This window comes from Oryctolagus cuniculus, chromosome 2 (assembly GCF_964237555.1).
Source record: "Oryctolagus cuniculus chromosome 2, mOryCun1.1, whole genome shotgun sequence".
Taxonomy (NCBI): Eukaryota; Metazoa; Chordata; class Mammalia; order Lagomorpha; family Leporidae; genus Oryctolagus; species Oryctolagus cuniculus.
Window position 1 is genome coordinate 423,734 of NC_091433.1, and position 135,053 is coordinate 558,786.

At 67.8% G+C, this 135,053-nt stretch overlaps 3 protein-coding genes across 8 annotated transcripts; 2 read left to right on the forward strand and 1 right to left on the reverse strand.

Annotated features, from left to right (window-relative positions):
* Positions 1-4,802: 4,802 nt before the first annotated feature.
* MAEA (macrophage erythroblast attacher, E3 ubiquitin ligase) lies at positions 4,803-34,826 on the forward strand. Of its 4 annotated transcripts, none has more exons than XM_070067961.1 (10): positions 4,875-4,958; positions 20,503-20,616; positions 21,529-21,711; positions 23,064-23,267; positions 24,987-25,109; positions 27,031-27,107; positions 31,698-31,806; positions 33,528-33,661; positions 34,068-34,263; positions 34,361-34,826. In XM_070067961.1, exons 1-10 carry the CDS (start codon positions 4,890-4,892, stop codon positions 34,454-34,456), a joined length of 1,305 nt encoding a protein of 434 aa, XP_069924062.1. In that variant the 5' UTR covers positions 4,875-4,889; the 3' UTR covers positions 34,457-34,826. The 4 variants fall into 4 exon arrangements, with proteins under 4 accessions (XP_069924063.1, XP_069924065.1, XP_069924062.1 ...); XM_070067963.1 differs by having other exon boundaries at positions 4,883-4,958; positions 20,503-20,602; XM_070067962.1 differs by lacking the exon at positions 20,503-20,616 and having other exon boundaries at positions 4,803-4,958.
* Positions 34,827-38,988: 4,162 nt separating this feature from the next.
* On the forward strand, positions 38,989-58,930 carry UVSSA (UV stimulated scaffold protein A). 3 transcript variants are annotated; one of them, XM_051841576.2, is made up of 13 exons: positions 38,989-39,288; positions 41,927-42,257; positions 42,413-42,533; positions 42,648-42,944; positions 43,898-44,010; positions 44,237-44,365; positions 49,293-49,413; positions 52,036-52,201; positions 52,460-52,594; positions 53,800-53,983; positions 54,199-54,301; positions 55,806-55,983; positions 58,256-58,930. In XM_051841576.2, the coding sequence occupies exons 1-13, from the start codon at positions 39,191-39,193 to the stop codon at positions 58,347-58,349; spliced, it is 2,070 nt and encodes a 689-aa protein (XP_051697536.1). In that variant the 5' UTR covers positions 38,989-39,190; the 3' UTR covers positions 58,350-58,930. The 3 variants fall into 3 exon arrangements, with proteins under 3 accessions (XP_051697536.1, XP_051697537.1, XP_069924066.1); XM_051841577.2 differs by having other exon boundaries at positions 49,305-49,413; XM_070067965.1 differs by having other exon boundaries at positions 39,002-39,288; positions 53,833-53,983.
* A 5,708-nt stretch (positions 58,931-64,638) lies between these two features.
* NKX1-1 (NK1 homeobox 1) lies at positions 64,639-67,870 on the reverse strand. Its single transcript, XM_051841570.2, has 2 exons — positions 67,411-67,870; positions 64,639-65,659 (listed from the first exon to the last, which is right to left on the reverse strand). The coding sequence occupies exons 1-2, from the start codon at positions 67,868-67,870 to the stop codon at positions 64,794-64,796; spliced, it is 1,326 nt and encodes a 441-aa protein (XP_051697530.1). The 3' UTR covers positions 64,639-64,793.
* Between the last annotated feature and the right edge of the window lie 67,183 nt (positions 67,871-135,053).

Genomic DNA, 135,053 nt, shown 5'->3' on the forward strand with positions numbered 1-135,053 from the left:
TGACGCACCCCAGCATCGGCAGGGGACAGCCCAGTGTGCGATCACTGCGGTCACGTCGGGCGGAATCCCTGCCAGGCCCAGTCCAAGTTTAAGCAAAATTGTGTTGTAAAAAAAAAAAAGAAAAACGAAACAAACTTCCCAGTCCCTGCGGCCCCACCCCCGTCCCTTGTCCCAGCGCGGGGGTCACGGCCGCGGGTCTCCGCGTGCACCTGGCCCAGGCCCGACCCGGTCGCGCAGTGCCCGCACATGGAGACGTTGCGCCGTGCCCGTGGACGCGCGCAGCCACTGCATAGGCTTTGGCGGGGGCGACTAGGGGGAACCAGCAGCGGTGGCTGCAGGCGCCCGCGCTGGCGTGGGGAGGCGGCGCTGAAGGTGAGCTGGACAGCACGGGCCATGCAAACGGACCTCACGGGGGCCAGCTGGGCTCGGGGTGCGGAAGGCCGCGGACACCGGGTGACAGCGGTGGGCTTGCTGACAGGACCTCCAGCCAGGACGCAAAGCGGGCGCAGCAGAGGGAGAATGGGATGGGGCTGCTGCCCCGCACACGGGCAGGGTGGGGACGGCCAGGGAGGCCAGGACCCGCGGGGCCAGCACCAGGGCATGATGGACCGGAAGCCACAGGCAGAAGCCTGGGTCTCCCACGCGGGTGCAGGGGCCCAGGTAGGTACCTGGGCCATCTTCTGCTGCTTTCCCAGGCCACAGCCCAGAGCTGGATCCGAAGTGGAGCAGCCGGGCTCTGGCCCTTGGAAGTGGGATTCGGCTGAACCCACTGTACCGCAGCGCCGACTCCTGGGCCCCCCATGGCCTCGCACAAACCGCACAAACCGCCCAGGCCCGGGCAGTTGCGGCGTCAGGCTCCCTGACGCCTTCGGGGTCACCCTGGAAACCCCCAGCCAGAGCCTGGAGTGTGCATCACACGACTGGGGAGCCCGCCCCCCTCAGGTCCCCGTGCCCTGGGCTCCTGGAAGCGGGGCTGGGGCTGCGTCGCATTGCCTGGTGCTCCTGGGCACGACAGCCCCCACAGCCAGCGACGCCCTGGCCGGGACCGGAGAGTGGCTGCCCACTGGCCCCGGGAGGGCCACGCTGCCCGCCGCCGATTCGCACGGTGGAAGCTGCCTAATGGTTGGTCGGCCTGTAAGGGCGCGGATGAGAGCCGCTTAATGATTGGCCAGCCGGCGCGGCGGTGACGCAGCGCCGTGCACCTGCGCGGCTCCCGTGGACCCCACTGGGGCCCTGCTGGCTGTCCCGGGGGCTCCGACCTCGACCCCTCCGCCCAGAGGGGGCGGGCGCTTGCCCACACGAGGGTCCCCAGCTCAGCAAGGCGCGCGCTCACAGTGCCTCGCCTGCACTCCTGCCGAGCTGGTGCGAACGTCTCGGGCCCCGGGCCCAGCCGTGTCCCTGCTCCGTACGGGGACCCCGCGCTCAGCAAGCCAGGTCTCCCCGCTGCGGCCCCCGGTGCCGCTGGAGGGAGCACCTCACAACCACATTTATGCCCAAGGATGGTGACAGCGCCTGGGGCCCGAACCTGCGGTGGGACTGGGCCACGTGTTCCGGGCGCAGCAGGAAACGGACCCTTCTGAGTGCCGAGGGATGTGCGCGCTCGCCCGGAGGTGGGGCCGTGGGCTGGCTTCACCTGCCACGCGGCAGGGCCTGTGCGCGTCTTCTCTCTCCTCCTCCAGGACACCCCTCCTGAGCCGGCAGCCCCGCACACTGAGCTAGTGAACACGGCGACTCGGAACCTTACAAGCAGAAAAATGCCCCCAGAGTGCTGGCCACCCGCGCCAGCGGGAGTGGGCGCGGCTGCTCGGGACACTCGGCACGCCCAGCCCGCGCGCCGGGGATGCCACAAGCCCAGGTCTGCACGCACCGGCAAGACAACCACAGCTAAGCGTGTCAGTCCACACACACAGGCACTTCAGAGTGTGCGGAGAATGGAACAGAAAGATATTTATGGGGCCGGCTCTGTGATGCACGGGGTTAAGCCACGGCCTGATACCACAGTGCTGCTCCCTGCTCATGCGCCTGGGAAAGCGGTGGAGGATGACCCAGGCCCCGGGGCCCCTGCACCCACCTGGGAGACCTGGGCGAAGCTCCTGGCTTCAGACTGGCTCAGCCCTAGCCGTTGTGGCCATTGTGGCTATCTGAAGAGTGGACCGGGTGATGGAAGATCTCTCTCTAACCCTGCCTTTCAAATACGTCTTTAAAAAACGTTTATTTTGGTGCAAAAACTGTCTTGAATCCATGCCGCCTTCCCTAAGTGCATGTCCCATGGCCTGTTTGAAGCTGTGTGTGGACAGCAGAGAAAGCCCGTCTGTCGAGCGGTGAGTCGGCGTGTTCGTGCCGGGAGCTGAGGGGACCCCGCACCCTCCGCACTCAGAACCGCGGCACAGCCCTGGGACGGCTGCGATTTCTGGGTGCCACATGATACTGGTGAGCCCCGGAGAACCCCCAAACAGCACAGCGCGGGTGGTAAGGACGCCTCCGCCGGGACGCACTGTTTCAGGACAGCCAGGTGCGGCGTGCGCGCGCGCGCAGTCACGCAAACCCGGCCTCCCTCCCTCCGCAGGCTGCGCAAGTCCCGGCCTGCAGACCGCGTCCCTTCCGGCGAGGTCTCGGAGCTCTCGTTCCTGCCACGCACGGTGCAGGCACCACAGACTGTCGGGGTTCACCCACGTCTTACTTGGGTGCCTGCGGTACCGAGAGCACGTGCGCTTGTAGGCACAGCTGCACCAGGAAGCTGGGGCTGCCCACCCTCTGCTCTGTCTCCACCCCTCCCGGCCGCCCACGGAGACCACCGAGGGGCTGCTCTGCCGCTCTCCTGCCCCCCAACCTGGGGGCTCACAGGGGGAGCAGCAGGGCCCTCACTTATCTAACAGTATGGGGAGGGGGTGTGTGCCCCAACCACCCAGGAAGCCGGGGAAGGAGCACGTGCAGCTGCGGTGGCGGGGGAGGCCCTGGAGTCACAGCCAGGGACCGGTGGCCACTGCTGGGGAGGGGGCGGACACTGGGGAGGCCGAGACCACTGTCCCTGTCACTGGGGCCGCCCTGCTGTGGTCCCAGGTGAGCTCTGGCCCCTCCCGCGCTCCTGTCCCAGGATGCGGGTTCCACGTGAGTTTCCCAGCAAGAACCGGGCAGCGCCAGGACCCTGGGACGCCGCCCACGGCCACCCGGCCTGGCCCACGCTGCCTCTGAGACTGAGAGGTGAGGACAGAAAACGGGGGCTCTGGGAAACCACACTGCCCCCGCAGCCATCCTGGCGCCGGCAGCCGCACTGACTCAGGCTTGGCCGAGATTCTTAGGGTTTTCAGAGTGACAGGTGCGGTCTCTGTCCCCAGCGCACCTCGCTCATGCTTACGCACGGCTCACAGTGGCCCGGTGCAGCTTCATCTGGGTGGTCAGCACAAAGACCCGGCCACCGCGGACAGGGGTTCCTAGCCCACCCCCACCTCCGGGGGCGCAGGGGGCTGGAGACCAAGGAGCTCGGGATGGCTTCTGGGCCAGGGAGCCCTGGGGGAGCTGGGATGTGGGCCGGGCAGCCCCAGAGGGCACAGACCTGGCGCACACCTCCAGCTGTGCCGAGCCTCGGCTGTCACTCACGCGCGCCTGTGAAAGGGAAAACGCACCGACAGCGACAAAGGTTCTTCCAAATGCAGCTGTGGCTGCCCAGGACGCCCCGGCTGGAGCGTGGTCCCCACCGACCCCCCGTAATCACACTGCCAGGAGTTCTGCTCCTGCAAAATTTGCCAAAGTCTTGTTTCAGTGAGACAGAGTGAGATCCCCCATCCACTGGCTCACTCCCCGCACGCCCTGGGGCCGGGCCGAAGCCGGGGAGCCCCATCTGGGGCGACAGGGACCCCAGTGCTGGGGCTGCCACGCTGCCTCCCAGGGTGGGAGGGGGTAACCAGGCGGGCAGCTGCCCACACAGCGCACCAGGAGCCACCGGCCCGGAACTGCCCCTTGCCCTCGGTTGTCCTCACGGAGCTGCAGGCACCAGGACTGCGCTCAGAGCAGCGCAGAGCCTCCGGGCGGGAGGGGGAACGTGGCTCGGCCCGCACAGGTGCCTTTAGAGAGCTAGGAGCAGAACACCTGCGTGACGTCACTCACTCCCGCCGGCTGCGGAAGCCTGCGTCCTGCCTGCAGGGGCACTGGGCACAGACGTCGTGCGGGCGCCGGGACCCGGGCCCGTGTTACCTCCCGCCGACCACTCCCTGAGCTCCTGAGCGGGGAGGGCTCCCTTCCTGCCCCAGAGCCAGCACGGAAAGGCAAGGCCTCGACTTCAGCCGGGAGCGCCGCGGGGTCAGCCTGCCAGCGGGCCCCAGCACCTGCCCCGCTGCCTCATCAGCCACGGGGTCCCGGGGCTTGCTCGCGGGTGCGGCAGGGATGCGGATTCTCGGACGCACGCTGGCCAGAGCAGCGGCGGCTCAGCGACCAGTAGGCAGCCCCTCTACCCGGAGAAGGAGCCAAACTCGCCCTCCACGCAGCACACCCGGCCGGCCCCGCACCCACGGGAGACCCGTGAGCCCTGCCCGGGTTCCGCTCCGCGGCCGGGTGTAGACGCGGGCAGGGCGGCGCCTTCAGCGGCCGACGCGAGCCCCCAGACCCACGTTCGCGCGGCGAGGGACAAGGGCCTCCGGCGACTCGGCCGCCGCCGGGCCCGACGCGTAATTCAAGGACCGCGCCCACCAGGGCTGCCGCTCATTGGCTGAGCGAGAGGGCGGCCGGCGGTGATTGGCCCGCGCCTCTTCCGCCGCCGGGCCGGCTGAGCGGACGCGATTGGTGCAGACACACCGGCCCGCCCAGCCCGGCCCCGCCCCCCGCGCGGCCGGCGTCATTACCCGGCGTGCAGCGCGCCGGCGTCCCCCGCCCGCTTCTGTTTTGGCCCATTCAAGATGGCGGTGCAGGAGTCGGCGGCGCAGCTGTCCATGACCCTCAAGGTGCAGGAGTACCCGACCCTCAAGGTGGGCGGCGGCGGGCGCGGCTCGGGGGGCGGCCCGGCCTCGCGGAGAGCGCCGCGCCGGCGGGGGCCCGGCGGCCCCGAGCAGGCCCGGCCCGGAGGGACTGGGGGCGCTCCCGGGCCGGCAGGTGAATGCCGGCGCCCGCTCGGCCCGCCCTGGTCGCGGTCGGAGCCCGGGTGTGGCCGCGGGTGCTCCGAGCGTGAGGGCCCCGCGGCGGCGGGGGAGGCCGCGGGGCCCGGTGTGGGTCGCCGACGCCCTGGCCGCGCCGGGCTCCGGGCGCTAATTGCGGACCGCCGGGAGGGGCCGGCGGCCCCGCGGGAGCCCGTGGTGCGGGCGTCGCCAGCGCTGCGGCTCGGGGCCGGCTGCGTGACCTTGGGTGGTCACGGGCCCCGCGCGGCCGGCCGGGGTGGAGTCTGCGCCTGCTCCTTGCCGAGGTGACGGACCTCCCTGCGGCGCGCGGGCCGGAGCGCTCCCGGCTGGCTCGGGAGTCCTTCCCCAGGGCCCGGCAGGTGGAGGGTGCGGTCCCCCCGCGGCCGCAGAGCCGGCCCGGGCCCCCGCGGCAGCCCACGGCGGGTCGTGGAGCACCTGTGTCACGTGAGGGCGAGACAGGTGCACCCGAGCTGCTTGCGGCAGCGCCTGGCCCGGCTGATGCGGGGACTCCGGCCAGCCGGCGTGCGGTGGGCGCCCGCAAAGGGATGCGAGCCGAGGTTCCGCCCCCTCCCCCCAGGGCCGCCAGGGGCCCGGGGAGGGCAGGGGGCGTCGCCGCCGTCGCCCGGCGCCCCTGGGAGGGGGCTCGGCCTCGCCCTGGGGGACCGGGCAGGTGAGAGCCCACCCTCCAGGCCCGTCTGCAGGCGGGAGCTGTGGTGGCGCCTCCTTGCTGGTGCTGGCCAGACAGGAAGTGGCCCGGGAAAGGGGGGGGCGCTCAGCTGCTTTGCTGAGTCCTAGGCAGAGTGCTGTGGGGTAGTGCGTGACCCTGGGGAAAAGCGACCCAACTTTTTACAGACTTATTTATTTGAAAGACAGAGTTAGAGGAGGAGGCAGAGAGAGAGAGAGAGAGGTCTTCCATCTGCTGGTTCACTCCCCAGATGGCCGCAGCCGCTGGAGCTCTGCCAAACTGAAGCCAGGAGCCAGGAGCTTCCTCCGGGTCTCCCACGCAGGTGCAGGGCCCAAAGACTTGGGCATCTTCCGCTGCCTTCCCCAGGCCACAGCAGAGAGCCGGATGGGAAGTGGAGCAGCCGGGACTCGAACCGGCGCCCACGTGGGATGCGGGCGATGCAGGTGGCCCAGCGGCGTCCCTTCCGTGGCAGTGACGTCAGAGCTGCAGCGGGACGGCGTCGTCCCTCCGGGCTGCCTTGACTGACGACCGTGTGGACGCTTGTGTCGCCGCAGCTGCTGTTTGTCCTGATTCCGGGGTGACTCCTGGTGGAAAGTGCGAAGTTTCCCGGAAGCCAGAGCGTGCGTGTCGGAGCCGGGAGAGGGGGCGGAGGGGCTGGGGTTCTGCAAGGTGTGCGTGGACCTTCCTCCTCTGCTCCTGGAGAGGGGGTGCGCTGCTGCCAGCCTGCTCCTGAGGTGTGGGGAGCCTCCGGGTGGCCCAGGCGCCGGCCCCCGAGGTACCCCCAGCTGGTCAGCGGCTCCTGGGACCTGGCGGGGCCGTCTGGTTTCCCTGGTGAAGCGGGAAGAGGTCGGGGTGCCCTGACCTGGCCACACGGCCTCCCTGGCCTCTGTGTCCGCCACAGTGGGTGCCCTGGGCCTGCGGGCATGGTAGGGTCTCAGCAGTGGCCCTGGCCTCAGCCTCCGTGTGCCAGCCCCCTGCCCCCTGCCCCCCGCCCCCAAATGTCTCCGGAAATTGCAGCCGCCTGGGTGGAGGTCACTCCCGTGAGCAGCTCTGGGATGGAGCTTGGTTTATGTTCTTCACAGCACAGGGGTGCCGCCTGAGGACACGCCCTGGTCTGAGGCCGGAGGCCGGGCGGGGGCGTCCAGCTGTGGGCCGCGTACGGGCTGCAGCATCTGCCTGGCCCGGCCAGACAGCCGGAGGCTGACTGGGAACACACATCCGAGTGGGCTGATTTACGTGGATGGTTTTGTGTGGCTGTGAGTGATGCGATGAATACCCTGTAGCCCTTGGCAGAACCCAAGGTTCCCCGGCCCTGTCGGCAGCGCCTGGGGGAGGGGACCCGGTGCGTTGTCCACCGTGTGGTCTCTGCGAAGCTCTTTCTAGTTAGTAATTGTTTTGTTCTGATTACTCTGCTGCGCAGGATTGCTCTCTGACGTGGACGAATGTTTCAGAGCCCTGATCACCCCCCAGAGCAGGGGGCGCTGCGCACCCAGGGCGGGGGCTTGGCGGGCATTGCCTGCCCCTTGCTCTCCTGGCGCCCAGCTGGGGCCGCACCCTGCCTCCCCCTGCGGTGGTGTGGGCTCTCCTCACGGGTGGCTGTGACACGTGGCCGGGGTCCCTGGGCCTCTCAATGTCCATAAGGATATTTTGAATTTTCTGCTTTCAGGTTGATGCCCTGCCCTGCGGCTTCCAAGCTGGGACCTGCACTTGTGGGGTCTGGGTCCCGAGGCTGTGGCTGAGCCGCTCGTGTGCCGTGGGTCTGGGTCCCGAGGCTGTGGCTGAGCCGCTCGTGTGCCGTGGGTGTGGGTCCTGAGGCTGTGGCTGAGCCGCTCACGTGCCGTGGGTGTGGGTCCCGAGGCTGTGGCTGAGCCGCTCGTGTGCCGTGGGTCTGGGTCCCGAGGCTGTGGCCGAGCCGCTCACGTGCCGTGGGTCTGGGTCCCGAGGCTGTGGCTGAGCCGCTCATGTGCCGTGGGTCTGGGTCCCGAGGCTGTGGCTGAGCCGCTCACGTGCCGTGGGTGTGGGTCCCGAGGCTGTGGCTGAGCCGCTCACGTGCCGTGGGTGTGGGTCCCGAGGCTGTGGCTGAGCCGCTCACGTGCCGTGGGTCTGGGTCCCGAGGCTGTGGCCGAGCCGCTCACGTGCCGTGGGTCTGGGTCCCGAGGCTGTGGCTGAGCCGCTCACGTGCTGTTGTCTCGCCTTGGTCCTGGCTGGACTTGGGTAGACGGCGTTCTCGAGGGAGAAGCGCTGGTGAGGGCTGACCGCACGCGTGGGCTTTGATGCTGGAGACCGGACAGTGGCCCCAGGCCAGGTGTTCCCCCAGTCTTACCTAGGGTGTTTTGATGTTCCTCCCTCGGAAGGAAGACACCGGGCCCACTGAGGCCGGCGGGCGCTGGGTCAGCGCTAACACCTTCCCCTTTCCAGGCCAGCACTGCCCGCTCGCACCTGCAGGCGTCTCCCGCGGCTTCTCGGCCGTCCAGATGCCGCCTGAGGCCTCTCTGCTGCTGGCACTGGCGTCTGTGCCCTTGGCTTTCACCCCTCGGTGCCACGTCTCCCCAGCACTGCAGACTCCCTGCTAGTGGGGCTGTTTTTGCTTTTAAAGATTTATCTCATTTATTTGGAAGGCACAGTTAGAGAAGGAGGGAGGGAGAGGTCTTTCATCACTGGTTCACTCTCCAAATGGCCATAAGGGGCAGGGCTGGGCCAGGCTGAAGCCAGGAGCTTCCTCCAGGTCTCCCAGGTGGCTGCAGGGGCCCAAGGACTTGGCCTATCTTCTGCTGCTTTCCCAGGCAACAACAGGGAGCTGGATCGGAAGTGGAGCAGCCGGGACTTGAACCGGCGCCCATATGGGATGGCGGACTGCAGGCACAGGCTTCACCCGCTCCGCCACCGCGCCTGTACTAGCAGCTGTTGTGCTTCTAAGTGTTGCTCACGCAGGTCAGAGCAGGAGGAGGGCTCGTGCTGCCACGCTGGGGTGGGTGGGTGGGCTGCATGGACGCAGCCCAGAGTGGAGTGGGCTGCCGTGCCTGCGCCCCTTCTCACGCCGGCCTTGGGGGCAGGTGCTGTGGGCCCGGGCAGCTCCTCCACCAGGAGGAGGCACTGACGAGGGTCTGTGGAGGCGTGGGTATGGTCGAGGCGATGCTGGCTGGTGGGGAGTGAGGTGGCCTCCCTGGCAGTACCCAGGTGCTCGGGGGAGGCGGTGTGGGCCGTGCCGGAGTCCTGGCAGACCCCACCTCGCTCCCCTGGGTGACGTGGCTACAAGTGGAGCGGGCTGCCTGCTGCTGACGGACAGCGGGGCGCACCTGCCAGCAGGAATGGCTGCCGACTTAGAGTCTTGATACCAGGTCCGTTGTTTGGAGAACACGAGAAAGGAGTTTTAATAGTCACAATCAGTAGTTGGCACGTGGGGGCCAGCATTGTGGTGCAGTGGGCTGAGCCAGCACAGCCCGGCAGACTGAGGCCCGGCAGGCGGTGGCCAGCTGAGTCAGGGCGGGATCCCGGGGCTCAGCTCCTGGTGGGGAGGGTCTCACCTGGGGCTTGCCTCCCCCAGCCGAGTGCCGGCCCCCGGGCACTGTGGACGCCAGGGCTGGCTGGCTGGGAGGGGACGTCCCCCTGACCCTCACGTGCGGCTGCAAACCTGCTGACAGAGGAGGCCAGGCCAGCGGGTGCCACGCCCACTTGGCCGCCAAGTCCCTGGGGAGGCTCCCACAGCCCAAGGGTGCCCTGCCCCCCGGTGCCCAGGCCGCACTCTGCCCTGGGACGCTCCGTGTGGGGGGGGGGGCGGGCCTGCCCCTCTCAGCTGTGCCCCTCTGCGACCCCTGAGTGGACACGGCACAGTTTGGCCAGCCTGCCTTAGCCCTTCATTTGCCGCCCAGCTTCTGGCTGCTGTCCCTGCCCAGGGCAGCCATGGACAGGCCTGGCAGTGCGCTAGGTGGGAGGCTGCTCTCGCAGGCCACACAGCCAGCGTCGCCGTGGATGGACGTCCTGACCCTGAGCTGGAAGTGCAGGAAGCTGGAGCTGGGGGGTTGGAGGGGGTGACCCACAGGAGTGAGGACCCAGTGAGGGGAGGGGTGACCCACAGGAGTCAGGACCCAGTGAGGGGGGGTGACCCACTGGAGTGAGGACCCAGTGAGGGGGGGTGACCCACTGGAGTGAGGACCCAGTGAGGGGGGGTGACCCACAGGAGTCAGGACCCAGTGAGGGGGGGTGACCCACAGGAGTCAGGACCCAGTGAGAGGAGGGGGTGACCCACAGGAGTCAGGACCCAGTGAGAGGAGGGGGTGACCCACAGGAGTCAGGACCCAGTGAGGGGGGGTGACCCACAGGAGTCAGGACCCAGTGAGGGGGGGTGACCCACAGGAGTCAGGACCCAGTGATGGGAGGGGGTGACCCACAGGAGTCAGGACCCAGTGAGGGGGGGTGACCCACAGGAGTCAGGACCCAGTGAGGGGGGGGGTGACCCACAGGAGTCAGGACCCAGTGAGGGGGGGGTGACCCACAGGAGTGAGCACCCAGTGAGGGGGGGTGACCCACAGGAGTGAGGACCCAGTGAGGGGGGGTGACCCACAGGAGTGAGCACCCAGTGAGGGGGGGTGACCCACAGGAGTCAGGACCCAGTGATGGGAGGGGGTGACCCACAGGAGTCAGGACCCAGTGAGGGGAGGGGTGACCCACAGGAGTCAGGACCCAGTGAGGGGGGGTGACCCACAGGAGTCAGGACCCAGTGAGGGGAGGGGGGACCCACAGGAGTGAGGACCCAGTGAGGGGGGGGTGACCCACAGGAGTGAGCACCCAGTGAGGGGGGGTGACCCACAGGAGTCAGGACCCAGTGAGGGGGGGTGACCCACAGGAGTCAGGACCCAGTGAGGGGAGGGGGGACCCACAGGAGTGAGCACCCAGTGAGGGGGGGTGACCCACAGGAGTCAGGACCCAGTGAGGGAGGGGTGACCCACAGGAGTCAGGACCCAGTGAGGGGGGGTGACCCACAGGAGTGAGGACCCAGTGAGGGGGGGTGACCCACAGGAGTCAGGACCCAGTGAGGGGGGGTGACCCACAGGAGTCAGGACCCAGTGAGAGGAGGGGGTGACCCACAGGAGTCAGGACCTAGTGAGGGGGGGTGACCCACAGGAGTCAGGACCCAGTGAGGGGGGGTGACCCACAGGAGTCAGGACCCAGTGATGGGAGGGGGTGACCCACAGGAGTCAGGACCCAGTGAGGGGGGGTGACCCACAGGAGTGAGGACCCAGTGAGGGGAGGGGTGACCCACAGGAGTCAGGACCCAGTGAGGGGGGGGTGACCCACAGGAGTGAGCACCCAGTGAGGGGGGGTGACCCACAGGAGTCAGGACCCAGTGAGGGGGGGTGACCCACAGGAGTCAGGACCCAGTGAGGGGGGGTGACCCACAGGAGTCAGGACCCAGTGATGGGAGGGGGTGACCCACAGGAGTCAGGACCCAGTGAGGGGAGGGGTGACCCACAGGAGTCAGGACCCAGTGAGGGGGGGTGACCCACAGGAGTCAGGACCCAGTGAGGGGAGGGGGGACCCACAGGAGTGAGGACCCAGTGAGGGGGGGGTGACCCACAGGAGTGAGCACCCAGTGAGGGGGGGTGACCCACAGGAGTCAGGACCCAGTGAGGGGGGGTGACCCACAGGAGTCAGGACCCAGTGAGGGGAGGGGTGACCCACAGGAGTGAGCACCCAGTGAGGGGGGGTAACCCACAGGAGTCAGGACCCAGTGAGGGAGGGGTGACCCACAGGAGTCAGGACCCAGTGAGGGGGGGTGACCCACAGGAGTCAGGACCCAGTGAGGGGGGGTGACCCACAGGAGTGAGGACCCAGTGAGGGGGGGTGACCCACAGGAGTCAGGACCCAGTGAGGGGGGGTGACCCACAGGAGTGAGCACCCAGTGAGGGGAGGGGTGACTCACAGGAGTCAGGACCCAGTGAGGGGGGGTCACCCACAGGAGTCAGGACCCAGTGGGGGGGGGTGACCCACAGGAGTGAGCACCCAGTGAGGGGGGGTGACCCACAGGAGTCAGGACCCAGTGAGGGGAGGGGGTGACCCACAGGAGTCAGGACCCAGTGAGGGGGGGTGACCCACAGGAGTCAGGACCCAGTGAGGGGAGGGGTGACCCACAGGAGTCAGGACCCAGTGAGGGGGGGTGACCCACAGGAGTGAGCACCCAGTGAGGGGAGGGGTGACCCCACAGGAGTGAGGACCCAGTGAGGGGGGTGACCCACAGGAGTGAGCATCCAGTGAGGGGAGGGGTGACCCACAGGAGTGAGCACCCAGTGAAGGGAGGGGCAGCGATCCCAGCAGAGGACAGCCCACACCCAGGCCCTGGGCGATGGCCAGGTGGCTGGAGGAGGGTGAAGCCGTGTGCTTGGAGGGGCCGTGGGTGGCCCATGCGGGTCGGCAGGAAGCCCCTGGGCTGGAGAGAGGAGAGGGTCTGCCCTTGTTCCAGAATATTCGCCCTTGGTGGGCGCTGGGACCACCAATTTAGCCACTACCTGCGGGGCCTTCAATCCATGTGGGCACCGGTTCAAGTCCTGGCTGCTCTACTTCCGATCCAGCTCCCGGCCGATGGCCCCGTCCTGGGTCTGGGCTCTTCCTGCCGTCCTCTCTGGTGGCTCTCAAAGCTGCTTTCCACCCCAGCCCACCCCTCCTCCCAGCGAGAGCCCCTGCACCTGCTGCTCCTCCCCGGCTGAGCCAGGTGCCCTCCCGGCAGCACCGCGCCTCTTCCCTCCCTCAGTCTTCCTCCTGAGTCTGGGGTTTGGTGCCCGGTGCCCACGGCACAGCCTCCGGGTTCTTGTGTGGGATGCGGGACCGTTTGTGGAGGAGTTTCTCCACTCTAGCGGAAAAGGCCTGGAAACCGCGGCTCCCTTCATCCCCTGGTGCGTTCAGAGTGCTCTGCACAGCCGTGCAGCCGCCGGGCGCGGGCAGCCTGCCGCAGGTCCCTGGCGCGAGCCCTGGTACTCCTTGCGGCACAGGCCTGCCGGCCCGTGTCCTGGCTCAGCCCTGTGGTGCTGTCCTCCCGCAGACCCTGCACCGCACTTGTGCTCCCCGTGCCCTGTTGCTGGGTGTGGGTTGTCTGCGCACGCACAGACCCCTGCCGCAGTGCCGTAGCCGGGGCCCCTGGGACCACCTGCTTTGCCCAGGGCTGTGGGGCCTCTGTGCTCACTGCTGAGTCGCAGGGACTGTGATTCCCGTACCTGGTCACCTCTGGTCTCGCTGCCTCCCCCGCCGGCCCCAGCTTCCTTCTCTCCTGCAGGGCTCCTGGGCCTCTTTGCTCCTAACTCCCCGCCTGGCTTGTCCTGCTCTGCCGGCCCAGCACCAGGTCGCTCATTCTTCTGTCCTGGTAGCTTCCTGTCAGCCGGGAGGAGGCCCAGGCTGTTGGAGAGGCTGCCCTAGGTCCTTCCTGGCTGGGCTGGCCCCGTGTCTACTCGCATTCCTTGCTGGTGTGCCGGCCGGCTGAGCTGGGGCCTCGCCCCGCTGCCCTGGCCTGGCCGCTCTCTGCACACCTCGTGGCTCCTCCCTCCCCATCCTGGTCGCCGTGAGGCGGGCAGCCCCTGCCCCCTCCCCGCCGCCTGTGTGCTCACCGTCCTGTTCTTTGTGTCCGAGCATGGGGGTTAGGAACCGTGTCGGAGGGACAGCGAGGAAGGGCCCACAGAGCAGCAGGCATTGCAGCAGAAGTGAACCGGGGCCGGGCTTGGGTCCGCACGCACCCTGTGGCCGCAGGGCAGGCCTGGGGGGCGGCGCCCCAGCCTCTGCTCTGTGCCTGACATGGTGTTCTTCCTGTAATAACTGGAGCGCAGAGAAGGCTGGCTGTCAGCACCTCGTCTGCAGGGGGCCTGGGGCCGCCTGCTGACGCCTGCCTGCTGCGGCCTTTGTGTTGTGTGTGGTCAGTGAGCCCCGGGCAGGCCTGGCCTGGCGCCCCGTCCTCCAGGCTCCGAGGGCTGGTGCCCTGTGAGTGCCCGGCAGAGTTAGGGTTCGCAGCACCCGGGAGAACTCCCACTGCCCGTCTCGCGTGGCCTGGGCACGGAGAAGCTTCCACAGGAGGCAGGCAAGGCTGACCGCTCTGCCTCTCAAATAAAAAATAAAATCTTAAAAACAATAACAACTTTGGTATAACTAGGTAAAATAAGACCAGGATTTAAAAGTAAATGACAAAATCTTCCTAAGAAGTCCACTGAATACAGTGCTGGCCCAGGGGCACAGCAGTTCGGCTTCTGATCCGGCCCCCTGCTGATGGCCAGGAACGCAGCAGAGGGCAGCCGGGTGCTTGGCCTCCTGCCAGCCACGTGGGAGGCCCAGTGGAGTTCACGGCTCCTGGCTGTAGCCTGGCCTGGTTCAGCCCCATCCGCACAGACCGTCTGGGGAGTGAACCAGCAGATGGGAGGCCTCTGTCTCGCCCTCCCTCTCCCTGTGTGCCTTTCACGTTAAACGTAAGTAAATGGTAAAAATCCACCAGTGTGGACCACAGGGGACTGACGGAAATGGACGAGCTGGCTGAGGCTCCTCCAGGGCCTCCGGGCCACACACGGCTTCTGCTGATTAGAAATCAGTGGCCGAGGTGGACATGGAGAGAAGGCCAGGACTGGACGGTGGCTGCCCCGGGAAAGAGCGGGGAGGCACATCCGCGTGCCCCAGTGCATCCTGGGGCGGCAGGCGATGATGACTCAGGGCCTGGGCTCCCGCCACCTCTGTGGGAGACCCCGGTGCAGCTCTGATTCCTGGCTTCAGCCTGAGCCAGCTCTGGCTGTTACGGGGACTTAGGAGCGTGAACTGTGGATGGGAGGTCTCCCCATCTCTGTAGCTATGCCTTTCAAATACGTCTTTAAAAAAAGGAACTAACACCAATCCTTCGCCAACTCTAAAAAACAAGAGGGACGGGTGCTTCCTAGCTCTGCGGAGCTAGCGTTACTCCGACGGCAAAGCCAGCCCGAGATGGCAGAGGACCAGGCCAGCACAGAGGCCGAATCCTGCGCACGGGCTGGCGAGCCGCGTCTGGCAGCACGCGACCAGGCTTGTGTCGGGGCTCAGGAACTCGTCCAGAAACGCAGCGTTGCGCACGCGCAGCCCCGTGGCAGCGTGTCGGTGAAGACACGGTAGCCGGCACTTGATGTGGCCCGTGCCTTTTCGTGACGGAGAGCCTCAGCAACCAGGAGGAGGAGGGGCTCCTCGGCCCCACGCGGGCGACGAGAGCCCACAGCCGACATCCTGCCTGCGTGGGACTGAGGCGGGCCCGAGATCAGCCGCAGCACCGGGGCGTCCGTTCTCAGCGCGCCTGCTCCGGGGGTCCCGAGGTTCTGACCGGCGTTTGTGAGAGGAAAGCCGGACAGGCGCTCGGCTTGGACGGGGATGCTGCCGTGTATGGAGTGCTCAGAACACACGCAGCCCACACGTTGTGCTTCTGTGCCCTAGAAGTGAACCGTGCAGACAGGAACGAAGCGGGCTGGCACTCGGCCCAGCGGCCACGACACCTGCAGCCACGTCAAGGAACCTGCGTTAGTCCCGGCCCCGGCTCCCGGCTCCTGCTTCCTGCTTCCTGCCCGTGCGGCAGTGCCGGCTCAAGTCACGGGGTTCCTGCCACCCACGAGGGAGTCCTGGCCCGAGTTCCAGCCGCTGCGGGTCTCAGGGAAATCAAGGAGCTGCTATCCGCACTGACCCCAGAACGATAGCTCGGAGTAAGACTTGTTCAGGTGCAGAGCACCCCAGCTGACTCCGGGCAGAAACGGACGGGCCGTTCCTAAGATTCAAGGGCAAATGCAGGGAGCCCGGGAGAGCGGGCGCCGTCCCGAGGGGAGCAGCGCCCCGGGCCTGGCTTCCCAGCTCGGAAGCTCTGGCGCTCCTGCAGAAGCGGGGTCCGGCGGCCAGGGTGTTTAGGAGGTGCCACGGGAGGAGGGAAGCAGGCGTCTTGAATTCCCACCTGGAGAAACACGAGGGTGGCCCGATCACACTGCGTGCGAAAATGCGCTTGGAGTGTGAGCGCTGACGCCAGTGCCTCAGAGGACACAGGCCTTCCTAGCGGAGATCCAAACCCTCCGAGGACACAGGCCTGGCTCCTGCTCCCCGGGGATCAGGCAGCGCCTTCCTAGCGGAGATCCAAACCCTCCGAGGACACAGGCCTGGCTCCTGCTCCCCGGGGATCAGGCAGCGCCTTCCTAGCGGAGATCCAAACCCTCCGAGGACACAGGCCTGGCTCCTGCTCCCCGGGGATCAGGCAGCGCCTTCCTAGCGGAGATCCAAACCCTCCGAGGACACAGGCCTGGCTCCTGCTCCCCGGGGATCAGGCAGCGCCTTCCTAGCGGAGATCCAAACCCTCAGAGGACACAGGCCTGGAGATCTAAGCCAAAGTAGACCCACAGAGCTCAGCGCCGTGAGAACCCACTTCCCGGGGCGCTGCGTGGGGCGCGTGGTGGCCGGGCAGCTCCCAGCGCCTGTGCGTTCGGGTGTCTGTGTTGCCGGAAGGCGGCTGTAGCGTCTCGCCTCCGTGTGGCATTCTCGCTCCGGCGGCGTGCACCGTCCCAGAAAGGGTTTGTGTGTTGTGGGGAGCAATCCGGACTAGACTAAGTTACTCGAATTAGGACTTATTCTATGCATCTGCTCTCCTCTGTGGGGAGCAGCTCGGACTAGACTAAGTTACTGGAATTAAGACTTATTCTATGCATCTGCTCTCCTACAATATGGCGCTGGGAGAGGAGAGAACAGCTTCTACCCAGCTGCCTCCAGTTCAACCAATAAACTGTAGGACTTGCTCCTGATTGGAGAGCAGCGTACTCGGCGTGTGGGCAGCCAAGTTAGGATTGGCGGAGGAGGACTATGAAGGAGGAGAGAGACGGCATGCACCGGGAACGTCTATGGGGAACATCTAGCTGAAGGAACACCCGTGCAGCCCCCCAGAGAGCCGGCCGGCGGTGTGCTGCTCCCCTGCGGAAGTGGGGAATGCGGCCAGGGGGAACTGCCCTTCCACGGAGGTGGAAGGGATAGTAGCCAACCCGGGAAGAACCAGCAGCAAACCCGGGGAGGGCCGAGCAGACGAAAGAACAGCGCAGGGTCCTGTGTCGTTCCTCCACGAAGAGGGGGAGCGACATAATGGTGCCGTGACTCGGATATGAAGCCTAGGCAAGGTCCTGTGTTGCTCCTCCACGAAGACGGGGAGCGACATAATGGTGCCGTGACTCGGATAGGAAACCTAGCTCGGATAGGAAACCCAGGATGGATAGCAAACTTAGGAGGGAAGAAACGGGAAGAAGCAGGAAAATACCGGAGAGAGAGACTAGTGAAGAGCCTAGGGGAAAGCCGGACAAGAAAGGTGCCGGAAGAAGCTATTGAAAGCCTAGGCATAGACTCGGATGCGGACTATGGCGGGGAAGCTAGGAGATTGAAAGCGAAAGTGAAACCTGGAGGAGGCTTGGACTCGGATATGGACTGTGGGAAAGAAGTTAGGATTTAAAGTGAAAGCAAGAAGAAACTTAGACTCAGATACGGACTGCAGGTTGAAAGTGAAAGTGAAACCTATAATAAACTTAGACTTGGATACGGACTGTGGGGAGAGGCCAGGAGAAATGAGGGAGGAATATTGTGGGAAGAAAACTTAGGGAAACTCACCGGGTAGAGAAAAATGTTAGGGAGGATGAAGCCGCGAGTGCAGGCCAAGCCATCTTGGAATTCTTCAAGTCACCCTGGGGAGCAAGAGGCGAAGATCTGGAACCAGAGGCAGAGACGTGGGCCGCCAGGATTCGCCAGGTTAGTCCGGGGAACTTGGACTGAATGCCGGTGGTGGCGGAAACATTCGCGGAAGCCGCCGCGTGCAGAGAGAGCACGGGGCGTTGGCGCGAGGCCGTGGTGCGGGCGCGAAGTGCGTGGAGACCGCGGAGCGTGCGCGCAGAGCCGGGAACCCGCCGGCGGGGCGAGGCGCCGGGAAGCCGCGCAGAGCCGTGAAGCTGCCGGCAGGGCGAGGTGCCGGAAAGCCGCGGGGATAAGAGAAACAAAAGTTTAGAAGTAAAGTGAGAGAAATAGGAATGCTGGAAGATGGAAGTAGAATGGGAGAAATAGGAATGCCCGGACATAGAGAAATAGAGAAATAGAAAGGCCTCCCCACAACATGGCAATTAGAAAGCTTGGATTCGGTCTGCCTGATTAAGTGAGGCGATGAGCACGATGAGCACCTGCGGCGGCTAGCAGCTTATGCGCCGCAGGTCACCGAAGACAGGCACGAATTAACATCAGTAAGGCTTCCCCACAATACAACAATATTAAGCTTGGATTCGGTCTGCCTGATTTAAGGCGGTAAGCGCCAGCAAGCAGCTCGACCAGAGTATGAGCTGCAGGTCACCGAAGATAGGCACGAACCAACACTAATAAGTCTCCCCCACAATAAGGCAATGAGAAGGCTTGGATTCGGTTTGCCTGATAGAGCTTGTAAGCCCCTGCAGGCAGGGCAAAGCATGCGCTGCAGGGCACCGAACACAGGCATGCATCAGCGCCTAAAAACCTCCTCACAACATGGCGAAGAGAGGACCCGGATTCGGTTTTCCTGATTGATAGGACTTGTAAGAGCCTGTGGCAACTCTAGCAAGTAGAGCAGAGTGTGTGCCGCGGGACACCGAAGACAGGCGCGTATCAACGCTAAAAAATAAAAAGAAAGGGGGATCTGTGGGGAGCAATCCGGACTAGACTAAGTTACTCGAATTAGGACTTATTCTATGCATCTGCTCTCCTCTGTGGGGAGCAGCTCGGACTAGACTAAGTTACTGGAATTAAGACTTATTCTATGCATCTGCTCTCCTACAATATGGCGCTGGGAGAGGAGAGAACAGCTTCTACCCAGCTGCCTCCAGTTCAACCAATAAACTGTAGGACTTGCTCCTGATTGGAGAGCAGCGTACTCGGCGTGTGGGCAGCCAAGTTAGGATTGGCGGAGGAGGACTATGAAGGAGGAGAGAGACGGCATGCACCGGGAACGTCTATGGGGAACATCTAGCTGAAGGAACACCCGTGCAGCCCCCCAGAGAGCCGGCCGGCGGTGTGCTGCTCCCCTGCGGAAGTGGGGAATGCGGCCAGGGGGAACTGCCCTTCCACGGAGGTGGAAGGGATAGTAGCCAACCCGGGAAGAACCAGCAGCAAACCCGGGGAGGGCCGAGCAGACGAAAGAACAGCGCAGGGTCCTGTGTCGTTCCTCCACGAAGAGGGGGAGCGACATAATGGTGCCGTGACTCGGATATGAAGCCTAGGCAAGGTCCTGTGTTGCTCCTCCACGAAGAGGGGGAGCGACAGTGTGTGCCTGGAGAGATCCTCTCTGCTCTCATTCCTGAGTAATTCCAGTCTTGGGTTGGGGTCTTCTGGAACATTGCGCAGGGTTAGGGGGTTCTGACATTCCACTCGTGCATTTGTCCCCTGCCCTGGGTCAGCCCAAGGCGGTTTGAAGAAACTGGGCCGGGGGGCCTCTGGAGCACGAAACATGTCACACCCCAGGCCCAGAGGCAGGTGGGGCGTGTGTGAAACTGGCCACCTGGTGCCAGTTCTCGGAGCCCTTGGGTCCCTGGAATTTCAGTCGAACCCCTGTGAGCTCTGGGCATCGCCAGGGACTTAAGGGGGACTCAGGTGTGGCCGGTAGGGCTCCTGGGACGGTCGCAGTGATGGTGGGGGCCTGATGGCTGAGCCCTGGGGAGTGCTTGGCTGGCATGGTCCCGGGTGCTCCTGTGGGGGGAGTGGCTGCAGGCGGGGGGGTGGGGCTGTTGGGAGGCGTGTGCAGCTGCAGAGGATGAGGCCCTGACGTTTGGAGCGTGGTGCAGGCGGCAGGCGGGGACCAGCAGCGTGCACCCTCCCGTCCGCTCGCCTGCTCTCAGGTGGCTTGGGGCCCTCAGCAGGTGTCTGGGGGAGACTGGCCTGGTGCTGCAGGGTGCTGACCGAGGGCTTGCTTCCGAAGGACCCGGCTCTGTGGCTGGCTGCTGTGGTCTGAGAGGCTCCTGCCTGGCTTCTCGTGTCTGGAGCCTGGCCCGCTCTCTGCCGATTCCGTTTCAGGGTGCTTTGTGAGGTACTGGCGCGGTCAGAGAGGAGCACGGTGGGGCCGCGCCTGCCGTCCGCCTGTCGAGCATGGCGCCCTCACGTGCTGCGGGCAACAGCAGCTGGAGCCGTCGTTTCCAGCAGCAGGGTTCCGCCCTCGCCTGGACTCGGGACAGGCACGGACCGCTGGGAGCCTCGCCCCGCCCCTGAGGCTGCAGGCAGGAAGGGCGCCTCACCACGCAGGCCCGGCGCAGCGGAGGGGCGCGCAGAGGGGCTGACCCAGGGCACTCTCCGCGTGCAGCCACGTGCTGTGGTTCTAGACCCGACGGACTGTCCCGGAGCAGAGCACCCAGAGAGTCACGTGTTGGGGGGAGCCACGGGGGCACCCAGGGAGAACCACACGTGTGCGGGGAGCTAGGTGTATACCCAGAGAACCACACGTGTGCGGGGAGCTAGGCGTACACCCAGAGAGAACCACACGTGTGCGGGGAGCTAGGCGTACACCCAGAGAGAACCACACGTGTGCGGGGAGCTAGGTGTACACCCAGAGAGAACCACACGTGTGCGGGGAGCTAGGCGTACACCCAGAGAGAACCACACGTGTGCGGGGAGCCAGGACTTAGGCCAGGGTCCTGGGGTGGGCCAGGGGGCTGGGGAAGGCCTTGCCCTTGGTGTCCTGTTCGTACCTGGCCTGCTTTGCCTCCTCCCCAGGTGTCCACAAAGTGCCTCCTGCTGAAGGTGCTGTCACTCGTGACTTCCTGCCCACTGGAACCCCTCCCCCGTGTCACAGGAAGTGCCGGTTCTCCAGCGAGTGCGTCTGTGCAGGCAGGCGGTGTGGGGGCGGAGGGTGTTGCAGGCCACGCGCCGAGCCCCGTGCGGGGATCTGCGTGCCTGGCACCTTGGTCCTCATGCTGTGGCGTCACGTATGAAGTGAGCTGTGGGCGGGTAGCCTCCCGCTTTCTCACTGAGCACTGAGAGACGTGCTGGGAACGTGTGTGCTGCCTGGTGGTCTCTGCCCCGGTGCCAGTAAGAACCACATGGCTGGGTCATGTATACCTGTGGTGGCCGTGGTGTGGGCAGCCTGGCCTGGGGTGCTGGGTCGTGGCGGGCAACTATGGCCTGAGCGCAGGCTGTCTGTGCCTGGGTCTTTGAGGGTGTGTCTTCCATCGCCAGGCCTCCCTCCCAGCACCCGGGCCTTTCTTCTGAGTGCGGGCCTGGCTGGTGCTGCTGGAGCCAGTGGCATCCCAGGTGTTGGGGGGGAGGGCGGGAGTGGCCCTTAGGAGAGGGGTCTGGGGGCGGTGCAGAGCCAGGACCCGGGAGCTGGCAGGGGACAGCGCCAGCCTGGGCTCCAGAGGGCAGGGAGTGGCAGCCGCTTCAGGACTCTGGCTTGTTGCCCATTCTCCCGGCTTCCCTGCAAGCGGTGCCCGTGTGTCCACGTGTGCCTGCCTGCATGCTCCTTGTGCCGACCCCCGCCCCGTGTACCGGTGCGTCCCCGGCACTCGCTCTCTTCCCGTCTGCTTCGGCACAGCCCAGCGTGCCCAGAGCGAGGCGGGGCCCCCTCCTGCCTGGCTGTGCCCCTCACTGTCGGTCGCTCTCCACGCGTGCTGGGCGTTTCTGGAGGAGGTGGGCTGTGGGCGTCATCAGACCCTCGAGCCTCGGCCTTGGGCCTCAGGAGGCCGGCGGGTGCTGGGTGCGGAAGAGGGTGCTCTCCCGCCAGCCATCTCGCTCCTCGCGCAGGTCCCCTACGAGACGCTGAACAAGCGCTTCCGAGCCGCCCAGAAGAACATTGACCGCGAGACCAGCCACGTCACCATGGTGGTGGCCGAGCTGGAGAAGACTTTGAGCAGCTGCCCCGCCGTGGACTCCGTGGTCAGCCTGCTGGACGGCGTGGTGGAGAAGCTCAGTGTCCTCAAGAGGAAGGTCCGTGCTGCCTCGGCCAGGGACGGGCGCCGTGTTCCGTGGGAGCAGGGGCGTGGCTGGCGGCGTTCTGGGCTGGGCCGACTGCACCGTGGCACCGGGCTGGGCCGAGTGGGCTGGGGGCGGGCGGCCATGTCAGGCTGAAGCCTCGGTCGTGGTTTTACTGCCGGGATTGGAGTGGGGTTTTGGGCCCACGGCCCGCTGCAGATGTCCCAGGAAGTGGGATGAGGCGGTTCAGCGTCTTGGTGACCACCCAGGGTGCTCACGGCATAGAAGGGGCAGGGGACTGCTGCTCCACGCAGGCTGCCGGGTGGGGGGCCGGGGTGGGGCTGTGGGGAGTGGTTCCCGGGAGGCTAGCCTGGCCCTGGCCTTCCCCTGGGTCCAGGTTCTGGGTGTGTTGTCCTGGCTGGGGGTCCTGACTCAAGGGGGGACCCCTCCCGTCTGAGCAGCAGTCTCAGAATAGTTTTCCTGTTTTCTAATTTGGCATTTTTCACACAGTGCACATCATTATCACCTGTCTCTCTTTTAGGCTTTATTTATTTATTTAAAAGGAACAGATAGACGAGAGAAAGATCTCCCATCTTCTGGTTCACTCCCCAAATGCCCACAAAAGCCAGGGCTGGGCCAGAAGGGAGCCTGGAACTCCCTCTGGGTCTCCCGTGTGGGTGCAGGGCCTCTGCTGCTGCTTCCCCAGGCCGCAGCAGGTAGCTGATCAGAGCAGAACAGCTGGTCTCGAACCGCCGCTGATAGGGATGTGTCGTCCGCAGCGCCACCGTGCGGGCCCCGGAAGTGTTTCCAGTACAGGCACCCAGCGACAGCCAGTGACAGACATAGCACACAGCCGTGACACCCAGACACAGCCACACAGACAGCCGTGCGGGTGGCCGTCACGCAGCCGCACAGGCGCCGCCGCAGTGCTGACGGGAGCCTGGGAGCGGCGGGCAGAGACGGCGCTGCCGCAGCGGCGGTTTGCCAGTCACAGTTGGAGCTCAAGGGGCAGCCCAGGGCCAGCACAGCCGCGGGGCAGAGCCCGGGTCTCGGGCAGGGGCCGGGGACCGTGAGGGCGCCCTGCAGGGCAGATGCACACGGGCGTGTCACGTGGTGACCGGGAGGAAAGCCGCAGCAGAGACCCCAGACGCGGCCAGGGTCAGAGCCTCTGCAGAGGGGCTCCGGGCGGTGGGCGGGGCGGCCGGCGCCTCCTGGCACTGCCCCCTCGCTCCTCCCTCCCCGGCGGCTGGCTCTGGCGGAAGTGGACCGAGCGGGAGGTGGGGCGCCTTCCTGATGACAGGCAGGCTGGCCTGGGAGGGCGCGGCCGCAGGGAGCTGGGCCGCCGCCCTGACGTGTGCGCGCGGCAGGCGGTGGAGTCCATCCAGGCGGAGGACGAGAGCGCCAAGCTGTGCAAGCGCCGGATCGAGCACCTGAAGGAGCACAGCAGCGCGCAGCCCGCGGCGGCCGGCGTGTGGAAGAGGAAGCGCATGGACCGCATGATGGTGGAGCACCTGCTGCGCTGCGGCTACTACAGCACGGCCGTGAAGCTGGCGCGCCAGAGCGGCATCGAGGTGGGCCGCGGGCCTCTTCTCCCGCTCCCCCGGGCGGCGATGGGCCTCACTCGGGGGGGCCCTGCCCTCCTCCCAGCGGCTTCTGCCTGCCGTCTGCTCCCCTCGGCCTGCAGGCGTGCGTGCCCATGGAGGGAGCACAGGGCGCACAGAGCGGGGCAGGGCAGGCAGGAGACACAGATGTGTCTGCCCCTGGTGCTGGGGTGGCCCGCGGGCCTGGGGCTCCCTCTGCCGGTGCTTGGTGAGGAGCAGACTGGGGGCCGGGGGAGAGAGCTGCGAGAACCTCGCTGCTGTGGCCGGGGTGGCCCTGCTGTCAGACCCTGCATGTCCTGGAAGGGGGCATCTGGAATCCACCCTGGGTTCCCACTGTGCACAGAGACCCTTGCGCTGAGACCCAGCAGGGGTGCTTGGGCAGCCCAGGCGTGGCCTGTGGCACAGAGCGCCCAGTGTGGAGAACGTTCTAGAGTTGGGGCGGTCCCAGCCTCCCCACCTCTGAACCCAGGGCCAGCCCTTCTGGGATAGAGGAGCCTGGTTTCTCCTGGGTGGTTCTGTCTCGAGCTGGCTGCCCGCCAGCCCTCACCCTTTGCTGCACTGCGCACAGCCAGGGGCCCGTGGACCCTGGAGAGGCCACCAGCAAGAAAGATCCAGAAGGATCCGGACACTGAGGCTGCAGGGACAGAGGCTGGCAGCAGGAAAGCGACCCTGGGCAGGACACTCAGGCCAGGAGCCGCCTCTTGGAATTCAGAGCAGACTGAGAGGTGGGAAGTGGGTGGGGGAGTGAGGCCTCCAGGTTCCCTGGGAGACGAGTGAGTCACGGCACCCTTGGCGTCCCCAGGAGCGCACAGCCCCCAGAGCCCTGAGAGGCCGGCCCCGCCCAGGCAGCTGCCTAAGCTGGTACAGACGATGCTGTAGATATCCAGTGGCCCTCGCAGAGAGAAGGCGCCCGGCCCACGCTGCGAGCGGTGGAGTGCGCCGGGGCACCTGTTCCAGGGCCACGAGGCCCCAGCCCAGCCCTGTCTGGCAGGTGTGCCGCCCACCACACCAGCTTGCACCTGCTGCCCGACGCCCTGTGGTCAGGACCTGGAGCTTTGGGAGCGGAGGGAGAGGCAGAGGGACGAGGCTGGGGTCCAGTGGTGTCGGTCTGGAGACTGCTCTCAGTCCGCCATCCCCCACAGCTCCCACATGTGGCCTGTGACCGTGGCCCTGGCGGCCACTGTCAGGACGAGGCTACAGCTGCCCTGTGTCGGGCCCCGCCGAGCTGGCAGCCCACGGCAGCTGGTGCGGGAAGCACCGGCCTCTCAGAAGGACTGGTGGCCTCTGGCTGTGTGGCTGGACACAGGCCCAGCGCCCGGCGCTCAGCTGGCCTGCGGGCCAGGGCCGTGCGTGTGCCCTGCTCGGTCCCGGAAGTCACTGCTTGCCTGCCACGGGGGCAGTCCTGCGTGCGCCTGAGCCTGTCCGGTCCTTCCGGCCGCTGCGGCTGAGGGGCACGCCCGCCTGCTCTGGGAGCCCTGTGCCCAGTGCGCGTGGGGCTGCTGCAGCGTGGGAGCAGCTCCCCCGGGAAGGGGCCGAGAAAGAGCCCCGGGTGCCCCGTGTCCCTGTGTCCCCGCCTCTGCCCCGCAGAACAGCCACCGGGAAAACTGCAGCCGGGAGGGTGTGCCGGGGCTGCCCGCTCTGCTCGGAGGTCCCAGCCGGGAGGGCCCCACGAGCGCCCCCTCCCCTCAGGACCTGGTGAACATCGAGATGTTCCTGACGGCCAAGGAAGTGGAGGAGTCCCTGGAGCGGCGCGAGACGGCCACCTGCCTGGCCTGGTGCCACGACAACAAGTCCCGGCTGCGCAAGATGAAGGTGCGTGGGGCGGGGCCATCTGTGGGGGCGGGGCTGTCGGGTGGGGCTGGGGCTATCTGCGGGGGTGGGGCTGCTGGCTGGGCGGGGTCTCTGCAGGACAAGATAGTCCGCCAACCAGGGCTCCTGGAGTACTGCGCTCTCGCCAGTGGGTTTGCGGTGGTCTGGGTTTGGTGCAGATGCCAAACCCAGACCAGTGGGTTTGGGGTGTCATGGGTGGCTTCTTCTGACTTTAGAGGAAAGCCCCCCAAAAATGCAGGTCCCAGCATCCAGGAGCTAGAGGTTCACAGTGTGGTGCAGTGGGCGACTCTGTGGCTCCCCGGTGGGTCACCCCTGTGGCTCCCCGGTGGGTCACCCTTGTCCCCTGCTGGGCTGTGAGGTGCACAGCTGGGATTTAAACTTGCTGAGGTGTTGTGACGGGCGTTATCCGGTGCCTGCCATCCATTCTGCACACCAACCCTGTCCTGCAATGCCACCTGGGGAGTCTGACCACCTGAGTGACGGCCACCACTCGGAGCAGCCAGACAGTAGTGTGGCCCCTAGCTCCCCAGAGTAAGGTCTTGGTGTGGAGACCCTGAAAGGAAAGCCAGCACTGGAGTGGGACAGATTCACCCCCCGCCCCCCAGCTCTGCCTGGGCCTCCGCCAGCACTGGCCGAGCTGCGGGGGCAGTGGAGGGCAGAGCAGGTGCGTGCCCTGGCCGCGTGTGGCCTCAGGCCTGCGCAGGAAGGAAGTAGCCACCGGAGAGGCTTGTTGCAGGCTGCCTGTCATGCAGTGTGCACACGTGTGCACGCGTGTGCACACGAGCTCACGTCACCTGTGCTGGGGAGGGGCGGGTGCCAGTGGCCCTTTGGGATCGCGGTCTTGAGGGTGTCGATGGGCAGAGGCACTGTGAGCCCCGGTGTGCTTCGGTTGAGTGACAGCTCCTGCCTGGGGCACTGGGGGCCCAAGGGGGGCACAGCTCAGTCAGCGTCCCCTGTGCCTCCTGGGCCGTGAGTCCTGAGGGGCTGATCTGCCTCACGCAGGCTTGCCGCGCTGTCGGACCACAGAGCAGGTTTCCACGCCTGCGCTTGGCGAACGCCCGCCCCACTGCCCCAGCTGTGTCCACGCTTGGCCCCTTCCTGCTTCTCCCACTGCTGAAGGCCAGGGCCCGCGGTGGGGAGGCAGGCGGGGGCCTCTGCCGTGTTCCCCCGCCCGCCGCGGGTGGGCGCCGGGCACAGCTGTCGAGGCCCCGCAGAGCCGGGCCAGCGCTGGGGACCAGGCCTGCAGCCTCTGCCTCCAGCCTGGCTGCGCGTCCCGAGTCCGTGCCCGCCCTCAGCACCTGTGTCCTGCTGGGAGGGTGAGCGGGGGCAGGGGCCCCTGGAGGCTGCGTGGGACCTGGGGGTGGTGTGCGGAGACCGCGGGCTGACTCGCTGCACTCTGGCTTCTCTCCCTGGGTGACGGGCGGCTTCGCCTCGCCCACGCCCGCCCGCGTCTCAGCTCGGGTTGTGGAGCTGTGGGCCCCGCAGACGCTGCCTCCGCCGGGACCCCTCGGTGCCAAGCCTCCCCCAGCCGCCCCCCCCGGCAGGTCCTGGGGTTCCCCTCGTGGGAGCCCAGCGCCTCCTGCTGTCTCTGCACTGCCCCCGCCCAGGCCTTAGCACCCATCCAGTGTCCTCCAGAGAGCAGCGAGGGCCGCTGGCCGCTGGGGCTGGGGCTGGGGCGGGGCTGCTGGCGGTGCCTTTTTGCGTGTGTCCCTGCCGGGCCACCTGGCAGCCGTGCCCCCCACTCCTGCCCTCCTGGCACACCCTCAGTGCCGCCCGCCCCCGGCTGCGTGAGGACAGCCGGCTGGGTTCCCCCCAGTGCTCGGCCTCAGCCCCGCCCCCGGTGCCGTCAGGGCCCGCTGGCACAGTGCGTGCGGCCGACGCAGGCTCCCCTCGTCTTCCCTAGAGCTGCCTGGAGTTCAGCCTGCGCATCCAGGAGTTCATTGAGCTCATCCGGCAGAACAAGCGGCTGGACGCCGTGAGGTAGGTCCTGGTGCCGCCGGCCAGGCATGCGGTGGGCGGGGTCTCCGCAGGGGTGCCCCCGTCAGGCGTGGGGTGGGCGGGGTCTCAGTGGTGCCCCCTGTCAGGCGTGGGGTGGGCGGGGTCTCAGTGGTGCCCCCTGTCAGGCGTGGGGTGGGCGGGGTCTCAGTGGTGCCGCCTGTCAGGCGTGGGGTGGGTGGGGCCTCAGCAGTGGTGCCCCCTGTCAGGTGTGGGGTAGGTGGGGCCTCAGTGGTGGTGCCTATCAGGTGTGGGGTGGGCGGGGTCTCAGTGGTGCCCCCTGTCATGCGTGGGGTGGGCGGGGTCTCAGTGGTGCCGCCTGTCAGGCGTGGGGTGGGTGGGGCCTCAGCAGTGGTGCCCCCTGTCAGGTGTGGGGTGGGTGGGGCCTCAGTGGTGGTGCCTATCAGGTGTGGGGTGGGCGGGGTCTCAGTGGTGCCCCCTGTCAGGCGTGGGGTGGGCGGGGTCTCAGTGGTGCCCCCTGTCATGCGTGGGGTAGGTGGGGTCTCAGTGGTGCCCCCTGTCAGGCGTGGGGTGGGCGGGGTCTCAGTGGTGCCCCCTGTCAGGCGTGGGGTGGGCGGGGTCTCAGTGGTGCCCCCTGTCATGCGTGGGGTAGGTGGGGTCTCAGTGGTGCCCCCTGTCAGGCGTGGGGTGGGCGGGGTCTCAGTGGTGCCCCCTGTCATGCGTGGGGTAGGTGGGGTCTCAGTGGTGCCCCCTGTCAGGCGTGGGGTGGGCGGGGTCTCAGTGGTGCCCCCTGTCAGGCGTGGGGTGGGCGGGGTCTCAGTGGTGCCCCCTGTCAGGCGTGGGGTGGGCGGGGTCTCAGTGGTGCCGCCTGTCAGGCGTGGGGTGGGCGGGGTCTCAGTGGTGCCGCCTGTCAGGCGTGGGGTGGGCGGGCCTCAGCAGTGGTGCCCCCTGTCAGGTGTGGGGTAGGTGGGGCCTCAGTGGTGGTGCCTATCAGGTGTGGGGTGGGCGGGGTCTCAGTGGTGCCCCCTGTCAGGTGTGGCATGGGTGGGGGTCTCAGCAGTGGTGCCCCCTGTCAGGTGTGGCATGGGTGGGGTCTCAGTGGTGCCCCTGTTAGGTGTGGCATGGGTGGGGTCTCAGCAGTGGTGCCCCCTGTCAGGTGTGGGGTGGGCAGGGCCTCAGCAGTGGTGGTGCCTATCAGGCGTGGGGTGGGCGGGGCCTCAGCAGTGGTGCCCCCTGTCCAGCGTGGGGTGGCAGGGTCTTGTCAGCGGCACCTCCTGTGGCTGCAGGGGCAGGACTCGTGCCTTGACCTCTCTGGACCCTCCCACACTTGGGCTCTGCGTCTGCCCTCCAGAGGGAGCCTCGGGCCCTGGGAGGCCTTGGCTATCCAGACAGAGCAGGGCCGCACAGAGGCCCAATGCCCATGGCTGCCCATCCTATGTGACTCCTCCCCCGCCCTCTGGGAGCCGGGGCGAGGCAGAGCCCGGAGCCTCCTGTGGGGGACCCCTGCTCCCACCAGGGACAGCCTCGGCCTCTGGGGCCGTGAGCTGTGAAGCCGCAGCCCAGGTGGGGCAGGCGTTGTGCCCCAGCACCTGTGACGCCATCATGCTGTGCCCTGCGGGCCCTGCGGCAGGTGCGGGGGCACCCAGGTGTCTGTGGTCAGCTGAGGAGCTGTGTGTGGGGGTGTCCCCGTGGACAGGTGTGGGCTGGAGTGGCGCAGGCACAGGGCGAAAGTGGGCTTTCTGTGCCATGGGAGGCAAACTCAAGTCACAGAGGCGGCCCGGGGGTCTTGTCCATTGGGGGTCTCGTGCTGGGCCTCTGGAGGGGCCAAGGTCAGAGTGAGGGTGGGAGATGCCGTGGGGCCGCCTCCAGACCCTGGTTGGCAAGGTGGTATGCCGGGCTCAGGCACAGCAGGAGTGTGGGCGGACGGCAGGCTGGTTTTTTTATTTGAGAGGCAGAGTTAGAGAGGTGTTCATCTGCTGGTTCACGCCCCAAATGGCCTCAGTGGCCAGAGCAGGGCTGATCCGAAGCCAGGAGCCTCTTCGGGGTCTCCCACACGGGTGCAGGGGCCCAAGGACTTGGGCATCTTTGCTGCTTCCCCAGGCCACAGCAGGGAGCTGGAGCAGCCGGGGCTCAACGCTGGCACCCATACGGGCTGCCTGCAGTGCAGGTGGCGGTGTAGCCCACAGTGCCACAGCAGCGGCCAGGCTGGCTGCTGAGAGGTGCGTGGGGCAGGGCTGGACGAGCAGGTGGGGTCGAGCTGAGAGGATGGTGTGTGCAGAGGCGCCAGGGTGCCCGGTACCAGACAGAGCTGTGTTTGCCAGGTCAGCGTGTGGGGCGCTGTCCGCTGGGGCCTGGGGGCCGTGGGGGCTGGCTGCGCTGAGTGTGCAGATGTGAGAGGAGCAGCTACCAGGGTGAACTTGGAGCTTGCCGAGTTAGGTGTGCTGTGCACCAGACGCCCTGCTATGGCCGACGTGCTGAGTCCCTGGGGTGTGTGTGTCTGTTGTCACTGTGTGTGCGTGCGTGTGCGTCCGTGTTGTCATTGTGTGTGTGCATGTGTGTTGTCACCGTGTGCACACATGTGTCCATGCTGTCACCGTGTGTGCGTCTGTTGTCACCGTGTGCACACGCACACGCGCGTCCGTGTTGTCACTGTGCGCACGTGCGAGCGTCCGTGTTGTAATCGTGTGTGTGCATCTGTATTGTCACCGTGTGTGTCCATGTTGTCACTGTGTGTCTGTGTTGTCACTGTGTGCGTGTGTGTCCATGTTGTCACCGTGTGTGCGTGTTTTGTCACCATGTGTATGTGCACACACACGCGTCCATGTTGTCACCATGTGCGCGCATGTGTCCATGTTGTCACTGTGTGTGTGTTGTTACCGTGTGCATGTCTGTGTTGTCACCATGTGTGTCCGTGTTGTCACCGTGTATGTGCATGTGTTGTCACCGAGTGTGTGCGCACACGCCTCCATGTTGTCACTGTGTGCACGTGTGTGTGTCTGTGTTGTCACCGTGTGTGTGCACACATGCACGTCCGTGTTGTCACTGTGCACACGTGTGTCCGTGTTGTCACCATGTGTCTGTTGTCACCGTGTGTGTGCATGTGCATGTGTGTCCGTGTTGTCACTGTGTGTGTGCACGTCTGTGTTGTCACCGTGTGTGTGCACGCACGCGTGTCTGTGTTATCACTTGTGTGCACACGTGTGTCCGTGTTGTCACCGTGTGTGTGCACGCATGCGCGTCCGTGTTGTCACTGTGTGTGTGCGTGTGTGTTGTCACTGTGTGTGCGCGTGTGTGTGTCCATGTTATCACTGTGTGCACATCTGTGTTGTCACCGTGTGTGTGCACACACGTGTGTCTGTGTTGTCACCGTGTGTGCGTGTGAGGGTGACGTGGGTCCAGGTCTGAGGGCTGCCTGGGGCGTGGCTGCGCCTTGTGTCAGTGCCCAGAGGCCGCCTCTGCCGTGTGTCTTTCCCCTGGGGTTGGGTTTGTGGCTGGGGGAAGTGGTGTAGACAGCTGCGCAGTGGATTTTTAGCAAGGTGGAAAGTGGCCCAGGCTGTGCTGTGGGGTCTCACTCCCCAGGGCCGGGGTCCCGGCTGAGCAGAAGGGCCCTCCTGGAGCTCAGGACGCCGTGGGGGGTACAGGTGCGACCACAGCCCCTGTCGGGTCCCGGGTCACCGCGCCTGCTCGCCCCGCTCTGCACACGCTGAGGGGAAGGGTTTGCGGCGGGGAGCGGAGTGGGCGACGCGGTCCTGGAGGAGAGAACGGGGCGGGGGGGCCCTCTCCCTGCCTCGCGCCCATGTCTGCCTGCCCGGCCTTGCCTGGGGCCTCCCCGGCTGGCTGCCCTGCCCCAGCCCCACCTTGGTGCTTCTGCCATGTGGCCCTTGGCCAGGCCTCCTCGGCAACACCAGTCTGCTTCCACACGGCACCAGACCCCTCCGTGGGGGACCGGCGTCAGCCCCTGGGTGGGGGCTCGGAGCGCAGGCATCTGTGAGGGCCACTGCTGTTGGGAGAGCCCAAGGCACAGCGGCCACCAGTGCCCAGAGGCATCCCCGCTGTGCAAGGAGCGGGCCGGGTGAGCAGGGCCCACAGGAGCTGCGTGTGGTCACAGCCCAGCGAGGGCCTCTCTGTGTGTCCGCGGCTGTAGCTCGGGAAAGACCCCGCCTCGGCTTTCCTCCCTGGCTCAGGTCGAGGGAGGCTGCTCCGCCCTGGGGGTGTGGGCAGCTCCCCGGGAGCACCAGTCCAGGCCCCAGCACCCCGCTGACCTGCCTCGCAAAGCAGCGCGTGGCCCAGCCCGGGCCCCTGTGGCCGTTTGGGGAGTGAACCAATAACCGGAAGACCTCTCCCTCTCTAACCCTGCCTTTCAAATAGAGAGAGGGAGTGGCCCTCTGTGCCCTGGGTGGTGGGGTGGGTGGCCAGGGACAGCTAGTATCTTGGGCATCTGGAAGGCTCAGGGCTGGGCTGGTCCCCTGAGGAGGGGCGCCTGGTACTGCCTCTGGGCCCTGCCGAGCCACAGGCCCCTACCCGTCAGGCGTCCCTGGGGGAGGGGCTGGCTCGTGCCCGGGCTCTGACCCTCAGAGGCGCGAGGCAAACTCAGTGTGCAAAACTGTCGTGCAGGCACGCGAGGAAGCACTTCAGTCAGGCCGAGGGCAGCCAGCTGGACGAGGTGCGCCAGGCCATGGGCATGCTGGCCTTCCCGCCGGACACCCACATCTCCCCGTACAAGGTGAGCCCAGAAGGTTCTAGAAGGCTCAGCCCTGGGGCCGTGCCTTGTCCCCTCCTACCTCCTCTGCTGCAGAACCGCTGGCCGGCTCTCTGCTCCCTCTGAGCTCGTGGGTTGAGGTGTGGTCTTGGGCAGGGCTGTGGGCCTGCGCCATGGCTGACCAGGGCCAGTGCTCTGCCCCTCCCGGGACCAGGGCTGGCTCCCCGGTTCCTGGTGTGTGGGGCCTGTGGTGTTTGAGCTGAGCGGGAGGCCAGTCTGTGTGCGAGGTGGGTGTCCTGCAGCCCAGGTGCTCGCCTCAGAGTCTGCAGGGCTCCCAGGTGCTGGGGGCGCGCTCCTGTCCCAGGTCTTCAGGGTGGGGGGGGTCTGCTGGGAATGCAGGCAAGGTGATCCCGGTGGGCGGAGCCGTGGCTGGAGGTGGGTGCAGCACACCTGCTCCCCAGCACAGCCAGCACACGTGACGGATGGGCCAGGGCCAGGCCACAGGGCGCAGGTTCCCTGGGGACCCTGGGCCTGGGCAGCAGGAGCAGGACAGAGGGGCAGAGGGGCAGGCGCCTGGCAGGACCTCCTGGCCCGTCTGGTGGTCCCAGCAGCTACCTGGAGACCGGGGCCTGGGGAGTGGGCTGCTGAGGTCTGAGCAGAATTCCCTCCCCAGCTCCTGCTGTTTCAGCCCCAAAGGCGCCAGTCGATGGCACCAGCAGGCAGGTGCTCAGGGCCGATTCCGGCGCCCTGGCTAGGACATGGTCAAGAGCCTCCTGGCCTGGCTCTGAGCCTTGTTTGCCACACCCACCCTGCCCTGCGATGCCCACACCAGGGCCCCCAGCAGACCTGCCTCAGTGGGCTAGAACCGGTGCCCACGTGGGTACCTGCACCGCAGGCGGAGGCTCCGCCCACCAGGCCACAGCGCCGCCCCTCAGTGCTGAGTGTTGCAGTGACCAGGAGCTGTGACACACGTGACGTGTTGGCTGAGTGTGATGTCTGCCCTGGACCAAGAGCAGCCGAGGCTCACCCAGCATGGCCATGACACCCTCCCTGCGGCCGCGGCTCTCTCCGCCTCTCCCCGCGTCTCTCTCTCCGCCTCTCCCCACGTCTCTCTCTCCGCCTCTCCCCGCGTCTCTCTCTCCGCCTCTCCCCGCGTCTCTCTCTCCGCCTCTCCCCGCCTCTCTCTCTCCGCCTCTCCCCGCCTCTCTCCCCGCGTCTCGCCTCTCCCCGCGTCTCTCTCCGCCTCTCCCCGCCTCTCTCCCCGCGTCTCTCTCTCCGCCTCTCCCCGCGTCTCTCTCTCCGCCTCTCCCCGCCTCTCTCCCCGCGTCTCGCCTCTCCCCGCGTCTCTCTCCGCCTCTCCCCGCCTCTCTCCCCGCGTCTCGCCTCTCCCCGCCTCTCCCTGCGTCTCTCTCTTCGCCTCTCCCCGCCTCTCTCCCCCTCTCTCCCCGCGTCTCCCCGCCTCTCGCCCCGCGTCTCTCTCCGCCTCTCCCGCGTCTCTCTTCACCGCTCGCCGCGTCTCTCCGCCTCTCCCCCATCTCTGCCTCTGTCTCCCCTCCCCCACCAACTCCTTTTCTTCTCATGGGCCGGGGCCCCCACACTCCAGAGCATTTAAAGCAATTCACGAACGAGCGAACATCCGGAAAGTTAAGTCCACACAGGTCCTGCGGTTGACTGAGGCCCCGGCTCGAAGGCCACGTCTGTGCTGACGCCTGCCCCGCCCCGCCCCGCCCCGCCTGCCTTTCCAGGACCTGCTGGACCCGGCCCGGTGGCGGATGCTGACCCAGCAGTTCCGCTACGACAACTACCGGCTGCACCAGCTGGGGAACAGCTCCGTGTTCACCCTCACCCTGCAGGCCGGCCTCTCTGCCATCAAGACGCCGTATCCTCCTGGGTCGTCCCTGGTGCTGCGGTGCGGGGGTGGGCGGGGGAGAGTTCTCCAGCAGACCCCAGGAACCCCCGCAGAGAGCAGCGCCACCTGTGGCCACGCCCCCCCCCCAGCTCCACCCAGACCCCGGCCTGCAAGCCACTGCCCCAGGAGTGCCTGCTCTGACAGGAAGGGCCCCCACCTGGGGCAATCCTGGCCCCGCCCTGCCATTCCTGGCTCCACCCCCACAGCTGGATCCGCCCCTGGCTGCCCCCCCACGGCTGGCCCCGCCTGTCCTGAGAGGGGCGGGTCTGGGTGGGGCGCGCCCAGCCTCTTGTGCGTGGCCTGACCGAGGCTGGCAGGGCCGCAGGGCGTCGTCCAGCCCCCGCCACCCCTCGACCCTTCCTTAACCGAGACGCAGACAGTGCTACAAGGAGGACGGCAGCTCCAGGAGCCCCGACTGCCCCGTGTGCAGCCGCTCCCTGAACAAGCTGGCGCAGCCCCTGCCCATGGCGCACTGCGCCAACTCCCGCCTGGTCTGCAAGATCTCCGGCGACGTCATGAACGAGAACAACCCGCCCATGATGCTCCCCAACGGCTACGTCTACGGCTACAACGTGAGGGCGGCGGGCGGGGCGGGTTGGCCGGCGGGGGTCCCCGGGGTCGGCGTGGCCGGAGCAGGTGCGTCCTCACCGCTCTGCCCTTGTTTTCCAGTCTCTGCTTTCGATCCGCCAAGACGATAAGGTGGTTTGCCCCAGAACCAAAGAGGTGTTCCACTTCTCCCAGGCCGAGAAGGTGTACATCATGTAGGCGGCGCGCGCGCCCGCCCCGACCAAAGACCGGTGAGCAGCGGCGCCCCGGGAGCGGGAGGTGAGGCCGCGCCGCTGGCAGGCGCCTGCGGAGACCCAGCCCGGCGCGGGGAGCAGGAGCCGCTGCGAGGCGCCCTCGGCTCCCTCCCCTGCTGTGAGCGCGCGGGGAGCAGGCGGTGCCGCCAGGGCGCCGTGACCTGCCGGGGCTGCCCGCCGCCGCCGCCGCCTTACTTCCTGCTGAGCGCGCGCCGCCGCGGGCGCGGGCCCGAACACTGTAGAGCTTTGTACCTAGCGCTTATTTTTGCATGCTGACGTCGACTAGCCGATACGCTGTAAATGTCCACCTGTCAATAAAACGTTTTCTATTTCCACGTCTGCGGCCCGGCGGCTCCGCCTCTTCTTGCGCCTGGGTCAGGTGGGCGTCCCCTGGGGGCAGGAGGGCGGGTTCTGAGGCGGCTCCAGATGGGGGGCCACTCCACCCCTGGTGCCAGGGCCCCTGGGGTGTTTCCAGTGTGGGCAGGGGCCCCGGGGTGTGCCACTGTCCCTCGGCCCCCACACCCTCCCGCGCGCACAGTGCCCAGCACCCAGCGTCGTGGCCGCCTGCTGCCCTTGCTCAGCCCTGTCTTTGTGGCAGCTGTGGTCACCACCCCACACCAGCTATGCCAGGAGCAAAGAAGCCAGGGCCCTGCTCTGCCCTGGGGCCCTGGCAGAGAGCGCTGTGTCCTCCAGCCCCGCCCAGGCCCAGCTGAGCCGCCCCTGCCGGCCGTACACCCGGCCCCGCTCTTCCCGCAAGGGCTCCGTCGTGGGGTGCACGCGGCAGCGGCCACATGGGCTGTCCAGCCGGCCCCAGGACCTCACGCAGCCAGCCCCTGAGGTGGGCTCTGGGCAGCAGGGCCTGGTCCTGGCCCCCCATGTGCCGGTGCAGGGCCAGCAGTGGCCCCGCAGCTGCGGTGGGCACTGGTGCGGCACTGCCTGCTCTGGGAGCCCGAGCGGGGGGGTTTTCACCCGGGACACAGCGCAGCCCACCCGTCCCTCGGGAAAGCCACACACGGCTTCCACGTGGCATCTGCACCCTCAGAAACCGGCACCGCAGACCTGGGGTGCCACCCAGGTCACAGACACAGAAGGTGTTCGCAGAGCCCCTGCCTGCCTGGCACGGCTGCTGCGGTGAGAAGGGTGCCATCCGCTGCTCGCCTGGGCACCCTCCCGGCCCCGTGGGGTGACCGTGTCTGCATCTATGGGCCTGGGCACCCTCCCGGCCCCGTGGGGTGACCGCGTGGCCGCGTCTGCGGGCCTGGGCACCTTCCTGGCCCCGTGGGGTGACCATGTGGCCGTGTCTGCAGGCTGCCGCTGTCCCTGTGGGTGGCTTGGGGCTGAGCGCAGCCAGCCAGCATGGTTGTGCCCACGTCACTGGAACGTCATTTTCATGTGTTTTGTGTGGTGTTGCTGACTGTTGGACTTGACTGTGGACACCGCCCGGCAGTGCGTGGGGTCCCCGCTGTGACCTCTGGGCTCCTCTGGGCCCTGCAGTGTGGGGCTCGGAGCTGCATGGTCCCGGCCCCCGTGGTGGAGGCCCCTCCTGCACGCGCTGCCGGGGTTTGTGGGAGTGGCTGGGCCTCTGGGTGCCAGCCCTGCTCAGCCGTGCCGCGTGGTTCGCTCAGGCTCTGCCCTGGTTCGTGGTTGCATTTTTAATCATTTGGGGGCAGAGACTGAACGAGCAAGCACTCCCCCCGCTGCTGGCTTTGCCCACGACAGCCTGGACTTGGCCGGGCAGCTGGAAGCCGGTCAGCAGGAACCAGGACTCTGTCGTAACTGCTGGGCCTGACGCACACGTGGTTCAGTGCTTTGTTTCCCGAGAAACGTCTGTCCCACAGCCACGCTAGCTTCCGGGCCCTCAGAAGACAGGTTTGTGTGGCTGTTTTAAGAGCTGTTTACTTTGAAAGCAGTTAGGGGCGAGGTCTTCCCTCTGCTGGTTCCCTCCCCAGACGGCTGAGCCAGGCGGAAGCCGGGAGCCAGGGGCCTCCTCCAGGTCTCCCGCGTGGGTGCCGGGGCCCAAGCACCTGAGGCAGTGCGCACACAGGAAGCTGGGACTGGGTGCCGAACTGGAAGTGAAACCCAGGTGTCTAGCGTGGGACGGGCGGGCAGAGCTCCCAGCTGGAAGCCAGGCGTGCAGCCCAGGCCTCCAGGACCCGGCACCCGGCTGCCTCCAGGGTCCCTGCGGTGGGGCTGGGCACCTTCTGGGAAGGCTGAACACTGCCCCCTCTCGGCTGACTCTGAGCCGGCCGGCCGCTTCTGAGGAAGCGCCGTTCCCCGGTGCCGGGGGGACTGGCTGGCCTTCTGGGCGCCTTGCAGCCGCACTCCTGAGGGGTCTTGGCCGGTGCTTCTAAGTCTGGTTTTAGGATCAGGTGTTCGGAGCTCAAGAATGGGTTGGAAATTCCTCCCTCCTCCTGTATTTCCTGAAAAAGTTGGTGTAAAAATTGATGATTTTTTCTAAAATGCCTGATAGAATTTATTGGTGGAATAATCTGGGGCTGGAATTTCCTCTGGAGGAAGACTTCCAGCTCCGACCCGAGTTTCTTTAATGCCAATAACTCGTCAGTCTGTCGTCTTTCACCTGCTTCAGTGATTGCTATGCCTAAGGAATTGATCCACTTACTGAAGTGGTAGAGTCTGTTGGCATAAGGTTAGCCATGTTTTAATGTCCACAGGCTGTGTATTGATGACTTTTCTGTAGGACTGTAGTGATGACTCTGGGCCCTGTGGACTCCATGCGGGATCCATGTAACTCCCGTGTGGCATCCGTGACTCCCATGTGGGATCTGTGTAACTCCCGTGTGGGACCCGTGACTCCCGTGTGGGACCTGTGGGACCCCATGTGACTCCCGTGTGGGATCCCTGACTCCCGTGTGGGACCTGTGACTCCCGTGTGGGACCTGTGTGACTCCATGTGACTCCCGTGTGGGATCGGTGTGTCTGTGTGGGACCTGTGACTCCCGTGTGGGTCTCCATGTGGGGTCTGTGTGTCTCTGTGGGGGATGTTTCTCCTGAGTGGGACCTGTGGCGTCTGTGTGACTCCCGTGTGTGTCTCCGTGTGGGTCTGTGTGAAGTCTCTGACTCCCGTGTGGCGTCTGTGTGACTCCCGTGTGGGACCTGTGACTCCCGTGTGGGATCCGTGACTCCATGTGTCTCCGTGTGGGTCTGTGTGAGGTCTCTGACTCCCGTGTAGCACTGATATTGGTAATTTAGTTCTTATTTTTTCTTCAGTCTAGCTAGAGGCTTTTTAATTTTATTCATCGTGTCAAAGAAACATCTTTAGGCTTTTATACCCTGTCTTTTTCTGTTTAACTCATTTCAGCTCATCTTTGCAGTTTTTCTTACTACTATTTTTTTTAAAGATTCTTATTTGAGAGGCGGGGGGGAGGGGGGGTCTTCCGTCCGCTGGTTCACTCCCCAGTCGGCCGCAACAGCTGGTCAGAGCTGTGCTGACCCGAAGCCAGGATCCTCCTCCTGGCCTCCCACGCAGGTGCAGGGGCCCAAGCACCTGGGCCGTCTTCCACTTTCCCACGGATGGCGGCGGAGGCAGCCCCTGCGCGCGCTGCTCACCCTCCAGTCGACATCAGGGCTCGTCCCGCGTCCAGATCGCCTGGAATCCCACCGAGCACCCGGCACCACGCAGCCAAAGACCCCTGTCCTGGGGCCCAGCGAGGGCAGGGAAGCGGACGCGGCCACCGACCCCCGGGCCGGGCGGACGCAGGTGCGCAGGGCGCGTCTTCCGGAAGCCTGTCTGCCCAAGGGGGCCTCCCCGGTGCCGAGCAAACGGACAGGGCGCGCGGACGCCCGCGCTCCCCGCCCAGCGCGGCCCAGCGAGTGGGAGCTGCGGGGCCGCGGCTTCGCGGGGCTCCCGAGGGTCCGCTCGGTGCCTGGGGCGGGCGCACGGAGCAGCGCGGTCCCCGCGCTCGGGGCAGGGGCGAGGGCCCAAGTCTGCGCGGGCCCCGTCCACGACCCCGGGACAGCCCGAAGGTTCCCACCCGGTGCTGCCGGCTTGCGGAGAGCCCGGGCCCGGCCCGCGAGCCACCCGGCCGCCCGGCAAGGCGTCCAGACCTGGGCCTCAGATTCCCGGCGGGCCTCGGGGGCGCAGCTGACCCCGCCCCTGCAGCCGCGCGCGCGCGCGTCCCCTTTAAGGGCTTGCTGCGCCCTCCCGCCTCCTTTTTCTCGCGCGTCGTCTTCCTTGCCGCCCCGCCCTCGCCGGAAGCGTGTGCGTCACCACGCAGGCCTCGGGCTGCTCCGCCAAGACAAGCCATTGGTTGCCGAGCTCGGGGCCACGAGACAGCAGGCGGGGCCTGCGCCGGAAGGGGCGGGGCATCGTCGAACGCCGTCGCGCCGCGCCGCGAGGGCTGACGCCGTCGCTCTGCCCGCCTCTCCCGCGACGTCGGAAGCGGGGAGCCAATGGCTACACAGCTCTGCGGCACGCGGCGGGGCGGGCCCTGCGCCGGGAGGGGCGGGGCGATCACGTCGCCGGGCGGGGCCGGCGGCGGGGCGGGGAGGGCCGGGGGCGGGGCGGGGACGCGCCGGCCGCTCCCGGGCTGGGGCGAGCCGGGCCCGGCGTCCGCTTCCGGCTCTCAGGCCGCCGTCCGTGTCCGGCGCCGCCGCCGCCGCGGGCTGAGGAGCGCGGCGGTCGGGGCGGGGCCGGCGGCTCCCCGGTCCTCCCGGGGCGACGGTGACGGCGTCCGCGGACATGGATGCGAGCCTGCCGCAGCTGGTGGAGCAGCTCACCACCTCCGGGGAGCCGCAGCCGAACCCCGAGAAGATGAAGGAGCTGAAGAAGATCTGCAAGTAGGTGGCGGGCGGCCGGCGCCTGTGCGCGTGTCCGCGGGCCCCGCAGGAGCTCCATCGGAGCCGGGCCCGGGAACCGTCGGTGTGCGGGCTGAGGCCTCCCCCGTCTGTCTGTGTGCGGGGCTGAGGCCTCCCCCGTCGGTCTGTGTGCGGGGCTGAGGCCTCCCCCGTCTGTCTGTGGGCCGGGCTGAGGCCTCCCCCGTCGGTCTGTGTGCGGGGCTGAGGCCTCCCCCGTCTGTCTGTGGGCCGGGCTGAGGCCTCCCCCGTCTGTCTGTGGGCCGGGCTGAGGCCTCCCCCGTCGGTCTGTGGGCCGGGCTGAGGCCTCCCCCGTCTGTCTGTGGGCCAGGCTGGGTCTTCCAGCAGCGTGTTCTCGGGGCTCCGGGTGATCTGTGTCCCGTGTGTGCAGGAGGAGGACGTGGGTCACGCGTGTCCTCGGGGCTCCGGGTGATCTGGGCAGGAGGAGGACGTGGGTCACGCGTGTCCTCGGGGCTCCGGGTGATCTGGGCAGGAGGAGGACGTGGGTCACGCGTGTCCTCGGGGCTCCGGGTGATCTGGGCAGGAGGAGGACGTGGGTCACGCGTGTCCTCGGGGCTCTGGGTGATCTGGGCAGGAGGACGTGGGTCAGGTTCCAGCTCAGGTCAGGTTTTGCTGCACACCCGGGGAACCCCAGAATGGCCACTGGCCAGGGAGCCCCGAGGGCCTCTGCCGGCTCCTGTGTGCTGGAGCGCTGGTTCTCGGGACCCGGCGTGTCTCGGGGTGCTGCCTCAGCTGCTGTGAGGGGCGTGGACCTCGGGACACCGGTGTCCCCCGTGGGTGCCTGGGCTCCAGCCCAGCTCTGACTCCCAGGCAGCTTTGGCTCGGCTCCACCCTGTGTTGACCGCATCTGAGAGAGCCTGTGGGTGGGCGCCTGCTGTGTGTGAGTGACTGTCGGTGACAGTGAATGTGTGTGTTCCCCTGTGTGTGTGTGACTGTCGGTGACAGTGAATGTGTGTGTTCCCCTGTGTGTGACTGTCGGTGACAGTGAATGTGTGTGTTCCCCTGTGTGTGTGACTGTCGGTGACAGTGAATGTGTGTGTTCCCCTGTGTGTGTGACTGTCGGGGACAGTGAATGTGTGTGTTCCCCTGTGTGTGAGTGACTGTCGGTGACAGTGAATGTGTGTGTCCCCCTGTGTGTGAGTGACTGTCGGTGACAGTGAATGTGTGTGTTCCCCTGTGTGTGTGACTGTCGGGGACAGTGAGTGTGTGTGTTCCCCTGTGTGTGTGTGACTGTCGGTGACAGTGAATGTGTGTGTTCCCCTGTGTGTGTGACTGTCGGTGACAGTGAATGTGTGTGTTCCCCTGTGTGTGTGTGACTGTCGGTGACAGTGAATGTGTGTGTTCCCCTGTGTGTGTGTGACTGTCGGTGACAGTGAATGTGTGTGTTCCCCTGTGTGTGTGACTGTCGGTGACAGTGAATGTGTGTGTTCCCCTGTGTGTGTGTGACTGTCGGTGACAGTGAATGTGTGTGTTCCCCTGTGTGTGTGACTGTCGGTGACAGTGAATGTGTGTGTTCCCCTGTGTGTGTGACTGTCGGTGACAGTGAATGTGTGTGTTCCCCTGTGTGTGTGTGACTGTCGGTGACAGTGAATGTGTGTGTTCCCCTGTGTGTGACTGTCGGTGACAGTGAATGTGTGTGTTCCCCTGTGTGTGTGACTGTCGGTGACAGTGAATGTGTGTGTTCCCCTGTGTGTGTGTGTGTGACTGCTCGTGTCTGAGTGTCTCTGAGTTTGCATGTGTGTGTGTGTCTGACTCTATATGCGTGTCTGAATGCATGTATGTGTATGAGTGTGTATGTGAGTGTGCATGTATGTGATCGTGTCTGAGTGAACGTGTTTGTGTCTGTGTGTGTGCTCGTGTCCGTGTGACTGTGTGTAGGTGACTGTGTGTGTATGAGTGTGTGTGTGTGACTGACTGTGTATGTGTCTGTGTTCGTGTCTGTCTATGAGTGTGTGTGACTGTGACAGTGTGTGTGCGGCTGACTGTATGTGTGTCTGACAGTGTGTATGTGTGTGTGCCGTGTGCCTGTGTGTGTGTGTGACTGTGTGTGTCTGAGTTTGTGTGCGTGTCTGTGTGACTTTGAGTATGCATGTGTGTGTGACTGCATGTATGTGGTTGTATGACAGTGTGAATACCTTGTGTGTATGTGTGTGTGCATGTGTATGATTGTGTATCTGAGTGAACGTGTTCGTCTCTGTGTGTCTGAGTGTGTGTGGCTGACAGTGTGTTCGTGTCTGTGTGTGTGACTGTGACAGTGTGTGTGCGGCTGACAGTGTGTGTGTGACAGTGTGTTCGTGTCTGTGTCTATGAGTGTGTGTGACTGTGACAGTGTGTGTGTGGCTGACAGTGTGTGTGTGCTGAGTGCGTTTGCATGTGTGTGTGACAGTGTGTTCGTGTCTGTGTCTATGAGTGTGACTGTGTGTGTGTCTGACAGTGTGTGTGTGACTGTTCGTGTGTGCCTGTGTGCCTGTGTGTGCATGCGTGTGGCTGTGTAACTGCACACGTCTCTGACAGTACATGTCTGAGTGTGCATGTGTGTCTCTGGGCGCGGGTGGGAGGGGAGCGAGGCAGCCGCCGACCCGCCCCGCCGCCCCGCCCCCAGGTCCTCGGAGGAGCAGCTGGGCCACGCCCACCGCCTGCTGATGACGCAGCTGGGCCGCGAGCACGCCGAGGTCCGCCTCTCGGCCTTCCAGGTGCTGGCCGCGCTCTTCGCCAGGTCGCACCACTTCCGGACGCTGGTGGTCGCCGACTTCCAGGAGTTTCTGGAGCTGACGCTGGGCACGGACTGCGAGCAGCCCCTGCCGCCCCCCAGGGAGGCGGCGCAGAGGCTGCGGCGGGCGGCCGTGCGGGCCGTGGCCGAGTGGAACGAGAGGTTCGGGGAGGCCTACAAGAAGCTGGCCGTGGGCTACCACTTCCTGCGAAACACCAAGAAGGTGGGTGCCGCGCAGCGCGGCCGGGCGGCCGAGCGGGAGGGGTCCTGGCCGCGGGTTCAGGCCGGTGTGACGTCGCCGATGGCTCAGCCTGCGCGCCCACGGCAGAGCCCCGGTCCCGGCCGCCGCGCAGGCTCACCTCCCCCCGCCCCCCGCAGGTGGATTTTCAAGACGTGGACGCGAGGACTGTGGCCCAGCGGAGGCGGGAGGAGGAGAGGCGGAAGCACTTGGACAAGATCCACAGAGAGCGAGCCGAGCAGGCCGCGCGGGAGATGGAAGGCACGCCCCGCCCCCGCCCGGCGCGCCCCGCTGGTCCCCGGGCCCCCCTCTGCGGGCAGGGCCTGGCTGAGGGCTGCTTGGTGACCGCGCCTCGCTCTCCGCTCCGTCCGGCAGATGCGTCTGGAGAGGTGGGGGCCTGCCTGGCGGAAGTGGAGAGCTGCATCCGGCTGCTGCTGCCCTTTGACCTCGCGCCAGGCCCGGAGGCCAGCTTCGTCCCCGGGGCCCCCGACCCCCAGGACGAGGAGCAGCCGTGCTGCAGCAGGGACTTGGCGCCCGCTCCTGGGGAGGGGCCGCCCCAGGCCGCCCCCGGGGGCTCCTCGGAAGACGAGGCCGACAGCGACTGCGAAGACTTCGTGCGCAGCCACGGGCTGGGCTCGCGCAAGTACACTCTGGACCTGGAGCTGTCTGCAGGTGCCTGGGCCGGGCGGGGCCGGGCCGGGCAGGGCGGGGCCTGCTGGCTGGACCTGGAGCTGTCTGCAGGTGCCTGGGCCGGGCGGGGCGGGGCCTGCTGGCTGGACCTGGAGCTGTCTGCAGGTGCCTGGGCCGGGCGGGGCGGGGCCGGGCGGGGCGGGGCCTGCTGGCTGGACCTGGAGCTGTCTGCAGGTGCCTGGGCCGGGCGGGGCGGGGTCTGCTGGCTGGACCTGGAGCTGTCTGCAGGTGCCTGGGCGGGGCGGGGTGGCAGATGGGCTGGGGGCTAGGGGCTCCCGCATGGCCTCTGCATGGGCAGCCCCCCATACACACACATACCAGGCCTTGGCGGCCTCCTGAGCACGCCTGAACCATCCTGCTGGCTGGGCAGCCCGGCCACGCCCAGTCTCCAGGCCACTGGCCCTGCTGGACAGGAAACCTTGTGTAGAAGCGGTTTCTTGCCGTGTTTGCCACAGCACAGGGCATGACAGGCAGGGACACGTGTGGCCATGGCTTCAGTTTCCCCATAGCCCGGCTCCCTTGCAGCACCACACCCCCCACGGGGGGCATCTGGGGCACCTGCTCTGTGCCCCTGCACCGGGTGGAGGTGGCCGGCCCTGAGGGCCGAACCTGGGCTGGGTGCAGCTGCATCGGTGCTGGTGGCCTGGCCAGCTCCTGTGCCCGCCTCTCACCGGAAGCTGTGGGTGTGGCAGGGAGCTCACGGCAGAGGCTAGGCGAGGCACGGGTGCTGTCAAGGAGGGTTGGTCACAAGCCCAGGTGGCAGAGCCGTGGGAGGGGCTCAGTGTGAACCAGAACCGGCCCGTGCGGAACCGAGACCTGGGTTCTTGGAGGGTAGGCTTGGGCCACGCCTTCCGGCCGTGGCTGGGAACAGTGGGTGTCTGGTGGGTCCGCCAGGCTGCGGGCCGTGCCCTCTGAGCCCGTGCACCCCCCTCCAGACAGCCTGAGGGTTCGGGAGAACGAAGACAACATGGCCGTCATCCACGCCGCCCGTGACGCGCTGAAGCTCATCCGCAACAAGTTCCTGCCGGCCGTGTGCGGCTGGGTGCAGGTAGGCGGGCGCCGGGCCGGGGAGGGGGCGTGCCCGTGTGGCCTGTTCTGCCGGCCGTGTGCAGCTGGGTGCAGGTGGGCGGGTGCTGGGCCGGGGAGGGGGCGTGCCCGTGTGGCCTGTTCTGCCGGCCGTGTGCGGCTGGGTGCAGGTGGACGGGCGCCGGGCCGGGGAGGGGGCGTGCCCATGTGGCCTGTTCCCAGGCTCCCAGCGTGCACCCGCCCTGTAGCAGTTCACCCGTGCGGGGACCCATGGCGCACACCTGAAGCGCGCCATCCACCTGAAGACGGAGCTGGAGCTGGCGCTGCGGAAGTGTGGAGAGCTGGACCTTGAGCCCGGGGGAGGGCCGAGGCACAGGGTGAGTGGGGGCCGGGGCGCGTGGGGCCACGGGGGCCGTGGGGTCGTGGGGCCGTGGGCCGTGGACTCACTCCTTCCTGGCAGGCAGGCGTCTCAGGCTTTGGAGAGCCTGCTTCCTGCCGTGGGGGGTCAGGGGAGGGTCTGTGGGGAGCGGGCCGTGGAGGAGCCCGTGGTGGTCAGCACAGCAGCTTCCGAACCTGTGTCGTGGCCGGCGACGCAGCCGGGGACGGGGCTGTGCCTGGCCCAGCTGGCGTGAAACGCGGGTCCAGCCCCGGGTCCTGGCCCTGCGTCCTGCCTCTGGTGCCACGTCCCCGCTGCCGACTCTGGCCTGGAGGGGGCGCTGCGAGCCTGGTTTCCAGAGGCGGCCTTGCTCCGTTCCCGGCCTGCAGCTGAGAGCGCGGCGCTGGCCAGCTCTTGGCGGGCGGTGGCCTTCCCCAGCGAGGCTCGGTGGGTCAGCGGCCCGGGGGCCAGCAGGGGGCAGCCTCGCCTTCTCTTCTTCAAATCCTGCAGCTCCCCCCCTCACGGTGGGGTTGGTTCTGGGGGAGCTGGGTCTGGCACCTGCTGAGAGGGGTCAGTTTGTGGGTCTCGTGTGGGGTGCCTGTGGAGGCAGCTCCCCTTTGTGGGGGTCGTGGGTCAGAGGGCAGTAGTTTCCCGTGGCACGGGCCTAGTGCCTGTCGGGGTGGAGCCTGGGGGCCGTCACCACACGTGCCCGTGGGGTTCAGCGCCACTTGGCCTGGCCTGCACACTGGGCGTCGGCCTCGTCCTCTTGCTGTGGGCTGTGCGGGCTGTGGACAGCCCTGTGCTGGTGGCCCATGGGGCAGCCCCAGGCAGCCGGTGCCTGTGGGTGCCCGTGAGGCTGTGAGGGCGCTTGGGCAGCGTGGTCCGATCTCGCCAGGCCCAGGCTCCGCTGGCCTGCACTGCCCTCTCTGGCCGGCGGAGCCCAAGCCCGGGGTCGCAGCGCCTGACCTCACGTCTTGGCCTGTGACGGGGCCCTGGTGCTGCCCCTCATGCCTCACAGCCTGGGCCGTGGCTGGGGTGTCCTGGGCCGCTGCCTGCCCTGGCCAGCAGCTCCAGTTTCACGTGGCAGGCTGACCTGCGGGTTCTGCCACTGCTGCCCCCACACTCTCAGGGGCCCCCAACCAAGCTCTGTGCGACTCAGACGGGAGCCAGGGCCAGCACTGAGCTGAGCTGACTGCGGCTCTGCACCCCCCCCCCCCCCGTCCCTCGGGCTCCCGCTGACCGGTGGCCCGTCTCGGCCTGCTCTGCCTTGTAGCTCACGGGGGGGGGGGGGGGCTGCAGCCCCAGGGCCCAGCCGGACACGGGCGCCACTGCAGGGGTGGGGGCCGCAGCTCCGTGCCAGTCGCCCGCTCCGCAGGGCAGGTCTGAGAAAGCCTGCCGAGAGGCCTGCGAGACGCTGGCAGCTCGGAGCAGATGGAGCGATTGGCGGCGCGCGCTGAGTGGCAGCCGCGCTCACCGGAGCCGCTTCCCAGAATAGAGCCGCGGCCGCCTATCTGGGCCTATCTGGGCATCTCGGCGGCTGCTGCCCGGCTCTGCCGGCTCTGCCGCGCGCCTGGGGCGGTGGCGGCGGGGGGAGGGAGTGTGTGTGTGACGAGCGTCTCTTAATTAGAGCTGTTTTAATTAGGAATTATGAAGAGGTGTTCCTCGCTAATTCTCAAATAAAATTTACGGAGGGTTTAAATCACTTGCTCGGCGCTCACACTCAGCGCCGGCGCAGCGGCGTTAACTGTGCGTGCAGCGCGGGCCGAGCAGGGCGCTAATTCAATAAGGCGTGATTCAGGCAGCCCGCGGCTCCCGGCGCCCCTCCTCCGAGAACATTCCCAGCTCCTGTCCCCAGATTCCTGCCCGAAGTTTCCTAAGTTTTCATGGGAAAGGACCCCATCTGCTGGGTCGCTCCCCAATTACCCACAGCAGCTGGGGCTCCCACATGGGCGGTGGGGGCAGGAGTGGGGCCGGGATTCGAACCAGGCGCTGGGTGGGGGAGGCCGGCGCCCCAGTGTCTCAAGGGCCCCATTTCCTGGTAGATTCGGTCTTCAGAAAGTGCGCAGGCCGGTGGGGGGCCGTGGAGCTGGTCTGTGGGGTGAGTGTGTCCGTTCTGGGCGGCAGGATCCGTGGGGAGGCCCACGCGTGGACACAGCCCGGGCCTTGCTGCCACGTGCCGCATCCATCAAACTGATAGGATCGCCCAGAACTTCTACGCTGGCTGCCTCTTAACTAGCTGAGATCACCAGTTAGCGCGCGATTAACAAGCAACTCCCCCCCGGCCGGGGGGCAGCGCCCGCACGGGTGCCGTGTCAGGGGTCTCCCTTACGCCTTTGTTCTCACCAGCCGTGCGGCCGATGTGGCCACCACATGGCTGCGTCCTCGCCCCCTCGGGCAGTGGTGTGCGTGCGCCGGCCGCCAGTCTGCCCGCCCTGGGCACCACGTGTTTGCCACACCTCTACACGGTGCGTGTGGGGTGGCTGCCAGCAGGGGTCCCGGGCCCTCAGCCGAGGCCTGAGGCTGTGGTGTGGGCAGGGGCCCTGAGTCAGCCTTGTCGGGGGCTTCATCACGCTGAAGGCCGAGCTGCTCCATCCCCGGAGGACAGGGCCCGCAGCCATGCTGTCCCCCTCGGGCAGGTCCTAGCCGTGGCCTGCACCTGTCCCCTGCTGTGCCTGGGGGTCGGGGTCGGCCCCCAAGCCCCCAGGGCTGGGAGGAGAGCTGCAGGCGCCGTCCCGGGCCGCTGCGGTCTGCGCTCGGGCCACACTCACAGGTCCGGGCAAGACAGAGGGCTGCCCAGCCTGAGTGCCCAGCAGACGCTGGCCTGACCGATGGGCGTGTCCCTCACCTGAGCGGCTGCTCCGGCCCTAGCCTCGCGGGCCGGGGCCTCACTGCTCCCCCTGCGGGTGGCCTGGGGCCGTTTCTGGAGAGCCCCTGGCTCTGGAGAGGCCACCCTGGTGCCCGCCTGGCCGCCCTCTGAAGGTGCGACCCTGGCAGCCGGAGATGCACTTGAGATATTGGCCTGGCCGGCAGTTTGCACGGCCTTCCAGGGAGGGCATTAGCATATAAATAGCAGACGCGCGGCAGGCGCACAGCTGAGCACGGTTAATTCTTAGTTTATAAGAGAGAATGGGTTTTTAAACGCATGGCCGTCAGGCCCGGGGAGACAGATGCAGCGCGGGCCCCCTTGTCTGACGAGGCCTTACATCATTTTCTTTTTTTAAAAAAGGGAAACAGACACGCATAAAACTGCACAGAAGTGATTCCTGGGTGAGAAGTAATTGAGACTGCGCCCAGTTAATTAGATGGTGCGGGGTTCCCTCCAGCGGCCCGGCCGCCGTCGCAGGCGCTCCCCGGGCCTTCCCGCCGCCCCCGCGCCAGGGCGCTGATTGCATTGTATATTTTAGCCGTTTTATTGCTTGTTTAATTATGATCGCGGAGGCTCATTTTTCTAAATCCTTTTAACTATGGGTGAGAATCAATTTGCCTAAAGCCAGCGAAGGCCCGGCCTCCCCGGCCTCCCCGGCCTCCCTGCCCTCGTGTGGCCGCGTGAGGGGACCTGGCTGGGCGGGGGTCGGGGGGGGGGGGAGCCGCTGGCTGCAGGCTCTGATCCCGGGTCCCCCCAGGGCTTCACCTGCCCTCCTGGGGCGCCCCCTGAGGCTGCCCAGGTGAGCGCCTGAGAACACTGCACGGGGCTGGCCCGGTGCCTCGGTGGGCGCCGCCTCCTTCCCAGTGGGGGGCTGTGGGAAGTGCGTCTGCCCCCACCCCGCGCCCAGGCCAGGCCCAGGGCTGGCACGTGGCAGGTACAGGTGGTGCCCGGCGCCCGCCAAGGGCCCTCTCAGTGCTAATTTAAGAACAAAGAGGGACGGGGCTGCGAGTGTAGTCAGAGAAATAAACTCCTGGGGCTGGAGAGGACGCGGCGTAATTCCTCGTAGTTAGCGCCACAGTTAGGTATTTGTTGGGAATTGAGGATTTGATAAAAGTCCGTGCTGAGATTCCGGGGTGGGGGCAATAAGCATAATATTTTATGGAAATGACCCCCATATTTAAAGTCGGGCACGATGTTATGCATTGTAGCGCCCCGGCCACATCTACCTTTTAGAAAATTAAAACACATAAATTCTGTTTAGTGTTTGATGCGCGCTGTGCCGCCGGCAGCCGGCGCCCAGAACCTTGGGCCGCTCGCCACCTTTCATAAATTCCTGGGTAGATTCTATACAAAAATAATTTTCAGGTCCGTGGCTCATTGTTATTCCAGCGTGATTGATGGCCGTCATTTGCTCAGTGTGGGAGTTAAGTGCCCTGTCATTTCCAAAGAGCATAATTGGGACGTCTCACAGGTCAGCGCCGGAGACAGCTTCCCTTCTGATCAGCGCTGGGCCGATAGCAGACATTACAGCGCGGTGATTAATGTCTCCCGCGCTGCCCAGATGTGCGGCGGCCCCGCATTTGCATCCTGCCCAGGCCCGCGTGCCCCGGGCTGCCGTGCAGTGTTTTCCGCCTGTTCTCAGAGCTGTGCAGTCCCCTGGGCTGGGGCCCCTCTCCCCGAGGGTCTCCCCACGCACTTCCTTCAGCTGGGCCGGCGCCTGTGGAGTGACCCGCGGTGCTGCGGGCGCCCCTCCTGGCCAACGCCTGTCCCTGGGGTGTGGGGATCCTGCTGCTGCCTGCTCACCTGTGCAGCCACACGGCGGCGGGAGCTGTCAGGGGCCCGGTGGGTGCCGGGAGCAGGGTCTTATGGAATGAGGAACGGGGTCCCGTCCCACGCACAGCCTGGCCGTGAGGGGTCCGGCAGGAGAAGCCAGTGTCCAGGGTGGCTTCTCACGAGCCCTAGGGCGGAATGTTGCAGGGAGCCCGTCTCCTCCCGCGTCCGTGCCGTGCCGCGTGGGGAGCAGGGCTGTGCGAGGCAGGGCCTGGAGATTTTGCACTTGCAGCTGTCCCCACAGATGCAGGCGTCCGGGGAGGAGGACGGGGACGAGGACGAGGACTTCGTGGAGGTCCCCGAGAAGGAGGGGTATGAGGCCCACATCCCTGCCCACCTCTGGCCGGAGTATGGTGAGTGGTGGGCGCAGGAGGAAGGGCGGGGCGGTGGACGCCTGGGGGTCCCGGCTCAGGTTGCTGCTCGGTTGCTTGCTGTGACCTCCCTGACGCCCACCCCCAGTCCCCACGGGCAGCCCTCCAGGGACGGGGTGATGGAAGTAGGCTCCCTGGACGGGGCGCTGGGCGCTGAGCTGGTCCCCCCACTGCATTTCCTTGGTGGGAACTCGGGGCGGATGCAGCGTGCGGCGCAGCCTCTCCCGCGGTGGCTGGCCCTCGGCGGGGGGCCAGAAACTGCCTGTGTGGACAGGAGGGGAAGACCCCAGCCCCCGTCCTGAAGTGGGCAAGTGGGCGTGTGGCTGGGGGGGCGTCGGCGTCACCGGTGCCCGGGGCCCCCAGTGACCTGGGGCCCGCAGGAGGCCTCCAGGGGCCTGTGCACAGCGGGCAGCCCGGGGCGCCCAGGGAGGGCCCCCAGGTGTCGGGGCCGGCCCCGGTGGGGAGCCGTGGGAGCGCACCCTCGCCGTTCAGTTCTCCCGGAGTTCTCACGAGAGGCTTTTATCTCGCCATAATCCTCCCATTTCTGTCAGGACATAATCTCTTTCTCAAATTTACATTTTAATTACAAGGCCAGCTGAACTAGGTAAAATCAATACCGCCGGCGCGGAGCCGGCTCGCCGCGGCCGCCCGGCCTCTCCATTTCCTGCTATTGATTTCCCGCTCTGTGCCCGGAGCCTCGGGCAGGCGGTGCCACTCGCTTGGCCTGGCCAGAAACAGGGATGGCACTCCCAGGGCCGTGTCGGGGGCAGCCACGGCGTCGGCCTGAGGCAGCATCCTGACTGGGGTTGGTCCCGCGGGGCGGGGGTTGGGCCGGGGTCCCCAGGGCAAGGCCTCGTGCCCGCAGGGCGCCGGCTGCCTTTTGGTGCGACTGGGACTGGGACGTGGGCCAGCGAGGTGGCTTTCCCGAGGTGAGGTGCTCAGTGCCACGTGCACCCACCTGCTCTTCAGCGGCTTGAAACAACAAATCAACGAGCAGGTAGTTCACTCCCGTGACTCTTCGGCATTGCCGTATTGCTCTTTGGCCGTGTTGTGTCTGTGTAAATGTCACAGTGTTCACTTCACAGCCTCGCCCCGCCTTGCTGTCTGGGCCCACGCGCGTCCACGTGCAACGTGCGGCGTGTCTGTGCCTGTGTGTGCATGTGGGGCTCCCATGTGTGCTGGCCTGCGTCCGTGTGCACGTGTGTGCAGGGAGTGCTTCCTGTGTGTGCTGTCACGTGTTCATGTGCACATGCAGTTCCTGTGTGTGCTGGTGTGTCTGTGTCCCGTGCGTGCTGGCCTGTGTCCGTGTGTGTGTGTGCGTGCAGGGTGTGGTTCCTGTGTGTGCTGTCACATGTCCATGTGCAGTTCCTGTGTGCTGGCATGTTTCACGTGTGTACATGTGTGCTTCCCGTGTGTGCTGGTCTGCTTGCATGTCCATATGGGTGCAGGGTGTGGTTCCTGTGCGTGCTGTCACGTGTTCATGTGCAGTTCCCGTGTGTACTGGTGTGTCTGCATGTGTGCACACGTGGGGCTCCCGTGTGTGCTGGCCTGTGTCCGTGTGTGTGTGTGTGTGCAGGGTGTGGTTACGGTGCGTGCTGTCACGTGTTCATGTGCACGTGCAGTTCCTGTGTGTGCTGGCGTGTCTGTGTCCCGTGTGTGCTGGCCTGTGTCCGTGTGTGTGTGTGTGCAGGGTGTGGTTCCTGTATGTGCTGTCACATGTCCATGTGCAGTTCCTGTGTGCTGGCATGTTTCACGTGTGTACATGTGTGCTTCCTGTGTGTGCTGGTCTGCATGCATGTCCATATGGGTGCAGGGTGTGGTTCCTGTGTGTGCTGTCACGTGTTCATGTGCAGTTCCTGTGTGTGCTGGTGTGTCTGTGTCCCGTGTGTGCTGGCCTGTGTCCATGTGCAGGGTGTGGTTCCTGTATGTGCTGTCATGTGTCCACGTGCAGTTTTGTGTGTACTGGCGTGTCTGCATGTGTACACACGTGGGGCTCCCGTGTGTGCTGGCCTCTGTCTGTACATGCATGTGGCTGGCCACTGTGGTATCTGTCCGTTAGCAGTGAGCGGGGAGGGGCACTGGAAGTGGTGGTGAGCGTAGCTCCGTGAGGCTCAGAGCTTGCCATGGCGGCAGCCAAGCCTGCTGCCCTCTGAGAATGGCCACCTCCTCCACCCTCAGCCCACAGCAGTCAGAGGGGCAGGAGTGGAGCCCCCGGAGCGGGGCCAGCGAGGGGGCACACAAGGTCTGTGCCCCAGCTGACCGACCGCCTACCGAGGGCCCACAGCCACGGGCTGTGTCCTGTGTGCCAGCCTCTGCCACGATGAGTGGGCGGGGCCGTGAGGGTGCGTGTTGGGTGCACGGCCTCTGCCGAGGTGGAGTGGGCGGGGCCGTGAGGGGTGCTGTTCGGTGCACTTCGCCTCGTGGGGTGTGGGTGTCCCTAGTGACCTCATCGCCGTCCCCAGCCTGTGGGCGGTGCTGGGCGGGGCCTGCCTGTGCTCCAGGTGCGGCCTGGTGCCTGCGTCTCTGCCCTGGCGATGGGGCCACAGGGCCTAGTGTGGCGTTCCCGGGGCCCTGCCAGGCTCCACAGCAGTGTGTCTGTTTCAGGGCTGGAGCCCGAGGGCCCTCCGCTGACCCCCGAGAAGGACCGCACGGCGCATGGCGTGCCGGGGAGGACGAGGACGAGGCTGGACGAGGAGGCCTCAGACCCCACCTCTGCTGCCGCCCAGCTGCGGCGGCTTCAGGCCCGCCTGCCCCCGCCACCCCCCTGCAGGTGACTCCGGCGCACTGCGGCTGAGGCTCGGGCCCGCAGCACTGTGGAGCAGGCCTCGGCGAGGGCCTGGGCCGCTCGGGCGGGTGCCTGCTGCCGTCTGTGCCACGGAGGGAGCGTGGCCACGTGGGGCGCCCACACTGCCCTTCCTGTCGCTCCTGCCCCGAGCCCAGGCCCTGCATGCAGCGGTCAGGGCTCACGAGGGCCGCAGTGCGTGGGGTGGGGGAGGGGCGGGCAGCCTGACCCGCTCTGCTCTCTCAGCCCCTGCAGGGCACCGCGCGGGCCGGAGGAGGCCCAGAAACTGGCCGCGGAGCGGGCCCGGGCGCCTGTGGTGCCCTTCGGAGTGGACTTGTGCTACTGGGGTGACGAGCAGCCGGCGGCCAGGAAGATCCTCAAGTGAGTCGGGCAGGCGGGGAACCACGGGTACGGGGAGCCACGGGTACGGGGAGCCACGGGTGTGGGGAACCACAGACTCGAGGCCAGAGCCCACGGCCCTGTCCCGACCAGCACTCAGCTGGAAGGGTGCCTGTGTCAGGACTGACAGGGGCAGGGGTGCAGTGGCCCACTCAGCCCTGCTTGTGCTCCTGGACCAGGGCTGGGACGAGCACGCCCAGGTGGCCTCCGTCGTCCGTCTGCCCGGCCCCCAGGTGTGGAGGGTCGGGGTGGACCTCCCTCGTCCCCAAGCAGAGTGTCCCGCCCAGGCCCCGCCCTCCAGGGGTTGCAGCGCAGCCGGCATCCTGCCCTGGCCCCACCTCGCCCTCTGGTCCCACACAGTCTTCTAGAGAGCAAGGAAAGTGCCTGGGGGGCACCATGGCCCCCACTGCGTGTTGCCACCAGGGCAGCCTGAGGCCAGGGACCCCTGGGACAGAGGGCACCACCCACAGCCCTGCCCCAGCAGCCCACACAGCCTGGGTGGTGGCCTGGGCACAGCCATGGGCGAGGCAGGGGCCCTGTGACCAGTGGTGGGCTGGCGGGTGCCTGGTGTTGGTCCCCGTACCCGCTGCCGGGGGTGGACCTTTTTGGTGGCCTGTTGGAACAGGAGGCAGGTGGGCCACGTGGGGGTGGGGGAGGTGCAGGTGTGGCTCTCCCTGCCCCGGGCCTGCCGTGGGTCCTGCCCTGCTCCCTGCCCGCACCTGCAGCGGCCATGAGCAAGAGCAGGCTACCATGTCTCTGCTCCTCCACAGCCCTGGGCAGGCACAGCCGTCCCCACGTGGGGAGGGCCTGGGGCTCGTTTGCATGGCCACTGTAGTCCACACCGCTGCCCAGTGTCCCTGGGAGAGCGGAGTGGGCAGCGCCCTGTGACGCTGTCCTCAGGGCATCTCCAGCAGGTCGGGGACGGGGAGGTGGGGAGCTGCACCTTTGTCCCAGCCCTTCCCGGCGCGTGGACAGCACCGCCATCACACCGCCCTGGCGGCAGAGCCGGCCGTGTGGGTCTTGCCACGCGATGGCCCTGCGTGAGCCGAGCACTGGGGCTTCGCAGCCCTGGGGCCTGGCCCTCGCCCGCACCCACGCCCACGCCCGCGCCCACGCCCGCGCCCTCGCCCACGCCCACGCCCTCGCCCTCGCCCTCGCCCACGCCCGCGCTCTGCTTGGCCGTGCAGAGCCCCCTCTGAGCACCGCTTTTGGAAGCCCAGTGAGGTGCAGGAGGAGGTGGACAGTGCCCAGGCCTCCGAGGCGCTCTGCACCCGCCGCATCCCCTTCGCTGGGAGCTTCGAGCCCGTGCAGCACCGGTGCCGCGCCCTGAGGCCCGATGGCCAGCTCTGCCAGCGCCAGGACCGGCTGAAGGTGAGCCCTGCCCCGCCAGCCCGGCCGCGCCCGAAGGGCTCCCCGCCTCCTGCCGTGCGGGCCCTGCTCCGTCACCGCACCCTTCCCTGAGCTGGGAGGGGACAGAGCCGCCTCCCGGTGGCTGCAGCTCCCAGGACCCCTCCCTTCGAGGGGCGCACAGCGCTGGCTCTGCACGCCTGCACGCCCCGCCCGACAGCCGCCATGTCCTTGTGCAGTGCCCCTTCCACGGCAAGATCATCCCCAGAGACGACCGGGGACAGCCCCTCGACCCCGCGGACAGGGCCCGGGAGCAGCAGCAGCAGCTAAGGCAGCGCCCAGGTCAGTGCCGGGGGGCGGGGAGGGGCGGGGGAGGAACAGGCGCCTGCCTCCCGGCCGGGGCCTGGAAGCCGTGACGTAGGGGCCCATCTGCTGCTCCAGCCCTGGAGGAACCAAAGCCACGAAGGCTAGGGCAGGGGCTGTGTGCCTGTCTGGGAACGTGTGGCCCCGGTCAGTACCTGGGTGTCCACGCAGTGGCCTCCAGTCCACAGCCCGGTGGTAGAAGCTGCTGGCTGCCTTGAGCTGGCCACCCTGGCCCTGGAGGGCGGTGCTGTCCTCCCACGGCCCTGGGCTGGCCCGAGGCAGCTCCGAGGCCCCTTGGCACCCTGCGGCCGGCAGTCCTGCCCGGGTTGCTGTCTGCCTTGCAGGCCCACCTGTGCTGGGGGCCCTGGCCGGCCTGGCTCCCTCCCTCCTGTGGCTGTAGGGTCCCGTCCCAGCCGGCTTCAGCCCGCCGCCTGCAGGTGCGGCCAGCGGCGCGGGGCGGCGGGGGGTCTGACCTGCTGATCTCCGGCAAGGCCTTGCCGGTGGCTGGAGCTCGGGAGCAAATTAAGTGCCTATTTCTCGTGTCAGCCGCGAGGAGAACGCGGCTTCCCGGCGCCTGGCGACTTGTTAGCAGGCAGGTACGAGGCGGGGCCGGCCAGTCAGATGTGAAATAGCGTCTGCTAACTGCCGATCGATCCTGCCCCGCGTGCACGGGGCAATTTTCTTGTCCCTGGTGCTAACCTCGGCGACAATGCGCGCTGCGCTCGCCCCGGCGCCCAGGAAAGCCGCACGGCCCCTATTGATTTTCCTCGCAGGATCTAAATTGCTCCTTCATTTTCCCGCGCCGCCCGCTCCGTCTCCCGGCCCCGCGTCTTTGCCTTGTGTTTAAACAATCGCCGCATTCACCGGGCTCCTAAACTGTGGCGCCTTCTTATTACTGGGAGATAAACTGTTCAGACAGTTTCCTTAATCTTGGATTAATCGCTGCTGGTCTGAATTGTGCGGCCCGTATTCCTTCACCCAGCCCAGCCCAGGGCCGCCTCGCCCTCCGTCTGTGTGGCTTCTGCCGCCAGCGCCGTGGGCCCAGGGAGCGGCGTGTCCCTGGGAACGGCACCTTGGCGTGGCTTGGCCGTCACCTGAGCTGGGCCGATGCTGTGTCGGGGACCTCACGGCACACTGGGGACGAAAGCCCGCCAGGACCCCCGGCCACAAGCCCGCGACTCTCGCCTCCGCTGCACCCCTGGCTTGCTCAGGGTGCACAGCCCAGCCTTGGGGAACTCCAGGGGCCGTGGCCAGGAGCGGGGCAGTCCCGCCTGCAGGCAGCTGTGTAGCCTGCGGGTGGGACCGGCCACCGTCTCCTCCCCAGCCAGCCTGGGAGGTGTGCGGGGCGGTGGGGCCGGCTCTGTTGCCCCCTCTGCCTCTCGAGGGACCCGGGGACCTTGCCCTGGGCCCAGCATGGGGTGGGCGGAGCCTCTGTCCCAGTGGTTGGCACCGGGCTGCCCTGACCTGCGGGGTTTGCTTGCAGGCTGGCAGGACGCAGAGTTCATGAGAGACGTGGAGGCGGCCACGGGGGAGGACCTCGGCTCTGCTCGGTGCAGGGGGAAGGGCCGGGGGAGGAAGCGGCAGAAGTACCCCGGGCTCACGGACCTGAAGGGCCAGGCCGATACCGCACGCACGCGCATCGGGAAGAAGGTCTTTGCCAAGTAAGCGGCCCCGGCCCCGTTGCCATCCCCTCCTGGGGGGAGGGGCAGTGCTGGCGTGGGAGGTGCTCCCCGCCCCGCCCTTGCCGTGGCCCCCGTCAGCCCCCTTGGGTGACCACTGCAGTGACCTCAGGGAGGACTGGCAGCCCAGCCTGTGCCAGCCGTGGAGCCGTGGCCACGCCACCCTCCTGCTGCGCGGGGCCTGCTCCGAGGACACTCCCAGCGTCACCCCCGGGCCTTGCCGGGCTGCCACTTCCTGCCGTCCCAGCCTGAGCAGGGGCAGAGGTGGCTTCCCAGGCTCAGAGGGCACCACCTCGCCTGGAGGGGTGGGCGCTGCCTGTGGTGCTGGCCGTGAGGTCCGGCCCTCCTGTCCACTGTGGTCAGGGCAGCGCGGGTCAGGGGAAGGGGCACTGGCCGTGAGGCCCGGCCCTCCTGTCCACTGTGGTCGGGGCAGCGCGGGTCAGGGGAAGGGGCACTGGCCGTGAGGCCCGGCCCTCCTGTCCACTGTGGTCGGGGCAGCGCGGGTCAGGGGAAGGGGCACAGGCCGTGAGGCCCGGCCCTCCTGTCCACTGTGGTTGGGGCAGTGCAGGTCAGGGGAAGGGGCGCTGGCCGTGAGGCCCGGCCCTCCTGTCCACTGTGGTCAGGGCAGTGCGGGTCAGGGGAAGGGGCACAGGCCGTGAGGTCCGGCCCTCCTGTCCACTGTGGTCAGGGCAGCGCGGGTCAGGGGAAGGGGCACAGGCCGTGAGGTCCGGCCCTCCTGTCCACTGTGGTCAGGGCAGCGCGGGTCAGGGGAAGGGGCACAGGCCGTGAGGTCCGGCCCTCCTGTCCACTGTGGTCGGGGCAGCGCGGGTCAGGGGAAGGGGCGCTGGCCGTGAGGCCCGGCCCTCCTGTCCACTGTGGTCGGGGCAGCGCGGGTCAGGGGAAGGGGCGCTGGCCGTGAGGCCCGGCCCTCCTGTCCACTGTGGTCGGGGCAGCGCGGGTCAGGGGAAGGGGCGCTGGCCGTGAGGCCCGGCCCTCCTGTCCACTGTGGTCGGGGCAGCGCGGGTCAGGGGAAGGGGCACAGGCCGTGAGGCCCGGCCCTCCTGTCCACTGTGGTCGGGGCAGCGCGGGTCAGGGGAAGGGGCGCTGGCCGTGAGGCCCGGCCCTCCTGTCCACTGTGGTCGGGGCAGCGCGGGTCAGGGGAAGGGGCGCTGGCCGTGAGGCCCGGCCCTCCTGTCCACTGTGGTCGGGGCAGCGCGGGTCAGGGGAAGGGGCGCTGGCCGTGAGGCCCGGCCCTCCTGTCCACTGTGGTCGGGGCAGCGCGGGTCAGGGGAAGGGGCACAGGCCGTGAGGCCCGGCCCTCCTGTCCACTGTGGTCGGGGCAGCGCGGGTCAGGGGAAGGGGCGCTGGCCGTGAGGCCCGGCCCTCCTGTCCACTGTGGTCGGGGCAGCGCGGGTCAGGGGAAGGGGCGCAGGCCGTGAGGCCCGGCCCTCCTGTCCACTGTGGTCGGGGCAGCGCGGGTCAGGGGAAGGGGCACAGGCCGTGAGGCCCGGCCCTCCTGTCCACTGTGGTCGGGGCAGCGCGGGTCAGGGGAAGGGGCGCTGGCCGTGAGGCCCGGCCCTCCTGTCCACCGTGGTCGGGGCAGCGCAGGTCAGGGGAAGGGGCGCAGGCCGTGAGGCCCAGGGCTCTGTGCCCAGCACCCCGGCAGGTCCTCTGTGGGGACGGCAGCAGGGCCCTGAGCTGGCTCCTCCCAGGGCTGTGTGGCCTGGAGCTGTGGCAGTGCCCGGCAGCCTGCGGGGGGCGGCACCCCCAGGTGTGACCGCACCGTGGCCTTGGCACCCGGGTTGTGACGGCGCTGGAGCCGGTCCCTGCCACACGCCGCCTCTGCCGGCGAGGGTGGGGTCGGGCCGGGCCACGCAGGAGCCTCTGCTGCAGGTATGCTTCCCAGACACTTTCTATTTAAAAGAACCGCGGGGTGGGGGGCTCTTCCATCTGCTGGTTCACTCTCCGATGGCTGCGGCTGGGCCAGGCTGAAGCCCGGAGCCAAGAACTCCGTCCAGGTCTCCCACGCCGGTGCAGGGGCCCGAGCCCCTGGGCGCCCTCCGCGCTTTCCCAGGTCACAGCAGGAGCCGGGCGGGAGGTGGGGCCGCCGGGCCTCGCCCCAGGCGCTGGTAGGAGATGCAGCAGTGCAGGCGCTGGCTGTCCCAGGTCCCCTCTGCCCGGCGCCACAGGAGGTGAGCCCGCTGTCCGGCGAGGCTGCCCGAGCCCCTGACCAGCTTCCTCTGCTTCCCCCCAGGGCTGCCGTGCGCAGGGTGGTCGCCGCCATGAACCAGATGGACCGAAAGAAGCACGAGAAGTTTGCCAACCAGTTTAACTACGCGCTGAACTAGCGGCTGCCGGCGCCAGGGCGCTCGGGCGCACGGCGGGCGGGGCCTGAGCAGCCCGCAGCCTGTCCAGAGATGACCGTGCCTGCGGGCGGCTGCCTGGGGCCCCAGCCGTGAGCGTGGCCGCGTGCCCCCACGTTCCTCTCCAGGAGGTGGCACCCGGCGGAGCCTGGGGACCCACGCCACGTACAGGCTGTCCACGCAGACACAGGGCAGCGGCCACCGCCCTGCCTCTTCCCGACGTGGTGCTGGGGCCACGAGGACCAGAGCTGGCTCGCCTGGGTCTCTGATGCGTGCAGTGAGCCCCGTGCTGCACGCCCCTTCCCCTCTGCGTCACCCCGACATCAGCGATGCGCCTCCGGACGGCCGTGGGCCCGAGCTCTGGGCTGCTCCTGGCTGCCCCACCCCGGGGCCGTGTCTGAGCGGTGCTGTCCTGGGCGCCACGTGCCGGTCTCTGACGGCTTTCAGGGCGGGACCGGGGGTGCAGGTCCCCACCAGCAGCGGCTGAGGGCGCCAGTGCCTCCGTGCCGCCTCACTCCCCCAGCGCTGCTGGCTGCGCTCAGAACGTCATTAAAAACTTTCTCGTACCTGCTGGAGTGTCTCACTGTCCCCAGGAACCAGGAGCTCCCACGCCGAGTCCAGGGGCCGCCCCGGGGCCAGGGGAGGCTGGGGCTGGGGACTCTAGGATCCGAGCACGCGCCCTGCGTGGGGCCGCTGGTGCCCGGAGACGCCGCCGCCTTCCTGCTGAGCTCCGAGTCGTGCAGGCATCCCGAGGCCGCCTTTCTTCCCGCTGGCCTCTGCGACGTGTGGACTTGAGCCGGCGCATCCCGACGTCCGGCCGTGCTGGGCTGGGCCGTGCGCGTGGAGCGAAGAGGGCCGGGCCTCGGGCTCTGTGGTTTCCCCAGACAGTGCCGTCCCCGCTGAATGTCGCGACCCCGCACGGCCAGTCGTGGGGCCGTGTGCTGAGGCTCGGCGAGTCCTGCTCCGAGGGAGCCCCGTGCCCTCCGCCGCGGGCCTCAGGCTCGGCCTCCTGACACCCGCAGGGCCGGCCGCCGAGGCCTGGCAGGCGCTGCCCTGGCTTGGGTGCACGGCCACCTCCGTCACTGCTGGCGCTCTGTGTGTTTGAGTCTGTGCGCCCGCTGGTTAACCGCGTGCCGAGTGTTGAGTGCGTGTGTGTGTGCGTGCCCGGAACAGTCTGGGTTCCTCCTCCCTCGCGCTCACTGCTCCAGCCAGAGTTGCCGGCCACGCTGGTCACGGGTCTGGAGCACGCGTGTCTGCCTGTGTGTCTCACCGTGCCAGCCCGCCCCTGCTGGGGTGCGTGGGGCCCCTCTGCCCTGCTGGCCGAGTGCTCATTGCGAGAGGTGGAGTTTGCTGGATCTGCACGCAGACGCGCACGTGGGTTCTTCCTGTGTCCAGTGGCGGCGTCAGTTATGCTCATCGCTTCTCGTGTGGCCCCAGCCTGGCGTCCGTGGGACATCCTCCACCCTCGGCGCTGCTGGCCCCTGCAGTGTCTGGAGGCACTGGGCCGCAGCACTGGGCTCTGTCCCTGGCTTTGGCGTCAGCGGTGGAAGCCTCGTGGATTCGGGGTCCCCTCTCCTGGAGACGAACGGTGGGGGTCGTTTCAGGGGACTTCACCAGAGGCCGCCTGATCCCAGGCTTGTCCTCGTGGAGCTGTGTGACCTTAGGGCTTCCTGTACCTTCTCGATTCAGTCTCGATCTGTCCGTGTCCAGCTGCTCCTAGTGTCCACCCCCAGTCATTCAGGTCCCCCCCCTCCTCTCCCTCCCCCTCTCCTCTTCCCTCCCCCTCCTTCTCTCTCCCCCTCTCCCCCTCCTCTCCCTTTCCCTCCCTCTCTCCCTCTCCCTCTCCCCCTCTCCCTCCCCCTCTCCCCCTCCTCTTCCTTTCCCTCTCTCTCCCCCCCTCCCCCCTCTCCTCCCCCTCTCTCCCCCTCCTCTCTCTCCCTCTCTCCATCCTCTCCCTTTCCCTCCTCTTTCTCCCCCTCTCCCCCCTCTCCCCCCTCTCCCCCTCTCTCCCTCTCCTCCTCCTCTCTCCCCCTCTCTCCCCCTCTCCCCACTCTCCCCCTCCTCTCTATCCCTCCCCCTCTCTCCCCCTCCTCTCTCTCTCCCTCTCCCTCCCTCTCTCCCCCTCTCCCCCTCTCTCCCTCTCTACGGCCCCCCCCCATCGCCCTGCCCTTCGCGTAACTGACCCTTTTAGCACTGTTCGTCTCCACCTCCTCAGGGTCTGCACACTCTTCTCCCTTTCACTCTGAGTCCAGGTTCTCCCTTGGGGACGGTGCAGTCCCCACGCCCGCTCTGCCGGCTTCCCCAGTGCCCCGCATCTGTCTCCAGTCTCCTGGCTGCCAGGGGCCCAGGCCCCGCCCCGCCCCAACGCAGCTGGGTTCACCGGGATCTGCAGGGCCAAGGGCTGGCCGCTGCTCGGCTGCCGCACCCCAGGGCGGTGTTGCTGGGTGGGGTCCTCGGTGCACAGTGAAGGGACCTCAGACGCCTGCACGCCCCTCTGTCCTGTCACCCTGGTGTCCACCGGCGCTCAGTGTCCACCGTGTGCCCGCGCTTGTCCCGTGCCCGCCGTGCGGTGCTGCCCCGCGTCAACGACACACATTCTTTGTCTTTTTGCCAGAAACTGGGTCCTCTGCAGAGCCTGGTTGGCCGCATTGGGAGCCAGGCCCCTGGGGGCAGCGGCTGTCCCCTTCGGTGGGACCGCGGGGCGTGGCCGCATGCCAAGCCCTCCGAGGGGAGCCAGCACGGCCTCCCCACTGCCCCGGGGCGCTCTCCTGCACCTGTGCAGTGGGCACTGATCCCCGCCTGGGGGGAGGGGCGGTCACTCCTGGCCACCTCTAAGCATGAACTCCACACGCCCCCCCACCCCCCCACCCTTGCTCACACCCCGTGGGCCGTGGTTAGGTGCAGCGGGAGCACCTGCGTCCCCTGGAGCCGTGAGCCCCCAGACGGAAGGTCTGAGTCTGCGCCTTCAGATAAAATGAAATTACACGGAGGCTCCTGGACGCGGGGTGGCCGGTCCCAGCACCCGTCCCGCTGTCGTTCTCCCGCGGGGACAGCGAGAGCCCCCAGCGGCTGCAGACCTCGTGAGTGCCCTTTGCTGGGGTCGTGCGTCCACATCTTTGCCCTCCGCTGCTGGTGCGGCCGATCAGACCTGGCCTGGCCTGGGTGATGTGGGGCAGACTGGGGGTGAGCCAGAGACTGGCTGTCTCCTGCCGGGGGCGGGGGCGGGCTCCTTGTGGCCTGGGCAGGCAGAGGGGCAGGGCCAGTCCCAGCAGAGGGTCCTTCTGGGTCCCAAGGCCCCGGCACCCTGACCTCTGCCCATGACGCCGGCCGCTGGCCGTGCCAAGGGGCGGAGCTGAGGAGGGGCAGGTGCCCTGGCAGCCTGCAGGGGCCGGCACTGGGGGCAGCGGGAGTGTGCTGGGTGGGAAGCAGCCTCTTGTCCCATTGCTGGGGGGGGCTGCAAGTCGGGGGGGCACCAGCCGGCAGGGGCGGGCCCTGTGGGTGGGCAGAGGCTGCGCGGCAGGCTCAGGGTCCATGGGAGGCAGGGCTGGCAGGAGCAAGGGCCCGAGGGGGCACTGGTGCCCTAGCCCAGAGAGCCCAGCTGGGCGGCGCCGGGGATACGAGCTACAGCCTCTGTGGAGGAGACGGGGTCAGCTACAGACCGAAGCCAGCTTTATGTCTTCCTGTAAATCAAGAGTCCAGGCTGTTGAGGAGGCTCCAGGGTGCCATGGGGACCTTGTCTCTGTGTCTAGCGTGAGGCTCCTGTCCCCCAAGGCTACCTCATGGCCCAGGGTGGCTGCCGAGGCTCCAGCCAGCAGCAGGTCTACGGAAGGAAAGAGGGGTCACTTCCCACAGGGGTCCTTCCTGGGGTCCGTCTCCCAGTGCAGACCCCCCCCCATCAGCCAGCTGCCCACTGCCCAGGCAGGAAATGCAGTCTTCTGTCTCAGGAAGTGCCCAGTTCTGGTCCTCCCAGTCCCCAGGGAGAAGGAGGACAGCCAGGTCAGGTCCGTAGGAGGGGACAGAGGACCGGTCTTAGCTGCCTCTGAAAGCCCCACCCTTTAGAAAGACCTGCCCCCACCCACTGTCCCTGCGCCAGCCTGGGCCTGGGGGGGGGTCCCTGTGAGCTCGCGCCTGCCCCCCTCCAGGTGACCAGGAGGAGGTGGGTACAGCCGCGGGAGGACCAGGTCTCCTGACCCCCGGCTCCCGGCAGCTGGGGCACCTTGGCAGGACAGGGCCTCCAGGACAGCTGGGGATGAGCAAGGGGTCGGCTGCAGAGTGGGCGCAGAGTCCCGGGCTTCTGTGGGACCGCAGGTGCTGGGGGGGGGGGCACGTGGGGCTGGCTCTGCAAGGAGGCTGCTATGGGGATGGGGGACAGGGACAGCGGGGCCTGGACGAAGCGCAGCCACCCCCCCACACCCTGGCAGGGAGGGGCAGGGGCGGAGGGAGGGTGCGGACCTGAGGCTCTGCAGGCGCAGGTGGGGCCGCAGCCCGCGGTGGGGCGGGGGCTGAGCTGCCAGTGGGCCTGGGAGCAGCCACTCTCCAGAGTGGCCAGGCGGCCGAGTGCTGGCCAGGGAGGTGTGAGCAGCCCTAGGGGAGGCTGCGCTCCCTGCCCGCCTGCTGCCTGGAAGGAGGAGGCGGTGGCTGGAGCCCTGGCGTCCACCTGGCTTCCGGAGGGGGCGGAGCAGGCCCCGCAGGCAGCCCGGGCTCCTTCCGACATGCTCTGACCTGCAGCCACACCCACTCCCGTCCGGACGCAGGGCGCAGGGCACCCGGCTGCGGGCCAGGGGAGACAGGCGCAGCCTCTGCGTGTGGGCTCAGGGTCCCTGGGCAGGGGAGCAGTGCTTGTCTGGCCTCCTGCCTTGGGGGCGTGGCCCCACTCCCAGGAGGCTCCACCCACCAGACCATTCTGGGATAGAGCCCTGTCTGGGCCGAGGTACAGACACCGACACCAAAGGAGGCAGGCGGGGGGGGGGGGGGGGGGCCGGCGGAGCAGGGCCAAGCTCCAGGCCGGTGGGGACTGAGGACCCCGTGGGAGTGCAGGGGGCAAGTGGGGGCCAGAATGGGGCCGCCCAGGGAGCTCCACATGGCAGGCACAGGTGTGCAGCAGAGGCTGGCGAGGCCAGAGAAGGGCAGGATGCAGCCGCCCTGGCTCGTGGGCGTATCCCCAGCCCCAGCTGAAGGGGCCTGCAGAGGAGGGGGAGGTGGCAGGTGGGGAGGCCACGCCCAGCCCCCCCAGCCCCACCCAGGCCCCAGATGGAGCCCACCCCTGCGACCGAGGTTGGTGATCAAGACTCGGAGGATCCGTGGCCCCTGCGGTGGTCGTGCATGGCCACGTGGTCTTGGTCAGTAAGGGCAGGGAGGGAGAGGCCAGGGTGGGCTTGGCCAGAAACTTCTCTGCACTGCGCAGCCTGCCCGCAGGCAGGACCCCAGCGCAGCAGGTCCCGGCAGGTGCCCGCTGGGCTCACAAGGGGGGCACAGGGGGCGCTGCTCCCAGATCCCGTCTGGCTGCAGTGCAGGCTGTGGCTTCCCGGGGTGCAGCCCCAGCCAGGACAAGGCAGACCCACAGCACGGAGGACTGCACCTGCTCTGCTTCCGGAACCTTCTAGCCCAGCCACCTGCAACGTGGAGACCCCAACCAGAGCGGCCAGACCAGGTGTGGCCCCGCCCTCCTGCCAGTGCTGGCCGCACTGCTGGCCACGCGGCCAGGTGTGGAACCCCGGGGCCCTGGCAGGTGGTGTCCTCCTGACGAGGCCAGCAGATGGTCGTGGTGGCCCCAGCTGCCTCTGCTCCCTGAGAGCCCTGTCCACTGGCCGCGGCAGGGCGGCTACGACCCGGACTCCAGGGATGGACGGGGAGGCTACGGGTGCCGGCAGGGCGCATCGGCTCCCCTGCACCGCTCCAGTCCTACGGGGCTCAGGGCCTTCCCGGGTCCGCGGTGCAGCCCGATCAGGCGCAGCTGCCTGCCCGCTGCTCTCCCGCGTCCCAGGACCCCACGTAGGGGGCCGGGCCCGGAGCGATCCGAGCAGGGTGGCCGCGCTGGGAGGGAGCCGTGGACGCGGAGCCGGACTCCCGGGGCTTGTGGGACCGCGGTTCGCCCTCTGCTCCACAGGGAGACGGCTGGAACCCCATCCTCGCCGGCGACGCTGCGCCCAGCGCCCCAGCCAGCCGCTCCCAGGGCGCGTGCGCAAGGCCGAGTTCCCGCCCGGGACCCCAGGCCCGAGCCCCCCCAACCAGGACGTACGACGGCGCGGGAGCCCGGGAGGCGCGGGACGCGGTCGCCTGCGTTTATTAACCGAGTGAGGCTGGGCGAGGTGCGTGGGCGCCGCCCGCGCGCGCAGTCCGTCGGTGCCGGAGGAAACCCCGCGGCGTCTTCTTGGTCCGCGGTCGGCCTCGGGGAGCGGTCCTGGGCCGCGGCGTGGCCGGCGCCCGCGCTCAGAGGTGCGGCGCGTAGAAGGCGGGCGCGCCGTACGTCTGCGAGCCCAGCACGAAGGGCGAGAGCACGGCGGGGCTGGACAGGAAGGGCAGCTGCGCGGCGCACACGAGGCCGCCCGGGCCGTGCGCCGGGTACCCGGCCGGGCCGTGCATGGCGAGCGGCGCGCCCATGGGCGGCGACGGGCTGAGCGGGCTGAGGCCGCCGGGCAGCCCCGTGCCGGGGCCCGCGCCGGGGCCCGCGCCCCCGCCGCCGCCGGTCGGCGCGCTGGTGTCAGCACCCGGGTTCTGCTTCTTCCACTTGGTCCGGCGGTTCTGGAACCAGATCTTGACCTGCGTCTCGGTGAGGCTCAGAGACAGCGCCAGGTTGAGGCGCTCGCACACCGACAGGTAGCGCGTGGCCTTGAACTTGTTCTCCAGCGCCACGAGCTGCTCGTAGGTGAAGGCGGTGCGCGCGCGCCGCGGCTTCCCGGACTTGGAGTCGGAGCCCGTGCGCTTCCGCTTGGGCTTGGCGGCCGCTGCGCCCTGCGCGCCGCTCCCGCCGCCGCCGCCGCCACCGCCCGCTGCCGCCGTCCCCGGCGGGCCCGGGGCTCCGGGCGAGCTCCCGCGGGGTCCAGGGGCCGCCGCCTCGTCGCCGGCGCCGGGAGGCGCCTCGGCCTCGGCCGGGCAGCCCGACCCGCGGGCCCCGAGGCCGCCGCCGCCGCCGCCCCGCGCCTGCTCCGCGCCCGCTTCGGGCGCCACGCCCTCGGTGTCGTCGGCGTCGTCGGCGTCCGGCGCCTCATCCCCGCTGTCCGCGCTCGGGCTGTGGCCGTCGCCGCCGCAGTAGCCGTCGGCCTCAGCCTCGTCCGCCTGGCAGGGGTCGCCGGCACCTGCGGGCGGCGGACAGGGAGGACAGCACGGTTAGGCCCGGCCCCGCGCGCGGCTCCCCGGGGTTCTCCTCCCGGGTCCGCGCCCCCTTCCGGGCCTTCCTCGGCTCCTCCGCTGCCCCGCCGGCCTCCTCCTCGCTCCACTCCCGGCTCCGTCGCAGGAGCGCCCGGGCCAAGCTCCCAGTCGCGCCCGTGCGAGAGCGGGGCGGCCGCGCAAGGTTTGGCGGGCGGGCTCCGATCGATGCGCGGGGCAGATACAAACTTAATTAAACTCATCTCGCGCAATGTACAAACCAGTTAAAGGCCGTTTAATTTATCTGGGCGTATATTACCCTCCAATTACGGCGGGCGCGGGGCCAGCTAATGACCAGGCGTCGGACCGCCGGCGGGGCGGGGATGGAGCCGGCCGAGGGAAAGTGCTCCGGCCCCGGGCTCGGCCGCCGCCGACATCCGGGCCCTGGGACTCGGCCGCTGGCGGAGTCCGAGGCCCCTCGGCCGAGGCGCACGCTTCTCAGATCTCCGTTGCGCTGCCCGGGAGGCGCGTGCGGGAAGTGGCGGAGCCCCCGTTAAGGGCAGCGTCTGAGCAGCGGCTCCGGCCCTAGCCTCCCTTTCGAACCTGGAATTTGGGAGGAAGCTCCAGGGTCCCCACAGGTGGTCTCCAAGCCTCCTTGGCGCGACCCGACTGGGGCCCAGGCCCCGCGCCGGCTCCTGGAGAAGGAACCCACCTGCTCCGGACCCGGCCCGAGTCTCGCGGGGGCCGCAGGTGTTCTGGCTTCCCCCGGAGCTGTCCCCGGCGGACCGAGGGCATCTGCCATCTGCAGCCGCGGCCCGGGAACGGGGGGCCTGGCCCTGCCGGCGTCCGCAGCCGCGCTTGGGCCTGCTGGCTTCCGGCACCGGCAGCAGCCTGGGCCTCCCGCCCCGCAGGCTCGTGGTGCAGGTAGAGGTGCGGGGAGAGCGCGCGGGGCCGTCCCCGCACCTCGGCCGGCGGGAAGCTGCTCCAGCGCAGGAGTAGCCCTGGCCAGTCCATACCGCGCTCGGCTCCCCGCGCGCCCCGGGGTCGCCAAGTTGGCAGGGGAAGGGCTGGGGGGGAGGGGCGCGCCAAAAGCAATCAGGAGCGGGTCGAACGCGATCCGCGATCAATAGCGGCCCCTAATAAGTGTAATAGGTTTTAATCGAGTAATTATCCGAATTTTGACCCTATAATTTAGATGTTCGGGGGCGGTTTGCAAGGTGCTTGAAAGAGATATGCGCGCGCCGTAATGGGATATCGACCGGCCGGGGGCGCGGGCCGCCCCATTACGGCCGCTTTCCGCCGCTAAGCACATTTCCCCTTAACTGTAATCGAAGGGATTTAATTGTTTTTGCAGAGATAACCAGCGTTTTGTCACAATTAGTCTGATTTGTCCAAAAAAAAAAAAAAAGGCTAGGAGGGCGGGCGGCCGCGGGTGGGGAGGGCACAGGCCCCCGGCGCGCGGCCCTCCGTCTCGGGCACCCGCACCCTCCGAGGCCCGGACGCGCGAGGAGAGCCCCGGGCCGGCCTCGCAGCTCCGATGCCCCTGGGTCCGGCCTGGCCGAGCTCTTCCCGCAGGCCCCGCAGCCCGGGTCGGGCGAGGCGGTGGCGGGGCTGGTGCGGGCCCCGCGCTCTGCGAACTTTCCGCCGAGCGCCGGCGCGCAGCCGGGCCCAGCCCGCCCCAGGGCTCGGCGCACAATCCCCGCGGCCGGGCCCCGACCCCGCGCCGGACGCAGCGACTCACTCGGCAGCTCGGCTCCCGCGGCGGCTCCGGCTCCCCCGGCAGCGGCGAGCGCTCGGCGCTCCAGCTCCTCAGCGCGCGGAGGGCGTCCCGAGGCGGCGGGGGCCGGGGCGCACGGGGCGCATGCGGCGGGCGCCACGGGGCCCAGCAGCACGCAGCGGCGTCTCCGGCTGTTGAACTTGTTGGGGTCCAGGATGTCCAACACCGAAAAGGAAGTGGGGCGCGGGGGCGCGGCGGGCCGGGCCGCTCCGGCTCCCTCGGGCACCGCGGGCACCGTGTCGCTGGCCGCGAGCGGCGGGGCTCCGGCGCGGGGAAAGGCGGGCAGCTCGGCGCGCCCGTCCATGGCGTCCCGGGCCGCGGCGGCGGGCGCGGGCGGTGCGGGCCCCTGCCCGGGCGCGGGCGGCAGCGGCGGGAGCGGCAGCGCGGGGCCGTCCCCGGGAGCCGCCGGGCCGCTGGTGCTCATGCCGACCTCCGGCCGCTCCGGCGCCTCGGGCCCGGCCGCCTACTGGGCTCCCATCGCTGGCCCCGCGCAGGCGGCCGCAGCTCGGCCGCCGCTGCCTGGCGCTGCCTCCGCCGCCGCCTCAGGCGCCCGCCGCGCCCGGCCCGCGCATTTATGGCCGCCCCGCCGGAGGCGCCCACGCGCCCACACGCCGCACACACGTGCGCCCGCAGGCGGCCGCGGGCTCCGCTGCTCTCGTTAGCGCGCGCGCCTAATTGGCTGCGAACGGTCCCGGGCGGAGGAGGCGGGCCCCGCGCGGGACACACGGACGGACGCGCAGCCCCGAGCCCCGGCGCGGCCGGCCCGGGAATCGGGGACAGTGGCGCGGCGCTCCCGCGGGTCCGGAAGCGGCGTGCGGGCCTGCTGGCTCCCCGAGGACCGCGGGAGTCGTGGGCGCAGGGGCCGCAGAGGCCCTGGGACTCTCGGGCTGCAGGACGCGAGGAGCCGGCAGGGACCTCGGCGCGCGCGGTGCGGGGCTCGTTGGCCTCTCGAGCGGCTCCCGCGCCCTCGGCGGCTGGCGGGAGGCCTCCACGCGCGGGTTCCCCGAGTCCCTGCGGGTCTGGGGCCCGCCTGTCCGGGTCGCTGCCTCTCGGGGTCTCGAATCGCGTCTCGGGGTCTCCGCTCAGGGTGTCCGCGCCTCCATCCCCTCGCGCGCCCGCCCCTTTCGCGGCGTCAAATTGGAGCCCGGCCCGCAGTCCCCGCGGGGCGGGGCGGGGCGGGCGGCCGGGTCGCTCTTTAGAGGTGGGGTCGGGAGGGAGGGGAGGGCGGCCTTCCCGCCCCCGCCCCCGCCCCCGCCCCCGCCCCCGGAATGCGTGCGGGAAGCGCGCGCTCCCGGCGGGCGGCCTACGGAAAACCACTGCCCTGCGCTTGCTGGGGGAACGCGCCGGACGCCCCTGCCCGCGCGGGCAAAAGCAGGGCTCCCCACAGCGGCGACCCCGCGGCCTCCGTGGTGGGGGGCACCGGGTGGGAGCCCGGGGCAGCGCGCGTGCACCGGCGGCCGTGCGCGCCTCCTCCCGCCGCGGTCCCCCGAGCCCGCTCCGCGCGCAAGGACGGCCCTTGGCAATTATCGCGGGCAATGATCCTTTGGAAGCAGAAATTAAAAGTTGGGGGAAATAATGGGGACCGGTCGGCTGTGATCTGGGCCGAGCTCGGACACGCGGAGCCGCGGGGTGGTTGGGGCTGGGGGCGGCCAGGCCTGCTCGCCACCCCCCCACCACCACCGCCCCTCCGCGCGCGGCCCTGTCCCCAGATCCTAATCAGAGCCACAGCGCTGTGTCCTTCTCGGCGCGAGTTGATTATTCTTTATCTTTAAATTATAAATCACCTCCGGGGAAGGAGGGCGGGCGCTCTCCCGGCGCGGGGAGGTAATTATCTCCCTCGCGCCCCAGCTCGGCCCGGCTCCCCGCACGCCCCGGCCAAGTTTGCGGATGCGGATGCGCGCCCCAGTGCGCTCCCAGGCTCGCTCCCTCACAGCTCGTGGCTCGGTCGGGCGCTCCCGGCCTGGCCGTGGCCCCCGCTCACCGGCCCCCCCCCCCCGCGCGGGAGGGCAGACCTGAGGCCCGGCTCCCGATGCGACTCACCCACCGCAACCCCCCAAGAGCAGCAGGGTGGAAAGGTGGCCGAGTATCGGTCCGCGCTGGTCCCTAGGCGAGGCGAACGTGACCAAGCGTGCACTCAGCGTGCACTCACCGACGCCGCAGCCAGGGGGGAGCCGCCGGGCCTCGGGGTGCAGCTCGCATTGCCGAGGGACCCGTGCTGGGCTTCACAGGAGCAGCTGCGGCCACGCAGGCACAGCAGGGGACAACGCAGGGAGCTGTGCCCAGGCCAGCGTGCACAGGCCGTCGGGACGTCTGAACACCCCAGAACTGCAGGCACTTCCCCCTCCCTCCTCGGGTGGCCCTCCGCGCTCCGGGGGGGCGGGCGGATGGTGAGCTGGGGGCTGCTCCCAGGCTTGGAGCAGGCAGGGGGCACTTCCTGTGCCTTCCCAGGGGCTCCTGCACTCTGGACAAGTGCAGGGAGGGTCCGCATGTCTCTCCACCTGCCCCATGACCAGCTGGGGTTTGCTCCTCATTGCCCCTGGTGGTCGGTAGCCGCTGGTCCATGCACTCTGCCGGGGCCAGCAGCTTCCCTGTGCTTTCAGGGAGCCAGGGCAGGAGGGCAGTGGCCATGACCTAAGTGCGGGGAGGGTACCTCTGCCTGTGGCTGGCCCAGCACGTGCTCGGAGCCCCACCCACTGCAGGCCAACCAGGACGGGGGTGACCTTGGCGGTGATGGGGGATAGCGGGGGGTGGGGGGGTGATGAGGGGATGGTGGCTGGGGTGTGGGGGTGATGGGGGTTATGGTGGGGGATGGTGAGGAGGATGGTGGGGGGATGGTGAAGATGGTGGGGGGTGATGGTGGCTGGGGGGGTTCATGGTGGGTGGGGGTCTCATGACAGCTTTCAGGGTAGGAGTGGGGGTGTGGGTGGACAGTGGTGAGGGTCCAGGAAGTGGGTCCAGGAGGAGGAGGGTCTAGGGTCTGCACCCCACCCTCTCCCCAGCACAAGCATTCTGTGAACTTGGGGGGCTCGCTGGGGGTGGATTCTGTGAGACCCATGGTCAGACGGACACACACCCACAGCGCGCACCTCCTGGGGGTCCCTTGGGCGGGGCTCATGCGGGGACAAACCTGCCTTTTGTGCAGTTGCCCCCACACCACGGGGTCACCTTGCTGTGACCTGTGACCCTGCTCCAGAGAGGAGGCGGAGACCCGAGCCAGGCCCCGCCCCTGCCGCTCTCGGCCTCCGGTCCCCATCTTCGGTCCATCAGCTGGGGGCGGGCCTGCCTTTGGGGCGCAGGCTGCTGGCCCCGGGGCGCGCTCAGCACCTCGGACAGCGGACAGCGCCGGCCCTGCCTGTCCTCGGCTCTGGGACACTGGGGCGGGGCGACAGCGGGGGCGGGGGTGACCCGGGGGCAGGGGCGACGCCTGGGGGGGCAGGGGTGACAGTGGGGGCGGGGCGATGCCTGGGCAGGGGTGACAGCGGGGGGCAGGGGCGATGCCTGGGGGAGCAGGGGCGACAGCGGGGCGGGGCGACGCCTGGGCAGGGGTGACGGGGGGGGGGGGGCGGGGGCGACGCCGGGGGCGGGGGTGACAGTGGGGGCGGGGGTGACCCCGGGGCAGGGGTGACAGTGGGGGCGGGGCGACGCCTGGGGGGGCAGGGGTGACAGCGGGGGTGGGGGTGACCCCGGGGCAGGGGTGACAGCGGGGGCGGGGGTGACAGCGGGGGGGCAGGGGTGACAGCGGGGGCGGGGGTGACAGCGGGGGGGCAGGGGTGACAGCGGGGGGGCAGGGGTGACAGCGGGGGCGGGGGCGATGCCTGGGGGGGCAGGGGTGACAGTGGGGGCGGGGGCGACGCCTGGGGGGGCAGGGGTGACAGCGGGGGTGGGGGTGACCCCGGGGCAGGGGTGACAGCGGGGGCGGGGCGACGCCGGGGGCGGGGGCTGTTGTCTCGGCTCTGGGCCTGCACTTGCTCCGGGGCTTCTTCCCCTCTTCCCCAGCCCAGGAGCTCCCAGGACTCCCAGGGCGGGAACCGGGCACGCTGGGTCCTTCAGGCACAGGTCTTCCCTGCAGCACGGCCTGGGTGAGCAGGGTGGGCAGGGGCCAGGGTGCCCTCAACTCCAGCCCCTGGGGGCTTCTGCCCCCCAGGAGGTGCTGCAGGGAGCAGTCCCTCCTCCAGCTCAGGACCTGGGGTGCAGGTGTGCAGCCCACCTGGGCCCAGTCCAGCCAGGGTGTCCATGGGCAGCCCACCTGGGCCCAGTCCAGCCAGGGTGTCCATGGGCCCCACCGAGGACAGGGATGGAGGTCTGGCCCCGAGCTCCTGGCCTTGGTGGTGGTGACAGCGTGCTGCCGCAGGAGGGGTGGACAGGTGGGGGGGTGGGAGATGGTGGGAGGGTAATGGTGGGAGGACGGGGGGGTGACGGGGGGGCAGTGGAGGAATGGTGGGAAGGTGATGGGGGGATGGGGGAGGGTAATGGTGGGGGAACGGTGGGGGTGATGGGGGATGGTGGGGGGGATAGTGGGGGATAGTTGGAGGGGGATGGGAGAGATGGTGGGGTGGTGGGGGTGGTGGGGGGATGGTGAAGAGGATGGTGGGGGTGATGGGGGATGGTGGGGGAATGAGGGTGGGGGCTGGTGGGGTGATGGAGAGGATGGGGGCTGGGGGCTGATGGGCTGGGGGGTTCATGGTGGGTGGGGGTCCCATGACCCTCAGCACTGAGGGTAGGCGTGGGGGTGGGGGCGGCCAGTGGTCCGGGTCCTAGAAGTGGGTCCAGGAAGAGGAGGGCCTGGGGGCTGAGGCCCCAGGCTGAGCAGCACCACCCCCCTGCCCAGCACCACTTCTCCCCATCACTCCTGGCGCCATCCGCTGTGACCAGGGCTCTGCGTGTCCACCAGCAGGCCTGCCCACCCTCTCCCTCATGTCTGGGCCTTCCCTGCAGCCCCAGATCCACAGTTGCCCCCTCCACACCCCAGAGAGGCCGTGCTGCCCACAGCTGGGGCCCAGCTCCTCGGCCGGGAGCCCCGCCGGGGCCGGAGCAGCCTGGGTGGTGGGGAGCAGGGAGCCCCTCCATGGCCCCAGGGCAGGGCAGGCAGCGCCTCCGGCTGAGTGGGGTCTGTGCCAGGCGCCCAGTCGCCCCACAGCTCCCCTGGGGGCGGGGCCCCGCCGAGCCTGACGGCTGCGCACCCTCCCCCCTTGGTTGAGGAATTACTTATCGATCAGGAATCCAGAAGGGAAGATGTGGACCCAGTGTGGGGGCCGCACGGGGCGGGGCTCCTGTTGCTGCACCCCAGCCCCCTCCCCAAAAGACCCCTCCTCAGGTCTCCTGTGCCACCCTCACCCAGGGCGCTGGGGGCTGGGAGGGGGTCTTGGTTCCCCCAGGCCATGGCCACTGCCCCCTGCCCAGCACCACTGGCTCCTGCGGACAACACAGGTGACCCCTGCACCTGGGAGGCTGTGGGCAGCAGGACTCCGAGCTGGCCAGGCCCCTGGCTGCGTGTGTCTGTGTAACACTGGGGTGTGTCCGGGGGTGGGTGGCTGAGTGGGGTGAGCCCTTTCTCCTGTGTGCCTGCACCTCGGGTGGGGGTGCGGGCTAGCGGGGTCCCTTTGGGACTTGTGTGTGACTCCACCCTCTCTGCCTGTCCCCTGTACAGCCCCTTCTCCACCGGGAGCCCCCCCCACCTTGTAGTCCATGCCTGAGGCTGAGACCCCGCTGCCTCCTCCTGTTCCCAGCCGCCCCTCCCCTGGCTGCCCCCTCCCTCAGCCCCCCCCCCGCCCCCTCCTGCGTCCGCTGTTGCTTCTGTGCGGGGGCGGCTGTGGAGGGGAGCAAGGAGACGCGGGCGCCCCGTGCGGGCGGCGGTGGTCCCGTCCCTGCGAGGCGGCTGGGCCAGGCCCTGACCGCCGCACGACGCAGATGACGGCTAAAATTACCCGGAATCAATATTCTCACCGGGTGTCCCGCGCTGATAAGCTCTGCCAAGACAATGTCGACGATTAAAGCCGACAGCTTGAGATATTACACTATTAGTTATGCTATTTTTAATAATCTATAATATTTGGGCTATAATTAATTAATTATACGGGTCAGATAGTATCTAGGGCTGGAATGAGGTCTGAAGGACCCATTACGGCGGTAATGAGAAAGGGGGAGTCTGCTGCGGGGCAGGTGCGGGGCCGGGCGCGGCCGGGCCCCGCACAGCCCGGCATCCCTGCGCCTGCGGCGGCCGGGTCAGCAGGGGAGGGCGGCGGCCGCCCCCGCTCTGCGGTGGGAGGCACGGCCCTCCCGCATCCGCTCCCCACCTGGCCACGCAGGAGCGCCCTGTCCGGCCCCCCCGAGTCTCCACGGGCGACGGCCACGGTGGTCCCTGCCTCGGGACCGGCCCCAGCTGCCCCCGTCCCATCCATCGTCTCTGCGCAAGAAGCCTGCCCCCACCCCCGCCCATCCCGCGGCCGCCCCGGGCGAGCGGGACTGCCTCCTTCCGCCCCGCAGCGGGCCCACCGCGGGGCCTCGCGGGCGCCTGAGTCCAGGGTCCGCGGTATGCTTGCCATGCCCAGCGCTGTGGTTCTGCCGCGGGTCGGGGTGAACCCTGGTGGTCAGCGATGGGTGTGGCGCGTGCGCTCCCGCAGGTGGGCGGGGCTGCCCACGCAAACGTCCCTGCCAGGCCCTGCTCCGCCCCCGCGCCCGCGCAGCCTCGCAGCCTCGAAGGGGCAGGGACCGTGGCGCTGCTCCCAGGGCCCCGCGCTCGGGGGAAAGCCCGCAGCGAGGTCAGGTCCACGGGAAGCGGCGCCCAGCGCGGTTCCCCAGGGGGGCCAGCGAACCAGCCCCTGGCCCGGTCCTCCCGGCCGCGCGCTGCTTACCTGGAGGAGTCCTGGCCGAACAGCGCGCGAGGTCAGCGGAGGTCTCGCGGCAGCCAGGAGCGCTGGAAGCCGCAGCCTGGCCGCCGGGACCCCCCATGGGGAAGACCTGGGCACCGCGGAGGAAGCCTGGAGAGCGGCCGCCTCCTCGCAGGCGCCCCCGCGCTTCCCCAAACCTGGGCCATCTCCCCGTGGAAGCCGGGTCCGGCCCTCCACTCGTGGTGCTGCTATGAATTTCATCTTTTAAATTTCATCGCATTGATTCTCTGTTTGTAATTCCATTTATCTCTGCTTTAAAAAATTAGAGAGCACTCCCACCTGCGGGTTCACTCCCCCAAACCTGGGAGCCAGGGGCTTCCTCCAGGTCCCATGTGGGCCAAGCACCTGGGCTGGGTCCTCTGTCCGCGGCGTCAGCAGGGAGCAGCCAGGGCCCCCGCGCTCCAGCTCGGGGCGCTGGTGGCCAGCAGCGGCTTAGCGGCCGGAGTCCCCTCGCTTAGTGAGGCTGATTGATTTGTGGGGTCAGTGGTGGGAATTGGTAATCGTTGCCAAAATCCATTATTTCGCAGGGGTTGACGAGCGATGACTCCCTAATCCGTTATTTCCTCATTAATTCATCAGCAGGAATTACGGAGGGGGGGTTCTGCCCCCACCGCGCTCAGTGCTCCTGTCCCGGGACTCCCGCGGGCCCCTAGCCCCAGGTGGGGGTCAGCCGGGCGGCAGCAGCCCACGGAGTCACTGCTCTCGCAGGGGTCGCCCAGCCCGCTGCCCACCCTGTGAACCAAGTCCACCTTGGAAACGCCCTAGCCCGGCCCAGGGAGCCTGGACACTGGTGGCAGTGACCACGCCCGGCTTCGCCTTGGCAGTGTGCAGAGGAGAAGCACTTATCTGAAAGGCAGAACCACAGAGGGAGGGAGCGATGAGAGGTCTTCCATCCGCTGCTTCACTCCCCACATGACTGCAGCGGCTGGGACTGGGACTGGGCCAGGCAGAAGCCAGGAGGGGAGCTCCATCAGGGTCTCCCAGGTGGGTGCAGGGGTCCTAGGACCTGGGCCTTCATCCTCTTGCTTTCCTGGGCCGTAGCAGGGAGCTGGAGCAGAAGTGGAGCAGCTGGGACTCGAACCAGTGCCCATATGGGATGCAGGTGCTGCAGACAGAGGGTTAGCCCACTATGGCACAGCACTGGCCCCAAGAATCCAGAGATTTTATTATTTTCTTTTTATTTTTTTAATTTTTTTTGACAGGCAGAGTGGACAGTGAGAGAGACAGAGAGAAAGGTCTTCCTTTTGCCGTTGGTTCACCCTCCAATGGCCACTGTGGCCGGCGCACCGCGCTGATCCGATGGCAGGAGCCAGGTACTTCTCCTGGTCTCCCATGGGGTGCAGGGCCCAAGTACCTGGGCCATCCTCCACTGCACTCCCTGGCCACAGCAGAGAGCTGGCCTGGAAGAGGGGCAACCGGGACAGAATCCAGCGCCCCAACCGGGACTGGAACTTGGTGTGCCGGCACCACAAGGCGGAGGATTAGCCTAGTGAGCCGCGGCGCTGGCCCTATTTTTATTTTTATTTTTTTTTAAGATTTATTTATTTGAAAGTCAGAATTATGCAGAGAGAGGAGAGGCAGAGAGAAAAAGAGAGAGGTCTGCCATCCAATGGTTCACTCCCCAGATGGCTATAACAGCTGGAGCTGCGCCGATCCGAAGCCAGGAGCCAGGAGCTTCTTCCAGATCACCCACGCAGGTGCAGGGGACCAGGACTTGGGCCATCTCCCACGGCTTTCCCAGGCCATAGCAGAGAGCAGGATGGGAAGTGGAGCAGCCGGGACTCAAACTGGTGCCCCTATGGGATGCCTGCGCTTTAGGCCAGGGCGTTAACCCACTGCGCCACAGCGCTGATCCCAAACCCAGAGATTCTAAAGATGGACTTCTCGACAGCTCACACCGCTCAGCGTCCCCTGTGTAAAGTGGGCACTCCGAGCACTGCTGAGCCCACTGGTCACTCCAGAAGGGAGCCATGGTCCCCGCCCTCGTGTCCTCCCAGTCCCCAGGCCCTGCTGGGCCTGGGCGCTTCCACGGGGGAGCTGTGCGTCTGTGCCACGGGGTACCTCCTGCAGGGGGCCCTGTGAGCGTGCTGGCCACACTGCCACCCCCACAGCTGTGCATGTCCGCCAGTGGACAGGGCCTCCGTGTCCCCTGGGCACCTGTGATCCTCACCGGCTGGAGCTCTGGCCCCAGCTGCGCTGGCCCAGCCCTGGCTGCTGTGGTGGCTGAGATGGGGGCAGCAGCCAAGGCCCTGGCTGGGATGCTGCTCAGGGGGCTTCGCCACCGCCTTGCCCGAGCAAGAGGGGACATTATCCTGAGAGTGCCATGAGCAGGCTGTCCTGGGGACAGGGGACATGGGGACAGGGGACACAGGGACATGGACACAGGGACATGGACACAGGGACAGGAGACACAGGACACAGGGACCAGGACAGGAGAGACAGGGACACAGGACAGGGGACACAGGACAGGGGACACAGGGACACAGGACACAGGGACATGGACACAGGGACATGGACACAGGGACAGGAGACACAGGACACAGGGACCAGGACAGGAGAGACAGGGACACAGGACAGGGGACACAGGATGGGACACAGGGACACAGGGACACAGGACAGGGGACACAGGGACACAGGGACATAGGACAGGGGACAGGGGACAGAGGGACCGGGGACAGGGGACACAGGGACCGGGGACAGGGGACACAGGACAGGGGACACAGGGACCGAGGACAGGGGACACAGGGACTGAGGACAGGGGACACAGGGACACAGGGACATAGGACAGGGGACACAGGACAGGGGACAGGGGACACAGGGACCAGGACAGGGGACACAGGGACACAGGACAGGGGACACAGGGACCAGGACAGGGGACACAGGGACACAGGACAGGGGATACAGTGATACCGGGCAATGGTGGGCCCCCTCAGGGGCCAGGGCAGGCCCTGGAAGCCCCTGACTGAGCCCCAGCAAGGCAGTGGCAGGGTCCAGAGGCTGCAGGATGGTGGCCCAGGGTGCTGCCAGGGGCACTGTGGCGTGCTGGGGTGTGTAGGCGGTGGGCAGTGAGTGGTGGGCATGGTGGGGGGGGTGCCGGGGTGTGCAGTGAGTGGTGGGCATGGTGGGGGGTGCCGGGGTGTGCAGGCGGTGGGCAGTGAGTGGTGGGCATGGTGGGGGGTGCCGGGGTGGGCAGTGAGTGGTGGGCATGGTGGGGGTGCCGGGGTGTGCAGGCGGTGGGCAGTGAGTGGTGGGCATGGTGGGGGGGTGCCGGGGGGTGCAGTGAGTGGTGGGCATGGTGGGGGGTGCCGGGGTGGGCAGTGAGTGGTGGGCATGGTGGGGGTGCCGGGGTGTGCAGGCGGTGGGCAGTGAGTGGTGGGCATGGTGGGGGTGCCGGCCGTGGGCGGGATGGTGCAGGGTCAGGGTGGCAGTGTCCGTGGCTGTTTGCACCAGGGCCCCTGGACATTGAGCTGCAGCTGCTGAGCCCCGGGTCCTTGACCCAGAAGGTGCGTGGTCCAAGCCACAAGCCCCAGGGCAGCCACGCAGGAGTCCTCTGGCCGCCCTTCCCTGGGCCCCCAGACCACCCCTCCCCGGGCCCCCAGACCGCCCCCTCCCCAGGGCAGGCCCCAGGCCCCATTCTGCCAGGCTGGGTGCCAAGTCCACTGGGCCACCATAGGTTCTGCCCTCAGGAGCCGGGCCTGGTGGCCAGCTGGCCTGGAGATGCCATGGTGGCCCCTCCCCTGCTGCTAGGGGGTCACGTGGTGCCGGAAGGGGTCGCCGGGTCCCCCAGGAGAAGAAACCGGGTTTCCAGGCTGCCCAGCCGCACCTGCCGGGTGACATCAACCTCCTCCTGGACGCACGAGCCCCGTCCTGCTCCTGGGAACATTGGGGTGGGGACGCCACAGAGCTCCGTTCCTGGGCCCTGCATCCTCTAACAGCCGCAGGGTTCAGGTGAGAGAGGAGCGTCCATCTAGGGCCCCAGGCCTGTCCTAGTGCACAGACCGGCTGCCTGTGGGTCTTGCAGGGGTAGCCGTGAATCCGAGCACAGCATACCGGCCCCAGACCCTGGCGCCCGCACCAGCCTGGGGGTGTCTAGGGCTGGGCCTGGGGAGGACCGAGGCTGGGGGCAGGCGTCAGAGTCCTGCGGGCCGTGACCAGAAACCCCAGGTATTGGCGGATAGCACCCATCAGCTGGGGGTCCCAAGTGGAAACAGGGAGAGGCGGGATGCGATGGGTGGTGTGCTACGGGGGTGGGGCCTCGGGTCTGCCCGGCCCCCAGAGCGCCACCTCCATCCTGTCCTGAGGGGGTCTCCCCACCCACTGTCGAGTGGGTGCTAAGCAGCCCCCGGGGAAACCCACCCTCAGTGACCCTGGCCTTGGCCGGAGCGGCACCAGACCCGGGTCTCTACATGGGGTGAGGGGGACCGGGGCTGCCAGTTCCATGGTGGCCCCTCCCCTGATGCTAGGGGGTCACGTGGTGCCGGAAGGGGTCGCCGGGTCCCCCAGGAGAAGAAACCAGGTTTCCAGGCTGCCCAGCCGCACCTGCCGGGTGACATCAACCTCCTCCTGGACGCCCCTCCCTGGGGTCCCTCTGGCCACCCCTTGACTTGAGAGGGCCCGGAACCCCGGTGGAGGTCAGGCCGGGTGACCCCCGTGGGCCGCGGCCGGGGCTCCTGCAGCCTGCTTCCTTCCCTGCCGCCTCCGGCCTCCGCTGGCCGGTGTGGGCAGGCCTGGGCTTGGTGGGCAGTCTGCAGGCGGGGTGGCCAGTGTGTGTGTGTTGGGGAGGGTCCTGGGCAGGTGTACCCCTGGCCTGGCTGGGGGGTGAGGCTCAAAACCCACTTCAGTCTCCCCCAGCTCGGACCTGGGCATGGCCGGCCAGCCGCTCACCTGCCAAGGAGCAGCCGGCAGGTAGGGCTGCAGGGAGGCCTGGCCAGCAGCCCCCCTTCTCCAAGCCTCTGCCCCGCCACGCCAGGCGGCCCAGCAGGATGGGGTTGAGGGGGAGGGTTCCCAGGCAGGACGCCCTGGGCCGCACCCCTGTCCACCTGGTCCATGTGTTGAGGACCGAGGGCCCCCCTTGGCCCTAGGGGGGACCTCTGGCCGCAGTGGGTGGGGTCTGGCACACGGGGGCCCAGAGAGGGGGCTCCCGGTGACACTGGGTCCCCTTTGTCATCAGCACTGGCTAGGGGGAGTGGGAGAGGTGGGGGAGGGGACGCCGGGAAGGGGGGCGGGGGGACCTGGGCCAGCCCTGGTCTTTCAGAGCTGGGCAGACAGCCTGGTGTCCCCCCAGAGCCCACCTCCCACACTCATCGCCATTGTTAATTAAGACTGTCTCCATTACGGGGCTAATTAACAATTAGCATAAACATAATTAGCCACTGCTGACATTTAACTCATTACATTGTTTAAATAATTTTCGGAAATTGCCCCCAGCATTCTGTCAGCTTGCAGTAATGGCGCCGCTTTGTCATGTAAATTAAATGACATTTCTGTGGTTGTCACGTCCAGGGGACCCCACCCGCTGCTGGGCGCAGGCTCCAGGAGGAGGCGCGGTCTCTCAGGTAGGTGGAGGGACCCCCGTGTCCTGAAACTGAGGCTTTGAGGCAGCGTCTATGGGAGCCCCCCACCCTCCCACCCACTCTGCATGGCTTCCAGAAGGTTCCCTGGACACCAGGGGCAAAGTGGCACCCAGAACCCGGGCTGAGCTGCCTAGAGGTCACCTCGCACTGGGCAGGTCCCCAGAATCAGGTTTGCTGGAGACGCCGGGGTGCTGGCGGCGTCTGGGGGTCGTGCCTTGGCCTGGAGTCCCAGAGCAGGTGACCGTCCCAAGGGGAGCCGGCTGGGCGTCACTGCTGCCTTCTTAGGACCCTGGTGGCCGACTGGAGGTGCCCCCCCAACGTGCACCTGCTTGGCCTCGGGTGACCTGTCCCCAGCTCCAGCCCCGGCATCCAGGGCGCTGGGCATCTCCCGTCCAGGGCCCAGCCTGGATCAGCTCAAAGCGCGCCCAGCTCACGGCAGCGCCCAGCCCTTCCCAGGCCCAGCCCCCACCCACCCCCACCTCTGGCTCTGCACCCACTCATTCACTCACTGGCTTTGCTCATTCATTTGTTCCGCTGTCCTGGGCAGCAGGGCCCCGTGCAGCCGCCCTGCCCCCACCCCACCCTGGGCCCAAGGAGCCCCACTTTCCCGTAAAGGGGCCCAGGGCGTGGCCCCATGGCTCCAGGGCCCCACCAGAGCAAGGCCCCAGAGGCCAGGCAGCCTGGGGGCCCCTCTGCGTGTGGGGGGCTGGGGGTTGCCTGTGTAGCTCCTGGGGGGGCGAGCCCCCATGCCCTCCGCCCTGCGAGGGTTGTCGCTGGGTTCCGGCTGTTAAGTGCTTGTCAGCATCCCCAGGCCCCTCGCGACTCCATAAAATTCCCGAGAATTATAGGAGCTCCAGGGCCACATAATTCACGGCTGGGTAGATGCGGCGGGCGGCCAGTAATTCATGCGTGTGGCGATAATATTGTTTTCCACTTTCCGAGACTTAGCGCGCCTCCCTTCCCGGCCGCTGTGGACATCAGAAATCAATTTGGAAAGGTGGCTACTGTCAGGGGATAAAGCATGAAGCCGGCGGCCACCTCGGCGGGGAGCCGGGCCTCCGGGCGGCCTTGGCCCTCCCTGCCCGCCGCCGGCTCGCGGGGTGACCGGGCTGGGGCTGTGGCTGGGGGGGGCGGGGGCCACCTCCGGGCGGCTGACCGCTCCGCCTCCTGGCTGGGGGGAAGCTGCCGCCCAGGACCCCCCGGCCGGGCACAGCCAGGACAGTGAACCCGGCTGTGGCCTCCACACTGAGTGGGCGTCACAGAGGCGTCCGGGCCCTGCTGGGGACACCGAGTGGCCGAGCGGCAGCCCTGGCTGCTGCCTGACCTGTGCTGTCCCAGTGTGCCTAGACCCAGGTCGGCTGGGGGGCCACAGGCACGCGGGGCCCTCGGAGATGCGAGAGCTGGCGGGGGGCGCGCTGGCAGGCGAGGGGATGAGGGGCAAGACCCCCCCAGCTCTCCAGCCTGACGGGGCCACTGAGTCCTGGGTGCTGGGTGCTGGGTGCTGGGTGCCTGTCTGTGTGTGTGTAACTGTCATGCGAGTCAGAGTATCACCGTGTGTGTGTCAGCGTGTCACCGTGTGTGGCAGTGTGTGTGACTGCGTACGTGTGTGGCTGTGTGTGGCCGTGTGTGGCAGTGTGTGTGTGTGACTGTGCGTGTGTGTGGCCGTGTGTGGCAGTGTGTGTGTGTGTGGCTGTGTGTGTGTGTGTGGCTGTGTGTGGCCATGTGTGGCAGTGTGTGTGTGTGGCTGTGCGTGTGTGTGGCTGTGTGTGGCCGTATGTGGCAGTGTGTGTGACTGTGCGTGTGTGTGGCTGTGTGTTGCCGTGTATGGCAGTGTGTGTGTGTGACTATGCGTGTGTGTGGCTGTGTGTTGCCGTGTATGGCAGTGTGTGTGTGACTGTGCGTGTGTGTGGCCGTGTGTGGCAGTGTGTGTGTGACTGTGTGTGTGTGTGGCAGTGTGCGTGTGACTGTGCGTGTGTGTGGCTGTGTGTGTGTGGCTGTGCATGTGTGTGGCTGTGTGTGGCCATGTGTGGCAGTGTGTGTGTGACTGTGCGTGTGTGTGGCAGTGTGTGTGTGACTGTGCGTGTGTGTGGCTGTGTGTGTGTGTGTGGCTGTGTGTGGCCGTGTGTGGCAGTGTGTGTGTGATTGTGCGTGTGTGTGGCTGTGTGTGGCCGTGTGTGGCAGTGTGTGTGTGATTGTGCGTGTGTGTGGCTGTGTGTGTGTGTGACTGTGCGTGTGTGTGGCTGTGCGTGTGTGTGGCTGTGTGTGGCCGTGTGTGGTGCACCCTGGCTGTGTGCCACACTGCTGTGCTCTCCTTGCAGGCCAGGAGCCTGTGTGGGGTCCACACTTGTTTGTGTTTGTGTGGGGGGATCCTGGCAGCAGCTGGGTCTTGGGTGTGGCTGTGGGCAGGGCCTGCAGAGGGCTACACCGATGCCACCTGGCTGACCTGGCCTCCGAGAGGCCCTGCCCTCCGGCACAAGTGCCCACCCTGCCGCCTGCTCCCTAGGCTCCGCCCCCTGCCCAGGGCCTGTGACACCTCCCAGGGCCTCGCCCACCCCAGCTGGCCAGAGCCTCAGCCTGCCCTGCTGCCCCCGCCTGCAGTGAAGCCGCTCTCTCCCCATGACGTGGGCTCTGGGCGGGCAGGGCACCCACGCCGGCACCTGCAAGGCCTTGGGTGTGGGTGGGGGAGGGGCAGGGGGCCGGGCTGTGACCTGGGCTCAGGTCCAGGTGGTCTTTGTGGAAGAAAGTTGCTGCGGCCTGGGCCGTCGGGGCTCCCCGCTGTGGTCCCGTGTTGTCCCCAGCACAGGGCTGGCTGCTCAGTACGGGGACAGAGGCAGGCCAGGTTTGCTGGGACCCGGGCTGAGCCTGGTGCAGGGCCAGGGCTGGCCAGGCTTCTCCCCGCCCTCAGGACCTGTGGGTGGTGAAGTCCTCCTCGAGGCCTCACCTGGGGTTCCCTGGTATGAGACCCCCCAGCAGGTGCACTGAGCCAGGCCAGGTCAGACCCCCCCAAGCTGAGTGGAGAGAGCCAGGCTAGGTCAGACCCCCCCCAGCAGGTGCACAGAGCCAGGCCAGGTCAGATACCCCAGCAGGTGCACAGAGCCAGGCCAGGTCAGACCCCCCCAGCAGGTGCACAGAGCCAGGCCAGGTCAGACCCCCCCAGCAGGTGCACAGAGCCAGGCCAGGTCAGACCCCCCTAGAAGGTGCACTGAGCCAGGCCAGGTCAGACCCTCCCCAGCAGGTGCACAGAGCCAGGCCAGGTCAGACCCCCCTAGAAGGTGCACTGAGCCAGGCCAGGTCAGACCCCCCCACAGCCGAGTGTGCAGAGCCAGGCCAGGTCAGACCCCCCCAGCAGTGCACTGAGCCAGGCCAGGTCAGACCCCCCTAGAAGGTGCACTGAGCCAGGCCAGGTCAGACCCCCCCAAGCTGAGTGGAGAGAGCCAGGCCAGGTCAGACCCCCCCAGCAGGTGCACTGAGCCAGGCCAGGTCAGACCCCCCCAAGCTGAGTGGAGAGAGCCAGGCCAGGTCAGACCCCCCCAGCAGGTGCACAGAGCCAGGCCAGGTCAGACCCCCCTAGAAGGTGCACTGAGCCAGGCCAGGTCAGACCCTCCCCAGCAGGTGCACAGAGCCAGGCCAGGTCAGACCCCCCTAGAAGGTGCACTGAGCCAGGCCAGGTCAGACCCCCCCAGCAGGTGCACAGAGCCAGGCCAGGTCAGACCCCCCTAGAAGGTGCACTGAGCCAGGCCAGGTCAGACCCCCCCAAGCTGAGTGGAGAGAGCCAGGCCAGGTCAGACCCCCCCAGCAGGTGCACAGAGCCAGGCCAGGTCAGACCCCCCCAGCAGGTGCACTGAGCCAGGCCAGGTCAGACCCCCCAGCAGTGCACTGAGTGGACAGAGCCAGTGCAGGATGGGGACCCTCGAGCCAGCCCCCCCGAAGGCCTCCCAGGGCCAGGGAGCTGCTGTGGACCTCAGGCAGCCAGAGCCCTGGGATCCTGCGCCACCCTCAGCCCTGGGGCTGCCTGGGAGGCCTCGTCCGCCTGGGACCGCCGGCTCCCGAGGGGAGCTGTCACTCCCGCTCCGCGGCGGCCGCGACACAAACATCTCATTTCCACTGCATCCTGGGAGCTGGCCTGGGATGCGACTCTCCCTGACTGCTGAGCCCCTGCCCGCCGCGGCCAGGGCCAGCCACCCCGGGAGAGTCCTGCAGCCCGCGTGCTGCCAGACCGTGCGCCTGTGCACGTGTGGTCACAGGTGTGCACCGGCGTGAGCGCCCCACATGCCCCCACACTGTTTCCCACACGGATTCCTTCCAGGGTGAGTGACAGCCCTGGGGCGGAGCAGCAGGAGGGCGCCCAGGGCACAGGCTGTGCTGGCCCCACTGACCACAGGCCTGCCTGGGGCCCGGCGCAGACACACGGGTGGAAAGGTGGAAGTGGACAGAGGACAGCCTGCACTCGGCCCTGGCCCACCTCCAAGCCTGCGTGTGGCCACAGGGGAGGGAGCCCCGGGGTGGAGGGGGCCCAGCATGCTCCGTCCAGAGTGACCAGTCGGGGGCTTGGAGGAGGCCGTGGGCTGCCACGCTTTGGGCTGGGTGAAGGCACTGGTTCTGGGGAAGGCAGAGGCCCTGGTCAGCTGGGGCCAAAGGCACAGATGGGGGGCAGGTCTGGAGGCTGAGGGGGCGGGTAGACGACGCGACCTTGAGCGTCCCGTCCACACTCCTGGCCATCTGTACAGGACCATCTTGCCACCTGCCTCATGGGACACGAGTTTGGGGTGACGCAGAAGACCGCCGGGGTCACCGCTGACCCCTGACCCCTTGGCTCAGGCTCCGATACTGGTTCCTGTCTGTCCCCTGACCCCTGGCCGTGGCATCCGGTCTTATCCCAGCCCCCACTCAGCCCTGGGAGCCCTGCCCCACACCGGGGCTGCCCACTGGGGGCGGGGAGCAGCCGCCAGCCTGTGAGTTCATTTTGCAGCCGCGCACCTGCAGCCGTGGAGCCCGGTGAGGCTCGGGGCTCGGCGAGGAAGACCCTATTGATTGTAATTACCCGCAACCAGCCCACAGGGACAAAGGACTCCGGTGTTTATTTAGCGGGGCTGCGCGCTGCCATCGTGGAGGCAGAGATCGAATCAGCACCCTCATCACCGCTGTAACAATCAGCCGAAACGCTCCCGGCGCTCGCGCGCCTTTCTGGAGCCATCGCCGCGTCCTCCTCGGCAGGCCTGGCCAACAAGCGGCAATTACAAGCTGTCGATATTAATTCAATTAAATCCGGGTTATTTATTGGGTATTATGGAGGAGGATTCCAGGCACGAGGAGGGAGAGCAGAGCCGATGGCGGGCACGGATGCAGGCACAGGCGGGCTGCCGGGCTGGGGGGAGTCGGGGCGGAGGGCAGAGGGCGTGCAATGCCAGGCCCAGGACTGGTTCTGTGGGATGCTGGTGACAGTGATGACCACGGTGGTGATGATGATGGTGATGGTGATGATGGTGACAGTGATGATGGTGGTGGTGATGGTGATGATGATGGAGGTGATGATGGTGATGGTGGTGACAGTGATGATGGTGGTGGTGATGGTGATGGTGATGATGGATGTAAGCATGGAAATGGTGGTGATGGTGAGGATGGTGAGGATGGTGATGCTGACGTGATGGTGGTGATGGTGATGACGGTGATGGTGATGGTGAGGATGGTGATGTGGTGATGGTGATGGTGGTGATGGTGATGACAGTGATGGTGATGGTGAGGGTGGTGATGTGGTGATGGTGATGGTGGTGATGGTGATGGTGATGGTGATGGTGGTGATGGTGATGGTGAGGGTGGTGATGTGGTGATGGTGATGGTGGTGATGTGGTGATGGTGAGGATAGTGATGTGATGGTGATGGTGGTGATGGTGATGACAGTGATGGTGAGGATGGTGATGTGGTGATGTGGTGATGGTGGTGATGGTGATGGTGAGGATGGTGATGTGATGGTGATGGTGGTGATGGTGATGTGGTGATGGTGGTGATGGTGATGACGGTGATGGTGAGGGTGGTGATGTGGTGATGGTGAGGATGGTGATGGTGATGGTGGTGATGGTGATGTGGTGATGGTGGTGATGGTGATGTGGTGATGGTGAGGATGGTGAGGATGGTGATGTGGTGATGGTGGTGATGGTGATGATGGTGATGGTGGTGACGGTGATGACGGTGATGGTGGTGATGGTGGTGATGGTGATGTGGTGATGGTGATGGTGAGGATGGTGATGTGGTGATGGTGGTGGTGGTGATGGTGATGGTGGTGATGGTGGTGATGGTGATGGTGGTGATGGTGGTGACGGTGATGGTGAGGGTGGTGATGTGGTGACGGTGATGGTGGTGATGGTGAGGATGGTGAGGATGGTGATGTGGTGATGGTGATGGTGAGGATGGTGATGGTGATGATGGTGATGGTGATGGTGGTGATGTGGTGGTGATGGTGAGGGTGGTGATGTGGTGGTGGTGATGGTGATGGATATAAGCATGGCAATGCTGGTGATGGAGGTGCGAGTGAAATGGACGATGCCCGCCTGCTGCCATTAAGAGGAGAATGGGACAGCCCCTCGGTGGAGCCCAAGTTCCAGATGCTGTGGCCAGAGGCCCTGGGTGAGCCTCACTGCCTGTGATGGGAGGACCACAGAGGACCCAGCGGTTGGGGCCACCGATCCAAAGGGCAGAGGCGGTGCCCACGGCTGCCACCAGGGCTGGCAGAGCAGGGTGGGGGAGCAGCGCCAGTCCTCACCGAGAGCCTTGGTGCCAGGGACTGTCTGGGTGAGCACATGTCAGCTCTGCACCCGTCCACCCTGCGCACCCTGGTGTGCACCTGCTCCTCGTCCACCTGGTGCACACACCTCCCACTCTCCTCAGCCCCGGGCAGGTGCCAGGGCCGAAGCCAGGGAGCCTCCAGTGGATTCTAAAGTCTGGAGGTGCTGCTGGCTTTGCAGAGGCTGGGTGGGGGGCATCACGGCAGGTGCAGGCCAGGCCCCGTTTGCTGACACAGCTGGGACAGCTGAGGATGCCAGGGGGATTGTGTGGGCAGAGAGAAGTCTGCCAGGTAGATGGGCCTGGACAGCAGATGTGGCTGTGGGGACCACAGAGCAGAGCTCACAGCGGGGAGGGAACCAGGCAGAGGGTTCACAGACACAGGGCCTAGGGCTGCTGGACAAAGCAAGGGTTCCCTCCCATTCTGGAGCCAGGAGTCTGAGGTCAGGGGTCAGAGGCCGGGGTCAGGGGGTCTGAGGTCTGGGCAGCTCTCTGGGGGCTGCAGGGCGGCCCTCCTGCCTCTTCCGGGGCCCAGTGTGGCCTCCCTCCCCCATCTCTGCCCCTGCCCCCGGCCGCCCCGTGTGTGCCTCTGTCTGTCTCTTCCTGTAGGGACACCAGACCTGGGATGAGGGCCTCCATCGGCAAAGACCTGTTTCCAGCAAGGACATCTCCGGTCTCCGGTGCACACGAGGCTTCCGGGCACGCTGACTCCCTGGGCTGCAGGAGGCCGACGGTCGGGCGGTGACCTCCGGGGAGGCCGCTGGCTGCAGCCTGCACCCTCACCCGGCCTCGAGCCACAGCCCGAGCCAGGCCGCGCTGGACACCGTGTCTAACTGGCCGAGATTGGCCTGCTTGGGTTCCTCGCGGCGGCTGAGCGATTGGATCGGAGCTGCAGCCGGCAGCTGGGGCAGTAATTGCCTGTTATAAGATCGGAGGGCCACGGGGAGGGGGGGCAGCTCCCGGCTGAGGGCAGCAGGGGGAGGGGGCCGCAGCCACTGTCGGAGGGAGATAAGGCCCTCAGCCTCGGCCCTAATCTCCTGTCGGGTCCTGGACGGAGCCCGAGGCAGGCTGAAGCGAGCAGGGCCCCGTCCAGCCAGTGTCCACGCGATTGGTTTTAAACGTTAATTTCACGGCTGCCCAGGACGAGACCGGCACCGGCCTGGGTGCCTTCTGCATCTCAGGCGGACGCGCCCCCAGCACGGGGACGCCGGCTCTCCGCCTGCGGGGCCTGCGCAGCTGCACCCCGGGGCCCGGGCCTCGTGCACCAGCTCCTTCCCCTCCTAGCTGGGCTGGCCCTGCACCTCCTACCTGGGCTGGCCCTGCACCTCCTACCTGGGCTGGCCCTGCGCCTCCCGCCCAGGAAGCAGCAGGAGGGGACTGGGCACCGGGCTGCCCGAGGGGACACCAGGTGGAAGGCAGGCCCACCCAGAGCCTGGGCAACGGGGGAGGAGGGACTTGCACTCCGACCTCACACGAAGACTCCAGGGGTCTCTTGAGGGACCCCGGGAATGGAGGAAGGGCTCAGCCCGCCCAGTGGGGTCAGGAGGCCTCAGGGTCCCGCCGGGGGAGGGGCTTGGGGTTCCCTTGCAGGGCACCCCAGGAGGGCTGCTTGAGGCGCCTCCGGCTGCACTGTCCCTGGGGTCCCGAGGGTGAGGGAGCCGGGACGCTGCTTCCTGGACGCGGCGCGGCGCCCAGCGGCCTCAGCATGGCCCCTGCGGGACGGGCGCACGGGCGCCCCCAGGCCTGTGGAGAGGGGGAACCAGCAGGGGTGGCCGAGGCGTCCCGGCGCGGGAGAGTGGGAGCCGGGCGGGCTCTGCGGGGCGGCAGCCGGGTGCCCGCGCGGCCGGGCGACGTCGCTCACTAGCTGCGGGAAAGCGGGCGACCCCGTGTCCAGGCCGCCCGCGAGGCTCTCACCCGGCGGCCGCCGCAGCCGCAGGCAATTTATCTCCGTCTCCTCGCTCTTAAAACACTTTTATCAAAATTGGCGGTCACACGGCGCTGAACCGTGGTGGCCTCAATCTTGGACGCGCGCTGCGGATTCTAATTCGCGGAAGATTAATGCGCTGGCGCCCCTCGCGCCCCCTCCCGCGCCGGCCAAGCCCCGCCCCGGCTCCGCAGACCCCTCCCACGCCCGCCCGCCCCGCGTGCCCAGCCCCCTCGCCAGCCCCACCACTGACCAGCGGTGACACCTGCGGTGGTCAGCGCCCACGGGGCACACAGCTGGGGCTCATCAATTGTGCACTTGTATTTGCGAACGCGACAACCCCGTCCACTCGCCCAGGGCCGGCTGCAGGGGATCCCGGGTCGGGAAGCCCCCAAGGTGGGGTCCCACCTGCGCAGGGAGGCCAGCCCCGCTCCCAGGCCTGGAGCTTCGAGGCCCAGAGCCCAGAGGCTCCCAGCTGCTCCAGGCAGCTGGCAGGGCTGACTCCCGGGCAGGGGGCTTCTGGCTCCACGGCTGGGGGGCTTGGGGCTGGGCTGGGCGGTAGCTGCACTCTGGTCTTTGTTATGAAAAACACCAGCACTCACAGCCCTGACCCCTGTCACTCTTGGTGACATTCCTGGAACTCCAGCTGTGGGGACAGGGACAACAGGGCCTCCCTAAAATGCACCCTCCGGATCCACTCACACCCGTGGTGGCTGGCGCAGGAGCAGACACAGGAAGTGGCCCTGAGGGGGGGCTCAGCGTGGGGGCCACAGGGGACCAGGCAGAGGCTCCTCCTCCGCCACAGCCTCTGGCCTGGACCCCTGGGGTGGAGGAGCCCCACTGGGGAGGGACAGGTGGCCAGGCAGGCAGGAGCAGGATGAAACCCCTCTGTGGGAAGCCAGGCAGATCCGGGGTGGGTGCAGGCAGGGTGGGCTTGGGGCGGGGAAGACACCCGGAGGAGTTCCCCGGCGGGGGGGGGGGGGAGGATGAATGGGTTGGAAAGTAGACAGATGCTAGATGGACCGATGGATGCGTGGGTGGGTGGGTGTATAGATGGATGGTGTATGTATGGATGGGTGGGTGAGTGGATGGGTGGGCAGATGGGGATGGGTGGGTGGGTGGATAGATAGGTGGATGGATAGGTGGGTGGATAGGTGGGTGGATGGGTGGATGGGTGGGTGGGTGGATAGATAGGTGGGTGGATGGGTGGGTGGGTAGATAGATAGGTGGGTGGGTGGGCAGATGGGTGGATGGATGTGTGGGTGGATGGGTGGGTGGATGAGTGGATGGGTGGGTGAGTGGGTGGGTGGATAGGTGGGCAGATGGGGATGGGTGGGTGGGCGGATGGATAGGTGGGTGGATGGGTGGATGGGTGGGTGGATGGATGGGTGGGTGGGTGGATGGGTGGGTGGATGAGTGGGTGGATGGGTGGGTGGATGGGTGAGTGGATGGGTGAGTGGGTGGGTGGATGGATGAGTGGGTGGGTGGATGGATGAGTGGGTGGATGGGTGGGTGGGCGGATGAGTGGGTGGGTGGACAAGCAGAAAGACATCCATGGCCAGTGTTCCTGAGCAGGTGTGGGAGGCCCCTCCCCCACAGTGGGACCAGGTCTTCCTGGTGCAGGGGCACACAGACACGGCCGAGCTCTCCTCAGCCCAGCCATGGTGTGGGTCGGGAAGAGGCGGGGTCTTTTGGTCCAGCTGGACTGGGAGCCTGCACCAGGAGGCGGCTGGGGGTGCGTCCCGGACAGGAGGCCCCCTGCTCCTGCCCAGATGCTGGGGATAAAACTGGCGCCCTGAGCAGGGCCCGGGGCCTTGTCTGGTCTCTGCAGCCTTAGTACCGACCTCCAGGTGACTTGGGGAAGACCCTGCCCCAGCCCTGGCTGGGACGTACAGCTCCAGCTCCCCTGACAACAGTCCAGGAGCCGGAGCAGGCGCTGTCAGCACCTCTGCAGGGGTGCACGGGCCTCTGCAGAGACCAGGAAGCAGGAGGGGCGCCCGCCGCAGCCCCTCACCCGGCGGCTTGCCCAGTCTGCCGGCTCTGCTCCTGCACAGCCCCCCCTCCACCTGCGGCCCCCCAGGCACCCCAAGGCTGGGCCTGCCCACAGCCACCTGGCCGTTCCTGCAGGGCCAGCCAGGCCTCAGGGTGCTCCCGGGCCAGGGGCTGAGTGTTCTGCGCCTGGCTTGGTTTCCTAGGCGTCCACCTTGGGAAGACGGCCCAAGAGTAGGTGCCTGTGTCCTGGATGGGTGGGTGGACGGATGAGCCCCTCTGACTGCCGTGTGCTTGCTTGGGCCAGGTGGGTCCCCAGTGTCTCCCCCGGGCTGTTGGTCCCTGGGTCTGGATGGGTCACTCTCCTGCACCTGCTGTGGCTGAGCCCCCCCCCCCAAGCCCTTCCCTCTGGTGGGACACTGCCCCCCCGCGGATGCTGATGGCCTGGGCTGTTCCTGATTGCACACCGAGACCCCACTGGCCTGTCATAGCAGTCCTCTCCCGCTGCCACTGCACCCATGCACCCAGGCCTCTGCGTCCCTGGGTGCACCCGAGGGGCTGAGCTGGGTGCTCCCTGGGTACAGCAGGGTGGGGGTCACAGGGCCCGTCCACAGCCTTGTGGGATCTCCTTGCCCAGCGAGGGAGAAGAAGACCCCTGGGGCTGTGAGAAGACCACTCCCCTGAGCTGACCCTGGGCCCGATTCCTGGCTCCTGCACCTGCCCCACCTCCACTGCCCACCGGAGGGGAGGGGCAGGCGACGGCTTGGCTCACAGAGGAGGCTGTGGGTGTTTTCCTGGAGTTTCACGGAATCCCCAGGTGGGACTCGGGCCCTCCTAACTGGTGGCCGGCAGCGAGCCGCACCCCCACCCCTCAAAGGGCGGGGCTGCAGCGCGAGGGAGTTGGCAAGTGTGGCGGAGCTGCGTGGTGAAATGAATTTGCCATCTTTCAGGGAACAAAATCATTGAGCTTACAGACTAAATTTAACAGCCTAATAGAAATATGCAGGTGAAGGTACAATTAATTTTAATTACTAGACTATACATTGTTGGTTGCACAGCCAAGAGTAAAATTAAAATGGCAATCACAATTAGAAAATTGCAACCTCATTGTGCAACAAATTAGTCACAAATTAAAAGTGCGGGCACCATTATCCTTGCTGCTCTGTGACCACTGCTGCCTCCTGCAGCCTTTGTCCCCCTGTCGCCGGTCCACCTGCTGGGGACCCACCTCCGGGGAGAGCGCTGGCCTGGGCCCAGGACACTTGGCCAGTGGCCAGCGGTGCTGCGGCCTCCTCACCACGCCTGGGCTTCCCGGGGCCAGGAGAGCGGCCTCGCCCCGGCTCTCGTCCACAGCCAGCTTGAAAGGGCTGGCCAGACACCTGTATGGCCCCGGTGACTGTGTGGTCCCAGCCCTGGAGGCAGGGGACGGCAGCGTTGGAGCTGCCCTCCGTGTCCCTGGGCTGGGGGTGATGTGGGGTCTCCAGCTCCCCACAGACCTCCCTGGCTCTCCTCTCTGCCCGAGGTGGGGAAGCCTGCGCCTGCAGGAGCTGGGTAACCTCGCTCTGGCCCAGCGCCTGCTGTCCACTCTGCATTTTATACGGGGTCTCCAGACACCCTAAGTTCAATTCAGACTACACTGAGCACAGCACCGGCCCCTTCTCCCCCAGTGCCCTTGACTCAGGGGTCTCACTGCCCCCACCCCTCCCCAAGTCCCCAACTCGCCTCCTGGGGACGGCTCAGGACCCTCACCCCCACCCCCTCCCAACCCCGTGCAGCCCCTCCCCCACTGCGCCCCCAGCTGCCCAGGGACAAGTGGCAGCCCCGCCCCCGGGGGCCTCCAGGGGCAGAGGGGGCTGCAGGTCTCAGGTGGGCTGCGCCTGCCTCCGTGTGGCAGCTGCGGTGTCGCCGTGTCCCCACTGCCCAGGCTGGGGAGGTGGCCAGAGCTCAGACGGCAGAGTCAGGCGGGGCCTGGTGGGGGCAGCTGTCCAGCGCCCCGGTGCCAGCTGACTTGGCGCAGAGGCCAGGGAGCAGCAGCTTGGAGGGCGGCGTCCGGCCCGCGCCCAGCTCCCCAGCCAGTGCGGCCAATGCGGCCCCTAGGCTGCCCGGATTAACACGTCGGTTGGGGCTGCCGGGAGGTCCGGCTCTGGGCTGGCGTGCGGGGCGGGCGGCGCGGCGGGGCGGACAGCACAGGGATGGCGCCCAGGAGGGGCGGAGCCGGCGGCAGCAGGAGAAGCAGGAGCCGCGGGGCCGCGCTCGCCCTGGGTCACCCGGGCTGCGGGTCGGGACTCCACCCCGGTGCGGGCCTCCGGTGAGAGCGCGGAGCCCGGCGGTCAGCGCCCCCCGCCCCAGGACGCTCCGGGGAGGCGCGAGGCTTCCTGGGCAGAGCCGGCTCCCGGCGCCCGCCCGGAGCCGGTTCCCGCCACCCCCACCCCCACCCCACCCCACCCCCGTCCCTGTCTCCCTCTACCCCCCCCACCCCGCGCGGCGGAGGCCCCTCGCGCGCGCGGGGGGGGTGTCCTCCAGGACGCAGGCCCCGCCCCTTTGCGGCCGCGGTTCTCTCTTCTGGGGAACCCGCACGGGGCCGCCGTCCTGGGGCCACTGTACCCCCGGCCTCCCCACAAACAGCCCCCGCGGGGTCACTTCCTACCCCATCCTGGCACTGGGGACTGGGGGTCGGGGGTGCCTGACCGCCAGGAGCCCTGCAGAGCAGGGCGGGGTCTAGCGCCAAGGGCAGGGAGGCCGGCTGGGTTGCACCGGGGCCGGCCACGCCTCCCCACGCAGGCGGAGGCCCCAGTGCCGCCAGCCCCGCCCCAGCCACCCTGCTCTGGCAGAGGTTTGGGGCCGGCAGGCCGGACTGACTCAGACCCCCTCACGTGGTGGAGCCTCCAGACCCCCGGGCGTCCGCAGGGCTGGTGCCGCCCAGGGGGGTCAGGCCGGCTGCCAGTTTCCCACATCCCTCAGGGAGCTGCTGACACCTGCTGAGGCCCAGGACCCAGGATCCCTCCCCCGCCCCCCATGGCAGCAAGGGAGGGGAGGGAGCAGTCCAGTTCCCTTCTCCCGCCCCCCCCCCCAGCCGACTGTGCCAGCAGGGGGAGGTGACTTGATCTGACACAGGGGGCCTCTGGGAGGCGGTGGCATAGGCTTGGGGGGTGCTGGAGCCCCTGTGACGCCGCCCTCACAGCAGATCTCTGCCTCCAGGATGGCCCCTGGCCGCCGTGTCCACCGTGGCAGGAGGGAGGATGGCAACAAACCCACTCCCACCCCCGGGCTCTGCCAAACCCACTCCCACCCCCCGGCTCTGCCCTGCTCACCCGATAAAACCCAGCTCCTGTGACCACGGTGCGGGGGACATATTCAGAGCAGCACCCGGCCTCCCCACGGCCCACACCATCCCGGGGGACCCTGGCCGCCAGCCAGGCTGGACACAGCCCAGGAGCTCATGGGGTCAGGGTCCAGAATCAGGAGACCCCAGCAGGGACGGCAAAGCGCCAGGGCCAGCCAGAGGGTGGGACGCGGCCAGGCACCGTGGGGAGGCGGCTGGCGGGGCTGACCTGGGCGCTGCTGTGTGGACAGCTGTGGCCCCCTGAGGAGCTCATGCTTCTTGGGCAGGTGGCTGACGTCCTGTCTCCCTGCCCTTCCGGGTGTGGCTGTGGCTGCCCCGAAGGCTCCGTCCCAGCTGTTGGTCACCATGGCGCAGAAGCGGCTCGGGCTTGGAATCCTGGGATTCGGCAGTGACTTCAGGGAGAACCGACGCCGGGACAGCGTCATCTCCCGGCCGAGAACAAGTACATGGCCCCGTGGCTTCCGGCGTGCATGTTTTTTGTCAGAGTTGTCTCTGTGTGTTTCATATGTTTAACAAGTTCATTTGAAAGGCAGAGAGCGAGCGCGCGCACTTCCATCTGTTGGTTTATACCCAAAATGGTGGCAACAGCCAGGGCTGGGCCAGCCCAAAGCAGGAGCCGGGAACTCCATCCTGGTCTCCCACGTGGGTGCAGGGACCCAAGCACTTGGGCCATCTGCTGCTGCTTTCCCAGGCCGTTTGCAGGGAGCTGGATTGGAAGAGGAGCCGCTGGGTCTCGAACCAGCACTCTGATATGGGATGCCAGTGTCACAGGCAGTGGCTTAAACACTGTACTCATATTAAAACCTTAGCTTGGCCGGCGCCGCGGCTCACTAGGCTAATCCTCCGCCTGCGGCACTGGCACCCCGGGTTCTAGTCCCGGTCGGGGCGCCGGATTCTGTCCTGGTTGCTCCTCTTCCAGTCCAGCTCTCTGCTGTGGCCCGGGAGTGCAGTAGAGGATGGCCCAAGTGCTTGGGCCCTGCACTCCATGGGAGACCAGGAGGAACCATCCTGGCTCCTGGCTTCGGATCGGCACAGCACCAGCCGTAGTGGCCATTTGGGGGGTGAACCAACGGAAGGAAGACCTTTCTCTCTGTCTCTCTCACTGTCTAACTCTGCCTGTCAAAACAAAACAAAACAAAAACAAACAAACAAAAAACAAAACAAACAAACACCTTAGCTGGGGCCAGCAATGTGGTGTAGCAGATTAAGCCACCACCTGTGACACTGGCATCCCATATGGTGCCGGTTCCAGTCCCAGCCGCTCCTCTTCCGATCCAGCTCCCTGCTGTGGCCTGGGAAAGCAGCAGAAGGTGGCCCAAGTGCTTGGGCCCTGCACCCACGTGGGAGACCCAAAGGCAGCTCCTGGCTCCTGGCTTCAGATCAGCGCAGCTCCACCCTGTTGCAGCCAACTGGGGAGTGAACCAGCAGATGGAAGACTTCCCCCCACCCCTGCCTCTCCTTATCTCTGGTATAACTCTGACTTCCAAATAAATCAATAAATCTTTTTTAAAAGCCAGAACCTCAGCTGTCGGCTGTTTGCCGCGTATCTGCAGCAGCACAGCTGGTTCTTGTGCACTGACCCCGGGTGTGAAGCCCATGGGACTCCTGACTGGCTGACCCTGCCGGCTGGGGCCACGGCATTTGCTCTTCACTGTGGTTTCCTGCGCTGGCCACACTGCACAGGGCAGTGCCAGATGGACCCCCGGCCCCAGGGGGCCTCAGCCTTCCACCACCGGGGGCGTGATGGCGCGAGCGTCTTTACAGTCAGAAGTGACTGTTGGTTTTGTGCGTTACTGAACGTTGCGTTCACTGCCTGCCTCGGCTGGACTGCATGCGGTGGCCGTCCGGTTGCGGGGAGCTCCAGGTAACGTCTCTCACGGGTCCCCTGGGGGCCTCGTCCCAGCTTCCTCCTGCATGGTGCACAGTCTCCGCTCTGGGTGTGTGGTTGGATCCACGGTGGCCGAGGGTTTGTGGCTCATGTTTTGAATTCATCTCTGTTTTCATGTGATGTCATCTGCTCACGCACACTTTACTTGCTTGAAGTTCGTCACCACCACCACCACCACCATCACCATCACCATCACCACCATCACCATCACCACCATCACCATCACCATCATCACCATCACCATCACCACCATCACCACCACCACCACCACCACCATCACCATCACCACCATCACCACCATCACCATCACCATCACCACCACCACCATCACCACCATCACCATCACCATCACCGTCACCACCATCACCATCACCATCACCGTCACCACCATCACCACTGTCAACATCATCATCAAAGCCTCATCACCACCATCATCACCATCACCACCATCACCACCATCACCATCACCACCATCACCATCACCACCACCATCATCACCATCACCATCACTGTCACCACTACCACATCACCACCACCACCATCACCACCATCGCCACCATCATCACCATCACCACCACCATCATCACCATCACCACCACCACCATCACCATCATCACCATCACCACCACCACCATCACCATCATCACCACACCATCATCACCATCACCATCACCATCACCATCACCATCACCACCACCACCATCATCACCATCACCATCACCGTCACCACCACCATCATCACCATCATCACCATCACCATCAAAGCCCTTATTACCATCATCATTGTCATTATCACCACCATCGTCATCACCATCACCACCGTCACTACCATCATCACCATCGTTGTGCTGACCACAGGCAGCTGCCGGCCCCGTGCTTCCTGGCCCTCCCTGCAGGCCCCTCCCCCTGCCCCTTCTCCACCTGAGGGAGGCCCTGGCACAGCCCCTGGAGCACGAGTCTCCTGTGCCTGGAGGCTTGGCTTTGCCCGTGGTCAGGGCAGGCGTGCAGCCTGCAGAGCAGCTGGCGGTTGGGACACCCACATCCCCTCTGTGCCTGGGTTCAAGTCCCAGCCCTGCTCCAGCTCCTCCTTCCTGCCAAAAAGCCGGGGGCAGAGGTCAGGGCCCCTACCACCCAGGCCACCCGTGCGGGAGCCCCGGGCCGGGTTCCCAGCCTCAGCTTCAGTCTGGGCCATTGCATGCATCCACGTGTGAACTGTGTGTCTTCTTGTGTCATGTACCTAACATGTGTGCACAGATGTGTCTGTGTGTGCATAGCATGTACATAATGTGTGCATAGCAGGAGTGTACCTAACATGGGCACAGGTGTGTCTGTGTGTGCATAGCATGTACATAATGTGTGCACAGCACAAGTGTACATGTGTGCATAGATGTGTCTGTGTGTGCATAGCATGTGCAGTGTTTGCATGGCGCGAGTGTACCTAGCGTGCATGGGTGTGAGATAATGTGCCTGTGTGTACAGTGTACATGTTTGCATCTACAGCATGTGCATCCTGACACGCACGCAGACTGTTACTAACATGCACATGTGTGTGCACAACAGGTGTGCCTGGTGCCTGTGTGTCCCTAGTGTATGTGCGCATTTAATGTGTGCACCTGACATGTCTGTACACACAGCACACGTGTGCTTGTCCCCGTTGGCTGCACTGAAACTCCATCCAGGGGACCAGCCGTGGAGGGGCACGGATGGGGCTCCTGCTCATCACGGCCTTCTGGGAGTGATCAGCAGACGGAAGACCGCGGTCTCTCCATCTCCCTCTCTCTCTCTCTCTGTCACCCCCCTCTCTGACTCTGTCTCCCCCTTTTCTGTCTCCTCCCCCCTCTGCCTCTCCATCTCCCTCTCTCTCTCTCTGTCTCCCCCTTCTCTGTCTCCTCCTCTCTCTCTCTCTCTCTCTCTCTGTCTCCCTCTGTCTCCCCCCTCTCTGACTCTCTGTCTCCCCCTTCTCTGTCTCCTCCTCCTCTCTCTCTCTCTGTCTCCCTCTGTCTCTCCATCTCCCCCCTCTCTGACTCTCTGTCTCCCCCTTCTCTGTCTCCCCCCACCCCCGTCTCTCTGTCTCCCTCTCTCTCTCTCTCTCTGTCTCACCCCGGTCTCTCCATCTCCCCTCTCTCCATCTCTCTCTCTTTCTCTCTCTCCATCTCTCCCCCCTCAGTCTCTCCGTCTCCCCCCCCGACTCTCTGTCTCCCCCTTCTCTGTCTCCTCCTCTCTCTCTCCATCCCCCTCTCTCTCTGTCTCTCTCTCCCTCCCTCTCTCTCTCTCTATCGCTCTCTCTGTCTCCCTCTGTCTCTCCATCTCCTGAGGTCTCTCCGTCTCCCCCCTCTCTCTTGTCTCTCTGTCTCCCTCTCTCTCTCCCTGTCACTCCATCTCCCTCTCTCTCTCCATCTCCCCCCATCTCTCTGTCTCCCTCTTTCTGTTCCCCCTGTCTCTCTGTCTCTCTCTGTCTCCCCCCATGTCTCTCCGTCTCCCTTTCTCTCTCTGTCTCCCTCTCTCTCTCAATCTCTCCATCTCTCTCTGTCTCTCCCCTCTCTCTTTCTCTCCGTCTCCCTCTCTGTCTCTCCATCTCCCCCCATCTCTCCGTCTCCCACCACCGTCTCTCCGTCTCCTTCTCTCTCTCTGTCTCCCCGCCCCCTGCCCCGTCTCTCTGCCTCTCTCTGCCTCTCTCTGCCTCCCCCTCCCGCTCTGGCGCTCTGCCTGCCAGGTAGTATATAATGAACTTTGTGTCTGAAGGCCTCCTCGCTGAGGGAGTCCAGCTCCCGGCACCTGAGCGCCCGCAGCTCCGCCCACTCGGGATGCCGTGGCCTCCGCTCCCACGCGCGGCTGCTGCCTGGGCCCCGGCTCGGGGGCTCGGCCCACGGCTTCGTGGGAGCCCTGCCTGCGACCCTCCCGGCAGAGCTGGGTGCCGACACACCCTTGCGCCCGAGCTGGGGGTGTGGCCATGGTGTGGCCGGGGTGTGGCCGGAGTTTCAAGGGCTTACTGAGGGGCGTGGCCGTGTGGCTGGAGGTGTGGCCCGGGCGCGACTGGCGGCCGATGGGAGCGGCCGGTGGGCGTGGCCTGTGGCGGGGCGTGGCCGGGCCTCGCTCCTGCCCGCCCCGCGGAGCCGGGTCCCATCACGCCCGCTCCGCGCCCATCTCTGTCCTGCGGGTCTACAGCCCAGGCCCCTGCTCCGGACCCCCTTCCTTGCCGATCCCCGCGCCCCTCCCCGCTGCTGCGTCGCAGCCCTCTCTGTGGCCATTCCCGGGCAGGGCAGGTCGCCCCGCGCCCACCTGTCCTCCCCTCCGCCCAGGCGAGAGGCCGGGTTCTCTGGGGCCTGGGTCTTCCACCGCTCCCCCTCCGGGGCTGGCTGCTCCGAAGCAGAGCCCTTAAATGTTCATTTATTTATTTTCATCTTCTTAAGAGGCAGAGAGAGAGAGGTCCTCCATCCACTGGTTCACTCCCCAGATGGCCGCAACGGCCGGAGCTGCGCCCGTCCGAAACCAGGAGGCAGGAGCTTCTTCCGGGTCTCCCACGCGGGTACAGGAGCCCAAGCACTCAGCCCATCTTCCACTGCTTTCCCAGGCCACAGCAGAGAGCTGGATCGGAGTGGAGCAGCCGGGACTCCAACCGACCCACACATGGGACAGCGGCACTGCAGGTGGTGGCTAGGTGGTCCCAGCGCCCACCAAGGGCGAATATTCTGGAACAAGGGCAGACCCTCTCCGCTCTCCAGCCCAGGGGCTTCCTGCCGACCCGCATGGGACACCCACGGCCCCTCCAAGCACACGGCTTCACCCTCCTCCAGCCACCTGGCCATCGCCCAGGGCCTGGGTGTGGGCTGTCCTCTGCTGGGATCGCTGCCCCTCCCCTCACTGGGTCCTGACTCCTGTGGGTCACCCCCCCTCACTGGGTCCTGACTCCTGTGGGTCACCCCCCCTCACTGGGTCCTGACTCCTGTGGGTCACCCCTCCCCTCACTGGGTCCTCACTCCTGTGGGTCACCCCCCCTCACTGGGTCCTGACTCCTGTGGGTCACCCCCCCTCACTGGGTCCTGACTCCTGTGGGTCACCCCCCCTCACTGGGTCCTCACTCCTGTGGGTCACCCCCTCCTCTCACTGGGTCCTGACTCCTGTGGGTCACCCCCCCTCACTGGGTCCTGACTCCTGTGGGTCACCCCCCCTCACTGGGTCCTGACTCCTGTGGGTCACCCCCCCCTCACTGGGTGCTCACTCCTGTGGGTCACCCCCCCTCACTGGGTCCTGACTCCTGTGGGTCACCCCTCCCCTCACTGGGTCCTGACTTCTGTGGGTCACCCCCCCCTCACTGGGTCCTGACTCCTGTGGGTCACCCCTCCCCTCACTGGGTGCTCACTCCTGTGGGTCACCCCCTCCCCTCACTGGGTGCTCACTCCTGTGGGTCACCCCCCCTCACTGGGTCCTGACTCCTGTGGGTCACCTCCCCTCACTGGGTCCTGACTCCTGTGGGTCACCCCCCCTCACTGGGTCCTCACTCCTGTGGGTCACCCCCCCCTCACTGGGTCCTGACTCCTGTGGGTCCCCCCTCCCCTCACTGGGTCCTGACTCCTGTGGGTCACCCCCCCTCACTGGGTCCTGACTCCTGTGGGTCACCCCTCCCCTCACTGGGTCCTGACTCCTGTGGGTCACCCCCCCTCACTGGGTCCTCACTCCTGTGGGTCACCCCCCCCTCACTGGGTCCTGACTCCTGTGGGTCACCCCCCCTCACTGGGTCCTCACTCCTGTGGGTCACCCCCCCTCACTGGGTCCTCACTCCTGTGGGTCACCCCCCCCTCACTGGGTCCTGACTCCTGTGGGTCACCCCCCCCTCACTGGGTCCTGACTCCTGTGGGTCACCCCCCCTCACTGGGTCCTGACTCCTGTGGGTCACCCCCCCTCACTGGGTCCTGACTCCTGTGGGTCACCCCCCCTCACTGGGTGCTCACTCCTGTGGGTCACCCCCCCTCACTGGGTCCTGACTCCTGTGGGTCACCCCCCCTCACTGGGTCCTGACTCCTGTGGGTCACCCCCCCTCACTGGGTCCTCACTCCTGTGGGTCACCCCCCCCTCACTGGGTCCTGACTCCTGTGGGTCCCCCCTCCCCTCACTGGGTCCTGACTCCTGTGGGTCACCCCCCCTCACTGGGTCCTGACTCCTGTGGGTCACCCCTCCCCTCACTGGGTCCTGACTCCTGTGGGTCACCCCCCCTCACTGGGTCCTCACTCCTGTGGGTCACCCCCCCCTCACTGGGTCCTGACTCCTGTGGGTCACCCCCCCTCACTGGGTCCTCACTCCTGTGGGTCACCCCCCCTCACTGGGTCCTCACTCCTGTGGGTCACCCCCCCCTCACTGGGTCCTGACTCCTGTGGGTCACCCCCCCTCACTGGGTCCTGACTCCTGTGGGTCACCCCCCCTCACTGGGTCCTGACTCCTGTGGTTCACCCCCCCCCCTCACTGGGTCCTCACTCCAGTGGGTCACCCCCCCTCACTGGGTCCTGACTCCTGTGGTTCACCCCCCCCCTCACTGGGTCCTCACTCCAGTGGGTCACCCCCCCTCACTGGGTCCTGACTCCTGTGGTTCACCCCCCCCCTCACTGGGTCCTCACTCCAGTGGGTCACCCCCCCCTCACTGGGTCCTCACTCCTGTGGGTCACCCCCCCTCACTGGGTCCTGACTCCTGTGGTTCACCCCCCCCCCTCACTGGGTCCTCACTCCAGTGGGTCACCCCCCCTCACTGGGTCCTCACTCCTGTGGGTCACCCCCCCTCACTGGGTCCTGACTCCTGTGGGTCACCCCTCCCCTCACTGGGTCCTCACTCCTGTGGGTCACCCCCTCCCCCCCCCAGCTCCAGCTTCCTGCACTTCCAGCTCAGGGTCAGGACGTCCATCCACGGCGACGCTGGCTGTGTGGCCTGCGAGAGCAGCCGCCCACCTAGCGCACTGCCAGGCCCGTCCACGGCTGCCCTGGGCAGGGATAGCAGCCAGAAGCTGGGCGGCAAATGAAGGGCTAAGGCAGGCTGGCCAAACTGTGCCGTGTCCACTCAGGGGTCGCAGAGGGGCACAGCTGAGAGGGGCAGGCCCGCCCCTCCCCCTCCACACGGAGCGTCCCAGGGCAGAGTGCGGCCTGGGCACCGGGGGGCAGGGCATCCTTGGGCTGTGGGAGCCTCCCCAGGGACTTGGCGGCCAAGTGGGCGTGGCACCCGCTGGCCTGGCCTCCTCTGTCAGCAGGTTTGCAGCCGCACGTGAGGGTCAGGGGGACGTCCCCTCCCAGCCAGCCAGCCCTGGCGTCCACAGTGCCCGGGGGCCGGCACTCGGCTGGGGGAGGCGAACCCCAGGTGAGACCCTCCCCACCAGGAGCTGAGCCCCGGGATCCCGCCCTGACCCAGCTGGCCACCGCCTGCAGGGCCTCAGTCTGCCAGGCTGTGCAATGGGCTCACTTTGCTTCCCGGGCAGGAGCCCGGAATCCCAGTTCCAGCTGCTCCGGGCCAGCGGCTGTGTCCCTCCGAGGGCAGCCCCGCGCCAGGCTGGGGACCTCCCAGGAGCTGTCCCCGCTGAGCCCGCCGAGCCCGCCCCCGCCCCGCGGGCACAGGACGACTGTTTAATTTTGCGCTGGCAAGGAATAATAGAGTGCTGTGTATCCATTACAGATGTGGGGAGATTGGGCGGCCCTGCCGGCGCCCATTCACAGCTTCACAAAGCCGGCGCCCGCGCCCGGCCTGCCATCATCCATTCAGCGGGCGTAATAAATGAGCCGGCGCCGGCCGCCATATACCACCCGGCCCAGATAACGGCTGAAAGGAGAAAATTAAATTTTGCTTTTGTTGGAACATTATGATTTATGTATTTGTAATATAGGCTGCAGTGGGCAATTGGAGAAGAAAGACGGCCGGGCATCCTGGGGGGCCGGCGGGGCAGGCGGCCACTCCTGCGCGGTCGGGGCCAGGGGCCGGGGGCCGGTGCTGTTCGCCTCGCGCACCCTGTGGTCGGCGGCCGCCCGGATGGCGCCGCGGAGGAAACGGGCTCTGGCCGGGCTGGGGCGCACCCCTGACCGCACCCCAGGGGCAGCAGCCGGGACAGCACCTGGGCTGGGGCACGGGGCAGCTGCCCGACCCCGCCCAGGGCTCCCTCGTCATGCAGAACGGGGAAACTGAGGCTCACAGGGGCCCCCCAGGAGGCCTGGGCCCTGCTCCTCGCCAGGGCCTCCTGCGGCCTCCTGGCGCCAGTCACTGCCTCTGGCCACTGTGTCCCCTGGGAGACAAGGCCCCCGCCTGCGGCCGGCTGCTCCCTGGACCCAGCTTGACCCAAACCAAGCACCCTCTCTCCTACCCTCCCTGTGCAGGACACCTACTTGCTCTCGCTCGCTCGCTCTCTGCAGGACGCTGGCCCCCCGAGGCCTCCGATCACCCCCAGTGTCCAGCCTGGCCTGGGACAGGCGTCCTTGCTCCCTGCCCCTCCTGAACCCCAGTCCAGTTTTTCTGGGGCCCCGGCTCCGGGCTGGCACCCGGGGACTTTGTCAAGGTTCTTCCCGGAGCTCCGTGGGGGGCTGTCGTGGGGCAAGGACCCCTCCCTGAATGGGACCTTGTGGCCCACAGGCATCGTCCTGGACAGTCCCTTGGGCCTCAGGTCATGCCCGCACATAAGGCGGCACGGGGGAGGGTGGGTCCCCCCGAGGCAGGAGGGGCGCTCTGAGGAGGAGATGTGACCCGGGTCCCTGCAGCACAGCCCCACCAGACACCCCCGGCCCTCCCCATGGAGCTCCTGGGGCCTGGGCCGCTGGCCGCGGGCAGTGCCACCTCCGCCCCCTGCTGGGCGGGGCTCCCCATCAGAAGGGACAGCGGTGGCCGGGCCTGGGGTAGCATCCAGCCAGGGCCAGGGTGCCCGCGGCAGGGGGTGGGCAGTCGGGAGGGCATGCAGTGCGGGGTGCACCCAGAGCCGGGGTGGGGTGCGTCCCCCAGCCTTGCTCCCGGGGTCAGCGTAGCCCAGGTCCGCAGCTCGCTGCTGTCTACCGCCCGGGTCCCAGGACACAGCCAGCAGGTCAGGGACGTCAGGGCAGGCGTCAGAGACTCCGTCTGGGGGGCTGGGGCCGAGTGGCTGCTGTGGGCCCCTGCATGGGCGGGCAGCTGGGGTGTGGGCCGTGGGGGGCTGTCCCGGAGCCCTAGGCCCTGCCCGCAGTTTCCTTGGGGTGGTCACGGGAGCTGGCCAGGCCTCTGAGCCCGGGGGCTGGGGGGAGGCCATGGAAGCAGCGGGCCACCGTGACCCTCGCCCCCTGCCCTGTGAGCCCCGGGGCCCGGCCAGCCCTTGGGCTCTCCTCTGGAGCAGGGGTTCACCCCAGGGTCTCCAGGCTCAGCTCCCAGCTCGGGGTGCCTAGTCCCCACTGATGAATGAATGAATGAATGAACTTGCCAGGCAGGCTGGGGACAGGGGCCTTGGGCAGCGTGACCGCAGGGGACCCTGTGGCCTGGGGCCTCGGCCGGTTAGGGCTGCAGGCCGACAGCAAGGATGGCGGCTTTCGCGACTGCCACGCCCCGTTGCAGAGGAGCTGTGGGGAATCGGCCGTCACCTCTGCGCCCTCCGAGGCCTTGGGCAAGGGCTGGCGTCCCCACGAGGCCGTCCCCACGGCCCCTCGGCTGTAGTCCCCACAAGGCCGTTCCATTCCCCTCGGCTGGTGTCCCACGAGGCCGTCCCATTCCCCTCGGCTGGCGTCCCCACGAGGCCGTCCCCACAGCCCCTCGGCTGGCGTCCCACGAGGCCGTCCCCACAGCCCCTCGGCTGGCGTCCCACGAGGCCGTCCCCACGACCCCTCGGCTGGCGTCCCCACGAGGCCGTCCCATTCCCCTCGGCTGGCGTCCCACGAGGCCGTCCCATTCCCCTCGGCTGTAGTCCCCACGAGGCCGTCCCCATTCCCCTCGGCTGGCGTCCCACGAGGCCGTCCCCATTCCCCTCGGCTGGTGTCCCACGAGGCCGTCCCATTCCCCTCGGCTGGCGTCCCCACGAGGCCGTCCCCATTCCCCTCGGCTGGCGTCCCCACGAGGCCGTCCCCATTCCCCTCGGCTGGCGTCCCACGAGGCCGTCCCCACGGCCCCTCACTTCCTGTAGTTGGGCTTCACAGATGCGTGCAAGCAGTGTCAGGCTGGAGACCGGATGCAGGGCCAGGGTCCCCGAGCCGGGCCGTGGGCCCCCGCTGCTGGCTGACACCCCCCTCCTGAGGGCCCCCAGTGTATCCTGGGGGCTGGCATGTGGCTGAAAGGTGACACCCACAAGCCACGATGGACGCCCCCTCCGGCTCCCGACACCAACTTCCTGGGAGGTGGCAGGTGACGGCTCAAGAATTTACCGGAAGGAATCCAGGCTCTTGGCTTGGGTGTCAGCTTTGACTTCAGCCCAGCCCCGGCCGTCGTGGGCACTGGGGAGTGACCAGTGCACAGGAGCTCCCTCTGCCTCTCAGACGCACATGAACTCAGGGACGGGCTGGGCGGCACCTGCGGGTCCTTCCCCACCCCAGGGACACGGCCACTCCACAGATAACCCCCAGGCTCCCACCTCCCTCGTCCACAGGGTTCCTGGGAGACCCTGGAGGTCCTGGTGCTGCCCTGGTGAGTGCGACAGCTGTTGTCACCTCTGCCCTCTGCCCAGGCCTCCCCCTGCCCGGGCCTCCCCCCTGCTCACAGCCCCCCTGCTCGGCACCCCCCTGCTCACAGCCCCCCTGCTCGGGCCTCCCCCCTGTGCAGGCCTCCCCCCTGCTCACAGCACCCCTGCCCGGGCCTCCCCCCTGCTCGGGCCTCCCCCCTGCGCAGGCCTCCCCCTGCTCACAGCCCCCCTGCTCGGGCCTCCCCCCTGCTCGGGCCCCCCCTCCTCGGGCCTCCCCCCTGCTCACAGCACCCCTGCCCGGGCCTCCCCCCTGCTCAGGCCTCCCCCCGTGCAGGCCTCCCCCCTGCTCACAGCCCCTCTGCCCGGGCCTCCCCCTGCTCACAGCCCCCCTGCTCGGGCCCCCCCCTGCTCAGAGCCTCCCCCTGCTCAGGCCTCCCCCCTGCTCGGGCCTCCCCCTGCTCAGAGCCTCCCCCTGCTCGGGCCTCCCCCCTGCTCAGGCCTCCCCCCCGCGCAGGCCTCCCCCCTGCTCAGAGCCCCCCTGCTCGGGCCTCCCCCTGCTCAGGCCCCCCTCTGCCCGGGCCTCCCCCTGCTCACAGCCCCCCTGCTCGGGCCCCGCCCTGCTCAGAGCCCCCCTGCTCGGGCCCCCCTCTGCCCGGGCCTCCCCCTGCTCACAGCCCCCCTGCTCAGGCCCCCCCCTGCTCAGAGCCCCCCTGCTTGGGCCCCCCTCTGCCCAGGCCTCCCCCCCGCGCAGGCCTCCCCCTGCTCACAGCCCCCCTGCTCGGGCCTCCCCCCTGCCCGGGCCTCCCCCCTGCTCACAGCCCCCCTGCTCACAGCCCCCCTGCCCGGCCCCCCCCTGCTCACAGCCCCCCTGCTAGGGCCCCCCCCGCTCACAGCCCCCCTGCTCCGGCCTCCCCCCTGCCCGGGCCCCCCCCTGCTCAGAGCCCCCCTGCTCGGGCCTCCCCCCTGCTCAGAGCCCCCCTGCTTGGGTACCCCCCGCTCACAGCCCCCCTGCTCGGGCCTCCCCCCTGCTCACAGGCCCCCTGCTCGGGCCTCCCCCTGCCCGGGCCTCCCCCCTGCTCGGGCCCCCCCCGGTCGGGCCCCCCCCTGCTCCGGCCTCCCCCCTGCTCGGGCCTCCCCCTGCCCGGGCCTCCCCCTGCTCACAGCCCCCCCTGCTCGGGCCCCCCTGCTCAGGCCTCCCCCCTGCTCACAGCCCCCCTGCTCGGGCCTCCCCCCTGCTCGGGCCCCCCCCTGCTCGGGGCCCCCCCTGCTCCGGCCTCCCCCCTGCTCGGGCCTCCCCCCTGCTCGGGCCTCCCCCTGCTCGGGCCCCCCCCGCCCGGGCCTCCCCCGCTTGGGCCTCTGCTGCTCTGGGTGGCAGATTTCTCTGCTTGTGCAGCAAACGTCGAGGTGTCTCTCCTGGTTCCACTGGTGACCGTGTGTGGCACAGCCTGTCTAGGGGCACATGGGGGTCCCAGGGGCAGGCGGGGGTCCCAGGGGCACATGGGGGTTCCAGGGGCACATGGGGGTCCCAGGGGCAGGCGGGGGTCCCAGGGGCAGGCGGGGGTCTCAGGGGCACATGGGGGTCCCAGGGGCAGGCGGGGGTCCCAAGGGCACATGGGGGTCCAAGGGGCACATGGGGGTCCCAGGGGCACATGGGGGTCCCAGGGGCAGGCGGGGATCCCAGGGGCACATGGGGGTCCCAGGGGCAGGCGGGGGTCCCAGGGGCACATGGGGGTTCCAGGGGCAGGTGGGGGTCCCAGGGGCACATGGGGGTCCCAGGGGCAGGCGGGGGTTCCAGGGGCAGGTGGGGGTCCCAGGGGCACATGGGGGTCCCAGGGGCACATGGGGGTTCCAGGGGCAGGTGGGGGTCTCAGGGGCACATGGGGTTCCCAGGGGCGCATGGGGGTTCCAGGGGCAGGCAGGGGTCCCAGGGGCAGGCGGGGGTCCCAGGGGCAGGCAGGGTTCCCAGGGGCACATGGGGGTCCCAGGGGCAGGCAGGGGTCCCAGGGGCAGGCGGGAGTCCCAGGGGCAGGCGGGGGTCCCAGGGGCACATGGGGGTCCAAGGGGCACATGGGGGTTCCAGGGGCAGGCGGGGGTCCCAGGGGCAGGCGGGGGTCCCAGGGGCAGGCGGGGGTCCAGGGGCATATGGAGGTCCCAGGGGCAGGCGGGGGTCTCAGGGGTACATGGGGGTCCCAGGGGCACATGGGGGTCCCAGGGGCAGGCGGGGGTCCTAGGGGCAGGCGGGGGTCTCAGGGGCACATGGGGGTCCCAGGGGCACATGGGGGTCCCAGGGGCAGGCGGGGGTCCCAGGGGCACATGGGGGTCCAAGGGGCACATGGGGGTCCCAGGGGCAGGCGGGGGTCCCAGGGGCAGGCGGGGGTCCCAGGGGCAGGCGGGGGTCCCAGGGGCACATGGGGGTCCCAGGGGCAGGTGGGGGTCCCAGGGGCACATGGGGGTCTCAGGGGCACATGGGGGTCCCAGGGGCAGGTGGGGGTCCCAGGGGCACATGGAGTTCCAAGGGCACATGGGGGTCCCAGGGGCAGGCGGGGGTCCCAGGGGCACATGGGGGTCCCAGGGGCAGGCGGGGGTCCCAGGGGCACATGGGGGTCTCAGGGGCACATGGGGGTCCCAGGGGCAGGCGGGGGTCCCAGGGGCACATGGGGGTCCCAGGGGCAGGCGGGGGTCCCAGGGGCACATGGGGGTCCCAGGGGCAGGCGGGGGTCCCAGGGGCACATGGGGGTCCCAGGGGCAGGCGGGGGTCCCAGGGGCACATGGAGGTCCCAGGGGCACATGGGGGTCCCAGGGGCAGGCGGGGGTCTCGGGCAGGTGGGGGTCTCTCACGCATACTCGTGCTCTCATGGTCCAGTGGTCCCTCCCACCCATCTCTCCTCCCGGGGGGCAGCCCACACCCTGTTCCCGCCTCAGTCCCAACCGACAGCTGCTCGGATGACCCCTCAGGGCCCGCGTGGCTGCTGTCAGGGGGCCGGGGCCTCCTGCCGCGTCCGTGGGCAGGGCCGGCAGCACCGTGCGGGTGGCTGGGTGGATGGATGGCCAGAGGCAGGAACAGGACAGGTCTTGGGGGACCCGTCTGGGCGCACCTATGGCCATAGGTGATGGGGTGTGACCCGTGTGCAGGTCCACGGAGTGGCCGGTGGCCCCTGCCTGGGACCAGCAGGGGCCTCCCTGACTCCCACCAGTCGTGCCAGGCCCTCCTTCAGCCTCAGGCCCCACTGGACACTTGCAGACCCCCCTGGCTCCTGCATGTGTGTTGAGGGATGGCTGCCAGGTGCGTGTGGCCCCCAGGGGGTCAGGTGGCCTTAGCTGGATCGTGGGTGCGGCCATGATGGAGGGGTGAGCCCTGCCGGGAGGCCCTGAAGTCACCGGGGCGAGGGAGTGCTCAGGGGAGGGGCAGCGAGCCCCGCCCAGCCCAGCCCGTCCCCCAGCAGCCCAGCGCGCGCTGGTGCCGAGCCCCCGACTCCCAGAAGCAGCTGCAGACATTCCCTTACGGTAACACAAAGGGGCCACTAGAGAGTGTGCACACGGACAGGCGTGTACTCGTGTGTGCTGTGCACACACACGCATGTAGACAGGAAGCTGCAGAGTGCTCGGGGAGACGCATTGCTTTTTAATCCCATTTCCTGAAAATGCTTGGAGCTCCTACATGTGTGTGCACCTGATTGTGACATGTGCATGCATGCTTACACAGACACACACGTGTGGCCATGAATTTCACACACTGAGCATGCATGTGTGCACACATATGTGTGCACAGTGCCAGTGGGTGCTGTGTGTGAGGCACATGTGGCTGTGTGTGCAGATACATTGCACTGCACAGTGGGTACCGTGTATGCAGGCACATGTGTGTACCATGTGTGTGCACGTGTACAGATACATTGCACTGCACAGTGGGTACTGTGTGTGCAGGCACATGTGTGTACCATGTGTGTGCACGTGTACAGATACATTGCACTGCGCAGTGGGTACCGTGTGTGCAGGCACATGTGTGTACCATGTGTGTGCACATGTACAGATACATTGCACTGTGCAGTGGGTACCGTGTGTGCAGGCACATGTGTGTACCATGTGTGTGCACGTGTACAGATACATTGCACTGCACAGTGGGTACCGTGTGTGCAGGCACATGTGTGTACCATGTGTGTGCACGTGTACAGATACATTGCACTGCACAGTGGGTACCGTGTGTGCAGGCACATGTGTGTACCATGTGTGTGCACGTGTACAGATACATTGCACTGCGCAGTGGGTACTGTGTGTGCAGGCACATGTGTGTACCATGTGTGTGCACGTGTGCAGATACATTGCACTGCACAGTGGGTACCGTGTGCATGCACATGTGTGTACCATGTGTGTGCACGTACACACAATGCACTGTGCAATGGATATCGTGTGTGCACGCACATGTGTGGCCATGTGTACCGTGTGTGTGCAGATACGTTGCACTGTGCAGTAGCCCTGTGTGTGCACGCAGGGCTGCTATGCTCGTGTGTGGGGGGAGAGGACCCCTGCCTGTACTGGCAGCCCCCGGGGAGGAGGGGGTGGCGGCCCTGCCTCAGACCCCGGCACTGCCATGGCTGAGGGGTCCCCAGGGGCGGCTCCTGCGAGGGGCTGACGTGACGGCCATCCCGCGGCAGTCAGGGGTGACCGCGTAGCAGCCGGCAATTATGTGACTTCCCTCCGCTCATGGGGGCGGGGGGCTGGGCCCCAGGGGGGGCTGACATTTCTGAGTCCACACAGAAGCGGTGGCCGTCCTGGCTGGCTGCCTCCCAGACACCCCGTGAGCCCTGGGGAGGGTGTGGCTGGACCTCACTCCCTGACTCACCTCTGGCCTGGGCTCCCAGGCACCCCCTGCCCAGGGCCCTAGCCAGGCACCCTCCCCAACCCGCCATTGCCAGCCTTGCCCCCTGCCCCACCCCCCCGCACCCTAGGAGGCCACGGCTCAGGTCCCCTTGTTGTTAAACCAGCCCGAGGCCGCCCTGCTCCTTGACCCCCGGCCTCTGGAGCCTGACCTGCTCAGTCTGTCTCCCAGCTCTGGGGTCTCCCAGGGCCCTCCTCCCACTCCCATTGCTGCAGACCCTTGGGGCCTCAGCCCCAGCCGAGAGCCCCTCAGGGGCCCCCAGCCCTTGCCCCTCGATGCCCCGGGTGCAGGGTCCTGCGCATGCTTGCGTGCTCTGCACCTGTGCTCACGTGTGCCACACGGCTGTGCTCCATGCATGTATTACACGTGTGCCCATGCAGAGGCCTGGGCCCCGCCCCCACTGTCAAACCCCACTCAGCATTGAGGCCACCACCCCCAAGGGCCCCAGCCTCCTGGTGAGGGCTCCTCCCAGCGTGGGAGACGGCCGGGTGAGGGCCAGGCTGCACTTGGGGTGCATTTGGGGTACCTGTCCCCTCCCCCCAGCATGGGGGATGGCCGGAGCAGGGCCGGCTGCACTCAGGGTGCCCATCCCCTCCCCCCAGCATGGGAGATGGCTGGAGCAGGGCCGGCTGCACTCGGGGTGCACTTGGGGTGCCTGTACCCTCCCCCCAGCATGGGGGAGGGCCGGAGCAGGGCCGGCTGCACTTGGGGTGCACTTGGAGTGCCTGTCCCCTCCCCCCAGCATGGGGGATGGGTGGGTGAGGGCCGGGTTGCACTCGGGGTGCCCATCCCCTCCCCCCAGCATGGGGGATGGCCGGGTGAGGGCTGGCTGCACTTGGGGTGCACTTGGGGTGCCTGTCCCCTCCCCCAGCATGGGGGATGGCCGGAGCAGGGCCGGCTGCACTCGGGGTGCCTGGCACCTTCTTGGGGGTGACTGTGGGGTCTCGAGGAGCAGTCACACTGGGAATGGCTGCTGCAGCAGGGGGCCAGCGCAGGCTAGGACTTCAGTGCAGGGATCACAGGGCAGAGCAGGGGGTTGTGACTGAGGGGCGTCCTCGGTGTGGGGGGCGGGGGTGTGGGGACCCAGGCCCAGGGGCCTCCTGCAGGCCTGGGAGCAGCAGCCTGGCTCTCATGGGCCCCCTGCCTGCCCCACAGGTGCCCGGGCCACATGCAGGTACAGCCTGCCCCGGCTCTTGACCAACGGGGGGCCAGGCACTGGCTGCAGCCGGCCTGGGCCTGCTCCCCCCCTCAGAGGCTGCCCCCGGAGGGTCCCTTGGGTCATAGCCTGCCGCCCCAGCGGACGCCTGCACCTGGTGTGACCTGGTCAATGCCAGTCACCTGGGGACAGGGGCAGTGACCTCGTCCATCAGGTCAGGGCTGTCCCAGAGCCCTGCGCAGACGCTACGTCCGAGAGGGAGCCAGTGTAGCCCCAGGCTCCTGGGGCTCCTGCCGCCCCTGCTGCCCACGCGCCCAGAGACAGTCCCAGTGGAGAGCCCCACCCCACTCCCCCGGGTCCCAGAGGAGGGCACCCGGCAACCCTTCTGCCCTGCTTGGGGATGGCTGGCCTTGGGGTTCCAGCCAGCCCCCACTCCCATCCACATCTGCACAGGGACCCCAGGTCAAGAAGGGCGCTGGCCAGGCCCTAGGCCCCCACGGGCTCCAGGCCCCAAGTGACCAAGTGGCCTTTTGGGCCGGGGAGGGGTTTGAGGTTTCAGCCCACCCCCCAGAGGGCTGCTCAGGGCCAGGTGCAGGGGCCCCCAGCTCCCACAGGTGCCCCGCCCACCACACCTGGCCAGTCCCAGGCTCCCTGTGGCCAAGCCATGAGGCGGGCGTGAGGCCCCTCAGTCCCAGGCAGCCCAGGGCCCTGGGGGGCTGGCCGGGCGTGGGGGGCTGCAGGGCGCAGCTGTGTGTGTGGGGGGGTCCCTGGGCTGAGCAAGGGGCTGCGGGCGGGCCCGGGGAGGCGGGGCGAGAGGGCCCTGCAGCCCACGCTGGGTGGCCTCCTCCCGGCCCAGCCAGCCCTGCCCCCGAGGCGCGGCCGGCTGTTTAAACGCTCCGTTGGAGAGGGATTAAAGTTTACGCAAGGTCACGGGGACGCCAGCGCCATAATCGCAGGCTTTTGGCTCCGCAATGACAGTCATTTGTTATCCCCGCTCGGGCGGCTCCCGAGGCCCAGTGCTGACAGGCGTGGACTGATTTAGTGGCCGGCCCGCGCCCCTCCCTCCCCGCTGCCACGCGGCTCCGCCCCCAGGGGACCGGGCCAGGCTCATTACGGGATGGGAGGGGGGACCGGCCGGTGGCGGAGCAGGTGGGGAGGGGGCAGAGCGCTGGACCCCCAGCTCAGGGGCGGGCGGCTGCTGCTGCCCTGTTTCTCGGCTGTGCTGGCCGGCCCGAGCTACCAAGGGTGGAGTCGGTCTGTTTTTCACTGGCTGGGCTCGGGTGGTCGGGAGCGGCCAGTATCCATGCAGGACCCTGGCCCTCCACACCGTCGCTGGCCGCATCCCCCCGGGACTGGGCCCCCTTCCTGGGCTGGAACCTGGCTCCCGGCACCCGGGGCCCCTAAGCCCCATTTCCCCGTGCCCTGTGCCCGTCTCAGCGGGATTGCCAGCCCAGACGGGGCAAAGAGCTGCCCAGAGGGGGCGCCGGACACACAGGGAGCGCCCACACGCGGGGTGCCCTCCAACCCTGGCCTCCGCTGGCAGCCGGGAGGGGAGGGCCCCCCGGCCTGTGGCGCCCGTGGCCGGTGCAGCCCCTTCGGCTTGTTTGTGCGGTCAGAGGCGGTGGCTTTAATATATATTAAATGGTGACAAATGCGGGCCCGGGCGGCCAGCCTGACGCGGCATTTGTCTCCGCGGGAGCGGAGATGGATAACTCGGCCTGGCGTGAAGAATCCAGCGGAAGCAGCACCCGGCCGCCAGCGACAGGGCCAGGCCCAGAGCCTCAGCCTGCACCAGCCGCCGTAGCCCTGGGCAGCCGAGGGCAAGGGAGCGGCCCAGCCTGCAGGACACCTGCGCTCCCCCAGGGCTGCAGGCCCCAGCCCCTGGCCTGGAGCGGGGGACCCAAGGAGCCCTGTCTGCCCTGCCTGGCAGGGCTGCACCTGATTGGGCCAGTCAGGGTCACATGACACCCTGGCCGATCCTTAGGGCACTGCCTCTCCTGTGGTCCGATGGGTGGGGCGAGGACTGCCCAGCCCAGGGAGAGGGTGGAGCCGGACAGTCAGCCCTGACCTCTGCGGACCTCTGCCCAGCCCCTGAGTCGGCAGGCACAAGTGCTCGGCGGCTCGGCACCTGTGCGGGTAGCAGAGCAGCCAGGCCTGCCCGAGACCCCCGGGGCGCCCGCCAGAGCCCTGGCCTCCAGCCGGAGACCTGGGAGAGGGTCCTGGAGGGGCCCTGGGGGCAGTGGGGTGGGCGGCAGGCGCCAAGGTGAGGCCATAGGGCAGGGAGCAACCCCGCCCCCCCCCCCCCCCCCGGGGCCTCCTGGCTCTGCCCTCGCTGAGACCACCAGGGAAGAGTGCTGGGGGAGGGGCTGCCGAAGCTTGGACACGAGCCCACCCTGGGCTGCTGGGGGCACCGTGCAGCCGCTGCAGAGGACACATCCCTGACCCCTCACTGACCGCACCCTCCTGGCCAGGCCACAGTGGGAGGGGCCGCACTGCCCTGTCTTCTCCCTACAGGGCGCTGGCCCCAGAGGGAGGGGCTTGGGGCGGGGCCCGCAGTGGGGTGGGGTGCACCCCCATTAATCAGATCAAGGGTGCTTCCTGCAGGGTTGGGGGCGGGGCGGGAGGAGGGGCCTCCTCTGACCTCTCCCGCAACCCCGGCTCTGGCCCCGGGTGTGCCTGGTGACCCCGTCCCACCTGTTGGCTCAGGAAAGGGGGCGGCTCTGCCTCCCAGGAATGCTGGGTCTCAGGCAGACCTCTCCCAGAGCCTGGGCTGCACCTGCGGGGCGGCCCGGGAGCAGGCGGCCAGACCGTCCTGGCTGCTGCCGCCGGCCCAGCGCGGGGGAGGGGACAGGGGGCCCTTGGGATCCCCCCCCCCCCCCCGCCTCCTCTGGGCTTTGCTGGTTTTCTTGCAGGACTGTTTTCCAGGGGAATGTTAGGACCCGCGGGTCTGGCTCCGGCCAGTCCTACCAGGGGTTTCCCCTCACCTGAGGCCGGCGGCGGCACTGTCCCCGCTGCTGACTGCTGCCAGCCCCTGCCCGCAGCCGCACCAAGTGCTTCCCAGAGGACGCTGTCGGGACTGCAGAAGGGCCGCGTCTCCGGGTCCCACCTCGCTGCCCAGCTCCCGCTCTGGAGGCTGCCGTCCGTGGCGGGGCGGGGCCGGGCCGGCAGCTTTGGTCTCCCCTGGCCTCTCTGGGACCTCATCTCACCCTCACTGCCCCCCACCAAATCTCCAAGGAGCCTGACCCTGGGGGCCAGGGCTTCAACGGGGGGTCTGGGGTTGTGGCTGGGAGCCAGCAGGTGAACAGGAGGTCTGGGGTCGTGGCTGGGGGCCAGCAGGTGAACAGGGGGTCTGGGGTCGTGGCTGGGGGCCAGCAGGTGAACAGGAGGTCTGGGGTCGTGGCTGGGGGCCAGCAGGTGAACAGGAGGTCTGGGGTCGTGGCTGGGGGCCAGCAGGTGAACAGGGGGTCTGGGGTCGTGGCTGGGGGCCAGCAGGTGAACAGGGGGTCTGGGGTCGTGGCTGGGGGCCAGCAGGTGAACAGGGGGTCTGGGGTCGTGGCTGGGGGCCAGCAGGTGAGTGGAGCGACTGGCCGAGGAGCCCTCCCCGGCGCCAGGGTGCCCACCAGCTCCCCAGCACGCAGGCAGGGGCGGGGGCGGGGGGGGCAGGTGAGGCTGGGGGCGGGGCCTGGGACGCCCACTATAGAAATGTAAATTCCCTCAGCCGCTGCTGTCACTCCAATTTTTCACACTGTGTGTCTCCGTGCGCCCGCCCGGACTGGCCTCCGCCGCTGACAGCTGGAAAGTTCGGGAGGCGGGGAGGGTGGGGGGAGGGGCTGGGAGAGAAACCTCTGACGGGGTGGGGGGCTCTGAGCTGTAGTGGGGAGAAGGTGGTGTTCCGCGTGGGCTCCCTGCTCCGGGCCACCTCCCGGGGGCACGGGCCTCCCCAGACCCCCCCAAGGGGGGAGGGACCACAGGGCGGGTTCAGCTCCCTCACCTCCCGTGGCTCTGAGACGGATTCACCCAGAACACGCAGCCGAGCTGAGCTCAGAGCCAGCGCCGGGTGGGCAGCGGGTGGGGGTGTGGGCCATGGAGGGGGTGCCCATTCTCAGAGCTGCACCTCTGCCCGCCCTGACCCGCCAGCCCCTGATGACCTCAGTCCCTCCCTCAGCCCCGCCCCCTGTGCTCCCTGGCAGAGGGGCTGCCCAGGCCTGGGACTTCCTGCCGTGCTCCGAGGCCCTGGCTGCTGGGCAGGGCTTCTGTCCCTGGCCCCTGCGCCCTCTCCGGCCTCCTGGGGAGTGCGGGCTCCGGCGCGGCAGGGCATCCATTTGGGAGGCAGTGGGAGAGTTGTGGCCGCCGCCTGCCTCTGGCTCCAGGACCAGGCACAGGCGTCACAAATGCTGGGGGCGATGGCCGTCCCCGGCCACGGGTTCCTCTCCCAGAACTCTACAAGATGCGCCTCTCCCCGCAGCTTCTCCCACGCGGCCTAACCGAGTGCGCACGAGCCTGCGGACCAGGACTGCTCCGGGACTGCTGTGCCCACGCCAGCGCGTGGAAGCGCCAGCTCTGTCGGCCACCTGCTGCTGGGTGTGGGGCCTGGCAAAGCAGAGGCCGCGTCAGACAGCCAGGGCTCTGGGGGACAGCTGGGCTCTGGGGGACAGCCGTGGCTCTGGGGACAGCCGGGGCTCTGGGGGACAGCTGGGCTCTGGGGGACAGCCGGGCACTGGGGGACAGCAGGGCACTGGGGGACAGCCGTGGCTCTGGGGACAGCCGGGGCTCTGGGGGACAGCTGGGCTCTGGGGGACAGCCGGGCACTGGGGGACAGCAGGGCACTGGGGGACAGCCGGGGCTCTGGGGGACAGCCAGGTGCTAGGGGACAGCGGGCGATGGGGGGCAGCCTGGGGTGCTGGTGGACAGCAGGGGCACTGAAGGGCCCCTGGGGCTGGGCTCTGAGGCAACCATGAGGTGAGGCAAGGAGGTGAAGTGAGGAGGTGGCTGCTGGGTGCGCGTCGTTGGTGCTGGGGTGCGGGTTTGCTCCCAGGGCCCGGGTGATGCAGGGGTGGTCACTGGGACGGCACAGCCCTGGCTGGTCGCCTGCCGGCGCTCACCACAGGGGTTCCCCGAATCCCGCCCGGAGGCTGGGACCCCCTGGGCTCCCCGACCCAAGCACGTGGGGACCCCCGGGGCCTGGCCTTCCTGAGCCCCGGTGCAGGGTCCAGTCCCCAACCCACAGCCCTCAACCTGGCAGCGCCACCCCGCTGCCATTGGCCTCTTGGTGCCTGCAGCAGGGTCACCTCAGGCTGCGGGTGGTACCGGGAGCCTTGCACAGTGCAGGAAACTTGACCTTGAGCCTGGGCTTTGCCATCTGTTAGCACCAAGAAGGTGGTGAGGGTGGTGGTGGTGGTGGTGGTGGTGATGGTGATGGTGGTGATGGTGATGACGGTGGTGGTAATGATGGTGATGGTGATGACGGTGATGATGGTGGTGGTGATGGTGATGATGGTGGTGGTGATGGTGATGATGGTGGTGGTGGTGATGGTGATGATGGTGGTGGTGATGGTGATGATGGTGGTGATGGTGGTGGTAATGATGGTGATGGTGATGACAGTGATGATGGTGGTGGTGATGGTGATGATGATGGTGGTGGTGATGGTGATGATGGTGGTGGTGGTGACGGTGATGATGGTGGTGGTGATGGTGATGATGGTGGTGATGGTGGTGGTGGTGACAATGGTGGTGATGATGGTGAAGGTGGTGATGGTAGTGGTGGTGATGATGAAGGTGGTGATGATGGTGGTGGTGATGGTGAAGGTGGTGATGGTGGTGATGGTGATGACGGTGGTGGTAATGATGGTGATGGTGATGACGGTGATGATGGTGGTGGTGATGGTGATGATGGTGGTGGTGGTGATGGTGATGATGGTGGTGGTGATGACAGTGATGATGGTGGTGGTGATGGTGATGATGGTGGTGATGGTGGTGGTGATAATGGTGATGGTGGTGGTGGTGATGGTGATAGTGATGGTGGTGATGGTGATGATGGTGATGGTGGTGGTGGTAGTAGTGGTGATGGTGGTGGTAGTGATGGTGATGGTGAAGGTGGTGAGGGTTGTGATGGTGATGGTGATGGTGGTGGTGATGATGGTGAAGGTGGTGATGGTAGTGGTGGTGATGGTGAAGGTGGTGATGGTAGTGGTGGTGATGGTGAAGGTGGTGATGATGGTTTGATGATGATGATGATGATGATGATGATGGTGATGGTGATGGTGGTGATGATGATAGAAGTCGTGGTGCTGGTGGTGACTGTGGTCATGGTGGTGGTGACAAAAGTGACGCCTCTGCTGCTGTGTCACCGGTCACCGGAACACAGCAAACACCATTACCTCCCAGTTTCTGAGGGCCGGGCATCCAGGAGTGGCTTCACTGGTCCTGGTTCAGGGTCTCACAGACCTGCGGGTTGCAGTCAGGCCTGGTGGAGGCCTGGAGAGCTGGGCAGGCCGGGTTCACTCCCGGGCTGCCCGCAGGCTGTTGGAGTGGACTGACGCAGCGGCTTCAAGATGGGGGTGGGGGTGCGGCCAGCGCACAGCCCCTTCTGGAAGGGAGCCCCTAGGCCCAGCCCACGCTGTCCATCCTCGAGGGGGTGGGAGTGAGGTGTGTGCTGGCCTGGGGCCTGGGGTCCCCACCGCCAGGACGTGAGCGCTGGATGCAGCCCAGGCTGTCCATCCTGGAGGGGGTGGGAGTGAGGTGTGTCCGGCCTGGAGTCCCCGCGGCCAGGAGGAGGCGCTGTCCATCCTGGAGGGGGGGGAGTGAGGTGTGTCCGGCCTGGAGTCCCCGCGGCCAGGAGGAGGCGCTGTCCATCCTGGAGGCGGGGGGAGTGAGGTGTGTCCGGCCAGGAGGAGGCAGATGCAACCCCAGGGTGGAGTCCTTCCCCGAGTTCTGGGGCGGGGTCCCTGGCTCCGCCCTCAGGCCCCTTCCAGCCTCCTGGGGAGGGGGCTGCGCCTGCTGTCAGGGCCCCTCTGCGGGGAGTGAGGCGGGGCCCCAGGGGAAGGCGCCCCCGCAGGTGTAAATCCTCCCCTAACGACCGCGCGCCGTCCGTCTCTGAGGGATGAACACGGCTCCCCATAATTTTCCCGGCGTCGCCCGATGGGACAGTTTGTAATAAAATTGCTTCTAAAAACATATTTGCAAGTCGCCGGCCCATTTTTTAAGCAGAACAATCTCCCACGGGGCTCTTCGTCTCGGTGATGGAGTGGCCGGCGGGCTTGCATACATCCTGCCCGCGAGCCCCGCGGCCTCCCCCACGAGGCTAGCGTGTGATTCACGGTTAGCTGCGGGGCCTGTCCGCCAGGTGAGGGACGGGCGTGGTCCTGCGAGCCCCCCACCCCGCAGCCCTGCCCTCGGCCACCCCTCCCCTACTCGGGGAGCTGGTGGGTGGAGCCTGCTCTGCCCCTCATTCAATGCAGTGCACAGAGCAGAGGGCAGGACAGGGGTCTGGGGCCAGGGCCCTCCTGGGCCTCTGTGTATGCCCTGCCTAGGTGCCCTGGGGCCTTCTCCCAGAGGGCGGCTGGGGTCCGCACCCCAGAGGGCCGTGAGCATCGGAAGCGTGGAGGGCACCCACCTTGGCTTCCTTGTTCCCAGGCGCACCAGCCGGGCAGAGCGCCAGGACCTGAGCCCGGGGTGCTAGGTGGGCCGGGCTGTGCCCTGCCCAGGCTGCTCCCGCCCCACCGACTGCCTGGGGCCCTCTGCGGGGAGCAGACACCTGTTGAGCTGAGCCTGCCGGTCAGCAAGGCCATTGCTGAGGGCCCAGGGTCACACGGCTGTCACTGTCACAGGGCCATCAAGAGGAGCTGACCCTAACGTGGGCCCCAGTGCTGGGTGCCCTGAGGACGGCACTGAGGGGAACGGGTTGTCCAGAAGCCATGCCCGCCCCCTTCCCTGGGGCAAGTCGGCTGGGCGGAGCCAGGGGCGGGTGGGCAGGGGCCTGGGAGAGGGTCCACGTTCTCAGGACACCCCAGAGCTCTGAGCCGCCCCACTCGCTGCTTGCACAAAGAGCTGGCGTGCACGGGGCGGGGGGGCCTGGGGAGCCCCCTTTGCCGGCCGTGGTCCAGCTCTGGCAGACAGGGTGCTGCCTGCCCAGTGCCACGAAGGCAGGGCAGACCCCAGGGCTTTCTCAGAGGGGCACCCTCAGGGCAGGAGGCAAACAGACAAGGTGGAGCCCCCTCGCCAAGCCCACGCCACAGTGAGGTGGGGTCTGCCGAGTCCCCTCGGACCCCAGACCCCGGACCCCGGCCTGGGGAGCCGGCGGCCGAGGTACGCACCCCTCCTGCCTCTGCTCGCTGGGAGGGGTGGAGGCAGATGCAGCCCTGGGGTGCCCGAGGGGAGCCCCGCCCCCACAGGCCCGCACCCCCAGGCCTGCCGCCTCGGGCAGAGGTGGCAAGAGACATATTAATTATATTTCTCCCTAGTGGGCTGCTTACTTTATGATGCGGGCACACAAAAGTAAATGTTAAAATCAATTATACAGTTACGCACGTAGCAGCGGCAGCGCACACAGCTAACCTGCACTGGGTCAGGGCTGCAACCTTCCGACGCCGCGGGCTCCATTAGCGGAATAATGGGAGTGGGTGCTTCCGTGAGAAGTAACAAGCGAGGCTGCGCCCGAGATAAGAGGCCGAGCGGCCGCCCGCGCGCAGGCCCGGGGCCAGCTCGTGCCGGCACCGCGCCGTGGGAGCCAGGATTCACGTCGGGTGATTCTGGGGCGAGCGGAGACGCGGCCAGCACAGGCAGGGGCCTCTGGCCTCCGGCCCCACGGTCACTCACAGCCAATCAGCCCCACGCGGGCCTCGCTCTTAGGGGACACTGGGCAGTCAGAGCCTGGCCGCTAGCAGTGGGCGTGGGGTGCCGTGTGAGAGCCGGGCCACAGGGCTGTCTGCAGGCCCAGAAGGAGGGCAGAGCCACAGCGGCTGAACGGGCACAGGTGGGCAGGCGCTGCCTGGCAGCAGGAGCGCTGGAGCCCTCAGACCCGGGGCTCCGCCCGTTTTACCAGCGCCTGTGTCCCCTGCGTGTGTGCCAGGAGGAGCCGAATCCCTGAGCCTTGGTGCCTTGTTATGGTCGTGCCATGCGGGGGTCACTGGGCTGGGGCTGGGGGAGACACGCCCTGTTCCTTCTGCCCAGGGCTCTCCAGCTGGGGCGCGGGTCTGTCCTGGCCCCACCATGGTTGGAGCAGTGTCCACAGCTGAGGCCCCCGGGTGTCCTGAGCTGCAGGGCAGGCATCCAGTTCTCCCAGCGGCCGTGCGGAAGTGCACCTGTTCCCAGGTTCACCGGCCAGGAGCCCACTCATTCTCCAGCCTGCAGGGCTGTGCGGGATCATGGGAGCCAGGTCCCCCTCAGCCTCCTGCCTGGGCTGCACAGTCACCCAGGGCGGAAGGCATGGCCCTGGGGGTCCGGCTGGGGCCGGTGAGGAATGGCCCAGGTGCCAGGAAGTGACTCCCTGAGCCGGATTCCCGCACGTAAATGAGGGGGGCGACAGACTCCAATAGCGGGTCTTTGTAATGACCGAGCCGAGCCGCACTGGTCTGTCCTGACTTAAATAGCGCCGGGCTGGGCAGGGGATGGAGGTGCCGGGCACGCGCTCCCTGGCTCCCAGGACCCTGGCGCGGCCGGCCTGTGAGCGCCGTCGCTCCCTCACGGCGCGAGATCATTTCCAAATTAAATTTTATGCTCCATTACTTGCCGCCCCGACACTGGGCTAATGGAATCTTAAATGGAACTGACTTGATCTGCGTGGGGCCGGCCTCCCGGTGAGCACGTCACTTAGTTCTAATTATCAGATAATGAACTCGGGAAATTTAATTTTTAATATTTGTATGTCAAAAGTCCATTGTGTTGTGGTGGAGACTTGAAATTAAAAGTTAACGCAGGTCGAGCGCCAGTCCCAGCGATCCCTCCCCCTCCCGAGCAGGGACACATGGGGCCCCTGCCCCACCCTGTGGGCAGAGGAGGAGGCCCGGGCCCAGGCATCCTGGGGGCTGCAGCCCCCAGACCCCAGCCCCCGGGCTGAGTGCTCCAAGCAGCTGGGGAGAGCCCTCCCCCAGGACCCCGTACAGGATCCTGCTGTCTGCACCCCCAGCTGTCCTTAAAACCCCAGGGGATGATGAGAATGGAACCCAGTTAAGAGTTTCAGCCCCCAGACCCTCCCCGGGGAGCCCAAGCCCCCAGCCCACTACAGACCAGGCGAGGCCAGCCCCAGACCCTCCCGGGGGAGACCAGAGCCCCCAGCCCACCAGAGACCAGGTGAAGCCAGCCCCAGACCCTCCCCAGGGGACCAGAGCCGCCAGCCCACCAGAGACCAGGCGAGGCCAGCCCCAGGCCCTCCCGGGGGAGACCAGAGCCCCCAGCCCACCAGAGACCAGGCGAGGCCAGCCCCAGGCCCTCCCAGGGGAGACCAGAGCCCCCAGCCCACCAGAGACCAGGCAAGGGAAGCCCCAGACCCTCCCCAGGGGACCAGAGCCCCCAGCCCACCAGAGACCAGGCGAGGCCAGCCCCAGACCCTCCCCAGGGGACCAGAGCCCCCAGCCCACCAGAGACCAGGCGAGGCCAGCCCCAGGCCCTCCCGGGGGAGACCAGAGCCCCCAGCCCACCAGAGACCAGGCAAGGCAAGCCCCAGACCCTCCCCGGGGAGCCCAAGCCCCCAGCCCACCAGAGACCAGGCGAAGCCAGCCCCAGACCCTCCCCAGGGGACCAGAGCCCCCAGCCCACCAGAGACCAGGCGAGGCCAGCCCCAGGCCCTCCCGGGGGAGACCAGAGCCCCCAGCCCACCAGAGACCAGGCGAGGCCAGCCCCAGGCCCTCCCAGGGGACCAGAGCCCCCAGCCCACCAGAGACCAGGCGAAGCCAGCCCCAGACCCTCCCCAGGGGACCAGAGCCCCCAGCCCACCAGAGACCAGGCGAGGCCAGCCCCAGACCCTCCCGGGGGAGACCAGAGCCGCCAGCCCACCAGAGACCAGGCGAGGGCTCCTGTAGTCTGCGGCAGATGCGCTGTCTCCCCAGCAGGACACTGGCCCCACCTGTCCTCCTTCACCCCACCAGAAGCCCAGGCAAATCTGGGCCTCCCTCCCCACCACCTGTAGCCCCTCGCTCGGCTTCCCAGAGGGGCTGTGGGGGGAGGGGTGTCTCAGGCTCCCGCCTGGCATGGCCGCCTCCCGAGTGGGCTCCCCGGGCCCCGGCCTCACGCAGGCAGCCCTCACCTCCAGTGCTCGCTGCTTCACACGGCGGCTTCCACACGAGCTCGCTGCTGTGGGAACCAAGAGTCGCTGTTCCCGCCACAGGGGACGCGGAGGGAGGGGGCCTGTCTGCCTACCAGAGGTCCAGCTGGTAGCATGAGGGTTCCGCCGGCCATGGCTGCCGTGGCCACTCCCTCATCACCAAGGGGGTGGAGACTGCATCTCCTGAGGACCCCGCCCACTGGGTGCACTCCCTGGGTGGGTGGGGCATGCTGACCCTGCGCTGTGGCCACCATTGCTGCAGGTCCCGGCGCAGGGGTCCAGCTGCTGTCCACCGTTGGCCTGGGCTGTGTGGCTCAGGTCCTGCCTCTTCCCAGGAGGCAGTGGGAGCTTCCAAAGCAGGGGCCGTCCCTCGGCGGGGAGGAGGCCCCAGAGACCCCCCTGCACCAGCCCCAGTCCCGCATCACATCGAGGACCCAGACCCCGGGTCTCCCCGGGCAGGGCACCCCCAGGTGTGACGGCTGGAGTGACGCCGTGAACGGGGCCTGTTGGACCCTGTGTGATTTCTGCCTCCGGCTTGGACCCAGACGGGTGCTTCGTGGTGTTCACTGTGGTGAACAGGCACAGCCTACCCCATTGCCACGTCCATCATCCCAGTCTCTCAACACTGACCCCTGCCAGCCCTGGGGCCAGCTGCTGCCACCACACACGGCGTCCCCCAGCCCTGGGCCTCTCGTGGCGGCGTGCCGGGTTCTGCCTGGGCCAGGTCGCATCACCACCGCGGGGCACAAGCTTCCCGCCCCCTCCCGCCTTCTGGACACAGCCGCCTGCGGGGGGCGGTGTGGACTCTGGTGGGGCTCCGGCCACTCCCCGCGGCGGCCCTGTGAGCGGCTGCCGTCCACTGTCTGTCCTGGATGTGTGTCCACTGAGTCCTGTGCCTGTTTCCACGCTGGGCGGTTTGAGATTCGGGAGCTGCCGTTCAGCTCCGAGCAGATGGAGGGTTGGCGGACGTTTCTCCCCAAGCAGTACCTGCTCCCTCCTGGGCGCGTGTGGGTACGAGACGCTGCTGATGCCGCACCGAGACTCCGCACTCTGAGTCCGGTTTCCGTTCTTCCTTGCCTGTGAACTTGGTGTCATTCCCAAGAAGTCGTGCCAGATCCAGGGTAAGGAGGTTTCTCCCACCCCTTTCCTGACAGCCCCAGGCTCCTGGCTCTCTGGTCATCAAGCCGTCCCCTGGCAGGAGAGGAGCTGAGGCAGGAGGAGGGGCTGTGGGGACGGGAGGAGGGGCTGGGACAGGAGGAGGGGCTGGGACAGGAGGAGGGGCTGGACAGGAGGAGGGGCTGGGGCAGGAGAGGAGCTGAGGCAGGAGGGGCTGTGGGGACGGGAGGAGGGGCTGGGGCAGGAGGAGGGGCTGAGGCAGGAGGAGGGGCTGGGGCAGGAGGAGGGGCTGGGGCAGGAGGAGGGGCTGGACAGGAGGAGGGGCTGGGGCAGGAGAGGAGCTGAGGCAGGAGGGGCTGTGGGGACGGGAGGAGGGGCTGGGGCAGGAGGAGGGGCTGAGGCAGGAGGAGGGGCTGGGGCAGGAGGAGGGGCTGAGGCAGGAGGAGGGGCTGGGGCAGGAGGAGGGGCTGAGGCAGGAGGAGGGGCTGGGGCAGGAGGAGGGGCTGGGGCAGGAGGAGGGGCTGAGGCAGGAGGAGGGGCTGGGGCAGGAGGAGGGGCTGGGACAGGAGGAGGGACTGGGGCAGGAGGAGGGGCTGGGACAGGAGGAGGGGCTGGGACAGGAGGAGGGGCTGAGGCAGGAGGAGGGGCTGAGGCAGGAGGAGGGACAGTGGGACAGGAGGAGGGGCTGGGACAGGAGGAGGGGCTGAGGCAGGAGGAGGGGCTGGGGCAGGAGGAGGCGCTGTGGTAGGAGGAGGGGCTGTGGTAGGAGGAGGGGCTGTGGGACAGGAGGAGGGGCCGGGACAGGAGGAGGGGCCGGGACAGGAGGAGGGGCTGGGACAGGAGGAGGGGCTGGGGCAGGAGGAGGGGCTGAGGCAGGAGGAGGGGCTGGGGCAGGAGGAGGGGCTGAGGCAGGAGGAGGGGCTGGGGCAGGAGGAGGGGCTGTGGGGCAGGAGGAGGGGCTGGGGCAGGAGGAGGCGCTGTGGTAGGAGGAGGGGCTGGGGACAGGAGGAGGGGCTGGGGCAGGAGGAGGGGCTGGGACAGGATAGGGGCTGGGGCAGGAGGAGGGGCTGGGACAGGAGGAGGGGCTGGGCAGGAGGAGGGGCTGGGGCAGGGGGAGGCGCTGTGGTAGGAGGAGGGGCTGGGATAGGAGGAGGGGCTGGGGCTGGAGGAGGGGCTGGGACAGGATAGGGGCTGGGGCAGGAGGAGGGGCTGGGACAGGAGGAGGGGCTGGGCAGGAGGAGGGGCTGGGGCAGGAGGAGGGGCTGGGACAGGAGGAGGGACTGTGGGGCAGGAGGAGGGGCTGGGGCAGGAGGAGGGGCTGGGACAGGAGGAGGCGCTGGGACAGGAGGAGGGGCTTGGGCAGGAGGAGGGGCTGTGGGACAGGAGGAGGGGCTGGGGCAGGAGGAGGGGCTGGGACAGGAGGAGGGGCTGGGGCAGGAGGAGGGGCTGTGGGACAGGAGGAGGGGCTTGGGCAGGAGGAGGGGCTGTGGGACAGGAGGAGGGGCTGGGACAGGAGGAGGGGCTGGGGCAGGAGGAGGGGCCCGGCAGGGGAGGGGTTCCGGAGCAGGTCGAGGGGCGTGGCAGCGTGTGGGCGTGTCTCTAAAGTGGGCGTGGTAGAAGGCGGTGCGGCGGGAGTCCAGGCTGAGTTCCCGCTGCAGGGGCTCGCGGTCCCGCAGGCTCTCCGCCGGCCGCGTTCGCACTCGGTGATGGCCTCCGTGGGCCCAGAGGTTGGAGCGGGAGCGGCTGGCCGCGGACCCACACCCTCCTGGCAGCGCGCGGCCCCAGGCCCGGGCGCTCGGGTCAGCCCCTCCCCCCGCCCCCCCGCTGGGACCCAGGCTCCTGCTGAATTCGCGGTGGACGCAGCACAGGTGAGCCTGGGTTGCGAGGTCTGCTCCTCTCTGTGGCGCATCGCAGACCCCGCTCCTGGGCGCGGAGAAGCCCCACGCCCCCACCCCGTGCATCCAGCTCCAACCTTGGGCCCAGGGTGAGACTGGGCCCAGCAGGACACGGCCTGTGAGGGTCAGAGCCGCGCTGAGGCTGGCGGGCCAGGAGGAGCAGCAGGGCGAAGCCCTCGGGCCAACTCCCCCAGGAAGACTCCCTGGCCAGCCAGGCGTCCCTACTGCCTGTGCCACCGCTGTTCCCCGAATGTCCCCTGCACCTGGCCAAGCTGCTGCCAGGCCACACCTGCAGTCCAGGCTGGGCTCTGGAACCCACAGCCGGAGTGGTCAGGGTCCCAGTCCCTGAGCTGGGAGCAAACACGCTGTGGGGTACGGACACCCCTGGCAACGTGAAGGTGGTCCCCATCGTCCCCACCGTCCACCAGCGCTGGGCGTGCAGCTGGAGGGGCCTCCTGGAGCCCCCACTGGGCAGCCAGCAGCCAGCACCGCGGCTCCCTCCCGGCCCAGCTGACCCTTGGGTCGGGAACCTCCCTGGGGGCTTCCAGCAGGGCGGGCACTCGGGGGCGGTGGGGACTGCTCCGCTTTGGCTGAAAATGTGGTAAAACGCCATGGACCCCCTGGGGAGAGGCCACGTGGAGCCCTGGTGCCCCCAGAGCCGCAGGCCCCACAGGTGGCCGGCCGCCGCCGGGGCAGCCACCCGCCTCCATGCGGGCTCTGGGCCCAGGCTGCAGCGCAAATCAGTCAATGAATCAGAGCGGCGGCAGCGGGCGCCCGGCGGGGGGCTGATGTCCAATTTGGACAGAAGCAGAAAGAAGCCTGCAGAGCCCCGGGGGGCCTCACGGCTGGTGTTCCCATGCCCGAGCATCTGGACAGAGGGCCACCCATGTCCACGGCACTGCTCCTTCCTGGGCCTAAAGGCCGACTTGGATGGGGGGGGTGCCTCACACCTGGCCAGGCTGGGAGGGCGCTGTGTGGTCGGTGGTGAGGCCCAGGCCCACCCTTTACAGAGGGGGAGACCGAGGCCAGAGAGCAGGGGCAGGCGCTGGAGCCGAGGCTGAGGGCTGCCCTTGGTGCCCTGGCGCCCAGCCCCCCCGCCCCGCCCCGGGCCTGCCCTCTGCCCGGCTCCCAGGAGTGGTGTCAGGGCGTGTGTGGGGGTCTCCCTTGGAATGTGCAGGGGCCCCTGAGGCCAGGGTCAGCCTGGGGAGGGGGGGCTGGCCTCCGCCGGCTGGCCCCCGCCCGCGCCGGCTGGTGATTTGGAAGTGTAGAAAATGGGATTCCCCGGGAACAGATGTGCACAAGGAGGTGAAATGGAAAGCCGGCGCGCGCCTCTGATTACCGCTGACTGCGGCCGCCCCGCCCGCCCGGCCGCCTCATTGCAATTGAATTGATACTTTGTGAACTTCATTTGTGAATAATGTGATCTGACAGGGACAAATGTGACGGGGAATTGTTTTCAAACCTCCTCCAAATGAAAGTTATTATTGGGTAAATACGGATTCCTTTGTCCCGCTGCCCCCATGCCCGCGCCCGCGTGTGCAGCAGATTGAATTGACGGGGTGGGGGGTGCCCCGGCCGCAGGGCGGCGGCAGCGGCGGTGGCCGTGGGCGGCCGGTGGCCCGGCAAGGCTGCCCTGCCCGGTGCCCGCGGCCGGCCCGGCCCCAGCTGTCTTACATATTAATCTCCGTGCCGGGCGCCGGCCGCGGGCTCAGACCCAGTTAGCTGGATTGATGAAGGAGTGAAGAGGATCCGACGCACGGTGATCCACCCTTTCAGTTTCCATTAGCTCAGCCGGGAGCCGTGCCCGCCAGCGCCGCGGCGGGGGCCCGGGACAGGGCCCAGGAAGGCTTCCGTGCCAGGTCGTTATCCTAACAGCCCGTCCCCGGGGAGGGCGGGCAGCGGGCGGGGCCGAGCTGTCGTCCCAGTGCCCGGCGGGCTTGGGTCTCTCTGGTCGGCAATCGCTCCCGGCTGCAAGGCCGCGCGGTGCGTGCTGGAAGACCCCGGGGACACCCCCCTGCCGCCTCGACTTCCTGCGAGCCCACAGGGCCACCGGAAGGACGACTGACGGTGACCCATGCGAGCAGGGGAGGGGCACCAGCCCCCAGGTCCTCCCCGCCACCTCCCTGCTCCCAGTCTCCACGGCCTGGGGAGAGGGAGTCGTCACGGGGGGGAGGAGGCAGACGCAGGCGCTGGACGGGCCCACGGAGACCCCAGAGCTCATTCTGGTCCCACGCCCCTGGGAACCCCTGCTTGAGGGGATGCAGCAGCCCCGGGGCCGGGAACTCCAGGTGCCAGCCCCTCCCCCCCCCCCCCGGGGAGAGAGGACACAGTGACCACATGTGGGGCGGGGACACCCCCTGGAGGGACCCAGGCCCTGGGGCTTCCTGACAGCTGCTTGAGGCAGGGCAGCCCTGGCCCGGCTCCCCTTGCTGACCCCAAGAAGGCCCTCTGTGCTGCACCCCACTTCCCGCTCACCCCTTCCACTCCAGCTGGCTTTATTTTATTTTGATTCTAAATCCAAGTGAGGGGTTTGGGGAGTGTCCCCTTGGTCCAGAGCCTGCCCCGGCCTTAGCGCCAGCTGCTGGTGGATGGGCAGGTGGACCCGAGTCCTGGGCCCAGAGGGACCGGGCACAGCCAGGGGCCGGTCTCTCGGGCCTGTGAGAGGACATGGAGACAGCGGCTGCAGCATCGGCTCCCCATGGTCACGCCCGGGGCCACTGGGCCCTGAGCAGCATGACCAGGGACCCTCCCGCCCAGCCACGGGGGTCAGCCTTGGCATGGCCAGCTGTGGGTATCCACCAGGCAGGAGGGCGGGCATGGGGGCGGCAGCCGGGCTGCGCCTGGACAACGGTGGCCCTGTGGCCTGAGGGTGGCTGCCGGTCGTCCCACCTGCCCCAGCCTACTTGGCCACTGGGGCTGTGGGGAGGGGTGGCCAAGGGTCTCTGGAAGGCAGCTTGTCTGGGGCTCTTCTCCCAGGCACAGACAGGGAGCCCAACCCCTAGGGGACCTCGCCTGGCCTCAGGTGAGAGAGGGGCCTGCTCCGGGTGAGAGCAGCCAGGGGCCAGCAGAGAGGGGAGGCCAGGGCAGGCTGAGGGGCACCCCGTGTCTGCACGAGCCCAGCCCGGCCCAGGTGGCGAGGGCTCTGCCGAAGCCGGCGCTGGCTGCAGGCCCTGCTGTAGCTGATTGCAGGGGCTGAGCCACCCGCCTCCCGGTCACTCCTGCACGCGTGTCCTCTCCGTGAGCCTTGTCCAGAATCCGCCGGCGAAACCCCTTCTGTTCCATGCAGGACTCTCGGGAGGAGCGGTGCCGGCGATGGGGACACGGCCACGGCCACGAGTGGCTGCTTCACACGTACAGCCCGTGCCCGGGGACGGCCCCAACTCTGTGCTAGCTGGACGGAGACACTGACTCCCACCCTCGTCCACCTGGGCAGCGTTGGAAGGTGGAGAGGTGGGGCGGTGGGAGCGGGTGGGTGGACAGCGTGGGTCAGCAGCTGTGAGAGAACCTCACCTCCTGGTGGTAGAATTCCCCTAGGATGCCCACGTCTTGTAGCCATCCCACTCTTCCCCGGAATCCTCACCTGTGGATGCCACCCCCTGGGTTCTGTGGCTGGGTGATGTGCACCAGCGGGAGCCGGCTGGGCAGGCACCCCCCCCCCAGATCTGGGCAGTGTGCACCAGTGGGAGCCGGCTGGGCAGGCACCCCCCCCCCCAGATCTGGGCAGTGTGCACCAGCGGGAGCCGGCTGGGCAGGAACCCACCGCCCCGACCCAGATCTGGGCAGTGTGCACCAGCGGGAGCCGGCTGGGCAGGAACCCACCGCCCCGACCCAGATCTGGGCAGTGTGCACCAGCGGGAGCCGGCTGGGCAGGAACCCCCCCACCCCCCAGATCTGGGCAGTGTGCACCAGCGGGAGCCGGCTGGGCAGGCACCCCCCTCCCCAGATCTGGGCAGTGTGCACCAGCGGGAGCCAGCTGGGCAGGCACCCCCCAGCTGGGCAGGCCCCTTCCCGGCACCTGCTGGGAGGCCTGGGGTCCACAGTGCACCCCTCCCTTGTCGGGGCCTCCCTGTGGACCCAGCCCTGGCCTTGGTGCCATGGGCCAAGGTCAGCACTCACAGCAGGCGCGAGCCCACGGTGCCAGCCAGCTGATGCTGGCCGCGGAAGCCTCCCACACACTGGGCACCCTTCTGGGTGCTCTCAGCTGCCTGTCTGGGCCCCCCCGCCCCGTGGCCGTGGGACCCCAAGAAGCGGGTGGCCGTGGCCTGGCCCGGGGTCCCCACCCCAGCTCCCGTCAGAGCCGCTTCCAGGGACTGGAGACCCCCTTCCCCTTTGGTCTGAGCTGGCGGTGACACCGGGCAGTGGGGCACAGGGGACTCCGTGGCCGAGGTCTGTCCCCTCCTGCCGCGGGCTCTGTCCCGGGTGGGCGTGCAGAGGGCGGGGGCTGGGCTGCCGGCTCTGACGGCTGACGTGTGTTTATGCTGTCCGCCTGGCGAGTCTGTGGGGGACGCCCGCGCTCAGCCTGACAGCCGTGACTTTCTGGTTCATAACACACAACCGCGCTCACCGGGAGACGCGCTCTGCGGTGGCTCCAGATCCGCGGAGCGGGTCGGCACAGCCCCCCTCCCCCAGACAAGGAGCTGGCGCTGTGGGAACCTGGGCTCAGTGACCCCTGGCCAGGGCTGCCCGGCCTGGCCACCTGGTTGGGGCAGGGCCCAGGGATGGCGGCCACGGACATAGCCCCCTCCCCAGCCCACGGAGGCTGCAGCGCCCCCTCCTTGCACAGAGAAAAGGCGTTCACCAACTCTGCCCCCACGCAGGGGGCCCCCAGGTGGGCAGCTCCCCCGCAGGGCCGTCCCGGGGACAGGGTCAGCTGTCACCTGCCCAGAGGTGACCTGGAGGCCTGGGCCTGTGGGAGGGACGCTGGCCGGAGAGCCGGGTGGCCACACGGACACAGCTCGGGCGCGGACACGCCCCTCTGCCACTTAGGAAGTGGAGAGCCCGCCCGAACCAGAGGAGTGCGGACGGGAGCCAGGCGCCCGCGAGCGTCTCGCCTTGTACCTAACTCACAGGCCGAGCCCCGCATCCGCAGTCCTCCGTGGGCCCTGTCTCCGGGTCTGCTGCCGCATGGCTTACATGGCGCCGTGAAAACGCGCCGTGACCACCACTTGCTCGGCCGCGCGCGCACGGGCAGCGGCTCCGGGGCTGGGCGCTCTCCCCCTGCTGGACGCAAGGCGCACTGCAGCCCCAGCGCGGGGCGCCCTAGGCGGTGTGCCCCTGCCTCCCCCAGCGGCAGCCATGCCGGCTCCCAGCCGCGCAGGTGCCGACCGGTGAGGCCCGAGTGACCTGCCGGGGACCCTCAGCAGAGGCCCAGGGCTCGGGCTGGGAGAGGCGCGGGTAGGACCCCAAAATCACTGTGGACGCTGGGGGCAGGGTGGGGCCCACACTCAGAGTATCAGGAACCCCCCTGGGCACAGGCTGGGAAGAGGCCGAGGGTCCCTCCGTGGAACCCTGGAGCAGGTGTCCCCAACAGAAGCCCTCTGCCCCACACCTCGAAGCCAAGTCTTGGCCCCGAGAGGGTCAGCAGTGGGAGGGTGGAACCGAGCCACCCCCCACCAGGGGGCTTGCTGTGGGAGGGGCCGGCAGGACATCCTGACGAGATCTCAAGTGCAAGCAGTGACCACCAGGCCCTGGACAGTGAGGGGCCAAGTCTACAGCCTAAATCTGGGGTATGTGTCCACAGTGCCTCCTCCAGGAAGCCTCCCCTGCCACTCCTGCCCATCAGGGACCCTGAGCTGACCATGTTGGAGCCCCTGCAGCCCGGGAGTGGCCACTGCGTCCACTCTGTCTATGCGGCCTCCAGGACACTCTTCAAGTGAAGCCAGGGCCTTTCCAGGAAACACCGCCGGACGAGTGGATGAGTGCCTGCAAGCCCAGCCTCTCACGTGGAGTCCACTCCCCCGGATGCCCCTCTCAACCCCCAACACACACACAGAGGGGCTCAACCACCCCAGCCCCTCCCAGGCAGGTCCAGCCCCACCTGACGCCCTGCCCTGGGGGACCCGTGCCATGTGCAGCAGATACCGGCTGCCAGGAGCTGTGCCCGGAGCAAGCTGGCAGCAGCAGATACCTGTGCCGCACTTGCATGGCGGGGGTAGGACAGGGGCCAGGGTCCCCAGAGGCAGAGCCACCCCCACAGCCGGGGCCGTCGCTCCCAGCACCATGGCCAGCGCGCCCACCTGGCCAGCAGGCAGCAGACAGGCACGCCGGCCCGGCTGAGAGGAGCCAGAGGCCAGGCCAGGACCTCAGAGCCACCATCTCCGTCCTCGTCCTCGGGGCCCGGGGGGGGGGGGGTCCTGGGGGCTCCTCTGGTCCCCGGGGGCCAGGCCATGTGCCCAGGCCCAGGGGCTGACTCAGCAGAGAGGCTGAGGGAGAGGCCAAGGACATCATGGCCCAGGACGGGGACAGACACAGGTGGGCCCAGGGAGCAGGCGTCCGCTGTGGCTGGTGCAGCCTGGGGAGCGTGCACCTGTCTGTGAGTGCACATGTGGCCCACCTGGCCGACCCTGGAGGGTCCTGAGACGGAGGGTCTCCTAGTCACCCAGACAGGGGCCCCCGGCTCACCTCCCAGCACCCTACCTGTGGCTGTGGCTGAGGGCCTGGGCCAGGGCAGGTGCAGTGCAGGTCCCTGGGAGCCCCCGGCACACACACCTGGTGGGCGGGGCTTGGCCCCTCTCCAATCTTGAGGCCCAGAGGCAGTGGAAGCCGGGACAGCAGGGCTGGGAGCTGCCCCCTGCCCCCTGCCCTCCCCCAGGCCAGCAGCAGGGCCAGCTGTGCTCCTCGGGGGCGGGGCCAGGGAGCACCCCGGCGGCCACCTCTGGGTGCAGCCTGGGCAGGCGGCTGGGGGGACCGCGGGTGGGCCGGGGCCAGGGGACGCGGCCCCATCACAGACACAGCCTCTGTAGGGTCTTTCCCATAAAGGCCTTTACGGGTTTGGACGCTTAAACACCGCGGAGCCGGAGCTGAATTGGAAAGCACAAGTCTCTAAGCTTGTACATCTTAGAGGAAAAAAAAATTCAATTAAGTGGGATTTTAGCTGTTTCAATAAAATTGGACTCTCCTCTGGAAGATAAGCGCTGCCGGGCGCCGAGCACCCTTTATGCGCCGCGAGCAGCCACTTCTCCTAAACGCATAATCCCCGCTCGGGACACAATGCCCACAACAGGAAATCAATGCGCGGCCGAATCCATTTGAAAATATAAAATAAACTAATATATGAGTGGAAAATTGACTTCCTATGGATTAAAAGCCGCACAAATGGCAGCAAATTCTAGCTCTTTGGCCAGAGCAGGCGGCTGGGGGCGGGGGCCGGGGTCCTGGCTGCTGGGAGGACGGCTGGAGCCACACCAGGCTACCCGTGCCAGCGGTGGGTGGGTCCGGAGTGAGGCCCGGGGGGCGGGAGGCCAGCAGGCCAGCCCCGGCAGGGAAACCGGGAGCCGGGGGCATGTTGGCACTGTTGCTACTGCAGCCGCTGGAGGCCTCAGGGGGTCTCACCCGGCTGCCCCCCGCCAGGCTGCACACAGCCCCCACCCTCCTGGTCCCCGAGCTGCCTGCCCAGGCCCAGACACAGGGACCCCCCAGCCCCAAAGACCCTGCAAGGGAACCCCAGCCTGGGTATTGGGGGAGAAGCAATCGGGGGGCAGCGTGGGGGCCGCAGGGAGCGGGCACTGCCCCAGGGGCCAGGTGGGTGTGAGCCCTGGGTGGGAGAGGCTTGCCAGTGCCTGCAGACCCGTGGCTGAGCACAGGAGACCAAGTCCCCTGCCCCTGCTGCGCACGGGCCCTGCCGCCCTCCCGGCCTAGGCCACGCCTCTTCCACGGAGCCACCCACCTGCCCCTCAGAATCCTGACAAGCCTCCGGAGCTGGAGCAGGCCTCTCCCTCTGAGGCAGAGCTGGCCAGCGCCCATTCCCAGGCCGCCTGGTCTCTGCCTGGACCAGACCCCAGGACTCCACGTGCACCCCGGAGCTGGACCCCACTGGATGGACAATTCAGACACACAGCCAGAAACGATCCCGTCGCCCAGCTCCTCCTACCATGTACCGCCCATCCCCCCATCCCCCCTCCATGCGTCCACTCACCCACCCACACGTCCACCATCACCCATTCCATCACCCACCCCTCAATGTCCATTTGTTCACCACCAGCCATCATCCACCATCCATCCACCATCTACCCACCCCTCGTCTGTTCATCACCACAGCCCGCCTGTTCACCCACCCACCCACCCATTGTCCATGGATCCGGGCACCCCTCCACCCACCCACCCACTGTCCATGGATCCGGGCCTGTTCACCCACCCACCCACCCATTGTCCATGGATCCGGGCACCCCTCCACCCACCCACCCATTGTCCATGGAGCCAGGCCTGTTCACCCACCCACCCACCCACTGTCCATGGATCCGGGCCTGTTCACCCACCCACCCATTGTCCATGGAGCCAGGCCTGTTCACCCACCCACCCACCCACTGTCCATGGATCCGGGCCTGTTCACCCACCCACCCACCCATTGTCCATGGATCCAGGCCAGTTCATCCACCCACCCATTGTCCATGGGTCCGGGCACCCCTCCACCCACCCGCCCCGCAGCTGGTCACCCAGTGACCCAGGCCCAGGGGCAGCGCTGTGCCCTCTGTGCCTGGTCCCACACCTGCCACACAGCAGTTCCGGGAGGGGGAGCCTGCCCAGCTGCTTGCACTGCCCCCCCCCCCCCCCCCCCCCCCCCCCCCGCCAATCACTGGCAAACCCTGTGTGAGCTCCTGGCCCTTCAACGAGGGGAAAGCCGCAGGCACACACCTCCCGTGCAGGGTCAGCGGCACACAGGACCGCGGGGCCGGCTTCCCCCGGACCTCTGACCGCTGGTTTGCTGGGAGAGCGCCAGGGTCAGCTCCCACTGCCTCGCCGGCCTCTTGCGGCTCACGGGCCACCACCCCCCACACCCCTCTGCCGGCCACGGTCTTCCAGGTTCGGTGTCCAACGTGTGCAGCCTCTGGGGCCGCCAAACCCAGAGGGCAAGGGTGGCCGGGCCGGGCAGCCCGGGCTTGTGGCGGGGCAGGCCGCCAGGCCCGGCGAGGGCGACCCCGCATGGGCCGCACGAGGCCCGGGAACAGGTCCGCCAGGACGGCCGGGCCGCAGGGCGGGAGGAGTTGCGGGTATTCACAGAAGCCAAGGCTCTGCCCGCGTCATCGCCGCCCGGGCGTTAGCCCCGCGTGTTAACCAGTGCTTGCGGGGTCCTCGCACACGGGACACAGCGGACCCCGGGCCCAGGCTGGATTCAGGCTCGGT

What these genes read in the sequence shown, in the direction of transcription:
- MAEA (XM_070067961.1), top strand. Translation starts at nt 4,890, where the DNA reads ATGGCGGTGCAGGAGTCGGCGGCGCAGCTGTCCATGACCCTCAAGGTG. An exon ending in CGCGCCAGAGCGGCATCGAG is followed by an intron (nt 23,268 to 24,986) that starts GTGGGCCGCGGG and finishes CCCTCCCCTCAG; the next exon opens with GACCTGGTGAACATCGAGAT. An exon ending in AAGCGGCTGGACGCCGTGAG is followed by an intron (nt 27,108 to 31,697) that starts GTAGGTCCTGGT and finishes ACTGTCGTGCAG; the next exon opens with GCACGCGAGGAAGCACTTCA.
- UVSSA (XM_051841576.2), top strand. Translation starts at nt 39,191, where the DNA reads ATGGATGCGAGCCTGCCGCAGCTGGTGGAGCAGCTCACCACCTCCGGG. An exon ending in CCGTGTGCGGCTGGGTGCAG is followed by an intron (nt 44,011 to 44,236) that starts GTAGGCGGGCGC and finishes CCCGCCCTGTAG; the next exon opens with CAGTTCACCCGTGCGGGGAC. An exon ending in CCACCTCTGGCCGGAGTATG is followed by an intron (nt 49,414 to 52,035) that starts GTGAGTGGTGGG and finishes TGTCTGTTTCAG; the next exon opens with GGCTGGAGCCCGAGGGCCCT.
- NKX1-1 (XM_051841570.2), bottom strand. Translation starts at nt 67,870, where the DNA reads ATGAGCACCAGCGGCCCGGCGGCTCCCGGGGACGGCCCCGCGCTGCCG. An exon ending in CGCGGGAGCCGAGCTGCCGA is followed by an intron (nt 65,660 to 67,410) that starts GTGAGTCGCTGC and finishes CGCCGCCCGCAG; the next exon opens with GTGCCGGCGACCCCTGCCAG.